Source organism: Grus americana, chromosome 10 (genome assembly GCF_028858705.1).
Source record: "Grus americana isolate bGruAme1 chromosome 10, bGruAme1.mat, whole genome shotgun sequence".
Lineage (NCBI taxonomy): Eukaryota > Metazoa > Chordata > Aves > Gruiformes > Gruidae > Grus > Grus americana.
Window position 1 is genome coordinate 9624666 of NC_072861.1, and position 124473 is coordinate 9749138.

The 124473-nt window shown below is 39.4% G+C and overlaps 2 protein-coding genes across 2 annotated transcripts; both read left to right on the forward strand.

The window, feature by feature from the left end:
- The first annotated feature begins 3210 nt into the window (after window positions 1-3210).
- On the forward strand, window positions 3211-92087 carry PRTG (protogenin). Its single transcript, XM_054836501.1, is given in 20 exon segments — window positions 3211-3298; window positions 4259-4561; window positions 42816-42960; window positions 43967-44100; window positions 44423-44560; window positions 45728-45886; window positions 46492-46651; window positions 47304-47551; window positions 51345-51509; window positions 52554-52859; window positions 54049-54237; window positions 79303-79398; window positions 79935-80121; window positions 81849-81976; window positions 82737-82907; window positions 86498-86680; window positions 87864-87984; window positions 88899-89064; window positions 90040-90144; window positions 91254-92087. Coding segments are annotated over 20 exon segments (3582 nt in total). The 3' UTR covers window positions 91644-92087.
- Window positions 92088-110311: 18224 nt separating this feature from the next.
- Window positions 110312-120612, forward strand: PYGO1 (pygopus family PHD finger 1). The gene is made up of 3 exons (XM_054836520.1): window positions 110312-110442; window positions 114913-114998; window positions 116742-120612. Exons 1-3 carry the CDS (start codon window positions 110394-110396, stop codon window positions 117861-117863), a joined length of 1257 nt encoding a protein of 418 aa, XP_054692495.1. The 5' UTR covers window positions 110312-110393; the 3' UTR covers window positions 117864-120612.
- The last annotated feature ends 3861 nt before the right edge of the window (window positions 120613-124473 follow it).

A 124473-nucleotide genomic window follows, 5' to 3' on the forward strand; every position in this document is an offset into this window, starting at 1 on the left:
ATAAGGTAAATCAGGTTATTTACTTACAGCAACCTGGACAGCATGCTGCTATTCCAGCTATTGGTAGCACTTCAAAGAGAGCTCTTACTACTGACTTGAGTTTTAAGGCATTGAGGAACTGACTGCTGAAGTATTACAAGTTATTATTTCTTTGAAAGATGTGTGCAGCTTGTTTGCAGACCCCAAAATCTAATAGGAAGCATAGAAGGGTTTATATGGGTCTGAAAAGAACCACAAAAACTGAGGAAGTTTGCATAGTTTCCCACATATGCCAAAAATACAGATTGAGTCAAGCAAAAAAGTCTGTGTTGGTGGCAGAAGAAAAATTGCTGCCCTGCAGTAAAGTAGGCATAGCTTTGTTTCTGTTGGCTGGCAATGTCTTGTACTCATCCTGGACTGCCATTCTGGCTTTCTCAAGATAATGCTTCTGTGAGATGGTTAGCCAAATAGATAATTGTGTTTATTGGCTCCGTATTTACTAACATGGTGTATTTGACAAAGTTATGGCTGGCAGTGCCTTTAAGCTGTGGTTCAGTGGGTTTATCAGCTTGCAGTGAAGTATGAATTTAGATATGTTATCGCAAGTCTGCACTATCTCTAATCCGATTAATTACTGGGAAATGTGTTAAAATAATGATTTCTGACAAATTAAGGAGGGAGAGTTTATGCTTATCTAGTTATAGGACTGCTTAATTTTAGTAAGGAATTTATTTGTTTTGCTCAACAGAAATGTGAAAATGGAAATATTGGTGTTTGCAGCTGCCCAGACCCAGGCACAAGGAGCACTCCAGCAGGAAGCACTTTGCTTTGTTAAGCCATTTAAGACAAATATTGCATTTGATCTCACAAGTCAAAACCTCCTGCGGGCACAGCGTAGTCCAGGGAGACGGTAAAGTGATTTCCCTGCCACAGCAGAATACGGCAGTCAGCACAGAAGACACAGCTAATGGAAACCAGCCCACAAGTAGGACTACAACTTGTTCTCTCTGTCATTGCTGGTTTTTTTTTTTTTTTTTTTTTTTCCCCCTGGTCCACTAGGACCAACTCCTGCTTCAAAAAGGGCTGATGAATTGGGCAAGGAGGCGTCCCTCTTGGGGTGGGTGGGATAGTGTCCAGTGCTGGGCAGTACAGCCAGCACAGCTACCCGCTCGTGCCTGTGGGAAGCAGCGTCCTCCTGCACAGAGCAAAGGGCTGCAGGGAAATAACATTATGTCTAACCAGGGACAGTTTCAGCCTCTCCACCAATTGACCAAGGCACATGGCATAGAAATGTTCCTGGGTAATGCGTTCCCTGTTGGTGTGTTTGACTTCTGGATGTGCTAGGAAATCTCAAATTCAGGTCACTCTGATTAACTAGAGTTTAGCAGGAGAGAATACAGTACCAGCATGAGTTGCAGATGGAAGTCGTGAATTTGCCACAAGAAAAAATGAATGTTTAATCATTAATACTAAAAACTAATATTAAAAAATTGCTTGCAAGTTACACTTTTTTTCATAGTTCACGCTTTTATGACTGGGTAAAGTAAAACACTGCAGAAAATTTAAAAATACTGGATCAAGTGGATCCTGTTGTTGTATTTACTCCTATTTGGACACCAAAGAGTGCACGTGCAGTTCTGTTCCGCAAAGTGACTGTGAAGCTGCCTGGATGCCTTTTGGTAACAGATTTGCATGTAAAGCAAATCTTTCCTAATTATCTTTCCTGAAAACTTGTGCTAAGATCAGAGCAAGCCGAATTCTTCTGCTTGTGTATTTTTGACAAGTAAGGAAGATGATATAGGTCAAACTATGGCTTACATCATGTTTAGATAGCTCTGATTTTCTCCTGAAGGCTTTCAGTGGAGTCACTGACGGAAGCTGTAGCCATTCCTAGTGATGATGCAGCAGAAGGGAACAAGTTGCGCTGCCAGCTCCCAGCTCTGTGAGCTTTGCAGTGCTGGCAGAACAAAAAGCAGTAAAAACTTGCCTGTCACTGAAGTCAGCAGCTCTCACAATGAATGCAAACAGGGGGCAAATCTGCTGAGCAAGAAGATGCCTTCCTACACGGTAACTTTAGAAACTAGAAGTCTGAACAGACAAAAAAGAGCTTAGACATCACTGACTGCAAGCATGGAGTAAAATTACAGGTGAAGCTGAAGGCTTAAATGGTAGTGGCAAGATTTGATTTCATGCTATATCTCCCATATAAATTGTCCGTAGGGTGGTGATAGTGTGATTCTCAAGCCCCACCTTTGCAGCTTAGGTTGGCTTTGTGGCCGATGTAAATTTATGGTTGCTTTCCAGTGGAAACAAGTAAAGGGTGGATCATCTTTGGCAGCACAGCGCTGCCCTGAATGGCTGTTGGGAAGCGGTTTTAGTGGTGCTGCATGAAGGGGTTAGTGACAACCATTGACAAAATGGCACTCCCTTTCTGATCAGTTCCCATTCTTACATTCAAAAATTAGTCTGCATGTGTGGGAGAGGCAGTTTCACCTGGGTGTGGGGATGCTTGGCCAAACGTGGACATCACCGCACCTGCACGGGGCACTGCAGAGCTCACTGCATGGGGCTCGGGCTGACCACCTCCACCGGCTGGATGCCCTGTGTGGGCATCTCTAGTTGTGGCACAGTCCTTTGGGAAAGCCGGGTCCGGGTAAGTGCACGTTTTGCAGATGCTCGCCATGCCGGTGAGGAGAGCGCTGCCGCTTGTGCTGTCCGGAGGCTTCCTGCGCCCTGGGGGAAGGCACGGCCGGCAGTTCCTGCCCCGGCCGGACGCGCTCAGCCCCTGCTCGCGAAACACCGGACCCGGCGGAGTCGGGCCGGCTCGGGGCTGTCCTGGTGGGGAGCTGCCGTCTGGGGGAGGCCGCGACTCCGGGCAGCGCCGGCGCTCACCCGGGCGGAGGTCGGGCGGGGCCCCCCCCCCCCGGCCGTGGCCGGCCCAGTTGGGGCGGGACTCGGTCGCCCTTCGTACGCGGGGCCATTGGGTCCTGCCGCGCCCCCCCCCCCCCGCCCCGGGTATTGTCCGCCGCGGCCCCCCGCCCCGCCCCGTCCAGCGGCGTCCCTCCCTCCGCCCCCCGCCCGGCCCTGCCCCTCGCCCCTCTCCTCCCCAAAGGCCAATGGAGACGAGATGCGGAGAGTAGGGCCGGGACGGGCGCGCCGGGGCCGCTCCGTCCGTCCCCTGTCTCCTCCCCTTGCCCGCTGACCGGTCTCTCTCGCAGCGGCCGGCGGGGCATGCCAGCCGCCTCCCGCTAAATGGCGCCGCTCCGCCGCCGGGCGCTGCTGCGGGCGCTACTGCGGGCGCTGCTGCTCCCGCTGCCAGGTAAGTCTGCCCGCCCCGCGCCCCAAAGGCCCATTGTCCATCCGCGTCCCGGTCCCGTTCCGCCGCACGTGGTTTTATTTATCCGGCAGCGGCAGGACCGGCTGGAGCGGGAACCGGCCCCGGCCCCGCGCTTTGTTCGCGCCGCGACGGGGCGGGCGGCGCGGAGGGGGCTCCCGGGCGCCCCGCCGGCAGGGGGCGCGAGCGGGCCGCGGGGCCTCGCTCCTGGGCGCGCGCGGCAAGTACCTCCGCACCGCCACGTTAGGCGATGAGCGACCGTTAATTAGCCACGCGCTCGCGCCCTCGCGAGCCGAGGAGGGGGGGCTCTGAGGGCCGGGTGGTGAGGGCAGGCGGGTCCCCGGGCGGTTCGCGGCCCCTCCGCTCGCCTGCGAGGGGATTTCGCTAACGATTTCTTGTAAAATTAGCCTTTTACGACTTGCCCCGCTCCGGCTCCTTTGGCAGGCTTGTAAAATTAGCGAGCGGGTCGGGCGCCCCGGCTCCCTGGGCGGCGCTGCCCCGGCAGCAGTAACGGTCGCACCTGTGTGGCAGCCTCCGCGGGGTTGGCGGCGGCACCGGGGCGGCTCCCCTTGCCCGCCCGTCCCCGCGGGGTCACCGATGCTCAACTCAAGTCACCTCGGCACCCAGCGCCTCCCGTGCTGAGCCGCGGTTATGGCTGCGCGGGTGTTTAAGGCTCTGGTTCTCTAGCTTCTTGACACAATGCGTTTAAAAACCAGGAGGCAAACGCCTGGGATTTTTACAGCTTTATGGCTTTACTCCACTTGAAGTCAGTACCGCAGTTTTCCCAGAGTTTTCTGAGTTTGGAGGACTGGGAGACTTTGAGCCTGTAGTAATGATAGTTTCACCTCGTGCTGTGGGTTTAGCATGATTAATCACCGCTTGTAAGTGCGCTTGGTAACTTGTCTGTCTATACTTACAGGCAACATCTTTTTTTCTCTCTCTTAGGAGTGTGGTGCTTTAGTGAACTGTTTTTTGTGAAAGAGCCTCAGGACGTTACTGTCTCAAGGAAGGATCCAGTGGTTTTAGACTGCCAGGCCCGTGGTGAAGCTCCCATAAGTATTACGTGGCTGAAAAATGGAGGCAAAGTATCTGAAAATGAACGGATCTATACTTTATCCAATGGCTCATTATATATCAGTGAGGTGGAAGGAAAGAAAGGAGAGCTGTCTGATGAAGGATTTTACCAGTGCTTAGCTCTGAACAAATATGGGGCCATTCTCAGTCAAAAAAGCCACCTCACACTAGCAAGTAAGTTTCAGCTCTTGTTTATTAACCTGCTCCTGAGTTTGTGACAGCAGTTCCCTGAACAGTGCACAACAACCTTTTTGATTGCATACCTGAAAAGACAAATTACAAAAGCAAAGAGGCAGTTGATTCTGCAGAACCTTTGTTTCTTTTTAAATGTGTAAAGACTATGAACAAAACTTGTGGTGGCCCCTTTTCGAGTCCCTGATGTGGCAGGAGTGGCACAGCCACCCGTGAGATCTCTTGGGCAGTGGTGCCTTGTGCGAGTGGCTCATGTGGGTCACTGGTCTCCAGAGCAGGTGGTGATGCACAGCCGTGCTGGCAACCTGCTACAAAAGTCCTGCGTCTTGTTTCTCAAGTGCTGTTCAGGCAGCCTTACAAGGGTTGTCTACGAATCTGATAAATTATTATTCCTTGTTCAATAGCTTGAGGTTGTGTTGTGCTGTCTTGCGGCAGGGCAGAACGATAATAGAGATGGCTGTCTTTGGGAGGGGAAAGGTTTTCTGGGCAACCATGAGGATTAAATTACCAAGCTCTTGCTTTTTTGACGTGTATGTTCAGCCAAACAGATGTGGGTGCTGTCCCTTTTGGAACTGCTTCAGGGTCCTCTGGATCCAACTGTAAGGGCCTGTTAAGTGGTTCCACTAGGAAGCGGGAGACACCTTTCTAGGGTGACTCCCTACCACTGGATGAATGGTGAAGGAAACAGTTGTGTGTAAGTGCCTTTAGGGGTTTAACAGTCTGACCCTGAGTGCGTGTTGCCCTCTGTTTTCCTGGCATCTTTAAACGTATTGAGCAAGAGATGTGTGTGAGGAACTGAATGCCATGCCTTCTTCCATGCCAGTGCAGAGCTTTGCCAGTAGGCTGCTTCTACAACACTATCTCTTTTGCTTTCCAGAAGTACATGGAGTCATTTCAAAGAAAGTATAACACAGAGAGTATACAGTTTATGTAGTCTTCTCATGTTCCCTCTATAATAGGACTTAACTGATGAACTTAATCTAATAGGAAAAGGCTTCCTTTGACCTCTTCAACCCTATTTTTAGTAGTAGCAAGTTGCACAAAACCGTGTGGTGCTGATACCTGTACGGAAACTTGATATTAGTTGTAAATTGCAAGTTTTACCAAATTCAGTCTGAAATTAGTTAATTGGTACATTAGCTTACATTAAAAAATGTCTGGATGTTAACATTTGTTAGGTTTTTTTTTTTCTGTGTGCTTCTGAACTGATTATAAAAACTGTCTGTAAGATAGCCCAGGAAGGTGTGAAATACCTTGTTCAGTGAGCTAGAGCATCGGGCAGTTGAAAACCAGCCTGGAAGCAGGTAGCTCCAATTGAGCGATGAGTTTTTCATGTGCTGTAAGATGCTGATCTGTGAACTCTCAATTTAAAAAACCTGGCTACTTATTTGTATCATGGCATCTTACGCGATTAATAGACCAGCATTTCTTCATACTTTTGTATGAAGTATTTAATTGAATTTAATTTAAATGAAGTATTAATATTGTTGACATTTAAATTCACATCATTAGATTTCAGAGTGTCAGCACCATTAATAAACTGACTGAAGAAAACCTTTCTTAAGAGGATAGGAATTTTGCTGTTAATAAATATAAAGCAAAGCAGTGGCTGATTGATTCTGTGTGTAGGACTGTGGAAAATTCAGGGCCATTTTAAATCTGAGACATTGCAGGATAAGCTCTGTCCTCAGTATTTGAGAACTAGAATAGTACAGACCACTATAGTAGTACAGCATGGTAATACACTTGTAGTATCTGGTTTTATTCAGACAGTACTGAACTTATTTATAAATGTTTGTTTCTTGCATGCAGGTTATTTCACCAGAAAGATGGTATAATTTTGTTTTGTTTCTTTTGATAATGAAAGATCTTCACCAAGAAAGAGTTGTGAACCAATAGATTGCTGTGGAGTGAGACTCTTGTTTTGCACCTCTTTTTTTTTTTCCCCTTTGTTTTTTCTTTCTCCCATCCCCTGCAAGAGTGTGACAAAAGGTTTCTTTCTCTTCTTTGAATACTTGAAAGGTTTCCTATGGTTGTTGGAGAAAACTGGAAGAGATAGTGGATCCATAATGATCACAGTAGGTGTTGTTGACTTAGCGATTAAGTGTTTAACTAGTGGCCAAACATGAAGTTATCCTATGTAGCAGTCTCTTCTTTTTAGTTGTATTCCGATCTGACCAGTTTCAGAATGTCATCTTTACTATAAAGCTGTGAAATAAGGCAGTAATTTGTATTGTTATGTTTTCAAGCCCCTAAAACATGTGCAAAATTAATTTTATGTCTCCTTTTTACAGTGTTTCTGTCTGCTATCATGAGTTGATTGAACTTTTGAGATGTTTTAAGTGAAATAAATTAAAGTCCTGTGGGGGATTTTGTAGGCTTATAATTTTGTTTAGAAGCAGTTGTCGGTTGCTGCTAAGGCGAATTACCTTGTGGTCAGGGTACAGAAGGAACTATACATATTAAACAGGTGGAGAATAGGCATTAAATGGGCATTCTTTCTTTGGAGGAAAAAAGCAAATGCTCTCTTCAGTCTCTGGTAGCAGCAGGGTGCGAGGATGTTCTTTTACTTTGCCTGGTCAGAGCTTTTGCCAGTAAGCTTATCTTTTGCTTCAGAATTGTAATGTTTGGTGTTGCATTTGGAAATCAAAAACTTTAATCTGTCCAAGAGTTTAAGATTTGAACACACAAGGAGATCAGGTCTTGGTTTCTAAAGTTAGGAACTGGAAGCTGAAGGTTGCACTCTTGGCAAAAATTCCATTATTCATGTGCAAATTAAGAATTCACAGGGTTAAAAGGTTAGAAACTGGCCAGGATGAGGTTTACCCTTGTGATAAAGAGCAGATGACCCTCATTCATTGGCCAAAGCTTTCATGTAGCTCCTCTGCAAAGTTAGTGATTGCCATGAATTGTTCTTGAGGAATGCAGAAATTCAAATGTGAGCAGGCCTTTCCTTAAGTGTCACTATGGAGCCTTATCTCCTGAGCACATCAGAGTAGGTCTGCAGGGACAGGGTTCCTCCCCAGAGGCCCCAAGGCTTTGCTTTCCTGTTGTTCATCCATGCACAAAAGAATTTGACTAATTTAGGGCTTTTTTTCAGTGAGATCCCCCTACTTTTTTAAAGGAAGCTGTGGGGCTGAGGTATTGCTTAGGTAAAAATAACTATTAGTTTCAGTATGTGCTTGTAGTTGCTTCCAAAGCAGGGTAATTGACATGGCAGGGAGAGGAGTATGTTCCTGTGTGGTTCTTTGTGAGGCAACATGTGGGGTTAAAATTAAAATAACGAAGAGTATGACTTACTCAAAATTCAACTTGCTGCTACCAGTGCTACTGAGAGAAATCTCTTTTAATGAAATATAGAAGGAATTAGACTGCGGAGAAAGTCTAAGCACTTTTGGTACAACTTTGAATCAGCCAAAAATAAACAAGCTGAGATTTTTTTATTCCTGCACTTTTAAATTACAACTATTTAACCACAGTTAACTAAGATTTTGTCTAAAAATAAAGCTAGGCTTCCAATAAGATAGTATTAAGAAAAAATGGAGAAGGTGGATCACGTTCTGAAGCTAGTAACATGGGCTTTGGGGAGTGATTGGACAGGATGCTCATTGTTTATTTCCTTTTCACAAAAAGTGGAGATTGAAGTTTTAAGATGATTGGATGGGGTATCTACAGCTGGGTAGGAGCATTCCTAGATAACCCTTTCTCCTCTTGTAACTTGGCTGAATTGATTTTAATGTTTGTGAATTACAGGAAATGTAAGCCCAATTCTTCGTGTGCAGGTTTCTACATTTCACAAGAGTGAAAGGTTATGCAAGCAGAAGGTTTCTGGGAACATGCTCCTGGAGGGAAAGAAACTGTGTGCACACGCTACACTGCAGTTTGCGAAACGCTGGGTCTTTTACGCTAGCAGGCTATACTTTGTGGAGACTTTGTGATTTTTGCTTACCTGCTGTGGCAGCAATGTGACTTCTGGTCCCACTGTCGTGCCAATAATTGGCAATATTTATGTTTTGATATCCTAATAACATCTTTTGCTCTGCTTTTAAATATTTGCACTTAAGAGTGCATCCAGCTGAGCCTTATTCTGTACTGTGACAATCATGTTTTCTTAGCAGTTCCAGCTGTTTGTTCCCACTTTTGCATTGTGCCCCTTCCTTGTGTGGGCACAGCTGCATGTGTGGCTAACTGAACAGGGAACTGATCTGGGTTAAAATAATAGAATTAAAACAAAAGATGGTGTTTAACACAAATGAGTTCCCTGATGTGGTTTGTCACAGAGCCACTCACGGTGATTGCACGGGCGTAACTGCGAGGAATGATGTGGAGGTGGGAGGGCTTAGTGGGGACAGAGGAAGGCTACTGAAACTTAGACTGTTGCAAAAATAAGTGTTCATCAAAATACAGCCTCTATGGAACATGTGCGTAGGCAAAAAAAATTCCCTTCTGCTACTGATTTGTTTTAATTAATTGTAGTATCTTGCCTTAAATGAAGGGATTAATAGCTGTGGTCTAACAATATAGTTTTTGTTCTGTGTGGCATCTGTCAGTTCAGGTATTTTCCAAATGCATTTAGAGCTCAAAGGTATGTTTAGTTATTTTAAATAGTAATAGAGAGGAACAAATTCTGAGATGGAAGGATGGGGTTGGGGGGCAGAAGTGTTTTTATGACTGAGGTGGAAGTGAAATGGCAAATGGCTGTTGTAGACAATGGTCTTGTATTAAAAGAGATAGGAAAGTCTTGATGCTGTAGAAGTGGTGTGGTTATAGACAGTTTGAGGAGGCTCTTGTTTTAGGTTTTTACAAGTGCTGCCTTATTGCTATTGCTTTGATTAGTTGATTTGAATGTCCTGAGAGGAGAATCTCTTTCTAAGCTGACAGTGCACATGGCTGATCCCTGGTGCATTTAAATTCCAGTATTAAGGCAGGAGGAGGAGGTTTAATGTCTCAGTTGGCAATGTCTGTTGATAACGGTTAAGAAGAGCAGTAAGATTTTTTTGTTCTTTAACTGAGATACACTGAAGAAATAAGAAAACTGGAAAATATTTTCCTTCTTAACTCTCTTTCTTGTAGGATTTTCCTCTAGAACTCTACCAGACATCTTTTGACCTGAACTCCTACAACACCTTTACAGAAGAAATTGTCAATATCCTTTTAACACATAACCACTAGTTACTTTTTTTTTTTTTTTTGGCACTAGGGCATTCCCTATTCTTTCAGCAGTGACTGGTCTGCACTTGTAAGAGCTCTTCCACAGACTAAGGGATGGGCTTTTATATTGTTGCCAGGACAAAAAATGTACGAAACTTTACTAAGTGCACATGAACAGTGTTTGTTTCCACTACCATGATATGAGAGAAGTGAGCTTTTTATGGGTTTTCTCAACACCTCAGTTTAAAATTTGTGTCAAGCATAATGCCAAATGGAGGCATTTCATGCCCTCGCTTTTCTTCCTAGCTAGTAAGGTGAAAGCTGTTACGGTTTTTCCTAGTTTTTATCACCGTAACTTTATAATGTATAAAGTTTTTACCAGCTTCTTTTTTAATGGCATGCTCAGTCTTATTGGCAGTGTACTCTGTAGCTAATAAAACCTTCACCTAGGTGAGAAATGTTGAAGGAAAACATGGTACCACGCTAAAAGCTGTTCAGAGCTGTGACTAGAGGCACTCAGTTCTTACCTGGTGCAAGTTCTGTGTGTGGTATGTGTACTAAACTATTGAGATTTCTTTTCTACTTGCAAAGCAAGGTATGGCAGCAAAGGCTGCTGTTCTGTTCTTGCACTGTGGTGCTCCCCCCCACTGCTCCTTTTCTTCCCCCTCCTTCTCTCTCTGCATTTCTTGGTGTAGAAATTGTTGAAAGGGCATTCAGTAAGGCCCCCTTTTGTCAGCCAGCTCTGATTATCCTAAAGAAAAGGATCTCACTCTGAGCAGTTGTTTGCCTAGAGACTTGTCACGTCTTCACAATTTAACAGCTGTGGCTATTGATGGTGTGCAGAACAATTTAAGACAATGACAAAAGAGAATCTTGGAGGAAGAATTTAAAAATTACTAAGCATTTTCCTACAGAAAAATGGTTGTTTCCATTGTTGGAGAAATTTGTGCTTAGTTTTTGTGTGTTTTCCTCGGGATTTCATATTTTCCCACATCTTATCTCCAAAATTGTGGACATAATCTTTTGTTTAGTTTTGCATTGTTTTTTTTTTGTTTGTTTCATCAATAGGCCCAGCTGTTAAATTGGGATTGATTACTTCCAGTCTTTATAACTGGTAATCACCACCTAAGTGAAAAAGTAATCAACAATGTCAAGTCTCCACATTTTGTTGAGTAAGTGTAGGTTGTATAGTCAATATTAGTTACTAGGGTCAACCTCTATGTAGCTTTTTAGCAGCAGTATTTTAAGCAGTGTCTACATTTTAAAGTTGATTGTCTCAGCAATTGAGTTAGACGAGGAAGAAAACCCCTCACACTACACTATCTGTATTGGGAGTTAGAAATCCATCTGGCAGCCTTCCAAAACCTACATCTATAGTGGAAACATTTTTTTGTTTGTATGGATGAAATTGTTGCTTTTTAATAGATGGAGATAAACAGCAGATATCCAAAGGAGATGGTTGTGAAACCACTGGAGTGTGGAGGTTTTGTCTGTGACTTACTTTGTGAAATTATTGTAACCTCCTTTTTTGTGTTACTTTTTCTATATGTAAAAGTTTTGGAGGGAGATGGCCTTCCTAATGTATTAGAGGGAAATGTAAATAAGTAGTACTAGCTAGATTTTTCTTTACTGCTTTTACTTTGTTTTGTAACTTCTAACAGTAATTCTGGTTATTATTTTTTTAATTGAATTTGATCTCCTTAGGTGAGTGGAAGTTTTTTTGTTTTTAACAGCATGAACATTCATGAAGACAAAATAAACTATGTGGCATCTGGATAATGCAGTTATCATCTTGAGGCCTTGTTCCAAAGTGCTTGTTTCTCAATTGCCCATCTCTGTTGGGCTTCTGGTAGGAGGTTTCTGACACATCAGTGTTATCTGTAGTTTAGGGGAATAGGATTTAGGTATCATTCCCCTCAGATGCACATAGGTCTGCTGTGTGCTCATGAAGTTCACTTAGATTCTTATTATCATAACCCAAAAATGACAGAATATGCAATCTTTGTATTTTATGGGGTAAAGATTTCAGGATGACCAAGTATTTCTGTGTCACTGTTACACTAAACAGCTTTTGCCTGAGTTTGGCTAATGGGAAAACTGTAATTTTTTTCAATAGTTAAGCTTGAGGAAGTTACATTTGCTTCTAGCCTGAACACTTCATTGTAGCAATTGTGATAGTATTCAGTGAATACCTTCTCATTTACTGGATGTTGGAGCAGTAGAATGCAATGTGAGAAATGAAATACTGAAAACAAACATGTTATAAAAGACATAGGAATACTGACAACAAGCTTTTTATCCAAAGCTGTTATCAGAATTTAATCATTAATTTGAGGCAAAAGTTGCAATGTATAGAGATACTACTTCACTGTCTCTGGAAGGGTTGCTGGGGACTTGAACTACTGGGTAGGGGTAAAGTCAGCAAGGAGTACAGTTATTTAATCTTCTGAAATTGTGGTTCTTATGTTTATACCTGTATCAATTGATTTCCTCTTCTGACGAAGTAGTAAGAATACACACTTATTTCCATAAATTATTGGAAAATGGTCTTATGAAGTTGTTTTTGTACATAGGCAAAATTTTAAGGAAAGGAGTCACTTTTGGAACATGAAATAAATGGATTGCAAAGTTCTAGCAAAATTGAGAACAGACAAGAACTTTTGTTGTAAAACTAGAACACAGGTAGAAACCTCATTAAGTAGAGTTTCTTGCAGTCATGGGCATAGAGGCTTGCGAGGATCACAGAACATGTGATGTGTTCTGTCCCAGCTCTTTCTGGAAACCTTTCCTTACTGTCTAGGTTTGTTAATATAGGAAAAGAGCATGAGGGCACAAGGGTGCCACCCATATCTTACATCTCTGTGGCTGTAGGGGGTTTGTTGGATGAAAATATCACAGGTGATCTTGAGAAATGAAAGGAAGGTAGAAAAGAAATGCACCTTTAATGTTTTCACCTGGGATATTTCTTCCTGTCACTAAATCTGGGCATTGGTTTAAAATAGTCAATGTACAAGAAATAGCCAGGTCATGTAATTTTACCTTGTGTAACATAAACCAAGGAATTATTTTTCTAAAAAATAAAAGAAAAAAAGCAAAGCCAAAAAAACCCTTGAAAACTGAAAATCCAAAATGCAGGGACTCTTTTCCACAAAAATACGCAACAATGTTTAATAATCTGCAAGTGTGGAAGCCCTGCCTTTGGATACCTCAGTAGACACTAAACTATTCTCTCAATGGCCATTTTTAAGGGACATTGCTATATGAGAAAACACGGCTGAGCTATCTGCTCAGTTAAGTCAGTATTTAAAAAAAAAAAAAAAAATCAAAATCTCAGCATTCCCTTCCATGGCCAAGAACAATCAATACTTTTCTTCTCAAGACCTTACACTTTGACTTCTATTTTACCAATTTTTTCAATGGTAGAATACTACTGAGCAAATTACATCTTCAGCCTTTGACAAGAACTGTGTTTGAAAGTGGCACCTGCCATAATAGCCCTGGTAAAATTCTCGTGGACAGCAAGGAGTAAGATTGTTGATGCTTCTGAGTTATGACAGAAATCTGTTGTGAAAAGCACGAATTTAACTGCAGAGAGGGTCTTTGATATCCTTTCCCATCTATAGAATCTTAGGAAGGAAACTTTCTACGTTCTGGCTGATATAAAGGGAGTGGTGGTAGGATGGGGTTTGTCTCAAAACATTGCAGTTCACTAAATCTGTATTCACATGCCAAGCCCTTGTTTAAGTAAATGTTGGAATGGGCAACAGATTCCATTCTGTGCAAGTTTACAGTTCTGTCCAAAATTGGCAGGCTTTTCTGAATCACAGCTTTAGGTGGGACGAATACAGTATTTTAGAAAGGAGAAAAGAGTTTGTCTCTAGCTACAGGCTGCACTGAGTGGTATATTGATGGCAAAACAGCAAAATTTACCTCGTCCTAATCCTCTAGCCTCACAACATGCTAAAACTATGATTTTGAATGTCATAATAGGAACGATTTGCCTTGTCTTAGGAGCATGTGTATTGGAAGTTTGCTCGTTAGCTCTGAAGTGCAGTAGTTCCATTTTGAAATGATTTGCGTATGAGAGACAATTTTGAAAGAAGTAATTGACTGACTGACCAGAGGTAAGGAGTACGTAAAAGTTATTACAAGCATTAAACATGTTACCTGATGTTCTTTTAATACATAGCTGGGGGGCAGTTAAACTAAGTCTTTACAGCTTGTGATGTATGTTATGTGTATAGCTATGCATGAATGTTTGAAACTGGAGGGGATTCTGTGAACAGAAGCAACTTTGCATCTACATATTTGATTATTAGTGTCTTCAGATAATAATCTTGTTCACACTGATTACATTTCAGTAGATCAGAATTTCTTGTGCAAAATCTTCATATCTTAATGGTATCACTGGCAAATTGATAAAATTATAACAGCATAAAAATGTTGTATTTTTAATTGATTAGTGTAATTTTACCACATGTGTACTAGCTTATCTTTGGACACGCTGATAGATACACATAACTCACTTTTAAAATCTTAATTACACCAAAGATATTTCTGAATCTTCCAGTCAGGGGGGTTTTGAGATTTGATTTTTTTTCTTTCCTTTGAGCTATTTCAGATTAAAGACAAAACAAGATAAAACAGGATTAGAAAAATAACTTACTCTTCTATATCTCCTCAACCTTTGCAGCATGAGTTTCTCATGTGAAGTAGCAATGGTCAGCCTTCTGTTCTCCTACTAGAATTGTAAAGTGGGATTGTCAGTTCTTTTAGGCTTTGAGAGACACTTCCTGTATACCTTAAAACAGAGAAGAAAAAACATCAAATGGAAAAGCTTTTGATTTCTTTGATCTGTTCTACTATTCAAAATTCACATCATTTGTGTCCTCTCCTATGGTCCCACTCTTTTCTCTTTCTCATGTCAGGTGCAGGCTGGTTTTGCTGCATGGTGTTTCTTGTTGTGGTGGTTTTTTTTTTTTTTTTTCCCTTTTTCTCTTTATAAATTGTCACATATATGGTATATCATTGCTTTGGATTTGCAAAACTGCTTCTTGTGACCCCCTGTTTCTTAGTGCTGTCTGATGACTGGAAGGAGGTACTGTTTTCCAATGGAGCTTATTTTCACAGCTGTGGCAGAGGAGGGAAGTGTCATAAGATACTTTGAGGTCAGTTTTGACCCCAAATTTAGATGAGGTAAAAATGATTCGACAGAAGTGTAATATCTTGTCTCAAGTGGTGTGGCTGTCACTTCAAAATCATATAATAATTATGATTAAGAAAAAGCTGTTTTGATAGCCATTACAATGTACAATAAAAACAGCTCAGTGTTACACTGTATTGTTTTTTGTTTTACAACTTGTTCCAACTGGAAGTTATCAAATTAGCCATTATCTTTTCAAAGAAACTTTAAAATTAATCTTAAGGTCTTTGAACATGCAGAATAGTTTTAAATTTTTTTTTTACTTGTACAATCTTCAACATATTAATAATTGTTTAGGTAACTTACCAGCAAATTAACTAGTGTAAATTGTTAAATTACCATTTCACTGTCCACATCAAGATCTCTAGTAAACCTCTAATAACTGTAACATGTGCCTGAGGCAGAGCTGTTCATTATGTATGTTCTTTGTAACGAGAATTCATTGACTTTATGAAGCCATTGACAGACATTTATCATTTCGTTCATTAAACTTGTCTGTGACATCCGGCAAATTGATGTTAACTGGAAATATTCTCTGGGAGTTCTGGCATGACTCTCTCATTTTGCCTGAGGAGATAGAAACTTTCTATGTAGTGTGTCCCAAATTACAAGGGTGAAACTTCCTTCCCCCAACCCCTCCCCAAAAGCATAAGTGAGCATATGACCAGCTCTTTTTTCATCTTTCTTTTAATGCTTATTTATGCAAACAACCCTGTGGCCCACAGTTTGCAAGCAGATTTATCATTGATCTTCAATAGAGGTTGAAAGTGGATACCGCTTTTATTTGTTCAGCCAGTCTGTGCAGCTGAAGGCAGCTCAGTTTTATCACACGACCAAACTATTGTCAAAATGATGATAATACAAATCCTGTGCTTTGTGCACAGGGGCTCAAGGAACCGGTACATGTGAGTTCATATTCAGATGCATTAGCCTATGCTCTCAAAATTAGTATTTCATTTATTTAAGAATTGGAGACATGATTGGTTTGGTTTGGTTTGGTTTCTCATTAGTAGAATTTTTTTGTTTTTTCCAGTTAGTAAATTTTCTTTTTTTTCCTTTTAAGGGTATAAACTTTTTTTCTAGCAATAATTATGTTTTCTAGTGTTTGGAATTCTTGGATATGCTAAACATTAGAGGAGGTAAGCATTGATACAGTATACAAGAAATTAACTATGGAATTCTTGGTAGCATTGGTGGGAGTTTTGTGATATTCTCAGCACATGGCATTTAATACTTGTTTTTAATGGTCATCATCTTTACCTGATGTTACTGATTGCTGATTCATATAAAATATATGGTAGGTGACCAAATGCTTTGTTGAAAGCCTTTATAATATATGTTGTAGAACAGTGCTTCATTTGGTCTTTTAAAATTACTATGTTTAGAATGATGAGCAATATCTCATTCGTTCTGCTCTTGAGCACTCAGTGTGGAAAAAAATATGCACTTTGTTTGATTCCTGGGGATAGCTATCTCTAATAATGGTAGAGGTTGTTAATAGGTTATCTGCCCACCTGCTAGTGTTCCTGTTGTGCTACCTGAATCCAACTGTATCAGGGATCTTTCAAACAGGAATTACTGTACTAACAAATTGTGGCATAACTGACTAAAATATTTATTTAAGAGGTCAAAGATAATGTTCAGATTGTAAAACCTTCAAAAAATTGAATATAAAAAAATCCATTACATAAAATTTTTGTCTTTTGAGAGAAAGAGTAGAGCAGTTGGCTCTTTAAAATATATTGTGTCTCACTAGATAATAGTTCACTGGATTAAATGAATTTATTGATTTTTGCTTCTTTACTGACACACATTTATGAGTGGTTTCTTTGGCACCACGGCCACATGTCAAAGGTCATAACTTTCCTTCACTGTGGAAGAATAAAAGCTTTCAGATGGTGAATCCCTGAAATCCACACAGTGCTTTATTCCCCCTCCCCCAATATAATTACTGTTTTTGCATGACTTTATGTAAGATAAACAATAATAATAAAAAAATATGTACACTAGAAAAAAAATCCCCTATACTTATCTATAATAAAATAACTGCAGGAAATTATTTCTCTGCATAAGGGTGACATATCTAATCTGCTAACAGGTATCATTATGAGACGTGTAGTATATTAGGCTCTTTTATGGTCAGAGATCTTACTGAAAATGGTCATTTTAAGAATATCATAAACATGTCTCATGAAGAATTTTATTACACTTCAGTTTGGAAACTATTTCTTTCTTTTTAGAGCTGCATCAAAGGCATATTACACTTTGTGCACCAGAGGTGATACTGGAAGTAGATCCTACTGAGAGAATGAAGCACATTCAAAACCTGTGCTTTGTGTTTAGATGAATAATGTTTATAATGTTGATATTTTCTTTAATGCCTTTCATTAGTAGTAGCCTGTGGGATTTTTTGTGTGTAGTAGATATGAAAGTCCACTGATGACATCAACACGAAGCTATTAAAAAAAAACCAAACACCTGCAGTGGAGTATAAAGAAGCTGAATCAGTCCACTAGTTTGCAGAAAAAGAACAATAAATCATGCTTTAAACATACAGTGGCTGACATTAGTTCTGAAATTTTGGAAATGTACAATAGGATGCAGTTAATGCCATATCCCTTGTGCAGTCTGTGCTGCTCATCTGATTGATAACCTGGCAGAATTTTTTTTTTCCTACATAGTTCTCTTAACTCATGTGGTTAGCTGTGATGATTTGAACTGACTTTTTCTGTAATCTGACAACTGCTGGAGCTGCCTAGAGGTGAGTAGGCAAGAGTAGTGGGGATTTGGGACTATCTGGGAAGAGTTCATCTTCATTTTTTAGCAGCTACTAACTGGTAGATTAGCTCTGACCATCTCAGGAAACAGCAGTGTGAAGGTAATGTCACTCAGGTGTTATTGTGATTTAAAATCATCAAAGTGTTTGGGCTAGGTAAGGTGAAATAGGTTTGAATTGCTAGTGGGACCTGGCTATAGTCTTCCTAGCAGAACTGTTTCTGAAGGAATAGCAGAGCCTAGAGTTGTATCAATGGGAAAAAACACCCCTGATTTTCTGAGGAGACATAATAAATCTTCCCATCACCCACCCCAAGAAAGAGAATTGGCTGCCAAACTTTATTTTTACATAATAGGGATGAAGCCTGTTGATGCTTTTAATCATGACTCTTGAAAAAATATCAGTCGTAGACTTTTTTCTGCTCTGTTGTTTTGTGCAAATGATGATCTTATTCTAAAGGGGCTGGTGGCACTCTGTTGTTACATTTACCAACTATTTATATTGCAGGACTGTAGTTGCTAAGTTTCTGACATGTTGACCTTTCGGATAGAAATTTGTCATGTCAGTATCCTATCTTTTGTTGTTGGGTTTTTTTTTGTTTTTATACAGTATACATCTGCAGGACTGTTTATCCTGTTCCCTAGAACAAATCTAAGATGAAACTGCTTTTTCTGTATTTTTGTTTTTCACTAGGATAGCATGGGAATCTCTACTGAGGGAACAGACACATGGGATTTGTTGGGGAAGCAGCTTCTTTGTGTCTGGAAGTAGCTTTTGCTGTTGCTATGAATATATTTGCAAATTTGGTTGTCCTGTAAGTTTTGAGGGAAAAATCTCAAGCTTTTTTTTTTTTTTTTTTGCACATGTTCAGCACAGAATTACTTAGATTGACTCTAGAGAGACAGAAGATGCTGTTTGTGCTGAGCATGTTGCTTATAAACGCTGAGCTGGGCTTTCCCTCTAAGCAGTCTTAGGCAGCTGTGGACTTGCCTTTTTTTTTCCTGCTCTGAATTAATGAGGAGCTGAAGTGTGATCTAACACTGCTTGGAGAAACCAGCTGGCATGGAAAGTTGAAGTAAGTGAAAACAATGGTCTAATTACCTGTAGAGGAAGTTTGGGAGGGGAAGTGGGTGAAGTGGAGGTGTGAGTGGTCTCATGTGTCTAGAGGTCAGGAAGGGGAAAAAGAAACGCATTGGTGGCAGCTAGTACTAAGGAAAAGCTTGTGGAGTGAGGCCTGGGGTTGGCTCGGTTTGGAGAATGCCATGGGTACAAGTTGGGAGTGGGAGAGGACTGAGGGGCTGGCAAAGACTAACTCAAGAGAGTGTGCCCATCAGAGCAGCTGATCTTTCAGGACATGGAACGTGGACCTAGGAGTCCTGGACTTCTCTTGGGAACTTCAGCAAGTCAAAGAATAACCTCCCAGTCAGGGGAGCTTTGAAGGATTTAAACTGCACCACTGCTTCAGCCAGAAGCTTCTACAATATGTAACACAAGTCAGCTTGTCCCTACTTTTCATGAGAAGTCTGCGATTATGTGTTTCTTATGGTCTCGGTGTTTGATACGAGGTTCTGAGGTTTGATCAATTGGAGCTGCAACAAGTTAGGGGAGCTGTGGTGGCAACACATGGAATGCTGTGAAGGATCTTGGACACCTAAATTTAGTGAATATTTTGGACCACCATCCAACTGTTTGTCCATACCCAACAGTAAAATTAAAATAATAATAGAACATCATCTTGAGATGTTGTGAGGGTAGATGCATTAACATTTGTGAAGAACAGTAGTGCAGAGCCCTGCAGAAAAGGCCATAGGGAAGTTAATAACTCTGTCTACAGGGCAGTGCTTAATAGAGTGTAATAAATAAGGAATGAGGCCACACACTGAACAGAGAAGAGAAAACAAAATATTGAATAGATGCTCATTATGTGAGCACCATTCATTTGGTGCTGTGAATAGTGGGGGAAGTGTGATTGTGCAGTTGGATTGTTTCCTAAAACATGTATATAAGCAGAGCAAATCACTTACATCAGCAGCTTCGTTTCTTCAGTTTTCTAACTTCTGAGCATTTGGGTTTGGAAATTTTCATCTTGTGTGTGTATACACACTATAAGAGGCAGATATACTGAATGCTATGTTAGTGAGAATGTTTAGGGGTTGGCTTCATTTATCTAATGATGTATGTAATGCAGCAAAAAATGAAATAAATATACTTGAAAGTATTAGAGTTTTATATAGGCAGAGTGTCAGGGAAAAAAGACTCGTAACAGGGGGCACTGTGACAACTTCTGAGACAAGTTTATCAGAACTTTTTGATTCAACCAAAACATGGGCTGGTGTCTAAGCATGTATTTAGCGATAGCTTTAACTTGGTAATAATAATCCTCAGATAATTTTATATATATATCTCTGTGTGTGTGTATATATATATATATAAAGGTTTACTGACAAGTAAAGATACTGTAGAGGTCTGCAGCAACATTTATAAACCTTTTGGTAGTATTGTTTATCAGAGCATAATCTGAGTTAGGGAACCATTTTAGCACAGTACTAACAAAGCCCACTTTAAATTTATACTTTTGATTAAGTTTAAACTGGTGTGTGGACAGGGCTTAGGTGAGTGCCCACCTGTACACTCTCTGGTGTTTGTCAGTGCAACATTTACTTTCTCTGTGACCTGGCTGAGAGGAAATTGAGATAATTGCTCGTGTACAGGAGAAGAGCTTTTTTCCGGTGCATGGTATTAGGTAGGTGCTAGGGAGGACTGTGGGCTCCAGTGCTGCAGAGGAGTTAGCACCTGTGGCTTTCAGCTCTTCCTTTATCTGATCTGTCTCTTTCCTCAGGTATTTACTCCAGCACATAGCCTAGAGTACCACCTACTTGTTAGACTACAGGTCTTACCTTGAGCCATAGAGCAGCTTTCTAGAAATACAGCCCAGCAGTCATGACTAGAGAAAAGCCCTGATGCTCTTTTGTTCTGTTCTTTTTCTCGACCCATTTATGTAAAGGATCTCAAAGGCAGTGAAGTATTTATTTAACACCTTGTGCCTTCAGTGCAAAGTGTGCACCTGGATCCTGTCAAGGATCTGACCCTTTATATGCCAGGACCTTCTTTCTCTGAGGATTTTTTTCACAGGCATGTTCAGAAGCTGGAATGATGAGGAAACGTAAAGCATTATTTGTACTTATTTTAATTGTTCCTTTTCTCGCTATTTAGTTGCTGCTGTGTTTGCCATTGTCTTGCATTTACCTAAATAATGGTTGCCTGGCCTTTCACAAACTTGTGAAGAGGAAAGATGGTGACCACCTGAAACAATAATATCTGCGGCAGAATAGCCTGAGAACTTTAAATAACCAAAGGGGACCGTTTCCAAGGCAGCTAAGTGACCTTTGGATCCCAGAAGCAGGCTATTCATAGAGGCGAAGCCTTTGTCCTGCTTTGACCAGTGGTCAGTGAACTCTGGCAGGCCCCTCGGCTCACCATCTTGGCCCTAGACTAGCAGCTGGTGATTGATTCATTTAACTGTCCAGATTCACATTCTTCTGTCAAGGACTTGTCAAGGAAGAAAAAGGTTCTATGGAGGGCTATTCATTTTACTAAAAGGAAAGGGATGCATTATATGATTGAGTGGATTACTTTTGGGTCAGAAGAGTTCCTGCATTGCTCCATTTTAATTCGGCCTTCAATCAAAGAGTGATTTAGTTTATCAGCACAGTGTGGTGCTCATGAAGAGGGGACAGATCGTTTCAATTCCATCAGTGCAATAGGGCTGTTTTGTTTTGTGGGTTTTTTTGTTGTTCCTCCCCCCTCCTTTCTATGATTCATCCCCCCCCATATTTTTCCCAACAAATCTATAGATTTTTGTGATTAGTTGATATGACAGAGGGTTAATAGTATTTATTTCTACTAATCTCACTCTTAGTTTTAATGTGTATGATATATGAATATTAATACTCCTGCTACCTCTCATGTATGGTGTTAAGCAATCCAGAAAAGCCTAGACTAAGTAAAAGATTAATGTATTATCTCTGGTTCAGATGTGGAGAAAACTGAGAAGAGAATAAATTCTACAAGATCAAACTCATAAATTAGTATCCAACAGAAAACACAGGCAGCTGTAAAGCTGAGGGTGGAACCTGGTATTTTCTATTCGGTCCCCGTTTTCACCTGAGGAACGAACATTTGTTGTACAAATCCAGCATTTTCCAAATGCGCAAGAGTGCTATCTGTCCATTTGTCTGCTGGTTTAGAATCCCTTTTTGTTTTTTAAAACAAGGGGAAGGTGTTTCCATGCTTTATGAAACTTGAACCATATTTTCAATTTTATAAATAATGCGTCCAAAAATCAACTTTGAGTTGCTCTAGGGAGATGTGTTTCCTCTTCATCGTGTTGCCAGGCTCTTCTGTCCATCTTCCCCTCAGCTGGGCTGTGTTCTCTTAGCATTAGGATTTTTTTGCTGATCCTCTTCATGAAGTTCTGAAAGTTTTTGCTTAGCTCCTTCCACTGGAAATAACAGGCATTAAAGAGCGGATCCCGCCAGTTAACCTTCTGCCTCCGTTTGAATGAACACGATGAGCTGCAGCATATGAAATATGACCTTCAAGTTTCTTTACCCCACTCTCATAAGCTACGTATTGTTTTGATTTGGCTTATTGAACGCATTACGAGGGATTTCTGATTGGCTTCAGGCCAAGATGTTGCACTTCTGCTGATGGAAGTACAAGTGTATAATTTAGAAGAAAATACAGTGAAGCTTGGTCTCTTGTATTGTTTTCTCTCCCTCTTTTTGAGGGAAAAGGGAAAATTTTGTATTTGTTGAGGTAAATGAGTGGCTTAACTATCTTAAGAGCCTAAGAGAGGAAGGAAGTCTGAGATAATCTAACCTTGCTTAACTCTTCTCTGTTATACACCTCTACGTGTGTGTCAGAAATCTGGGATAAATAGAACACCTGTTGAATAAGTCTTCTTTCGCGGAGGCCTGGTGGTATTCTTTTCATGTGTGCAGTTGTGTTTCATGGTGATCAGTCCCCTTTCTCAGAGCTTGCTTGTTTCAGGCTGGAGCATGATGTCTGATATGAGGATACTGGCTTCTCTGTGCTCCAGATAAGACTTCCCTCGGCACCTTCCTGATGGCTTTGATTCATGGCCTTGAGTTGGAGATAAATAATGAGCTTTTGAAAATCACGGAAAAGGAGAATGGGTTGTCATTGTGTATTAGAGAATATAAGTAATCTAATAACCAGAGGTATTACATACTTAGAACATGGTCATTTGCTTGCACTATGACTGGGCAAACTGGAAATCCAATTACCTCCCACCCAAGCAATCAACAGCCATGGCAAGGTGACTTCCTCTCAAGACAAATTTTTTTTGTTTCTTCTGTTTGCCTTTGATATGAGGGCTTTTTGGTGCATTCAGAATAAATTTGAAGGATATTTTCCAGATGCATAAGGGAGTGAGAGAAATATAGTTGGGAAAAAATATAGGGATTTCTATGACATTGAAGGCAGTATGATTTTTATCTGGAAGCCACACTTCTGATTTGTTTTATGTGAAAATGCAAGAGTTGTAAACTCTTCCCCTTCCCCTACCTCCAGAAATTTTCAGATAAACATCTTATTAGAGGATTTAACTTCACTAAATAAGCAATACTGACAATGCCTTTTGTTACTTTTTTTTTTCTGTGAAGTTTGTTTCTGTTTTTCACTCTGCTGCTCTCGAACTTTAAGACATTCAGAATTTTGCTGTTAGTTACTGCACTGTGTAGAAAGACTGTTATTGGGGAGAGATCTCTGTGCTGTGTAAAGCAGTAGGGGGGCATTTGGTGACAGGGAAATGAGCTGCAGACGTATGTCTCTTGAGGCATCTCTTCTCTCCTTTCCCCATGGGAACACTGCAATGTTGACATTTGGAGAGGGAGCTGAAGGGCTTGAATTCTCAGTGCCTTTCCTCAGTGTTTTGCAGTGAAATTGTGTCTTTCATCCTAGGATGCTGATTCTGAAACACTGTAAACAAAAAATGGAGAGTTCTCATATCTCTTGAGGATAGTGTTTCTGACAGTCTGAAGACTTACTGCACCACCATATCAGCTTACGCTCATTCATATGTCAATGGTGTCAGTTTGCCACTGTATGAAATGAAACCTCTTCCTCTGCCTCCCCCCAGATGTGAGGGAAGGCGCAGTGGTGGGCGGTGCGGCAGAGGAATGTGTGGGGCCCTGCTCCTGTCCTGGGATGTGCTCTGCAGTGCTTCCTCTGATTGATGAGCTGGGCAGGGTGAGGTGAAGAGCGAGTATTGCATTCTACTTAGGGTCTTTTTTTATTTTAGCCAGGAATAGCATTTATTTATTTTTAAAGGTACATGACTGATAAATAGAGGTCTTACCCTTCAGCTGGCATCTGCACTGAAATTCATTGATCAGAATGGGGCAGCTTTAGCGTGTTTCGGTGTTGCACTGAGTGATTATTAATTTTGTTATTCTTTTTGGGGTTGTTATTTGAGGAACCTTAGAATCATAGCAGTCAATCTTTAATTTTCTATTTTTCTTTGGGGTTGTGGGTTGTTTGGGGTTTTTTGGGGTTTTTGTTTTGTTTTTTGGATGCCAAATTAGGATAGTTGTGAAGGAATAAGTCTTTTGTTGCACAATCCTGCTTGTGTTCTGATCCTTCTCTTCATGTTGTAAAGTGCAAAACTGCGCTGGATGTTCCCCGTGCAACAGTTGGGCTGTTAAGCAGAACTAATTTTTCACAGAATGGCAACAACTCCAAAGAAAGGCATCTGTAAGATTGAGCATTGATACTAGAAGGCAATCACTTGGCAAACTGCTGAAGGAAAGCAGCCCTTGCAAGGGAGAAAGTGGTGTGTTCTTTCTCCTGAATGCATGCAGCCACACAAGTAGAACAGCTTTGAAGCTGGTTAATGTGGCTTACTGTGTGCTTTTTCTGTACTATTTCCTACATTTCTTGTCTGCAAAAGAGCAGAGGGGAATTTCTTGATAAGAGCATTAGCATTTATTGTGCACTTCTGTGGCCACACACTGTTGCCTGGATGATAGATAGACTGAGAAGGGAAAACCCCAGCTGGGATGCCTTCAAAAGTGAAAAGATCAAATCTCTCGTGCTCGTTTACATGATTCAGTAGGTTATGTCACTTACACCATCAAAAAACTGTTGAATATCTAGAACCACATATTTCTAAGCCTCAATCTTTTATTTCCTTTAAAACAGTGCTAGTGATAACTCCTGAGGTGATATGTGTGCCTGGTTTCATTGGGAAGGGTGGTAATGGTGTATTTTTTTGCCATTTATTAAATGATTGGGATGTAGTAAGGCAATATGTGTGGTTATGTGAATAGCTTACATATGGCTGCAACAGATGGAAAGTGCTGCTGTTGTATTATCATTAGCTGCTTTGACCAAGGTAAAATAGAAAAACTGGGGTGTATTATCCCGTACTCTCTTCCTTCACAGACTGGGAATTTTGGTGCATGCCCCTGCATGGCAATTCTCCTGGATTGTCATCTTGATGTGGCGCTAAGAGCACCTGATTGGCTGGAGAACCAACAGTAAAATAAGGTGCTCATGAGTTGGTAGTACATCAGTTAAGATCCTCCTGTTATTTTTCTCTAGCACATTGGTGCTGCCTACAATCCCATTTATTGTCACAGTTATCTTAGTATGTCATGAATAACAAGCTGTGTGTCTGTTCCAGTGGTCTGAAGAAGTGAGGAGGAAACAGTACAGTCTGATAGTCACCCTGTCAAATTGTACTTTTCTGTGCCTGCATGCATGTTTTCTGCATTTAATAGAACTTTTTGGAGGGTGATTATCCACTTCTGGGGAGCCAATTTTCTTTAACTGTTTTGATGCTTTCTCTTAACATCCAGCAGACATGCTAATTATGAACTCTTTCTGTTGCTAAGGTTAACGCTTTCCAAAATTTACAGTTAACATACACTGCCTATTTAAAGAGCATCTTTCATAAAGTACAGTATATCCTGAGATGAAATGATTGCTTTTATCCTTGGGTTATAGAGACTCCTGGTGTATTGTGACACTTATTATAATAATTCTGAATTCATAGTTTTACCCAAGAAGGAAAGCTTAGACAGCCAGCCACATGTTTAAATGTTGAGTTTGATGTGCCACGTGATGTGTCCTGTGCCCAGAAAGCAAACATTTACAGGGCTGCAAGCTTTTGAGACAATAGTTAAATGACAGTGGTAGGGCTTGCTTCTGCCTTCGGTGATGTCCATGTGTGTAGGAAGGGGTTGCATTTCCAAAACTGCCTCACCAAAGGGAGGCTGTTCTGGAACCACATGCCTCATTTGTTCTTTTTTTTCTGCTGTTTTTTCTCTGGAGCAGCCAGAGATGATAGTGAGTCTTTGAGACTCTGTCTCCAGACCATGCACTTCTAAAGAGCTCTTGCAAGAGGGGAAGAAAGTTTTGTTTTATTTTGAGGAAAACAAAAATAAACTTGGGAAATTCATGGTGTACAAGGAGGCAGCTATTCTCAGTTCTTCCAGGTGGTGGGTGGAGGTGGAATTTTTTCTTATCTTGTTAAGTTACTTCTCCTTTCCTGTCAACTGTCTTCAACATGCATTCATGTGAGTCTTCTTCTCTTGACTTTCTGTACTGATACATCATAAACTTGCTCATGATAGTTTCCATTTTGTATGTGGAGAAGACAATCTACTTTCCTACTTTCTCTAAGAAAGAAGGAATAAGAGGATACTGTAGGAAGGAAAGAATAAATCAGTACATTTCCCTAAAACCCAGAATAGTCTACTTCACTTCCAAGTTTTCAGAAAGACAAAATACTGCATATGAAACTTAGACTGTTCTTAACTTTGAGAAGCTGGTGATGAAAACTGCGTCTGTGTGTGGCCAGAAACACTTTTACAGAATCTAGTCCCAACCCAAACGGTAGAGAGCTTAGTGATCTTCAGTGAATGTATTCAGACTTGGTTATTCCTGTACAGAGATTTTTAAAGTGATCATTTGTCAGCCACTGAATTAGGAGCTTTAAAGAAAGGAATAGAGGGACCTGAAAGTGTTAGAGGAAACAAATGAGATTGCAGCTGACATCTCCAAGGGAACTTTTGTTCAAGGGTGCTCAGGCAGTTGACCTCTTTGCTTCTCCATTTCATTGCCTTTAGATTATAGCATTCTTCAGTATCAGAAAAGTAGTGGCTAGTTTGTGACTGGGCAAATGCTACTTTTTTTTTTTTTTTCGTTGGGAGAAGCAATTCTGGGCATAGCTGTTCAAAGATTTTAATGCACAAAGAAACAGTTTTGCATTGTATTTTAAAAGGGTGGGTTTTTTATATATGAAGCTAATGCTATTTCCTTTTCTCCCTTCTTATCAGAGATTGGAGAGTAATTCCTAGTGATCTGCATCTTAGTTTGGAAATCATTGTCTAAAAATGCCACTTCTTAGATATCTGTCAGCAGGTTGGCAAGAATACGAGAAAGGAGAGGAAAAATTAAATCATACTGTTGTATCTTCTTTTTTCCATTCCTTTCTCTATTGCACCTCCCTCTGTCTGTTTAGTTTTAGTGGCAGATCTAAGTATGTGGTAGGCTAGAAGTAAATGTTTTTGGAATAAGGTGACCATAATTTTTAGCAGAGCAGACTGTTTCCCAGATGTAATTGACTGGCAGTTTGTTGGAGGCGAAACTGCAGTAAGCTCTGCAAAGGAGCTCACCCTTTAGCTTAGCAGTCAGGGCCTAGGAGAAGATTTGTCCAGAGCAGAGGTAACGAATTGAGAATAGCGGAAAGGGCAGATGGTCCAAATCCTCACTCATTACCTCATCTGGGGTCTCCTCGGTATTTATCAGTGGAAGCTTTCTGTAATTACCCCTACGTGCAGAGCAGTTTCTAAGTCCCTCCAAAAGTCAAAATGTGATTTTTGAGAGGGTCTTGCAGACTAATGCCTCAGGAGGATTTGATCCTCACCTACAACCTGCCGATACTATTCTGTGAACTGAAACGTGAGGAGCACGTGGTGTGAAGGATCAGTTTTGTCTATGGGAATGTCAAATTTCATGGCCAGACCTGGCTCATTCTGTGTGCTTACGTGTCTTTCACACTGTAGAAATGTGGTTTCTAATCTTGTTAGTTTTTTGTAATATTTGAACATTTAAATTTTTTTTAAATTGTTTAGGCTTTTGTTTTCAGTTGAAGTATTAGCATATTTCACACTCATTCAAAAAAAAAAAAAGTAAAGATTAGTAAAACACACCAGAACAATTCTCTTCCCTTCCAGTCTTCCTTCTTCCTTCCTTCTGTTCCCAACAAAGCCATATATGCCAGAGTTCTGCAGTAATACACATATCATCTAGAGAATTGAGGTGGCACAGTATTTTCTCAATAAAGGGTCTCTTATCTCTCAAAGATAGACTCAAAGCCTATTGAAAACAAGTATAAGACTCATACTGGTCAACAGGTGTCACCAGTTGGAAAAAATGAAGAAATATGTGCCAGCAGTCTTGAACATGTGGCGCTCAAACTCTTCGGATTTGGAAACATAAAGTGCATGGATGCCAATAAGCTATACCAGTAGCTCCCAAAATGCCATAAAAATCTGTCCTTTGACTTAGGGGGAAAAAATGGTAGGAAGGGAAGAGGAACCCAAGTTGTAGTGCTAAGCTAGAGGCTCCTAAAAATCCAGCTCTGTAATTTCCTACTCTACAGGGTTTTCCAAAGCATCAGAATAGCAATGATCACTGTAGAATATGATTGTATTCTGTAGAAGCTGTAATTCCAATCCACTTTCTTTAAAATGTTAAAATGTCTGCTAGGAGATTCTAAATGGCAAATGGTTAAGAAAAATCTCTGGGATAGACAAATGAGTAAGTGTCCCATATCAATTATTGGTAGTATCAAATCAGTGCAGCAGTTTAAGTCTCATTTAACCTCCCTATTATTTAATTGTAATGCTCTAATGTAATTGCCTGAGACTGGACTCCTTTTTCAATACAATTCTGAACTATCATCTTCAAAACTGCTGCTATGGTGTTCATACTATCACAATCTAGGAATTTCTTAATATTGGTAAAGTCCTAGAGGAGCATTTATTTATCTTTTTGCTTTCATTTTAGGATGAGAAAATTGGCGTGTTGTGTTTATCCTGGAAATATGTTTAACTCAAGAAATATCTGTGAAAATATACAGTGTTATCTGTTTCAGAAATAGCATGGTGATAGGCTAAATGTTACTCTGCTTGCTGATATTTCCAGTATGCACAGCAGGCTGTGGGGTTTTTCTTCTGTATGTTCTTGAACAGTGTAGAGAGAATTTATTAGTAAAAGGAGTATTATTTGCACTTCTGTGACTACTTTTCATTTCAGTGCGGACTAAAGGAAACATTACTCGTTACCATACCCAGAATTACATTTTTGTCTCGAAGCATTTTTTTTAGAGAAAATGTTTTGATTAATTTAGACCTTTTCTCAGTGACTAAAGGGAAGGTTTTTCTTCCTCAGATTTAATTTCAGTAAGCCAAGGTATAAACATGGCTTTTAAGGAAGTTTTCCCTCCCACTTGGAGCGATTGTAGAGGTATTTTTCAAAACTATTCTTGAGGACAAACTCCTGATTTTTTTCTGAGGTATTGGCAGTATAGATTTCAGGCTAAATGCAGAGTTATATTTTTCTGTAGAATTTTCATCCTGCCAGCACAGTAGTTCTTCTGTAGATACATGGGCTTTTTGTCTTGTGAAAAGACACTCTGCTAGCATGTTCAGATGTTTCTGGAGAAAGGTATTAAGAAAGAATCTGGAAAGTACTGAAATATTTCTTTATGGAGAAACAATAACTTAGGTGCTAATCAAGCTTTGCTTTGTAGCAGTGTTAGTAGTAACAACTGTACATCTGGCTATAAGGGCTTTTAAACTGACAGGATACTGTGGTTTGAGGAGTCCTTTTATTTATGTAACACTACTGTTTGCTCAATTCTCTCTCTCTCTCATTTTTTTTTTTCTTCCTTAAAATCCTTATTTTCTGTTATGCCATATCTGAATTAGGTCCTTTTTTTGGGGGGGGGGGGTGTGTGTAATTTTTTATATTCAACCTCTAGGTTTTCCAGGAAAATGATTTTATTTTTCCTTTTGGGAAGCTAAATGTCATACTAATGGCAAGTGAGCATGTTTCTGCCATGTAATCTTAGGTCTGTATCCTGTCGTCTTTCTAAGAGCAAGTTCTTAGTAACCAGCTTGATAGAACAAAGGAAAGGCAGAAATTAAAGCTAAAATATGAAGCTGGAAAACAAAACAGAAAAGTAAAATGAATGCTCTTTAACAGGGATGACCACGTTTCCAGACAATTGAGGCAAATACTTATTTTAAAGTCATGTCTAACAGTTTAGTGTTAGTACCTCATTAAAATCCAGGGATTAATAGCAGCAATCTCCTTGTTGCACATTAAAAGAATTTAGTTTAATTTGGGATTAGAAGGGTACAAGGTGACATTCTAGCAAAGCTGTTCCCAAGGTATCAGCGAGGTGAAGTGGGATTGGCTTAAAGACTATGGTTTCTTAACTGTCCCAGCTGTACTATATATTTTTATATATATGCTTGTATGGATTTTAAAATTGTGATGAACTGGTTCAATAATCCTTTATAATATATGTTATCTTCGGAAGTGAAACTGTCAGGAAAAGCTTGTTTGAAGTGTTAAGAAAGGCAGTTGGAGTTATAGGTCCATACTGCCTTTCTGGGACTGAAAGTGTGGTTGGGCTTAGGTTAGTTCAAGGATATTAAAATCTGTGGATACCGGTGTTAGAGGTTCAACCTCTAATCAAGACTTCCTTGTGTATTAGGTAACGTGCAATATTCCACTCTTCTGCTCTGCAAGTATGCAGGGGTATGCAGCATGTGCAGTGCGTGTGAGTAGTTGGAACAGGATTGGTTGTTATTCTCCTCCCTTTTGTACTACAGGTATTTCTAACCGTGCAAGTGAGAAGAACCATCTTGTGAGCCCTAATCTATGAATTAAAGAATTTGAGGAGAGGCATAGGATGAGCTTATGGACACTATACTCTCCTCCCTGGGTTTAGATTTTGGGGAGAAGGAGAGGATGGTTGGTTGGTTTATTGCTATCAGTTGCTTTTTGTTAGTCTGTCTCAGCTCATTAATATGTCAATGTGTGATAGCATTTACTGCCAGGGATTAATACACAGAAAAAAAAAAAATTTAAAAATTCTAGTATAAAAAGTTAAGCACCTGATAGAGTGTTATCCAGAATTTTCATGATGAGTTCTTAATATCTTTGCAGTGATGTCAGCAGCCTGTGTGATTTGATAATTTTATTTATTTATTTATTGATGCTTCTGATTTTTTTTTCTGAGGGGAAAAAAAAGACTCGTTTTGTTCTAACTGAGTTTAAGTATCATGCTTTTGGCATTGTATATGTCTTTGGTTATTAATTAAGAATAAGTATATTAAACTAATGTTTTAAGCAATAACAGTACAAAACTATGCAATTTCAGAATATTTCTTTAAAATGCAAGGATATAGAAAAAGTGTATTTTAGTTAAGCTTATTTTTCCAACCACTCTGGCAGAAATTAAAAATAACAGCTGGCTTTACAGGGAAATCCACACTTCCAATTTATCAGAAGAGTTAAATCTCTAGTAATTTACAAGAATGCCATTACCAGTATGTTGTTTGAATTACAATCTTTTCCTCTTTACTTTTTTGTAAGTCAGAATGAACTGACACTTTTCCTTTGTGTCTGAAAGGGCCAAATGTGTTCTGGATGATATCACTTCCTCTAACAGAAGGAACTCAGTTCTGTCTCAAGCTCAGTTGTTTGCCTTAAATAATAGCCATTAAGAGGAGGAAAATATCTGTGCAGACAATGAGTGAGACTGAAGGAAGAGAAAGTCTTTGCAGATGCTTACATTTATGAGCTAAACTACCGGAGGTCCATAGTTCAGAAGCAAATCTTTCTGATGCCTGGAGTGGTCAAGAAGACTGGAGGACTAATGTTTTGGTCCGAAATTAACATATACTGTTGCATTTCAAAGAGAAGCAAGATAAGATAAAATCAAGTCTGATTCTTAGCTATCTAATTCTAACTAATCGAGTTAGAGAAGGACCAATTAAAGGACAATACTTTTCAAGAAGGAAAATCTAAGAAGTAGTCTCCTCTTCCATTGTGTGTATGTGTGTTTGCTTTTTTTAATACTTTGTCTTTGATTTTCTTCCAATTATGTTGGATTTATCCAGCTCAATGAAGATGATGTCACATGGTGTGTTCCTCAAATGTTTAGCTCATAATTATATGAAGACATGTTTTTTAGTATGGTGCTGCTGTCTTCATGTGATCACAGAATATCAGTAAAATTCAATTTCCTCTTGATCTTGTCTCCTGCAGCTGTAGCAATGCCTCCACTGTGAAAACAGTAGATTGTTGTCCACTTGCCTTCCAGAATGACTTACAATTTTGGATCTACTTGTACTTACTTGCAGAGTAAGTACTTTTTCTGTGTAAGTGGTCCAATTGACTACAGTAATCCAAACAGGGACTTCAACATAATTATAATACTTCTTTCAATTTATTATCCTCTTTCTCATTTTCTATGTTCTATAATTTTGTTTTCTTTCAACAGAGGAAACTTATTCACAGGGTGAAGTCAGGCTGACACTTTGGAAATTTTCTCTTACAATCTTGGTCCTACTCACGTCCACGCTGACCCACAACACTGCAGTTTCTGAATTTTTGCAGAGCAGACAGTGCCAGTGATGTGGTCTTACCTGAATTGTCCATGGTGTTTTGCTGAAAACAGATGTAATTTGGACCAAAAAAAAGTCAACAGGAATCTATGAGGAAAAGCTGAGCATCATAATCCCTCTCATCAACTGTAGCATCTATGTTCAGTATGGTAGTCCTGCTGAGTAATACATGTGTTAATGAAGAGAAACTTGAAAAGGATATTTTTCAAAAAAAAAAAAAGAGGAAGAGAACCTGAGGGAAGGAAAAATCCAGCTTCCTTGTTAATCGATTTAAGATTGTTGTAAACTGAGATATGGCTTCATACATGCAGAAGAGAGCATTTGCTTGTAAGTGAGCAAATGGAGAAAAAATCTCTTGTCCATGTGCCAAGAAATTCACAATTTAAGTAGGAAAAAAGAGACAATAAATAGATTCAGACAGGAGATTACAAGGAAATTATACTGGTCCATGTGTTTGGTCTTGGTCTAGCAGCCTAACAGTTACTGAAATTTTTCTGAGTGCATCATGACACAGTGAACTGTAAGGAAGCTTAGTTCAAGATCCTTAAAGCAGTTCCTGCTAGAATTTAGAGTTCTCTGGTGCTCATACTTTATATGAGCAGATCTACTATTTTATATCATATTTAGTAGTAACTGAAGATGTTCAGAAGCAGTTAGGAGATTCTTAGTACTTTGGTGACTTCATTGGGAGGATACCATATTGCCTTTAAATAATAATGCAACAGAGATGTTTGTCTCATATCTAGAATGTAAGTTACAATATTTAAATCAGACCTGTAGCCACATTTCTTAGTGAACTAGGAGCAGCGTGTTTCCAACTCCTTGAGGAAAATACACATCCTCTTAGATGACATTTACAGCCTATGTGCTTCTGCATGAATTGATGTATGAGCTGCTTCCTTAGCATCTTACTAAAAACATGGCATTTTGAATGCCTCAAGAGCTGTCATCTTCCTGCATCCTAGAAATCCTATGTTATGAGACTCTACAGTTACCTGGACAGATTTTTCCTTGCGTGTTTAGGGTTCCATACTTTAGTATGGAACTATGATCATTGTATGCCAAAGCTGGCTTTAGGATCTTTTTTTAATTTAAACTAATAATTTTAAATTGAAACACAACAGGTTATAACCTGCTTCATAATTTTTTTTTTTAAAAAAAGCCAGTAATGGTTTACTTTGAAAGATTTGGATTTCCCCATGCACTTTGTATTTGTTCTCTTTTCATTGATGTCTTACTAAAAAAAGCAGCTCTCATTTGTAGACTGCAGCCTATACTGATTAAAAATAGTAATTTTTTTTTATTTTGGACTGAACAGTTTAGGTTTGTGTTGTTGTAAAACTTATCTCCAATTGAACTTGTTTTCAAATCCTGAATGGATAATTTTAAATAAGTAGGTTGATGATTTGTTTTTAAAGATCAGTAGGGCTATCTATCCTCCTCTTTCCAATGTAGCTGAACAGCTGATGAAGCATCAGAGGCTACCTTTTGTATCTGTTGATCATCTTGTCACTTTTTTCTCTGAAATAAGTTTATTGACTCACTTGGCTTGAAAAGAATGGAGACGTGTAAGGATATTGATAAAGTTATTCAAATGCATCAGCTGTTGAACAGCAAGTGTACAAACCGTTGTCGAGCAATAGTGGCTCCAGGTGAGATGAGCCATGACACACCTCAGCTGTCTATTATGCCTTAGGGGATCATTTCCTGACCTAGGCTGCTGTTCTACCGAGGGGTGCTTCTGGCACTGACTCTTTCTCAGATATCCTTTTATTTATATCATAGAATCATAGAATATCCTGAGTTGGAAGGGACCCATAAGGATCATTGAGTCCAACTCCTGGTTCCACACAGGACCAGCCGAATCAGCGCATATGACTGAGAGTGTTATCCAGATGCTTCTTGAACTCAGTCAAGCTCGGTGCTGTGACCACTTCCCTGGGGAGCCTGTTCCAGTGCCCGACCACCCTCTCGGTGAAGAACCTTTTCCTGATATCCAACCTAAACCTCCGCTGTCGCAGCTTCATGCCATTCCCTTGGGTTCTATCGCTGGTCACCAGAGGGAGGAGATCAGCACCTGCCCCTTCGCTCCCCCTCGTGAGGAAGCTGTAGGCCGCGATGAGGTCTCCCCTCAGTCTCCTCTTCTCTAGGCTGAACAAACCAAGGGACTTCAGCCTCTCCTCATACGTCTTCCCCTCTAGACCCTTTGCCATCTTTGTTGCCCTCCTTTGGACACTCTCTAATAGTTTTATGCCCTTCTTGTACTGTGGCACCCAAAACTGCACGTGGTACTCGAGGCGAGGCCGCACCAACGTGGTGTAGAGTGGGACAATCCCTTCCCTAGACCGGCTAGCGATGCCATGCTTGATGCACCCCAGGATACGGTTGGCCTTCCTGGTAGCCTGGGCACACTGGTGACTCACGTTCAACCTTCTGTCAACCAAGACCCCCAGGTCCCTTTCAGCATGGCTGGTCTCCAGCGTCTCATCGCCCAGTCTGTATGTATAGCCAGGGCTGCCCCTTCCCAGGTGCAGAATCCGGCACTTGCCCTTGTTAAACCTCACGCGGTTGGTGATTGCCCAGTTCTCCAATCTGTCCAGATCTCTCTGCAAAGCCTCTCCACCCTCGATGGAATCAACAGCTCCTCCCAATTTGGTGTCATCCGCAAACTTGCTCACAACACCTTCTAGTCATACATCCAAGTCATTTATGAAAATATTAAAAAGAACTGGCCCTAAAATGGAGCCCTGGGGAACCCCCACTAGTGACTGGCCGCCAGCCTGATGTGATCCCGTTTACCATAACTCTTTGGGCCCGACCAGTCAGCCAGTTGCTCACCCATCGCACTATGTTTTTGTCAAGCTGTATGCTGGACCTTTTGTCCAGAAGGATACTGTGAGAGACAGTATCAAAAACTTTACTGAAATCTTAAAAAATGACATCAGCTGGCTTGCCTTGGTCAACTAGATGGGTGACCTTGTTGTAAAAAGAAACTAAGTTTGTTAAACAGGCCCTTCCTCTCACAAACCCGTGTTGGCTGTGACCAGTGACCGCGTTGTCCTTCAGGTGTTTTTTGATAACTCCCAGCATAATCTTCTCCATAATTTTACCAGGCACTGAAGTGAGACTGACAGGCCTGTAATTACCAGTGTCTTCTTTCTTGCCCTTCTTGAAGATTGGAACAATGTTTGCCAGCTTCCAGTCAACTGGGACCTCTCCCAGATTCCCAAGACTATTGAAAATAATTGAGAGAGGTCTCGCAATGACATCACCCAGCTCTCTGAGCACCCTGGGATGAATCCCATCGGGCCCCATGGACTTGTATGCATCCAGGTGGAGCAGCAAGTCCTGCTCAAGTTAGGGGTCAGCTGGGAGTTTATCATTACCGCAGTCACGGTCCTCCAACTTGAGGCATCTGGGGTCCCAGAGCCCATCATCAGTGTTGAAGACAGAGGCGAAGAAGGCATTAAACGTCTCTGCTTTGTCTGTGTCCCTGTTTGTAAGGTGACCATTCTCATCGAGTAATGAGCCAATATTTTCTCTGGTCCTCCTTTTGTTATTAACATATTTAAAAAAGCCCTTTTTATTGTCCCCCACAGTACTGGCCAGCTTCAACCCTTAACTGAGCTTTGGCCGCACGAATTTTCTCCCTACAAAGGCGAGCAGCATCCCTGCAGTGCTTCCACATTGCCTGACCCTGCTTCCAGCTGCCATACACTTTCTTTTTCCGCCTAAGCTCTAGAAGAAGATCCCTGTTCAGCCAAGCCGGCCTTCTGCCCCGCCTGCTTGACTTATGGCATTTTGGAATCGCCTATTCTTGAGCTCTTAGGAGGTGGCCCTTAAAAAGTGACCAGCACTGACGGATCCCGATGCCTTCAAGAGCAGTTTCCCAGGGGACTTGACTGACTACTTCCCTGAGCAGCCTGAAGTCTACTCCCCATATCCAGGGTTGAAGTTTTGGTGGCAGTTTTCCTTCTATCGCCAAAGATTTTAAATTCTACCACTTCATGGTCGCTGTGGCCAAGACAGCCACCAGTCGCCACTTCCCACACGAGACCTTCTCTGTTCACGAGTAACAGATCTAGGAAGGGCACCTTTCCTCGTTGACTCCTTTAATACCTGTACCAGGAAGTTGTCATTGAGGTGTTTCAGGAAACTCCTGGACCTGCTGGTATCAGCTGTGTGGTGTGTTCCCAGTTGACATCTGGCAAGTTGAAGTCCCCCATAAGGACAAGGGCAGTTGATCTAGAGGCCTCTCTTAGTTCCTTAAAGAATAATTCATTGGTGGCATTGTCCTGGCTGGGTGGTCTATAGTAGACTCCCACAACGACATCCCCTGTATTTGCTTGTCCCTTAATCCTTACCCAGAGGCTCTCAACCGTGTCATCGCCGACTGACAGCTCCGTACAGTCCAGCCCCTCTCTTACATAGAGCGCCACCCCCCCACCTCTCCTGCATTGCTTGTCTCTTCTGAAGAGCCTGTAACCATCCATCACAGCACACCAGTCACAGGACTCTTCCCACCAGGTTTCACTTATGCCAATGATGTCATAACACTGGGATGCATACATTTATATACTAGGTTCGTTATCTTATCTCCACAGATTTTAGGGCCTATTGATATAAAATGTAGTACACTGATAAAGCTCTGAAGAGCAAAGAAGAATGAAAGAGAAGTCAGTGGGGAGGCAGAGGGCTGGAAAACTGAAGAGCCTCTTCATGCAAATCTACTCTGAATTGCCTTTTTGCCTGGGAAAAAAAAAAAAACCAAACCACTAATAGATCCTGAATGTTTCAGAAAGACAAAATTATTTTCTTTGTGAAAGGATCTTTACTGTGGCAGTTGGCGTGAGGAAAGCAGCAGGAGCAGTGTCGCTGCCCTCCAGTGGGTAGGTAACAGCCCAGGCATCCCTTTTGCCAGCAGTTGTATCACCTCCCTTACTTGCCTGCTCCTTGCTAATACATTTCCCTTTAACAACCTCACCTGAAGTTCCCCTGCTACAGCTAAAGCCCCTTTCTGCTTTTTCTGTTCTTACTGATTAATGAGGGTCACTGCTTCCTCTCTAATATCTTTTTTGTATATTTGTAAGACTAATTTCTCTCTTCAGTTTCCTTTCCCAGGGCTAATCAGGTTTCAGCTCTTGCAGTCTTTCCTTACAGGTCAGGTTCTGTTTTCTCCTGAAATCTCTCATTTTTATGCATCATGTTTTAAAAATAATAATTGTAGATCAAACAAAACTTGATTAAAATTTGAAGGATGAATGTAAGAAATCACTGTGCTTGTTTGTGGTAGCAGTCCTTTCACAGTAATCCCTTTTGACTTACAGTTATGAAAATCTTTACCTGTATTGCTCCATTTGTGTGACGTTCACCTCTGAACTGTATGTACGAAGCAGAACTTGAGCTCCAAAATACTTTATTTAATTTTTACTAGCATCTCCTGGGAAACTCAGCAAAGATCCACCCATTAGATCACTTGATGACAGCTGTGTACTCCAACTGCTTCATCAGAAATGGGTAGAACGGCTATGTGTCTGTAGTCTTGCCATGTGTCTGGATCTGGCAATACTCATGTAAAGGTTATTCCCAATACAGATCCAGACCAGAGTGTGCCATTTGAGTAGCAAATCATTTGGACATATATGTCCATATAGCCAAAAGGCATGGCAGAACTCCTTTCATAATCTGTTTTAAGCCTTGCTCCTGCAAGGACTGAGAAATTGCACTAAACTCAAGGAAAATATGTGCAAGTTGGCTTCAGTACTAACATCTAATACACATGAGGATTTGTTGCCTTTTTAGACTCTGTTTCAGAGAGAGAGAGCGAGCATCATGAAAAGTAGATCAAGAAGAGAAAATTCAGTATTAAATTTATCATGTGCTGTCCTGAAATCCCTTTCTCTGGAAAAAGCCATAGCTTTTCTTTAACATACAAGTTTATTTTTCTCAAGTGAAATCTCTTCACCTGAGAATTAAAAAAAGGGAAAAGATTCTTGGTTTCATTTGAAGGGTTAGGGCTATTGCGTAATTCTCAATAGCATTAACACGTAAGTTTTACAAATGACATTATGCACTTTTGTTCTTTCCACCTGAGCAGTTCATCTGTCTGAGTGGCCATTATCTCTTGAGAAACACTTAAGTGGTTGGTATCATGTGCTGGAGAGTTTCTCAGTATTTGCTGTGTTCTGGTTAGATGAAACCCAGTTCTGTGCTACTGTTTCAGTTCAGGGAGTAATTTCAGTTCAGGGGTTTTATCTTCCATTCTTTCAGTTTCTTTATTATACAATTGCAGTCTAGTCTTAGTGTCAGCTGTGATGAAACCAGCAAGCTTTAACAATAATAAACGTGTAGGTTATTGGAATTTCTTTTGCCTCTTAAGCAATCTCATTCAGAAAATCACTTAATGACACAAAGTGTCTGAGTAGAACGTGCAGCATGTAATGGAACAAGTCACCTGGACTTGTGTTCGAATGAGCTTCAGGAGTGAATGAAGTAGGGGTGTGTGATGGTGTGGTTTTTTTGTTTGTTTCTTTTTTTTTTAATTAAAGTGAGTGAAGGACTGCTGTATTTAAACAAACAAACAAACAAGAAATGGTGTGAGGGATGAGCTGCTTAAGTTTTACTTTTTCATACCTTAATAGTTAAACCTATGTAAGCCTGTTTAGGTACACAAAATTTTTTTGCATGCATGCAGGGTAGTATTCAATCCGTGTACGAGGCAGGAGACACCAGGAGCATTTCTCTGATATTTATGCAGCTTGTGACAGCAAGTAATGATTTAGTTTTTGAGCCTGCGGATATTTGCCTCAACAGTAAATGAGGGAACTCATACCAGAACTGAACTCTGATTTCTCTCTGCATAGATCACTTTATTGGATAGAACTATGTGTTTTATGCCATCAAAGATATTCATACTCAAAAGTAACTGTACAAACACATGTTCCCATCACATAAATTGTAGGAATTTATAAAAGTAAATACAGTTTCTAGCTATTGTTTTCTTCTGTAAGCAGTGTTTGGTATCTTGCAAGTTTAAAAGGGTGGGAGCATCATCTCAGAGTAACATTAATTATTTTCTTTTGGCTATAAATCTGGGAACAAAATGATTAAAAGAATGGAGAAGAGAGGAGGGAAACTCAAATAAAAAGGTACTTACATTTATTGCATTTTGCAGGGTTGTTTTCAGGAACAACGTATGTCTCTTGAGACTTTGTTTCTTATCCATTTTATAGAGCTCTGGCCTCTTAACAGCACTGCTTTAATGACTTGTTCTTGGGGTTCTGAGTTGGTATCAGCGCTTGCCATGAAAACAAGCCTGTTACAAAGAGGTCAGGTTTCACGAGACAGCAATAGACTTGTGAAAACAGATTTTACTGGAACAAATAAAGTCAGAATTAAGAAGAAAGCAGAGATTTGCATAAAGAAACGATACAGAAGGAGCAAGTATTGGGCTAAACTGATAAACAAGTTTAAATTTAGATGAGAGATAAGTGGGGATTTTTTTGTTTCTAAAACCATATTTAGTGACTAATGAGTTTTTCTGAAGATTCTGTGCAGTTCTCCGTAGTTCTGACTTCTGCTATCTTTAAAGATTAATTTTTGGAGGAAATATATTATTTCTGCTCAGGTAGAAAAATGTTCTTTAAATATCAGCTTCAATTAACAACTTGTATTGGATTTTCTAAATAGTATAGCTGAATCTGTTCTTGCTTGCTATCATCATGACATTTTGTGTTCTGTGAAATAATAATTTTCCTCAGTTTCTTTTGTAGTTCCTGAGAGTCCACTTCGGTCTTTATTCTTCAGCTGTAAAGTACCGGATGCATTGAAATAAATCATTCTCTTTATATGCATAAATGAAAACCAAATACTGTGTTTCTGTTGTCTCTATCTGTCCCTTTAAATAATTGTACTGAGATAAGAAAATTCTGGGTGTGATTTTTATAGGTCCTATGGAGATTAAACTTTTAAAGGTGTGTAAGAGCTTTGCTTCGATAAGACTGTATAATTACCTTTCTGCCTTGTTAAAACGATCCTTTCTTATACCACTGGCTGTCGTGCAGCTGTGCTACATGATGGCTCTGAAATTCATGTTACGTTGATTTGTGTTGTTCTTACTATCTATGCCTTTATCACATTCCTAGATATTTTATTTTGAAAGCTAAGCAAACTTGCCTAGTTTGCTACATCATACTTTCAGTAAATAAATGAAGAATGCAAAGCACTACATTTTCTGTTAAAAATCTGTTAAGAACAGCACTAGGGAAATGTTATTCTGACTCCAGGTGAACGCAGGTTGTCCTGTGAATGGAGGAGGAGGGAAGGGAGGAAGTAAGACAAGCCAGGATGTGTATTTTTTCCTTCCTTCCACCTGCCTCCCCCGGATGGAACACTACAGGAGATTTGGACTGCATCAAATTCAGCAGAAAGCAAATACAGAAAGTTTAGAGTTAGGGAACGACCTGGTGTACATGCAGGTTATTTGTCTTGCACTGAGTCTTTCTGGTCTGTGAAGTGGAACTACTGTGGGTAGGCAAAGAACTATTAAATCTCTCTCTCTTTTTTTTTTTTTTCCTTCCTTTTGATGATTCATTAGCAATAAAGAGAAAATCTGTTTAAGGAAAGAACTGCTTTCGTGTCTCCCCCTAACAGGCTTTAAATGTGAGACTTCTGTTGTAACATCTTTATGCAAGTTGTGGGATTTTTTGTTTGTTCTTGAACCTGGTACTACTCCAAAGTACTACCTTCACTGCAGACAGAACTGGCCTCTCTCACCAGCAGAATTGAACCCAGTTCCCTATGGTCGGTAGGGGACATACTGCAGAGTGTGCTGGGGCTGCAGGGACCCACTGCCGAAAGCACGGGACTGGTGGTAAAAACGGATACCAGGAGCATCTCTGCTTGCATCCTAGGATTTTGAATCACAATTGAGGTGCCAGATGTAGTTTCCAATGGCCACAGCGTTTGTATCTTGTGGCCGCAACTGCTTTCAGGTGATTTTGCTGTGCAAGACAGTTTGGTTGTCTTGTTAATCACAATCTGGGACCTCTGGGAGGTCTGTTCACAAAGCTGCAACACTTTAACTCTGCTGGTATGATTAGGAACACTCATTCCTGCACTGCTGATGCAACTACAGGAATGCAGTGCAAAAAAGGCTTTATTCTGACCAGGGAAATGAAATAGGAATACTAGTAATAGGAAACTTTAAGTTATGTAGTTACTGAGAACATGTTAGAATAAATAGGATAAAACCCCCTCACATTCCAATTAATAAACAAGTAAAATGGAGGAATTGTTTCAACACAAACCTTGAATGTTAGAAGGTGGGTAACTTACTAATATTGTTTTATCTATTGAAATAATGTTTCTCTATAATTTATACAAGAGTAGAAATGTATTTGAAATATGATTATTATTTTTTTTAAATTAGTACCATTGCGTTTATGCAGAGATTGTTCCCTCTGCAGTTACAGGGGGTAGAAATGTGTGTGGAATTATTTGTGTTGTGAGTCATCCAAAATGAGTTGCCTCTTCAGAGTTGTTCTTTCTGTTAATTATGCTGTAAGTAGCAGTAAATAAGCAATTAATTAGAGGGTTTTGTACTCCTTTCCCTTTGGCTTTTATTTTCTGAGTGAAGAAATCCAACTACTGATCAATTTCTTAGGTGTCTGTTAGCTGGAAGGTATCTATTGAGCTGCTACTTCTATTGGCTCAATTTTGTGAACTTAAGTTGTAAATGCTCAAAATTACATTGATGCTCTGTGCATCAGGCATCTGCTTGGTGACCACTCAGACTGTTAGGATGAAAGTGGGTTTACGTGATTAAATGTTTTTGAGTTCTTATTTGATTTTGATTTATTTTTCTTATCAAACATGAACTTGTACAACACTGCAAATGCTTTTACTAAACCGAATATTATTAAAGTACTAAAATATGACTGTCAGGAATGAAGTGTTGTTTTGGAAATTTTCTAGTGCAGTCACTTTTTTTTTAAGTATAGTGGGGCCAGTCCCAAACTAGTTGAATTGACCTGAGCTTCATTAGTTTAATAATTGATATGCTTTCCATCTGCATGCCAGTCAATTTGTATGCTTAAATCTGTTTGAGAGTGTCATTTTCATTTTCATTGAAACATTGTTTTACTGAATTGGGTTAAAGCAAAGTTTTATTTTAAGTAAATGTTCAACCAGTGAAACCATGCTATCAAACAAAGTTGACAAGGTAATTAGATCTGTCTTTGCATGGAGAAAAGAGGACTATTTGAGGAATTTCTGTGTGTTTTTGCAAGTTGATCTATGATCTGGAGTTTGGTTTAGCCAGGAATTTTTCCTTGCTTCAGTCCTTTAAATTCTGTGTTCTCCTATTTTTAGCCATTTCTGCATTTGAAGTCCAGCCGCTTTCAACTGAGGTCCAAGAAGGTGGAGTAGCTCGATTTGCCTGTAAAATAACAGCAAACCCTCCTGCCACTGTGACGTGGGAAGTGAATCGAACAACTTTACCTTTAGTCATGGACAGGTATGTAGAGTTACACATCTTAGAATGTCGTTTATTTTCTGTGATAATTTTGAGCACGCTACAAGAAGAAAATCTGAATACTTGCAATGCCATAACATAAAAAAGGTTTCATGTGTATAGTATGTCAACTGTTAAAATAGCTAGTAATGGTTATGTTGTTAATGAATTCTAAATAGGTGTTATGAGTCCAGACCAGAATCACCCACTATTGTCTACACAGTAATCGTTGACCTATGAATTGTTAGTGGTGAATTTTGTATGCAAGTCATCCTCAGGAATGGGAATTGCTGTGGGATACAGAACAGGTGGACTTTGGCTGGGAGTGATTTGAACCAGCAGGATTGCTTTCACAGAAGAATTGATGCTGAACCTGTTTTTTCTTGAGAGGGCCAATAAAGAATTACATGTACAGAAAACTGAGTTAAAATACTTCATGCCAGGTAAATTCTGCGCAGGGGACTTCTCTTGAATTGATTAACTTAAAGCATACAGCCTGCTCCCTGCTAGAATCTTTCCGTGTCCGGATTGTATTCATTGAACCTGCTCCCATCCTTCTTGACACATAACTTTTGTTGAACATGTCTAAGATGCCTAGCATGCAAAGGAAGGTAAAAAGAGAAACATAAAAATTGAAAGCATAGATGGTTTTCTGGGAACCATATACCGGTTATGACATTATATCAGAAATTGCTGCCAAAAATCAGCCAACCTGAATAGTATGGATGTAGTAGCTGGCTCAAGAAGGTTGGGATGGTTGCTTCTGATGGTGAGAAAGATCTGCTTGTTGAAAGTAAATTCCTCTGCTCTCATCGTGGTGCTGGGGGAATCTCTCCTGTAGTTCAGAAATGCGGGAGGTGAGTCATGTATACAGAATGTTTTTGAGTCTCCAGCCTGCTCTTCCCAGGTCACTGTAGCAATGGCTGTTTGTGAATCAAGTAGTTAATTCCATCATGGTGTTCACTGGCTGAACGTTTATCTACATATCTTTTTTTTGTTTCTGTGACAGGATAACTGCTCTACCTACAGGAGTTCTTCAGATCTATGGTGTTGAACAGAAGGATGCTGGGAATTATCGATGTGTTGCCACAACAATAGCCAATAGACGTAAAAGCACTGAGGCAGTGCTGAGTGTTATTCCAGGTACTAGCATGTGAGATTTTTTTCAATGGCATTATTTTCTTTTTTTTTATATTATAGCAAAAGCACTTACATGTGTTGAAGAGCTATAACTGTCCTCTGAACCACTCACCCAAATAATATTTTGCTTGCTTGTATCTTGTGGCTAAAATATTGTTCAGTGTAAGTTTCCACAATTACCGAAATAAGACTAAGGTGTAAATTTAATTTTAAGCATCCTTAAAAAAAAAAAGCCATGTTTTATTTCATATTTAATTGAACTTTTGTTTAATTGTTCTCACTTTCTTTGATATTTTTTTATTATTATTTTTTCCCCTGTCCAAAGCCTCAGACTTGAAGCCTTTTCACAAGCCATCTATAATAGCTGGTCCTCAAAACATTACGGCATCTCTTCATCAAACTGTCATACTGGAGTGTGTAGCCACAGGGAATCCAAAGCCAATCATCTCATGGAGCCGGTTAGGTAGGTCTTAAAATTACAGCATACAACCTTCAGCCTGTGGAGAGGAAGTGAAACTGGAAGGAAAGGATTTAAGCAATTAGGTTACTGTTCTGAGGCTTCATGTAGTAGGTAACGATTAGTAGGTTAGGGTAGAATAAGTGAAACATTTTTAGTTGCATACTTCTGTACTGCTGTTAGGAAGCCCTGAGTTTTTCTGAGGCTTTGGATTCACCAATTCTGCTGTCAGTCCCACGCTGCCCCCAGCCCAGGTGGGCAAAGTGCCATATAGGGTGGTGAACTCCAGTGATCTGTGACTTGCAGTAGAATCAGTGGTGAGTTAGGGCAGGTTGGAGTGGTTGCATCCTATGAAACAAACCTGTAAATGTTTTTCCCTTTCTTTTTAGAAGCAGTATGTGAATGTGATTTGGACCTTGTGTTAATAGGCCGTTTGGACTATGGATAGGCATAGTCAAACCCCGAGTAGTCTGCTTGGAAGGGGAGAAGAGAGGGAATGCAATAAGAATAACAACATTAGCGCATCACATTTTTCCATGAAAACTACTTCCGTTTTTATTCTGACATGTACCTAAATGTGAAAGTCAGGACTGTACCTGTAGAAGCAAATAATTAAAAGTTTTCCTACATTTTTATTTCTAAAAGTAGGAAAAATAAACATATATTTCCTGGTTGATTCAGTGGCTCTCATAGACAAACAAGTAAGAAAAAAGGAACCTAACAGTCATAGGGCATTTGCTGTGAAAATAGAAGAAAATATATGGTAATCAAATATTCTCATTTTATCCCCAGCATTATTCAAAAGGAGATGGATGATCCCTGTTTGTAAAGATGATGTGGATGTTGGTAGTGATGAACTGAATCATAGTGCAAGGCAACTGGGGAGACTAACTGGGAAAACGGCATTGTTTTTTTAGCTGTGATGACGAATTTCAGATATAAATCACTTACTAAGTGATGAGACTCAACCATCTGTATGGTCAGATCACTAGAGTGAAGAGCAAAGCAAATGCAAAATGGAAACCTCTGAAAGCTCATCTGTGATTTCCCTTTGCATCTTTTGACTTTTAAACTCTAATCTGTGCTATTACTGCCTAAGCAACCCTATTTAAATAAATTATTTGACTACATTGAGCAGCCTTGTAACCACACTTCTCCCACTCTCTCGAATAGACCATAAATCCATTGATGTCTTCAATACCCGTGTCCTTGGAAATGGGAACCTCATGATCTCTGATGTAAAGGTGCAGCATGCGGGCGTGTATGTCTGTCGAGCCACTATTCCAGGCACACGAAACTTCACAGTAGCGATGGCAACTGTCACTGTGCTGGGTGAGCACGCTTTGACTTCCACAGTGTGTTTTAACATCTTATGTCTGTCTTGAGCTGTGCTATGTACTGGGCTGAATTTTTATCTCAAACATAGTGCACCAAGGGCTGTAGGGAGACTGCAGAGATGAAACAGATCACAGAACTGTGGCTGCTTTCTTCTGTCTGTTGACTTAGATGAGAAGTGTCAGATACTCAACGTTTAAGGTTATAAACAAGCAGTTCATTTGCACTTGGAGATACCCAGATGCAATGTTTGCTCTGGCAAGATAGGCTTTCAACATAGACAAAAATGCTGTAACAAAGTAGAAATATGTATACTTTGTGAGCAGTATGTCATAGGCTGGAGTTTATGATTTGTTTGTATTCATAAATGCATGAACACAAATGTGTAGAAATATTGCTATCTGTGCAGATAGTATGTATCTTCAAACAAATGTGTTTTGTTTACCTGGAGCGTGCTTTCTGCATGGATGTATGTGTATTTGAGTGGCCTGAGGAGAGAGGTTTGTGCGTGGAAAATTCCTTTTTATTCTGGCTGTTCTTGCATTTGTGGTGGCTTGATTTTTATTTTTTTTTTTCTTTTTCCCCTTGTTACTTATCTGTAGCTCCACCTTCATTTGTGGAATGGCCAGAAAGTTTAACAAGGCCTAGAGCTGGTACTGCTCGTTTTGCCTGTCAGGCAGAAGGAAATCCTGCCCCCAAAATTTCATGGTTAAAAAATGGAAGGAGAATACACTCCAATGGTAGAATAAAAATGTACAACAGGTAAGATTGCAATTGCTGTATGAGAGCTGTGCTAGTGATGTGCTACCAAAGGATGAAATTCCAGTAGCTAAATAGTGCCAAGGTACTATTGAGTTATAACTCAAGTAAACATGAAATTGGACATTAAATGTAGTTATGGACATTTCCTTGGCAGAAGAAATTGCAGATTAGCGAACCTCTAAAATCCTCAGCAAAGCTTTTGTGATTTTTGTGATTAGCTGGGGGGGAACTGAAGAGTTTCACCACAGAGTTGTTCTAGATTTACAGTAGTGTAGCAGAGACCAGAATCTTGCTAGTTGTTTGAGGCTGAATTTCACTACTTCTGTAGAGTGAGCAGCTCATATTAAACAGTTGGTTAAGAAATGACAGCCCTAAGGTTCTGCTTTTTGCAGGCGAGGAATAGATTTACAGGTTTGTTTTCACCGTGCCCGGCTTTGCAGGCATAAACATAAACATGGAAGGTTTTGAGGATCACTTCAAGTTGCTAAATTTCACAGCTGCACATCCATTTCTAATAGAAATGTTTGTGGTGCTAAGTCAATTATACTAAACTCACGAAGCAGAGGCAAACATAACTGTTGTCGCGTTATGTAGGCTAAGTTTATCCAAGATGTGAGCTTTTTTCTCCCTTTTTCTTCCTTTTTGAATTCAGTAAATTGGTGATTAACCAGATCATTCCCGAAGATGATGCCATTTATCAGTGCATGGCTGAGAATAGCCAGGGATCTATTCTCTCCAGGGCCAGGCTTACTGTAGTTATGTCAGAGGACAGACCCAGTGCACCTTACAATGTCCATGCTGAAACGATGTCAAGCTCAGCGATACTGCTAGCATGGGAGAGGCCACTGTATAATTCAGACAAAGTGATTGCATACTCTGTGCATTACATGAAAGCAGAAGGTAAGAAGTTTGATTTAAATCCTATTTAACTACTTGTATGTGGTAAGAACTTGAATGTCCTTGCAAAGACTGTCAAATTCGAATGTTTGATAACCAGGGCTGCATCAGAGCATACCAGCATATAAATGCATATTGTAATCAACAGGCATGCTTGGGGAAAAATGCTTTTGCTACATCATCTCATTTGTGGGCCTGAGTGTTCTTCCAACTCACCCTTGTCTGATCGCTCCAGGGAGCAGATTTGGAAGTTATGAATGGACTTTGAAACCTGGGGCCTTCATACTACTATCTGGGTTTCCCTCTTTCCTCAGCAGGAACTTCTGCCTGCTCTTCCACGTTTTCCTATATTTTTGAGTATACTAATTGATAATTTATTGGCTTAACTATCTTCTCTTACAACCAATATTGCCTGAATGGTAAAATCTGCTCTCCTTTCACCCCTTGGTCTCATATAATGGGAAAAGTATACTCAAACTCTAAAATATGCTGAAACAGCCATGAACGGTTTATCCTAGTCTCTGAAATCATATATGAATTCCTCTATAAAAGGGAATGGATAGTTAAGAATAAAAATGAGTAGCTAGACATTTTAAAATCCCTTAGTGTTATGTAATTGCTTTAAGTTAAGATAATCTTTAAGGTGATAGAAAACAGGCATTTTTCATAAGCAGGAAAAATGATTGCCAAATGACTTGAAAATTTGTTAGGTGCGTGGCTTAAACTAAGCTCCAATGCAGCTCTGTTTTCTAGGAGTGATTTCTTTTTCCGTTTCTATTCAGTAAGAGGTTTATTCAAGGACAGCACTGCAGATGCTTGTGTGGAATACCAGTCTGCCATCTGCTAAGCAGAGGACAGGAAGGACAGCTTAATTACTCTAATACTGATACAGGGATAGCTGCCTTTGCTTTTGCAAGTGGGATATTTTGGGACACAAGAGAATTTTGTCTGAAGGAAGGAAGGAAAGAGTTTTAAAAGATAATGAGGACAAGAGGTGCGGGAAATTACCCCCTACACTTTCAGTCACTGAGATATTGTGCTCACAACCCCCTCTTAAAGCTAATATGAATAAAGTCACACTAGCTGAGTTATCTGGGTAATTGTATGTCCGCTGCCAGTGTAGAGCAGAGACAGGGTAACTTCAAAGACGACTGGAAAACTGTCCTTAGGGAAGTGTGTATTTGTGCAGGAAATACTCTTGCACAGTAATGAAAGGAGGTATCTTCTGAGATGTGTTTTCTGCAAAATCATTTTGCAATCCCTGCTTCATTTGCTTGCTTATCCAAAGGTTATATCTTGTGAAATGAGATTGTTTTTTAAACCAAGACAAGCTACAAGCTCCAAACAAAAGCAACCAAAAAAACAAACAAAAAATTCTGATTTATTTGAACTTGCTTTCTCAAGACGTTTTCATCTTTCCAGACTCTCTTGTGATATTTACTTTATTTAATATAGTGCTGTTGTGCATCCTTTCACATTAGTAAAGAAATTTACATAGGGAGAGTGGGGAGGGCTTTAAGAGGAGTAATCACACTAGTGGGAATCAAAATGCAGGTGATCTGCATGGATTTTTTCTTTGGTAACATGAATGGGTAATACCAGAAGATTTGCATCAGGACATAAACCCACTTTTGTCTAGTTTCATAGGAAAAAATGTTGAGCTTCAAAGGGTAGGGGACCGTACTTCTGTAAAAATAATTGCTTTCTAACTGATAGTCTGTAAACCTTTCTGAGGATGTTGCCCACATATCAGAGGCATTATTAAAAACCTAGAAAATGCCTTTGTGAGAAAGTATCACATCAGCCATCTCTCTAATGTAAATTTAGAAGCAACTATATCTAAAGAAATGCAAATTAGATATTAAGGAAAATCTTTTGATGACATTCACACCATACCAGGCCATAGAGGTGCTAACATAGACTGTTGATATTGTCAACACCTTATTTACTCTGTAAGAATTCTGGATAATTATGTATTAATGTAAATTGTTTGTATGAATGTATTGCTTTCATTATTCCTTTCAGCCTGTCTTTCCTCAGTCCCCAGTTTCAGACCCTAATGAAGATTAAAAATTCTCAGATGTGTCTGACTTAACTAGAGTATGTCTTACTTAAAGCTTCTCATGTTTTTTACTTTATACATTTATGTTCATATATTGCTCTCTTGTTTTAGTTAGGAACCACATTTGTCAGCGTGAGTAAAGAACATTTTATTGCAAAAGAGAAACAGTGCTTGCTAAGTCTCCTAAGTTGTGCTCGTGCTTAGATTCCATAAACTTTAAACAGAAAGGAAAATTGAATAATATGTTAATCATATGCAGTTTCGTAGAGTTTTTTCTGTAGACTTCACAATGTGGTAGGTACTTTGAATACAAAAGATTCCATCACTCCTCGTTTAATTTCACAACTCAAGTATTCTGATGTTTCATTGTAAAAACAGGTTCAGGTCCTTCCTCTTCCCTATTAAAAAAAAGAAAAAGTTAGTGTTTTAATCAAGTTAGTTGAAGAAACTAACAGGTGGTTTTTTGTGGTTTTGGTTTTTGTTTCTTTAAGCAGAATATTTTACATTCAAATCAGGGTCATAGTAGCAAGAATAATAAGGGTCTGATGAGCATGCATGTTGGAGTGTGTTAATTCCTTGTTAGTGATTTAGAAAAGGCACAAAGGGAACACTGATTGTGGTGGAAGGCAAGCCTTGTTCTCTATTATGGCTGTTTCATTAGGACCTCTGCATGAGGCCTAGCAATCCATTCAATGAGAGAACAAGTCCTTTTAATTTGAGCTCAAGGATCTTGTTTAGCAGGTCAGAAATCGTGCCTTGCAATTCCTAATTAACAAGCCATTAACTAGTCTGTTGTGAGATGCTCGTAATCTTGTCTAATTAAAATGCTATCAAGTTAATTCATAAATGTGGGAAAACTTAATGGTGGAATTTGCCTTTCGTTTTGTTTATAAATTCAGTTGTGAAGAGGAGGAGCTGGCTCTTACAGAGTTTTGATTAAGTTGACATGCACTTGGTGCGAATTGTTCGTTAACACAGCAGCTTTCACCGTGCTTATTCCACTTTATAGCCTTCCTCTATAGGAATAAAGCCCAACAAAGACAAGGACTGCTACATGCATTGCTATGCATATTTTAATGTGAATTGCTGAGAACTTTTTTCTTTCTCTCTCTTTTTTTTTTAACAACTCACTAAGGAGCCAAACATTTTTGAAGCTCATTCTGGTCTGTTCTTATTGGCCTTTTTCCAAATTAAAGAAAAAAACGTGCCAATCAAATGTAATAGAATTTGCAGGGCTAAAATGAGATCCTTTTGCAAATAAATTCTTTCTGTTTGTTTCTCTTTTTTGGGGGGTGGTGGTGTTTGTTTTGTTTTTGATGGAGTGGAGCCCTCGCATTCCTCCCAGTCTGCTGTAGAAAGGCTCTGTAAATAGGTTTTGAAAAAAACCTCCCTCACTCTAAACAAATAGATTTAGAAGCTCAGTATGAATGATAAGGCTATTAGAGCTTGTCTGTTGTGTTACTGTACATTGGGCACGGTTTGTTGTGACTAATTCTAAATAGGGTTTAGAATTGCATTCAGCATCCCTCATTCAGGAAAATCCTGAAACACCATTATCTACACCACAGCAAGACACAGTTACTTCTGTGCATAAAAGACCTTTTACTTACTAAAAAAAATAGAGGTAGGCTGGAGAAGAGCATGAAATAACTTTGTAAGATCTTAAAGCCAAGACACTGTGATGTTTAGGGATTGTCAGGAATTTTTGTTTGTCTAACCCTTGTTTTATGCCAGGTTTAAATAATGAAGAGTACCAAGTGGTCATTGGAAATGATACAACCCATTACATTATTGATGACTTGGAACCAGCCAGCAACTACACCTTCTATATTGTAGCTTATATGCCTCTGGGAGCCAGTCAGATGTCAGATCATGTGACTCAGCACACACTTGAAGATGGTAAGGCAAATACCACTGACTTAGGTGAATGTTTTTATTTGCACTGAATAGAAATTTGTGATCCAGTGCAAACAGCTCTTGAGGATCCCAAATTTCCATTGACATCAGTGAGACTTCAGGATATGCGCCACGTAAGACTGAGCCAGCTAATGGAAGGAATGAGAGTAAAATAACATTCTGACTGGACAACATTGTATATTACACGATGTCTTTTTCTACATTGAAAGACATTTCAATGTAATCATTGTAAATCATGTAAATAATAATTCTAGATCTTTAAGAACTCCCTCAGTGTTGAGAATTTGATGATAGCCTAGGATTTAGTCTCTATGACTGTCTCTTGGGCATCTGAAAGGTCAATCAAACTGCACACCCACTGCATCTTTTGCAAATTTTGGAGGAAAATTTGGAATGAAAATTTGCCAAATTAAAAAGAAAAAACCTTATTTTTGTTTGGCTTTTTTTTGGGTCTATGTGCTTGTTTTAGTAGATTCAGAATTTCATAAAGGACCCCACTGACTTATTTCTGTGCAGTGATTTAACTAATCTGAATATCATGGCAACAACAAACTCTTTCATATAGTTCATTGGGACAGATTAATAAATTCTGACAGGGTTAAGCTTTGGCAGTGTGGAACATTGCTGGTTCCAGTTGTCTGCCTATTTGCCAGGAGTTACTACCCTCATTACATGGTTGGTGGAAGAAAACATGCACTGAGTCTTCAACAGTACAGGTTGTTGTCTAGACTCTAGTTTAAGCTGCTGCATCAAACCTTGATGGTCACTTTGTCAGAACAGTAAGATGCTGATGGCCTTTGATTACTGCTGGGCCTTAAAGAAAGGAGCTTGCCAAGGCTTTACTGTGTGCAGAAGGCAAGAAATACGAGCAGTGTAAAGTTATCCTTAAAATAAACAAGAATTTACAAAGCTTCTTGGATTATTTACTCTTACATTACTGGCACCTCGTCATAGGCTAAGGTGTCAGACAAGAATTTTCCATCTCTCTTTTCCCTGAGCTCAAAAGCTTTGTCTTTTCCTTTTTAGTTCCCTTGAGAGCTCCTGAAATTAGTTTGACAAGCAGGAGTCCTACAGATATTCTCATCTCTTGGCTGCCAATTCCCACAAAATACAGGAGAGGTCAGGTGGTCCTGTACCGTCTGTCTTTCCGCCTCAGCACGGAGACCAAAATCCAAGTCTTGGAGCTTCCAGGGACTTCAGATGAGTATCTCCTCGAAGGCCTGAGACCTGACAGTGTGTACTTGGTTCGTATTACTGCTGCAACAAGGATTGGCTGGGGAGAGGCATCTTTGTGGACTTCCCACCGGACTCCCAAAGCTACAAGTGTGAAAGGTAATTCTTAACATTACCAGCAGCCTAGAGATGGGGCCAATTGCAGGCTTCATCTGAAGGCTACCATTTTTTTCTGGCAGGTAGTGCAAGGATGTGAAATAGGTTTTCCCATTACGTGTTCTTGTTCTGGTGATTTAGAAAATAGTGTTCTAAGCATGATTCTGTGCATAATCTGCAAAACCTTCTGATTCCTTAAATTAAATGCAGTTAATACATAGCTTCAGGATCAAAAGTTGAAGAGGAAATAATCTGTCTTATGAAAGGCCTTATATGTGAAAGCAGAAGGAAAAGCTGATATGTTATTTTGGTGCCAATCTTTGATTGCTTCCACATGTTGATGTTCACATATTTGACATGGTGGCAGGAAACTTTAATTCATGTCTGTGAGCTGCTCAAATGTTTTAGCTTGTAGACTCGTTTTCAGTGATAACACAGTTTTCTTCTATGTAATTTAATAAAAAAATCCAACAACCACAGACCTTATTGTTGTTCAGTGTAAAACACCTTTCTGCAAATTAGGACGTTACACATTAGCAGTGTGTACAGGTACTTAAAGGATCTGAGTTGATGAATATATGTCTGTATTACAAACAAAATGCACCTATGTTTTCAGTATGCAAATTAACTTGATATTTAAAGTCCAAGTTGTTATAGTTGAGCTTTGGATTACGTTATTATTTAGTAGTGTCATGTAAAAGAGCATTCAACTTTGAATTAACAGCTTGAAAAAAGATGTAGATTTGAATTTGTAACTTTATTTCTTAGCTGTAGTCCACATCCATCCACTTTAGATTTCGTTGAGTTTTGACTACTATAACGAATTATTAGGACTTCATGAAGTGTGATGTTATTGTTAATCACATTTGTTCCGGCTCACTTTAAAACAGGAGGTGATTTTATGACCATGTTTGGAGTGTTTTTATTTTTCTTTGAAAATAACTACCTTATAAATTTAATTTATTAAGGTGCAGAATTAAAACATGTTTCTGTTCTGATTTATCCTAAATTAAGTTGTTAGCTTAGCTTACAGGGAGTCAGACATCGTAATAAAGAAATAATTATGTGAGTACATAGATGAGCTAGAATCAAAGTCTTGAGTGAACTTTGGACTGATGGGCACCCAGATTTTTGTGTAAAAAGTTGTTGTTTCTAGAATATAAGAATATTATATATATTTTTCTAAACCCAGCACCAAAGTCTCCTGAGCTGCGTTTGGAGCCGATGAATTGTACAACCATTACGGTACAGTGGCAGCAGGACTCCGAGGACACTGCAACTATTCAAGGTTACAAGCTGTATTACAAGGAAGAAGGGCAACAGGAGAATGGACCAATTCTGTTGGATGCCAGCGATCTTGAGTATACTGTCAGTGGTTTAGGTGAGTATATAAAATATTTCTTAACTGTTCTGGAAGACAGTGAAGTGAAAGGACATGGTAGAGAGCTTAAATCATTAGACCTGTAAGGCAACACCATTAGGTTTGGCCATCTATTTTCCCAGCAATAAGCTTTGCAAGATTGAGTTATGCTGCTGATGGAATAATCCTCTCCCAAAATATGTGTTGCACAACACTTAGATAACCAGACCTTGTAAATCTTGTGTGCAAGTTTGAAGAGGAATACCCAACTACATATCACAAGATACAGAACTTACGGTTAGTATATACTGCTAGTATATGACATATCTTTTAAATATCTGGTTTAATACATGTTTTTTTCAACTTTTGTGTATTTATGTCTGATCTAGTAACAGCAAAAGATTAATAGAAAATACTAAAGAGTATTTCTAGCCATTTCTGTTACTTGTAGCCTTTGGCACAGCTATGCTGCACAACAAGCAGTGCTTGCTGACCATAGTAGCAAGCAGCCCTTGTGCATGGTGTTATCCTGTTCATATTTTTAAGGACTACATGTAAATATTTGTAGAACTGAGGCACAGAGCTTGCTGAGTCCCATTGGGGTCTTCCTATTGATCACCTGGCTCTGTTTACTCCTGTAGCTCTTGTGATGTGTGTTAGTACAGATGTGTTAGTTATCATCCCTAGGTAGAAGGTGCTTCTGCTTACATACATAACTGAGAATTTCTTTCATAAAAAGATGTGATCTATAATGTAATCAGCAAAAGTAATATAGGACTTGACACTTAGTGTTTGAAGTGTGTTGAGATAGTTGACGTAGGGGTAGTGTGGAGAATTAATTTGACTAAATTATCAAAATTGACCTGCAGCGTTAACTAGGTCAAATGGCCTCTTGACCATGCTTGGATGTTCTCATCTGCTGCATACAGTTGAGATGATATTTTAGGGGAGATTTGAGGAAAGCATTCTGGTCTGTTAACTGGACAACTGACCATCTGGGACCATTTCTAGCCAGAGCATCTGGCAGCAGCTGCCTGTTTAACAGAGCTGTGAGACAAAAGAGCAGTGGGTTGAAAGGATGCGGTGTCTGTGTGTCCTAGGCCATACATGCTTTTTTTTTTTTGTCTTCTCATTATGCAGTTACAAAGCAGTAATTTCAGACACATGCAGGCTTATTAACTGTGTGATCCGCATCATATGGATTTTCTCAGTATGCTAATCCTCCTCAGATTAAAATATTATTTTACAGATTTATGTTAAAATGTGTATTATCTGTGTGGTTTTATCAGTTTTTCTTTCCAGTAAGCATGTAGACAGAGGAGAAAAGAAAAGGAAAGTGACTTTGGGAAATGACAACTTTCACATGGTTACATTGTTAACTGAATTACAAGAAGTGTGGGCATGGAAGAATTCACATGCTTGAGTTAACCATTCTGTCATGGTGCACGTGATGTGTAGAGTGTTTATTACTCATCATAATTCTAAGTATCTAAATACAGTAACCAAAACATGATACATTCCATATAATCTGATTGCCATCATTTGTATTTTTCACATATGCGTAATTTATGCTGCCATAGGTTATATCTACTGAAGAATTTTTTTTAAATATTTTTATTTTTAATGGGATGTATTAAGTTATTTGAAGTGTATATCAAATATGGGAAGTTTCCCTGTGTAAGTTTCTTTGCTAGTTTCTTATTCTTGTTTGCTTTGTAGCATTTACAGAAAAAGGCATTCATTGCCTCAGCTATAAAAGACCCCCTTGACACAGGAAATTTGATTAGGTCATGGTTTTCCACTGCTGAGATGATTATATAACTTGAAGCCTGGATAGTTGACATAGACGACTTCTCATAGTGACAGTGCCTTGTCTGACTACTGTATTTGCCCATTGAAGGGCTGCCTCTTTGAAATACTTGTGCATGCTAAATTACTTCTTAGAAAACAGTACTCAACCAACCTTTTTCTGCCTGTGCCGGCTGCACGTGGAGAAAATAGCAGGTAAAATTATATGCAACATATGAACCCACAAAGACTGTAGCAAGATCCACACGTTAAAAAGGGACTGATATGCTTTTGTTTTTATTTCTTGTGAATAACTTCAATCATTTGGACCAGGTTATTTTATTTATGCATTTCAAATTTAAAATATTACTTATTAGGAAATGGTCCTACCTCGTAGAATTTGAGATAAAATAAAGCAAGCCACTGCCCTAGGCTTTGTGACTATGGTAAACTGAATCTTCACGAACTGGACAGAGGCTCTGAGGACTAATGTTCTGTCATCCATTTGCCTCTCCTGAGGACACTAAACTACTGATTTATTGACAACCTCTTTAAAATAAATGTCTTCGTTATTAGCTACTGGAATTGGCAGAATACTGCAGATGTGAAACCTGAAGGGGAAAGGTGTGTTTTCAGATTTTTGGTTTCAGATATGTTGGATAACATGGTCAAAAGAAAAGGTTATTCCTAATTTGGAAGTATACGCTAATAGTATTACGTGCTTCCCGGTGGCAAAGATGGTGTAGTTTCTCATGCATTATGTGTGGCCACCAAAGTTATATGGCTTCCAAACATTCCCTCTTCATGTCTTAGTTTGTTATGACCTAAGACTCTTCTACCATTCCCTGTTCTTTTGCATAGTTAATAAACTGCAGATAGACTTCTAGTGACACTGGGAGCATGTCAATACATCTCTCTGTGGAACTTTCTACAGATGCTACAACTGCCAATTGCGCAGAATCTGTGTGTTTAAAGATGCCGGTTCACTTACTCTGTGGCAATGAAATGCATCACAAAATCAGAATTCATAATATTCTCTAATCAAAGAGAGCATTAGCATTGATATTATAAGCACTGTTGATTGCATCTATTGTTGATACCATTGATATAACTACTGTAAATGATTTGCATATGTCTACAGGACTCTTGATGGAGGGACAAGTGCAAAGGCTAATGCAGAATCAGCAATGCTAGTGTAAAATAGGTTACAATAATTGAACATGAAATATAGCAATACAAATATTATGCTGTATGTTTTAATCTCTTGTTGATTCCTATCTTGTTTTGTGAGAACTGGCCTCTCTTACTCTAGTGTAGGTCTACCCAGTTACTTCTGTGTATTTTTAAACTGGATTATTTAGCATGATAGTCACCATGTAAATAGAATTAAATTATCTGATCAGAGTCAGGGCTGCTGTTCTCAAAATAAATATCCACAGTTTCACATAGACATTTGTTTGTGTTAAAGGTCTTGGCATTTATTTTTCAATAGCAGGCTGTTTCCTAGTCCAGTGTAAAATTCCATTATCACTTGAATTTGCCACAGGAGCAGACCCTTGGGTGCATACCATGCATTTTTGCCTCTATTTTTAATTCCTCCTTTGCTTCCTCCTACTCTAGAAATTTTTCCCTAACAGAAAGTCTTTCATTGTGAGACTTGATGAGTCTGCTGGTACAGGTTCTGTTTCTGTAATGTTTCAGAATACACGTGTTCAGAAGTTGAAGTGAGTTTTGTTGATGGAAGAGTTTTTGGGAACCTTTTTGCTGTGCAACAGGAGAGGGATTGGCAAAGCTTGAAGGTGAAAACAAAGGGAGTGTCCAGAGAAGCTCATGTCCCCCTTTAAATGCCTTCAAATTACCTTTTTCAAAGAGTATTTTAAGCACGTGCATACGCATCTCTGCCTCAATGTTGTTGGTACTGACTACTATGCTAGCTGGACTGTTTGCCTGGCACAGCTAACTACGTTTGCAGCTGTATGACTGGTAGGAAGGCAGAACCTATACAAGAAGGGCTGTGACTCAGAAGAACCCATTTTAAGCTTTCCTTTAAGCCAGGAACTCTTCATAACTAGGTTGTAATGCTGATAGGAATTTCATCCTTCACCTAGGGAGAATAAAATAAAATTCGTCTTCTTGGTTAACAAACTCAAGAAAGGATGATCAATTCTGATGCTGTAATACAACGCTGTTCTGGAAGTCTCCCTCTCTGAACAGTTTTTTATTTTTCAGTTCTTATACTAGTAATTAAACGAACGTCACTGGTGATGGGGGAATGCAGTATGTCCTTGCACCATGAATGCCTTCTATGCTTGGAGGTAGGGAGGAAAGCAAGAATTCAATCTGCTAATTCATCCTTCTGTAGTTGCTGTCTGGGAGCTGCACCACCTTGAGAGATGGTAGTTACAGTGAGGATTTCAGAAAGTTGCACTTGGGTGACAAGGCTAAGGTAGGGTCTCACTAAATGCACACGAAACCCTGAGGCAAGCAGGCTGTGGCAGAGATGTGCACACCTTAGGTGCGCTTTTGTTTCTGTTGCATACAAGATGATATCGCAGTAAAGTTTTCAGGCAGACACCTTAGGGGATGGAAAAACTGGTCTGTTAGCTTTGGTGAAAACGCCTTCAGCATGGGAGCCCACATACCTTGGCCTTTCCCTGGTGAAGGCCCCTCCCCAGGAGAGCCTGCAGAGTGGAGCTGCAGCCCCAGGAGCACTGCTGGCTCCCCAGCGCTTGGGGCACTTGCAGGCTGCAGGGCCCTGGGCAGAAACTGCCATGTGACTTGATGGCCATGAAATGGAGTGTATCTGCTTTAAAAAAAAAAAAAAAAAATTGGTTGGTGATTCCTCTGAGGCTTGGAGAGACTGCAGGCTCGCTCTCTGGGAAAGCTTCTTCTGTGCTGACTTGGGTTCATCTAAGCTGTTTAACATGAGGGGCCTCACAACCCCTTGCTGCCTCTCCTGCTACTCCAGTTGTACATTACCCGGTTGCATTTTCCCCTGCCCCAATCTAGTTCTTTTGGAAAAATAATTAGATTCTGTCAGACTCATTTGTGCGTATCACTCCAAGAAGTTTGGTCTTAATCAGAAAAACTTCCCAGCCTGAAAGCTCTGTGTCCTACCTCTTTCCAGTTGCAGAGAGGAGAAATAAGGGAAAGTGCATTTCCCTGCCCTCCTCAACTTGGACTGTTTTCCAAGTGAAGAATTTGTCAAAGTCTAAATGACACAAAGACACATTTTGTGACCCTGCGTGGCACTTTCCTCTGAAAAGGGGGCTTGTGCTGAAGAATTAGCCAACCACCTACTACACTTAGCATTCCCCCAGAGACTTGGCCTTCAGTTCTTTAATTTCCCCTGGATCTATTTATATCACTTTACAACCATGATTAGAGCTAAGCTGTAGTCCAGGGTAGCAAAGATGACAAGGTGATTCTACAGTCTCCAGAAACTGAATAAAGTTTGTAAGAAAAGTCAATACAGAGAATTTCTCCAATTAAACTGCCTGATGCACGTCACACAAGTGTCTCCTGTAATAATTCTGTAAAAGTGCTTATGAAGTTTTGTAAAACAGTTGATATGATGGTCAGATATGACAGTGGTTTTGTTTGCACCATATTGCAAGTGAATGTGCTAGAAAAATGCACATTTTAAAAACTTAATGACATCTTTGACAGCTTTGATGACATCTTTCTCATTAAGAACTGCAAATGCTGTTATATTGAGAAGGAATACTGTAAGAGCATTACATGTGTTAATGAAGTTATTTCTGATAGCTAGGGCTATGATTTCACTTTTACCCCAGGTTTTGTTGGTGTCAAAATGTAGTTTCACGTACTTGTATCTGAAAATTCTGGCATATCCAAAATTGTGTATGTAGGAGTTGATACTGCTTTTTGGTTCTAAGTTACTTACAGAAATTTAGCTTGGGATTCCCATACAAATTCAAGGAGCCAGGCATTCCTACAATTTTATGAAATGATGTAAGAGAAATACAGGTCTTCTTCCTCAACAATGAATTTTCATTTTTTTTTAATTTCATAGTTGTCTGTTATCAAATGCCATTCAATAAAATATAACCTAGTATTACAGATATACTTTATTTCTGCTTGGGGTATTTTGTATCATATCAGACATTTGTAGTTAATAAAATGTTGATTTGAACAACCTGCAGCTCTAAAAAAAAAAAGATCAGAAATTAGTTCTTAATAAAGATCAACTAAAAGCTTGGTTTTCTTGCTTGGAAAACCAGGTGATAGCACTGTATGCTTTATATACTGTAGCTATTATATTTACATTGCTACATAGTGAAAAGTGTCTAATAGCTCAGTAGGTGACCAGGACAAATATTATCATTTATTTCCACTGTTTGCAGCTGGGTCAGTCTAGTGTTTACTCACACTGATTACATCCTTAAACTAAACCTCTTATCTGTCAATTCTCCTGATTGTGTGTAACAGGCTTGCTACTACTACTTACCAGCTAAAACACAAGGGATTTGCTGAGAGAAGGGAGGAGGAATTGGTCATATTGCACAGTAATAAAACGAAAAGCCCTAGAAGTAGACTGTGCATGTTTAAAAGCAACCTCTTCCTCAGCTAACTGTGACCTCTTTCTCTTTCACAGACATGACAGTTTATGTATATTTGTACTTAACAGACCTGAGCTCTTGCCTAGTCCTGGTATGATAGTGCGCTTCTACTGCACATCAATAAACAAGAGACACGCATTCCTTACTTCATAATCATGAAAGGCAGACCTGTCACCACTCTAAATGAGCCTGTCTTCCAAATGCAGACATGGCATATCTGCATATCATTTTTTTTCCTTGTTTTTTTCTTTCAGAGTTTAAAAGGGGAAGGCAAGAAACCCTTATAGATTAAAAGAGAGGAGGGAGGGGCTTTATTACCCTATAATGTTTTTTTACCTGCAAAATATAAAAGCAAATGCTGCTTTGATGAGCTGTTACCCTTCTATATAAGGAACCATATTGCATTTTACAGGCTGCAAGTGTAAATAGAGATTAAACTTTTTTGTTCTGTTTAGTTGTTGGAATTTACAAACTTTCGCATCCTGTTTTGTTTCAAATGTATGTCAGTGCTAGTTATTTCTCTAGATATGTTTGTAGCAGAGAGGTCCTTTTAGGTTCAGATTTACTGTTCTTGCTAGTGCAAGAAGTAGGTTGGGTGGCAGAGGCAGGGAAGGAATCAAACCTCTATTTTGCTGGTCCATGTGCAGCTTGATGTGTACCAGGACAAGTGAACAGGGAGTATCAGGAGGTTGCACAGTGCAAATGTACTGAAATGAGGTGACCAGACAAACTCATTTGCAGACTCACCCACGTAGTTTGTGCCTCCCTTATGGAAGAAAAATATTAAACTGTTCTGTTCAGATGAAAAGTTGATTCACTCAGGTCGTAAATTGAATTCTTGCTGAGCAAAACTGAAGCTCGTGTTTAACTATGTGGCCCTTTGTTGGAGCTTATTGGCATGGCATCCATTACAACAACTGTGTCTTTGGCTCAGCTTTATTTAAGCACTCTTACACAGACTGAGTGGGAATCCTAGATAAATATCAGCTTGTTCTGAGCAGATTTACTGAGGAGAGGCCAGTTAACTATCAGCTGCTAATACTGTGTCCTTATTATGCAGTTCAAGTGCCACATCTGTAAAAATGTAGTGCCTTCCTTCCTGTGTAGTTCTCCAGTTATTTCTCTTGCACTGCGCGCTAATGCAGAGTTGTATCATAATTACATATTTTCACTTAATTTTTGTTCTTTAAAAAAAAAGGATTACTTTGTCATGTATTCTTTCTGACAGCATTTAATTTTGCCTCTGTTAAAGAAATTTATCAATTCTTTTTTTTAAAATCACATCACAGTTACTTCTGCCCGTGTTTTGGCGTTTTTTTTGAAAGTAAATGTTATTTTCATACAGTTCATTTGTAATGGAAAGTTTAATATTTAATGTATTTGTCAATTTTAAATTACACCATCAAGCCTCTCAGTAGGTTACTGATTCAGCCAGTAATCAACCTCAGTCAGCGCTGGAATACTGAAATCTGTAACATCCACATTAGCAGCATAACTGGTTTTGGTGTTGATTAAAATGTTACATATGACAGACACTTAGTAAGAGGAATCTTTAGGCTTTCTGTGAACTAACTGCAGAGTCATGAAATAGCTCTCAATCTCATGGAAAATTATTAATTTGTCTACATGCTAAGCACTTAATCTTGGGTCAGAAAGATGTATTCTTGCTCTCCTAGCCAGTTAAGATCTTTCAGAAACAGGTAGATTGCGTGTTGGAAGGATTGCCTAATACATTTTTATGTAACCTTCTTGAACATGCTCTCTGAACTGTTCTGGTTTGAATCCATTTATCTGGAAAAATAGTCCTGACATCCTCATTTAAACATGCCTTGACTTCTGCAGTAATTCATTTTAACTTTCCAGCCTAGTGGCTCTTTAAAGAGGAAGGACATGGTGAGGGAGGAGATACCCAAGTGCAGAATAAAGATTGCATGTACTGTACTTCAAAAAACAAAACAGAGTGCTAAGACCAGTTAAGCCTGGCTCTCTAAAGAGGTAGTGGGAGCTGTCAGGATGAGGGAAGTTTCATTATTTCACAGGACAATGCCTTGTAGCAATTTTAAAGGTAAAAATGTAAAGATACAGGCTTTACTAAGGTAACAGGCAAGATTACGTTCCATGGGCCCACTCCAGTAGGGAGGGAAGGTTGTTGCCTGTTTTTGAGAGACTTTCTGTCTCTCTATCAACTGTCCCTATAAATGAGTCAGATGTAGTTGTTTCAGGACATCAGACTAATTGTGTCACAACTCGAAGAACTGGAATCAAGGGTGCTGCAAAGCCTTGGAAATAGGAGGGGGAGATTTTTTGCACTCTGGCAAGATAACTTGCCAGCCTATAGTAAAGCGAAATGTGTCGTCTTCAAAGTATTTAAAGGTAAAATTTTCAGTGGTGGGAAAGTGATTAGAATCTTGCAGGAAATGCTTTCTGCTGCTCTGTGTTCTCAGAGTAGAAATGCCACCATTTAAAGCTAAACCTGTGTGGGAATTCAGTTGGGAAATTGTGTCATGTTGATTGAGTAACAGTTAGGATGTATGCAAATAGTGTTTCATTGTTCGTTTGCTGGAGCTGAAGGTTAAAATTTGCTTCATGAAAAAGACACATTGATCACTCTTTACATCAAGAAAGTTGCAAATTATTTTAAATAAAAATTTCAAAAGTTGCTTTTGAAATGTTTCTAAGTATTACAATGAATATGTAATAGTACACATTTTAATAGCTATAATGTAAAAGTGACCAATAAATAAAGGCAAACTTCTTCGCACTGGAAATTAAGTTAAATGTGTACCCCTGTTTAAAGAGAAAAAAGACCAAGCAGGTAACAATGGCAGGAATGACCAGATAATTGCTCAAGTTTCTTAAACAAAACAACAAAATAAACCAAACAAAAAAACCCCCAACAACTATGTACATTCCTGCTATACAACCTTTTTAAAATTTAAATAGAACTTTAAATACGGTGGTTGATTGGTTGGGGTTTGGTTTTCCCCTTTTTTCCTGAAACCAGAGGATTTGTCTCTGGGAGACAGCATTATTTAATTTGCTATTTATTGGGCTTCATTAGTAAAATACTTAAGTCCTGGATTGCAAAGAAACTGCTCCTTGGAGAAAGCTTAGAGAAAACTCCTGTTATAGGAAATTAAATCAACATTGTCCATTAATCATACTGCATGTCAACCCCCAGACCTCTCTTGATTGTTCTTGGTGAATGTGAGGAACCATTAGATGTGTGAGGTCCTTAAAGGTCTGAGTAAGTCAAAGGGGAAGAGTTTAAAAAAATGCCACCATTAGCACATGAAAGAGACTTCAGAGTGGACAGAAGAAAACATTTGCTGTACAGGGCTAGTTACATTTCTTAATTCCCCCTCCCTCCCCTTTTTTAAAAAATTATTTTCTTCCTTTGTTAAACAACACTCCAGATGTTGTGATCAAAATGTTAACTTAATTTCTCCTGAGGTTTTTTTCATTAACTTTTTTTGGGTCGTGTTACCTCTTGTGATAGTTGTATGGGAAAGGTAATAGTAGGGGCTCTTGGCAAATTCTGTGTTAGCGATAAGTAAATGCATTTCTAAGCTATTATGTTTTCTGGTAGCTTTCCTGCCTTGAGTAACACCTTGGTTATGTATTTGCCATGAAGGCATTATTGCTAACAGAAGCGTTTTTCTATTTTGGGAAAAGATGCAATTGTGGAAAAGCCTATGTTGGTTTTTTTCAGGCTGCCTGGAGTCACACTTTTGTGGCAAATGAAGGGATGGTATGTGGGAAATGGGGAAGAAAACAATCTTGTCTTGGAAGAAGCAGCTCTTGCTGTGAGACTTCTCTTCTAAACTTGTGATTTTCTGCATCTGGTAAAAAAGTTTAGTAGAAATAAGTTTTGCATAAAAAGACTATTTTGACATTTACACTCACTTTCACAGTGTTTTTACCATTATCACAGATGAATATTGTGCCCTGACTCAAGCTGGTTATTGTTAGAAAAAAATCCCTGTTTCTGCACGTGTTTGTAGAAGCTGGGACAGGGAAATACATTCTTGATCCCGTTTGGTACATCAGTTAAAGACATGAGATTTCTGCCTCTTGTGTGCATCCAGTTGTGCATGCTGTGGCTCATTGTACAACTGACACATTTGTATATTCAGACGAAGGTGGAGACATAAAATATTGTATGCAAATACATCTTGAAAGTGTGGTCTGTTTATCAGATCCCAGGGCTTTTAAAAAGACAGTTGAACCAGAGATGTTTAGAAGCAGTAGGGTAGGACGGTGTATATGGGGGAAGAGGCAGATGGGTAGATGTTGCACTACTGTGCCTTGTCTCCATTTACCCATGAGTTCCCCACTTCCTCCTTTGTATATTTAAGATGCAGGGAGGGATGTGCTCGCAGCCTGTTGCCTAGCTTTGTTGTGTCTGTATTTGCATGTGTATATAGAAACTGTTGGGAGAAGAATAGGGTATCTTCTGGCTTCTTGATCCTCTCTGTCTTAGTCTAGTCCACTACTTCTCCATCAGAAGCATGCCTCTTAGTATGTTAGTCCTTTGTATTAATTTTTATTTTCATGGTAATTGTTAACGTCAGCCTAACCTAGCCTTTTTTCTCTATTCATGTATTTTGGTCGCCTTCTTACTGCTTCTCACCTGCCTTTATCAAATTTCTCTTAGTTTCCCATCAGTCCTTGTTGCCTCAGTGACAACTACTTGCCGTGGAAAACCCATAGCTCCCTAACAGTTATTTGTGCTGGAAAACTTTGCTCAGGGGTGGCTAGGATGTATTAAGTCTTTGTATGTTATCCAAGCAGAGTAGAGGTATGCATGGACTGTGATTGGAAGAGCCCTGTCACATATGCAGTGATATCATCCCTCCCCTTCAGAAATGACAGCCAGATTATGCTTCCAGTCAACCCAATAAAACACCTGAAGAAAAGCACCAAAGCACAGTCAGGTTGTAGGACAGAAAAGCGAATTGCTTAGCGTGATTCAGAGTGCAGGCACGAGTCCGTGGTACTCTGGCTGGCCCAGCAGTGCCTACGCTTCCCTCTTTGCTCGAGCCTCCCTGTTGGAAGATCTGCCTCCGAAGGTTCATCTTCCCCCTTGTTGAAGCCAGGAGTCATCTCCCCTGGTGGACCCCAGAGCCTGTGTTGTCCCTTGTGCCCCCGTGCAAGGCTGCTGAAGCGCGCTACCTGGAGCGGTGTGACAAAAATCCACTTTAGGCAGTTATTCAAATTTCCACTTTTATTTGTTATTTCTGCTAATAACACATGCTGCATTCTTTCAGCACTTTATAATCATTCCAACGAGTTTCACAGGTGGATGAGTGTTCACTGCCCTATCTTACAAACTGGGTACCTGAAACATAAGGAAGAGAAAGGCCATTTTCATGGAGCTGCTCGAGTACTGATGGTTTAAACTGAGTGTGATGTGATATCCCTGAAATCAGTGATACAACTGAGCTGTAAATTTCCAGATTTCCAGCTTTGCATTCAGTCTATTAGATAACAGCTCCCCCTTGAGGGAAACTTCTTTTATTAATAAATTCATAACACGGCTATTCTGTCATCGCAGTTTTTGTGTGGATAGATTTGAGGTTCACAATTTCACCAGGCTGCATAAGGTGAAACAGACTCGTGGTGGCTGTGTTGTGTCCTAACCAGCTGGCCACAGCTGGGAACAGTGAGGTGGTTCTGCCAGTGGCTTGCTCCATCACCCTGGGATGTCACTTAGTTCTCAGTTCATCAAAGTGGAACTCTGAGCACAATAAAGTAGCAAAAGCTGGCACTTTTGGAAGAAAACACCTCACATTCCTTGTGTACCTGTCTGTGCTAATTTGTGCTGCTCCTCTCTGTGCTTGCGTTAACACTTGAGTGGTTGCACAGCCCTGAATGAAAAAGAACTTGGCAAATGAAGGCAGTGGCAGGAGTGAGTGGCTGAAGGGTGAGGGGAGGCAGGCTGGCTTCTTTCAGTAGCAGTGTTGGCTAATGCTGGTTTAAAATGCTCATCAAACTGCAGGCTCAACTTAGCATTTGTAAAACTGAATTAATGATGGGAAACCCTTTTAATTGTGCAAAGGAAGATATCTAGCTAAGAGTTAAGTAGCCGTGTGTTTATTTTACTTAAGTAATCAGTCAGTCAGACTGCTTTCCATTTTCTAAGTGTTGTATAAACTTCATATGCAGAGGAATTACATCAAGATAATTTTGTTCTCCCTTTTTCAATCAAGATAGTAATATACCTTGGATTTAAATCTTGAATGCATTAGGAAGGATAACAAAAATAACCTTGATTATGAGTAGTGTCCTAGTCTTTTACTATGTACCTTTCAGTTTGCTAATACAATGTTTGACATGTATTCAATGCTTGTTCTTCACAAAACTAAATAAAAAATACAGCAGGTATGGCAAAAGATTTAAATTACAACTGTTAACTGTGGTCAAACATATTGATGACAATAGCATTGCTTCCCATGAGAAGTTATTTTGTTTATAAAAAAAAGTTAAAAAAAATTTGAAGGAAAAGTTTAAGCCAGACCAAATTCCCATCTATATAATTATGAAAATACTTTACACGCATAAAAAGTATTCTTGGAAAAAGGGACACAATCTGTGAAATTCTATTCCAGATTCTGCAAAGTTGTAATTTACTTTTCCATGTTGTTATTGCTGTTCTGTGCTATTCTGAACATCCTTTAAAGTACAGTACTATTTACCTGGAGTAAGTAGGATTTACATTAAAAATGTGTTGTAATCCATTTCCAAGTGGGGGGGAAAATACTCTTTTGTCTTTACAAAACACCACAAAGTATAAAAGAAACAGTAGGTGCTGTGTTGTCAGCCAGAAGAGCAAAAGATTTTCTTTCAGGCTACCCTTCTTGTTTAGATGCTTCTTTGTATGACTGCGAAACAACATTTTTTTAGAAGGGTATTAATGTGCAGAACACAGTTCAGAGAATTACTCTGAGTAAAGGATTTAAGCTCCTGAGAATATTAGGTCCAAATTCAGATTGCACATGTTGACCCCTTTTACACTCACCTACAAGGTCTGTCTATGGTGCTTTCAAGAGTACTCTTCCAGAAATTTGCTCTTAATTAAATAGTCTTCAAATAAACCATTAACATCTATTTAACTAAAAGCAACAACAACATTAATTTGCACAGCTGCTGCCACTAATATAGACTGAGTAATCCTTCTGGTGAATTATCTTAGAAGAATAGAGTCCTGGCCTGGAAAGAGATGAACACAAGATGCCATTGAAATGTGGTTTTAAGTGGAATCAGTGTGGAGATGAAAAGTTAGTATAATTTTTACAGAGAAGCAAGTTCTCCTGGCCTCCTAGATGGGTATTTGTACCAAAGCTCACTGAAAGCATTCAGCAAGGAATATAAGCATGTAGTATATCAGGTGTCATCGCCTGGTGACAAGCTCTCACTTACTGTGTTCTTTTAATAAACTTTCCTGTGCAAATTCCTACCACAAAACTTATTATGAATAGCTCATGCTAGTGTGCCATTGACTATAACAGCGGTGCACATTAGAGCCAAGGACGTTGTAGGGTCCTGGATACTTTTATTATCATTACAAATGGAAATTTTCTTCAGGGCATGTTTTAGAAGTCCGGGATGTGCTGCATGAAAATGTAAAGACTAAAAATAACACCGCTGTGCCAAACCACTAGGGAGGTTGTTCAGCATAATCTAAATGTAATTAAAATGAATACCCTTGCTAAATGTCAAAGATATGCAACCAGTCAGGCTGTAGAGAATGAGGCACCTAAGATAGTGAGGGAAAAGTAACAGACATGTTGATGTATGGAAGGAGATACTGCAATGCATTTCATGGCTGAGGAAACAGAGACCTCATGCCACCACATGTCAGGTGAGATTACCTGCTAAGCTAAGGCATTTGAGTTGAAGTCTTTACAAGTGCTGTTAGCTGTCTTCCCCGCTTCCTGGTTTATTAGCCTTTGTAACTGGAAAATGTTTAGCATTATATGCTGAGTTTTCAATGAATACTTTGCATTAAAAGTAGTGTGCAAAGAGAGCTTGATGCCAGCCTTTTATTTTAAGCTTTTTTTAATGCATCCGGATTTAACTTCAGCAAATGAAGTTTGAGAGTTGTCATATTAGAAGCAGTAAATGTATATCAGACTAACTGGCAGTCTGACAAATGTCAGCTTAGCAAATTCACTATAAAACTTGTCAGCCTTCTAGGTTAACTTGCCCCTCCACCCTCTATTCAACAAATGAGCGCCAAATTTTGAGCTTCATTAAGCAGTTGCTTTATTTATGTTTGCCAAGTGTCTGTATAGTAATACTCCAGTGCTCACACAACTGTGTGTGCTGGCCAGACCATGGACACAGAGCGTAGATTAGGTGTCTGGCTGTCTAGTAGGTGCACCACCACAACCTGGTGTCTGACAAATCAAAGAGAGTGCTGTGTGAGCAGGAGCACACATGGCCCTTGACACCTGCAATAACAGAATGTCCCACTGAAGTTTGGGCCCTAATTACAGATGCAGCTGCATATAAGCTATGTAGTCAGTATTTGCCTTAAGAAAAATACAGTGGTGGTTTCTGCTTGCATATATTTTTGCTTGTTTTCCTGTCATGACTGACTTGTTTTCCATTTAGCAATGTGAATGTGTTTTAGTGCAATTCCTTGTTGCCCTCTGGAGGGGGAGAGCACTAGACTGATAGTTAACTGCCCTACCTGAAACATTGGTATGTTGCAGTCATGCTTGTGACAGCACAATTCCTAAAGCTTGAGATCTAAGAAGAGTCACCAGACCACAGACGGTTTTTGCAATGAAACTGCGCACCTCCTAGAAAGTCACTGTGGTGCAAGTGATGATAGATAGTGTTTTCATTTTGCTGCACAAAAGGGTCAAAATGGCATGGGGAGTCCATGACAGACCAGCAGAAAATGTTGGTTCTGAAAGAAAATTTATTTCATAGCTTCAGGGGAAAGTTTGGGTGCTGTGAACAGATTGCCTTTGTCATTGTGTAAAAATGTGTTGTTTGTAAGGTGATGCTGGATGTCAGGCAGTCAGCGCGTGTGTATGCCAGAGCTTGGTACCTAAACAGATGTTAAACTAAACTTGGTAGAGTGCTTATTGCATTGTGTTTAGACACATTTTCTGGAAAAGTTCCGCATAGCCTGAAGGTCAGGAAATTGTCCGAACTTCCTTCCTCTCTGCAACCCAGAAATGTTGGTCTTCACTGGGGCGATCATCTTTTCAGTCTCTTCTATCTTATGGAAAAGAACCTTTTATAGTACACTACTGTTTTGAGGCGTGGTTGTAGCAGCATTTGTGTGTGTGTGGGGGGCTGCTTTTTTTTTTTTCCTGACCCTCTACTGTAATGTTTGATTCACTGTTTTCTGTCACTCGTGCATGGGTCAGTTGCTGTATGTAAGGGAACCTGTTGTACAGAGTGGCACATCCGATATGGACCACTGCGTGAATTCTCAGCAGACATATCTGTGTTAGTAACTGGGGTAATTAAGGCTCTGCCGGCTCCTTCGGACACTCTTTCCCTCCCCCCTCGCCCTCCCTTTCTTCTTCCAGAGATGGCCTCTCTACATAATTCCATTAAAGTGATTGTGCTCTGAGGGGTGGACTGAGGGGCAGTGCTCTCATCTTTCAAAGCAGGACCAATGAGCTATGTGCTTTCCACTGGGCAGCAACAAAAGAAAAGGTCTCTCAGAAGAAAAGACGAGCACAAAAGATCAAAATTAGGTGTTTGTCCAGGCCTCTGGTATTGCTTTCAAGTTAGCTTTTGAGGGCTCACTTTGAAAACGGTGAGCCAGGCTAGTTAATGTAAGGGTGTCTGCTAGTTTGAGAGTGTGTTGTTAGAATAATATTGGAAGAGAGCTTTTTGCTTCTGCAATTTAACAGTTCTCTAAAGTACAAGAGAAACATAGGGACTGACTGAAAACGTTGCAGGCATAGTAGTAATGTTCTACGCCCGTAAGGAAATTGAGCAAACTTAAAATTCTTGAGATTTGCTTCACTTCTTGTAAAAAGATTAGAGACATTCAGATAGTTCTCCTGTTTCCATCAGGCTAAAGTGCTGTATGCTGGGAATTTAGCCTGCCTCGCTAGACCTCCCCCCCTTTTTTTGTATAAAGCTGCTATTGCTGATGGTGGGCAGTAGGAGAGGTGATGTTTTTACTGCAAGGGGGTGTGAGGTGTTGTTTGTTCTGGGGCCCTCTAAGGGGATAGCACAAAGCTACAAAAGGGATACAGACCCTTTTCAGATTTAGACAAATAAGCGAGAGCCATCCAAAGCCGTGGAAAGCCAGCCGTTTAGCTGGATCAATTCACATATGTCATATGTTCTAGTTTCTACCAAAATAAACTTTTACAATGTTGTACAAAGAACAAATTGCTTAGTTTCTACTTCAGTTATTTGGTTTGCAAAGGAAAACATGGTTACCACAGACAGTCTTTGTTCTATTTAACTCTTTAAAGTTACCTTTAAATTGAAAAAGAACCCATGAGATGTAAAACGTTGGCCATTTGTAACCTCTCAAACTATTTTAATCTGATATTAAAAAGTTGGCATTTAAACTGTGTGATCAATTGAAATTCCAACTCCTTTAAAAATATAAGTAATTAAATATTATCTGAAGCTAGTAATAACACTTAGAAATTACATATCCAGAGCCTCAACAAGATTTTAAAAAACGTAATAGAACAGGATTGCTAAACTGTGTTTATTTGCTTAATCATATGTACTCCAGCAAGGTAAAAGGGCATTTTTTAGAAAAGAGAAATAAAATCCATTACTGAAAATCTGTGAGGGAATACCTATTTTTGAGAGGAACAGTCTTGAATCCCTGTCATCCTCCTACTTTCCAACTTTACGTTACTGTTTGGCTTGATGTGCTTCTCTCTGTCCTTTTTGTCTAGTATATTCGAAATGTATTTGCTTATTTTCCTAATAAGTTTCTGCTGTATTTACATTACTTTGCTTCAAAAGTACATTTTTAAGGATAGTATTTCTTAGGGTCCTTCCTTTCCCACCCTTCCCCCTTAATAATTCCCCTGGACCTCTGTTGCTTGGAGCAGACTTTGGCTAGCCCCAGATTCGATGTCAAAGGCCATGACCTGATGTCAGAGCAGCCCATGCTGCTGGCCTCTTCTTTGAATAATTATCTGGAGTGTATTGTGTTGAAGGGACGGGCTTGGGGGCAGCGCAGTCACCCTGGCAAACCAGACCAATGAGCTATCCAGCCGGACCACTACCCAACAATGGACCTGTAGGTTACACAAAAAATCCAGCAGCACAAAAGATTAAATTAAAAATGGACATTTGGCCACAGAAGTTTTGTTCTTAAAACAACTATTTTTTCAGCCCTCTGAGTGTGGCGTGGTTTTACTACCTTTAATTGAAAGAAATAAAGTATTATTTAAAATTTCGTATGTAAGCTAGAATAAAACTGAAATACTTTTCTTATCCCCTTCCCCAACTGTTAGAATTGCCATATTGGATGTAGCTTAAGAAGGTGTTTCTAGGTTTCTAGTTGCTGAACTCGACTCAGAACATCAAGCCACTGAACTTTTTTGTTTTTTTTTTTTTCTCTAGAAATTCTGTACAATCCTAATTCTTTTAGAAACAAGAACAAAGCCCTCAATACTTTTATTTCTATCAATGTTTTCCTTTTAAAGTGCTGAGAATGGAGATGTTCAAAACAGGTATGAAAGTATGTTCAGTATCCAGACTTAATGAGTCAACAGTAAATGACAGTAAAATGTCCATTTTCTCTGGGCTTCCTTATCTTTTCCTCTCCCCAAAGAGGACTTAAAAAGTCTGAAATCCAGATTGTGGAGTGCTGTCTCTTCTTATCAGGACTGAATGAAAGGCTGCTGGATGCAGGCTTACTGTTCTGGAGGAGTGGAGGGAAAAAAAAAAAGTTCTTTCATGGTCTGACCTTGGATTCTTTCTTAATTTTATCTAGCCCTGACCTGTTGGCTCGGCTCTGGCTCCTTTCAAGGCCTTCAGAGCTTCACAAACATGCAGCAGCTGAAGGAAACAATGACAGGGCTTTTAGGGGTTGCAATATTACACTCTCCTGTAACCTTGGCTAAGTAGCCTGTAAACAGATGCTTTCTATGAAGCATTTGCCAGAAAGCCAAAATTTTGGCTGTGTTGATATCAGCAAACACAGCTCTGTAACACTCCTGATTTAGGACTCTTCATTTTGTATTCCGTATAAGCTTCAGCTGAATGAACGGTTACCCAGAGTGTCTCGTGTGTACGATGTGGTTGTTGAACCTGCTACAGGTTTTATACTTATCTTTAATGATATAAATTTACCTGGAATAGAAGAATTGTATGAAGAAAAATTATCAAAATTGGAATGGGATAAACACAGTTTGGTCTTTTGCAGAAAACTGATTAGAAGATAGTGTTAGAATGTAATCAGGACATAGGCACTTCTGTGTATTCTTTTGAGAAGGCCGGATGGAATTATATCTGGATTAGGATTTCTCATCGGCTATGGTGTTAGTGTTGTGCTGCTTTAAGCTGAGAGGCTTTTAATTATGTAATAGAATGCATTGAGAATGGATTTTTTGTTGCATTGTGAATATGGAAGTGACTTTATTGTTCTTAGTAACTTTTCCTAAAAGTTCAGTCTGTGAAATCTTGGTCATTTAAGAATGAGGTAGTTGCATTAAAAACTACTTCACCAGCTGCAAAATTATTAGAAGCGTATTTTTGTTTTTAGTTGTTTAACTGCTAATACAGGCATTTAATCTTTGATGCCTCTAGTTTTTCCAGCTATGTTCATTGGAAGTGCATGAGGACACCATCTGGCAGTAATGAGGTATAACTCTACCAGATGGAACTAACCCACGGTGGTTGGAGAGGTCTTCCTCTTCCTATGTCACCTTTATCACTAGGAAAATGTCTTCAAAACAGAGGAACTCTTTCTGAGATTTCCCCCCCTCCCTTCCAAACACTGGTAGCTGTTGCAGCAGTCGTGGTAGCAAAACCTAGCTTTTCAGTGGATATATTTCAGACGCCAGTAAGGGTCAACAGAAGCACCATTTATTCTATTGCGGGACACTGCCAGATTGTTTTATATGGTTTTTTGTGTGTTTGTCTCAATGTTTTAGAAGAACTAAGTTTGAGACAGTAGGTCAATGGAATTCTGTGGAATACACCAACATATACTAAAACTATTTCTGGCATGAGAAGGTATCCGCTCTCTAGTTGCTTTTGCCTAACATTGTGTATGTATTTACTAGACCATTTATATTTTCCTAAGCTTTGAAAACTGGGTTCTGTATGTTTAATAAATATATATAATTTGAACATGTTCAAATCTTAAGTTTTGGAAAAGAAAATGGGAAAATCTGAATGACTATTTCTGACCGACAGCTGCTTTGTAGTAGCAACTTCTCCCCTTACTGAAAGAGAAATGGAAGATTTACATAGAAGCAAGGCTGATGGCAGTAGTAAAGAATACTGAATAACTTGGAGCTGGTGCAATAAAATGTGAATGTTCCAATGAACTGTAGAGCAAGAGAACTGCTAATAAAGTCTCAATTTTTGCAGTTTCTCTCGGTTTCTTGTGTCCAGACAGATAAGCAGCGTGGTTCTCCCTCCATGCTGGGAAATGAAATGACTTGTCACAAAACCAGGGTTGGAACATCTGAGTGCCCTGTAGTATTTTTCTTGAAGAATTGTTTTTTACAGCATTAACACTAGTAACTGCTATGAGCTTCCTATTTGCTTTCTGAGAAGCTGAACATAATCTCTAAGATTATATCTCAAGGATGTAGTAAAACAGTAAAATACACAAGTAAATCGTTGTCATCCAAACTCTTACCAGGCTTCAGCTACTGTAATGTTTACTGGTTTTTCCAAGTTACAATCCATGTTTTAAACAATAGTTCTACTTAATTTTTTTGCTCATACTTGCAGTATTTAGCTTTGCCGTAGTTTTACTATAGGGTGTAGAACCTATTCATAGACTCAGAAAACAGAGAAGGCTCTCCCATGTGTCTTGCTGCTGAAAGCCCTATCAGGGTTGAATCTGCAGGGCTCACTGCTGATTTTTATGGGAGAGTGAATGACAGGATATGGGATTCCAGAGGAGTATCACCAGGGAGCAATGACATACCTACAAAAAGCGCCACAGGAAAATGATGCTGATCGTACATAAATTGTAAACCAGTGATTTTTGCGAGAGTATCTGTTTTGATAATTTGAAATCAATATTAGGGATATTTAGCTTTTTCCTACTCTTACTTTATAGAAGTATTATTACTAGAGGTGAAATTTGTGCGTGTGGTTGAACTAGTATTCACATGCTTTTAATACTGACAGGGTTTGGTGATATAAAAAGGGTGTGTGAGGCAGATCCTTTGTACTGTGTGAAGCTTTGCCAGCTTATCACATCCAGCCTATAATGTCTTTTAAAAGACAGTCTCTGTGTACTCCAGAGGCACTCTTGTAATAAAATTTATTAACTAGTTCTAGCACATTTATATCAACATCAGTGCCAGCCTCTTGATTTGTACAGTGTAGTTTTTGTGTCCTTTCCACCAGCTGATTTAAGTAATAACAATAAAAATGCCTATTAAAAAGCTGTAGGCTTTAGTGCAGCAGCACTAAAAAAACTAAACGAAAACAAACCACATTCAACAGAAACTAACATTAAAGAATTCAGCCAGTTGCTCAATAGGCTACAGAATTGTTCCTCTTCACCTTACGGCTGGGAGCAAGCCTTCAACCACTACACAAATGCTGGCAATTGCAAGAGGATTAATTGAAATGACTCAGTGTTACCAGGCTGTTCAGAGAAATTTTGAAAATGCAGAGTTGAAATCTTGATGGGAGGTTTTTTTACTTAAACTGAATTTATGTGTTGAATGGGCTGAGTAAATCACTGCACCTAATTTGCTTCTGAATAGCAGTGATCTGTGGAAAGATGCGTTGCTCTTGGGTCTGTTATGAGCATGACTGATGGCCTCAATACTCACTTCCCTGATTTCTGAGCCTCTTGAGCCTCCTGTTGCTGTATAATGTGCATGCATGGCATACACTAAATTTGAGACTGTCAGCCCCCCAGGTGGCCATGCTATCCCCAATCTTTTATCAATGATTTATGGGTAAACTGTTCAGGGTACCTATGCTGGTTAAAGATAAGAAAGCTCCTGCAGTCTGTTTTCTCTCTAAGGATATGTCTGGCTTTCAATGTTTGATCCAGCTGATGAACAGATGAAAGTGTTTATGCCAAGTTTGTACTGGGATTGCCATTGAGGAGTAAATCACATCATAAACCCGCAAACGAAACTAACAATTGTTAAAAATATTCTAAACAGAGGCTACTTCAGACAAAATAATATTTCCCACCACTTCCTAAAACAAATAGTGTGCAAGTGTCTGTTGGAACTGGAGGCAGATCTTTGGCTATTGGTTATCTTGTTTTGCATATGGTGACGCTATGATCAACACGGAACAGCATCTCAGCAAGTACTTTGCATTGGTCTTTGCTAATGGTATACATGTAATCTGTGAAGCAAGTTTCACATCAATTTCTTTCGTTGCTCAGTACGCTGTCTTTTAAATTCTTTTATATTCTCCTTTTTAGATTACTATAACATTTAGGCTTTTCTAGGCCACTACATAATGCAGCCTTTATCAGTTGCTGTTTCAATTACAGACAGCAGATGGTTTTTCAACCATAGAAGCAGTAATGTGTGAGTGCTTAAAAATTCTGACATCGCTTTGGGGTTGAACTAGTTTTGCTACCAGTCAAACCATGATGTCCTGAAGTGGGAATAACCTGGGTTTTTAGATGGCAGAGACTAGTTAAGAGACTTTATTTTTAAACAGGTTCTTCTATAGAAAAACAGTTCTTTTTGAAACTTCCTGCATTACACAAGAGTAAGATGAATGGTGTTCAACATTGTGCTTTTTCTAAATGTAGAGCGTTAAAGAAACTTTAAAAAAAAAAATCTGGTTTTCTCAGATATTTGAATTTTTTTTTGGTGGGAGTTAGTTTTTTTGCCTTTCTTCCACATTCCATTATTCTTCTTCTCCTCCCCAATCGAGTGTTAATGAGGAATTCAGGGTGGGTTTTTTTTTTTTTTGAAAACTTTTTAAAAAAAAAAAAAAGGCAATGAGGATAAACAGACCTCACAGGCTCTTCATTCAGCTCAGCAGGGCACTAGACCTTAGCTATTCTTCATTTCACAGTGAAGATGATCAGTTCTGGGTGACCACTTTCAAAGGGCACAGAGTTTTTGAAGGTGCTTGGCAGGATGATAAATTGTGGTGTCTGTCATCCCGTGTCTTGCGGAAATGCAGCAGGGGTCTCTTCTGCAGCAACTTGTAAAGAAAAAGATAGACTGTGACACTTGGCCGGCTGGATGCCGCCTGTTTACGTGGAATCTGTTCAAGGGTCTGCTAAATAGTACCTGAATTCAAGTTTTGTCTAAGAATGGATGGGAGAATTGATTATTAGAACAAAGCACAATCCCAATGAGATCTTAAAGATGTCTCGATGGCCCCTCTTTTGAATTTTGACTTTATTTTTGAATATTTCATTTATGTGCTAAATATATGTATTCCTACCAGAAGTTAAGAAGCCTGGGAAGGTACATATTTCTGCTTTTCTGAGATACATGCTGTAATTCACTCAATAAGTTGCTATAACTTGATTTTGGTGTATTCAAATCACTTGGTATTTTTAAAGTGCAGTTACCCTTTTAGTTGGACTCACTGTTTTTAAATGCACCTTTCCTTCACATGTCTTTCGGTTTTTTTACAAATTTTTAAGAGAATGCAATGATCTGTATATAATATCTTACTATCTTTCTGAATTTTCAATATTAAAATTCCATATTTTCTTTTTATCACATACTTAAGGTTATTCTTTGTGTTTGTGTCCATCTCCTTTTCTCTGATTAATGTGTTGGCTAGAACAACTGACGTCCTCTGTTGTTAAAGTGATATCGTAAACTTTAAAAAAACCCCCAAACTTCAAATGAGAATTTTACTGTAGTTTAAAAAACAAAACCTCATTTTTTACTTTTTTTTAATTTATATTGTTTACTCATTATGTGAAAGTCTTATTTGAAAAATAGGAATGGGCTCCTCTTGCCAATTCTACCATTAGTGTTAAACACATCAAAGAAATACTTTAATCCACATTTAAGAGCCCCTTTTTCTTTATACCTATATTTAGTTTTTGGTAAAATAGTCTTTGAAAAATAAAAATATATAGAGATGTAAACTCTACCTAGCGATATCTCATTTAAAGCACAAAAAGATTGTCTATTTCAAAATAAATATGAAAAGATTTTACAAAATGCATTATGGTGAATTACTACGCCATCTTTGTGGAACCACCAAGTCAAGTTGTTAAGATTGTATTGCTGGTGCAGAGACTGCAGAGGGAGCTAACGATCTGATGTAAACAAAAGTCCTATTTGTGGTGAAGAAATGTCAGGGATTTCTGTTCCTGTTTATTTCCTGAGAGAGGCCATGTCAAATCTCAGCTAAAATGAGAAAGAGGAGAGCTTATTTTGAGAAGGGATAATATTATGGTATTTTAGGGCAAGGAAAAAAGAAATAAACAAGATCAGTACAGTTGCATAACATCTGTCTAGACCTTCTGAAAAATCTTAATAGAAAGAAATAGGTTCATGACAAGAGAAGAGAAACATGTCCTAATATCTACATCAGTACTGCGCTGAAGTGTAGCTGAACCCAGAAGAGCTCGTATGTGCTAGTAGCAAGCGCTGCCACCTTGCAAATCATCATCGCACGGAAGGGATTTGTTGCAAATGCCATCGCAAGGCAGTACGCTGCAGAGCAGCAGTGCAGCCATCCTGGTGGTTTGCACTCCTAACCACCTGTGGGTACCCCACGCCATCTCCACTTACAGAAGGCTCAAGGCCCCTTCCTAATTCATTTCTCTGTAGTAATTTTTCACTTGGATCAAGGCCAGCGTATCACTAACAGAGAAGCAGCAAACTGCAATATGCAGTATGGGTACCCAAAGACGTTGCCAGAAGAAAGGGAAATAGGGGAACCCTTCAGGCTAGAAACAGTGACCCTCTAAGAACACCAGAACCAGCTTTTGAGAAAACACATGGAAGTGAAAGTTGTGAGTCAAAGGCATTATTAACAATCGCTGCTGTTTCACAGCGTATCTACCTCCTCTAGGAACCTAGAACCAACACATCTCCCATTTCTTTGCTGGGTCCTGTCTTCCTGCCTTTGCTTTGATTACTCTGCTACGTTACAGCCTGCTTATCCAGAAATAAATGTTGGTTTCTGTGGTTCTCATGCTATTTGTTTTAACGAATCTTTATTATAGACTGAAAGCACTTTCAATATGCTGAATAATACTATGAAATTTAGCTCTGTAGCTGTGAAGGTGTGATTTTGTTACAGATAGAAATGTGATATTTATCCTACTCCTGCTGATTTCTGTTACAAACTTCTGTTTCAGGCTATTGGAAACAAGACTGGGAGATATGTGACTCATTCTAGTGCAATGTGGGCAACAATTCAGGGAAATTTGCAGGGCTGGAGAAAAATCAGGCTTCCAGGCATCCAGCCCGTTCATCAGTCTGCTGATTGCAGCAGACAAGTTTTGAACCAAACTTGCAGGAGAATCAAGTTATCTCACTATCTGTAGAAGTCTGAAAATCCTTATTTTTTTTGCTTGAGTCTAACAGTTCCTTTTCTCTTCATGCAGATCCTAGAAGAAAGTATCATGTAAGGCTGCTGGCATATAACAGTATGGAAGAAGGTTACCAGGCAGACCAAACAGTCAGCACTCCAGGATGTGTCTGTAAGTGAAGAATTTATTAAGAGCTGAGCTGTTTCAAGGTCCCACCAGCTCTGTGGTTTTAACCTATAAATAATCACTTAATTTTGTGTAAAACAGAGAACCAGAAAGATCATATCTGTGACAAATACTATCCTAGTCATCCTGCAACTGAGACAGTCTCCTGTGTTCATGTACTGCAGCTGAGGAAACAAGATAGCTACCAAGCACATTTTGTTTCCCTCTTGGATTGTCTGCATCATCTAACCAGTGACGTATCATGTATCTTATGAGAGATTTATTTCTCTCCCTTGTCCCTGTTTGTAGTTTTTATTTTGTTTTTGACTAAACAAGTGGGACTACAGAAGTAATATGTGACATGTATTGGGCTAGGAGAGATCCTTAATAGCTTGAACCAGATTCTTGGGTCTGAATACCAGGTAGTGCTGAGTAGGGACAGATTTGAATCTAAACCTGTGGGTTCAGACCTGTCTCTTAATCTTACCAGTATCTGTATACAGCTCATTAAATAGTTCTTGCTCCTTTTTTGTTTTAAACAGCTGTCCGTGATCGCATGGTGCCGCCACCACCACCCCCTCACCACCTCTATGCCAAAGCTAACACTTCATCTTCTATCTACCTTCACTGGGGAAAGCCTGCCTTTACATCTGCGCAAGTCATTAACTACACAATCCGCTGCAACCCAGTGGGGCTGCAGAATGCTTCTCTGGTTCTATACCTTCAAACGTAAGTGCAGCGCTACTAATGAGTCTTGGTTTCCCATTTCCAGATCCTTCCCACTCAGTGTCTACCCTTCCTGCCCTCTCTTAATTGCCTCTTTACTGTAACAACTTTTATTTCCCTCAGAGGACTGTGTGTTTTGCTCAGTGGCTGCTAGTTCTGTTTCTTAGGTTATTTAAGATGTGTTTGTAGAACAGCTTCTCTACCTGTCATCCTTGTGATAGATCCCTGGACGAGCTCTTGAATTTTTAATGGCTTTTTAGCTAAGTTCAATTTAATTTTAAGCTCTTCTTCAATCAAACAAAAAAGATTACCTATTTTATAGGTAGCTTGTCTGGGCAAAGATGGGACTTAGCCCAGTGTCTGATTTTAAAACTGGAAACAAGAATTTCTGAGTTTTGAAGGGCTGAGCATATTATTGTGGGAAAGTCACGTTCCTGAGTGTGTGGCACCCTGCCAGGAGAAAGCTGAGCAGGAACTACAGCTTACTTTTCAAAGAAGCAATGCATGAGCCACAGAATGGCAGAACAGGGAAGAAATTCTGCCTGGGCTTGGTGTTCAACTCTCTGCCCAGGTGGTATGGGAGCAGAAGACTTAGCTCCATTGTGACTGCATATGCTGGGGGCCTTGGTGCTGTTGAGGGAATCCAAATGTGTGTAGCTCCCTCAATACTTAGGTTTACTCAAGCATTCTAAATAAGAAAAATGCTGTCTTAAAAGATAGTTTCCATCCTAATATTGATGGTTTTCTCTTCAAAGAACACATCCCCTGCTGTATAACTCCTGACTTAACGATTAGACACATTATAATCACCGTGTAAAATTCTTAGTGTGCAATATGGAGCATAGCAGTGAATGCTACTTTTTGTATAGGATGAAATTATTGCAAATATTGGTGGCTGCCTTTGCAGTATGGAAGATGAAAATACTAAATGAGATTTAATAAAGCAATATCTGTAGAGTAACACCATTTTAAATTGAGATTTAATCTTGACTTAGGTATTACCACCCAAAATTAACCCTGGTGTATATGAAAGATTTTCCTCTGCCTCCCCCCAACCCCCGAATCAAAATAAAGCAGAATGTCTACAACTGACTTTGTGATCAAACAGTAAATTGCCATATTACAATAAATAGAATCGATTTTACAATTAATAAATTACCAAGTATGACTACAAGATAAGTAGGGAACATGCATATTCTACAGAGATCCCCTAAACAGGAGGTGATAGAGGTCATAAGTGGGAGGGGAAGCTGCACATATAGCCTATGTCTATTCTGTGAACTGAGAAGCAGATCCAGGAACAGCTGATGGAGCCAAGAGCACATGCCTTTTCAGCAGTGGTGCTGGTTGTAGTTTAAGTGTTACTCCAGCTTGAAGCATAGTGTCCTGTGGACGAATGGGGAAAGAGCTGAGGTTGGGATACCTACTGGAGATCTGGTATAATATTCTTGGACCTGCTTGTGCATCACATGTCCAAACAACCTTTATAAAAACTTGAGCTCAAGTCAACTGGCAACAGACATAAGATCCTCCAGGGAGCTCCAGGGTTAGTACAATTACATTTTCAGAAAGACAGCGCAGATGGACCATGTGTCTGGACTTGAACTGGTTTGTCTTGTGTTGAACCGACAGTGAGAATCTACTTACAGTGACTAAGAGATATCATCTGAGTTTGGGATCTTCAAGCCAACTGCTGCTGTTAAATTTATTTTATTCCTTCATCTGTACAGGTCAGAGACTCACATGTTAGTTCAAGGTCTTGAGCCAAAAACCATGTATGAATTTGCAGTGCGGCTGCATGTGGACCAGCTCTCCAGTCCCTGGAGTCCAGTAGTCTACCATACTACCCTTCCAGAAGGTAAGGCACTGGGAGAGGACCACGTGGTTCTAAAAAGAAAGCTCTGTAAACCAAATGGCCTGAAAAATTGCTTACTAATTTTAAGCTGTCTGTAGGAGAGAGAGAAATACTTTCCCCTGAGATACAGATACTGATCTTCCTGCTGAGAGAAAAATGCTGTCAGGAAAATCTGTGTTTTGGAACTGTGAAATTCTTTCTCAAAATCTACCTAAAATCAGCAATGATTTGTATATCAAATGTGATATACTTACACCATTAGCAACCACTGAATGGAAATAGCTTGAATAAAAAAAAAAAAAGATATGTATTGAAGAGGCATGGTTGATTCATAGGCATTATGAGAATATATTTTAAAACCTGGAAGTTTTAGAAACTAAGAATATTACCCATCTACTGCCCTAGCTGCTGGTTTGCTTTTCTGTCAGCTTGGTCAGTGAAAATCAAGAACTTCAGTTTCATGTTCTCAGCATTGCAATGCTTGGGATGTACCTGTTCACAGGGTAATGATGTAGGGTTTTGTCATTAACTGTTTTCTTCTAGAGTTGAAGGAAAAATATGAAATTTTCTTTTACAAAATCTAAGCTGTTGACCAGATCAGAGTTAACAGGAGAGTTTCTCTTGAGGAGCAGTGAGTATGTTTGTTTATATGTTGTTTATCCGGGATGTAGCAGTAGCCATTAGGTCTGCACATCAGTTTCTGAGCAATTTAATTGCATGTAAATTAGGTTAGCCTAATAGCATTGTGTTACTGTTCTCACAGCACCATCTGGCCCTCCAGTAGGAGTGAAGGTGACTTTGATAGAGGATGATACTGCTTTGGTTTCCTGGAAGCCACCTGATGGTCCTGAAACAGTTGTTACAAGATACACTATCCTCTATGCATCCAGGAAGTCTTGGATTGCTGGGGAATGGCAAGTGTTGCACAGAGAAGGTAAATGAAAATCATAAACCAGTGCACTGGACAAACAATGATACTACTTATATGATGCTTTGTTACTTTCAGCTCCCTTGGACTACAATAAGAAAGAAATTCATATAAATGTTCTCATGGAAGTTGTAATTAGTTTAGAATTATTCGCATGGTTGTGATGAAAATGTATGAAAAGCCAATTAACACTCAGAAGGTGAGGGGGGAGGGCATGTGAACCAAAATGTCTCATAAGTCCAGTTACGTCCATCTTAGTTCTGTTATAACCACGATTGTGATGGTTTCATTTTGTAAATGCACTCTTTCAAATCTGAAGTCTCAGAGATGCCTTGCTCTCCAGAAACAAATTTATAAATGTGGCTGTGTGGTTTATATGTTTCTTTCAATCACTGCCAATCCAGTTAGCTCACTTTGCTTAATGAACTTTCCCCTGCTCCCAGTAAATTGCTCTGCAAGTTCATTTTAACTCTCTGGCTGAATTGTACTGCTGAGCCCCACCTAGCTAATCTAATACTAATTCACGTATGGTGATATGAACTGTAGTCACACCTTTGTGATTAGATGTAGATACAGTCTAAATTTTTATAGGCACTTTCCAGAATACTACTACGATTTGAAGAGCTGCATCAAGAACAGATTTCTACTACAGCCAGAAAAAAAGAAAAAGGCGTTTACTGTTCAGTTGGTATTTAAAATAGGCAGAGGCAGTTCTGAATAGATAATGTTCTAATAATATATTAAACCAGAGAGGGAAGCTCAGTGTTACAAAGTCAAGTCATGTGCTCCAGTAGCTTATTTAAGAGGATTGCCTGGGAAGAGTTACTATTTTGTTGTTCTGTCTTGTTTCATGGCTGAAAGCTTAGTTGTCAGCAGAGAGTGAGGCTTTAAATTTTCTGTGGAGAAAATTCATAAAACTTAGTGAGTGAAACAATTTGTTTCGCCATCAGAGTGAGCGAGCTGCTTTAGTTCAAAGATGATGCTTTTCCTTTGTGCTGCTTCTGAAGAGAGGACGAAGGACCAACAGCCATTTTGAAAGGTAGCAGTGCAGCTTTGTCTTTGCTGGAGCAGAAAGGCATTTGTCAGGCTGGCCTCAAATAGAATGGTCAGCTCTGAAGAGTAATGGTGAAATTACTATTAATCTTAAGCAAAATTTTTTAAAAATAACTAGTCTCAGAAATATCAACGAGGTCTAACTACAGGGGGAAGATTGACCCCATGTTTTTTTGCTATTGAAATTGTTCAAAGAAACAGTGATATAAAGTTGTCCCATTAAATTGTTGAAAGAAACAGTGATGTAAAGTTGTAATATTAAAGGACCAATTTACTATTAATTTTTTCTTACTAAAAACCCCAGTGGATTTAAATTCACCGAGCGCTTATATTGGAAGAATAAATCTTGTCATTCTGGTGACGATATGCTGTATTTGTTGTACGCAGCAAAGTGGCTGAATTGCATTCAAGTATATACTTCAGCTCAGTCATGACTGTGAAACTGAACAGCATCCCAAATAGTATTTTACGATAGATATTTTGGATGAGGGTATGGCAATAACTAAACATTTTCATGTGTTCCCATAGTGAAAGTGTTGGAGGGAATGAGCAAATGGATAGCTATAAATCTCAGCGTATTACTATGTCCATCAATGTTAGAGTCACTAATTTTGTATTTTGACAGATGTATTAGGGTTTGAGGCATGGCATGGAACTCTGGCATCTTGACATGTTAGGACAATCTGTAAAGCTCTTAGTTAAAGTACAGATGAAAAGGCCTGTGAAAGAAAATGTGTATGTAGAGGTAAAATTGGGCAAATACTGTGATAGTCCTGTGACAGTCCTTTCATAGGTGATTTGAGGTAGAAGCAGGGTTTGGGGGTTTTAATGCATTTATTCTGATAAGATCAGCTAACACTATGCAATAAATAGCATTGTTTTGTCTTGATACTAACCTTGTTCTGCAGAAGATTTCTGAAATCTTAACCCCATTCCTTTCCCATACCTTGAAAGACATGGCCCCAAATAAAAAGAGTTAAAAAAACCCCACCAAACCAAAACAAAAAACCACAAACCAACCCTACCACCTATAAAAGTTCTGTCATGGGCTTTAGGTTATGCATGAAAATGTCTAACAATCCACCAACTTAAAAAACAAAACCCTCTAATTTGACTGAGCTTGTGTTAGCCATGGCAGAATTAGAAAATATAGCTGTAGTTTGTTGCTGATTCGTGATGTGAGTTATCTTCCAGCCACCTCCCCCCTCTTCCTAGTTCTCTTCAAGTGGATCAGAAGTTACAGCCTTTACACACTTGGCATGCAGTAAATCAGTACAAAGCGCTTACTTGCTTTGGCAATGCAGCAGATTTGAAAGGAGCTGGTGGGAAAGAGCCTGTAATATTGAAACGTGACCTTTCGCCCTTGCTGGTGCTAAATATTACAGCTCCTTTGGTTACAGATACCTCACATTTTACTTCAAATGCTTTCAGCTAATGGGTGTTTTTTATGGAAGAGCTGAAATAGCTTTTGAAGTAGCTTCCCTTTTGCCAAACGTATAATCTTTTCTGTCAACAAAATAACCTTACATTTTATATGCTCCCATGATACTATAAATTCTGACTTCTGAAACTGATTTGAAAGGTTGAAATTTAGACTTAAGTCTGAGAAAGTGAATGGAATATGTGAAAGAGAACAAGGGATAGATTTGGTTCTGTAACTGCCACTATTTAGGGAAAGAAAAGCTATATATTTCTATGGTAGGAAGAAACATGGGCATTTGAGAAAGGAATTGGAATTTTAAGCAGCAGTCTGCAGTCCCTGGACAGGCAAAGCTCTCATTGACTTTGATAGGAGTTTTGCCATCTGAGGACGATGCAAGTGAATCCTATTTATGTTCTTAATCTGTTTTTCCTGCCTTCAGGGACTTTAGGAAATGAATCCTTAGCATGTAAGAGAGACATTTTCTGTAATATTTTTAGCAGCACAGCTTAGATGCACAGTAATCAAGGAAGCCTACACAGGTCTAAATAGGGTTTAATTTTATTTTAAAAGTGTGGTGTGGTGTAACATACTTTTCCAAATCTGTCCTGTTCATTTTACCAACTAGACTGAAATTTGATAAACTGAACCTGAATTATTTTGTTATGACAATTTTCTTTCACATTCATGGTACAGTGGATCTAGGAGAAGCACACAGGTTAGTATATGAGAGAGGTCTATCATTCTGCTTTCTGTGCCTGAAAGTCCAGTTAATGCTTGGAGTGTCACAACATAAACACTATCACACTAAAATGCAGCTAGCACTAGGTTTAGGATTGGTATGCTGTGTATTGTAGCCTATACTTGGTTTTGAACTATACTGGCACTTTACAGGGTGCTGTGTTCAAGCAGTATGGAGAAAAAGGACAGAAGGGATGAGCGGGCACCCCCGCTGTTCATTCTGTACCCTGTATATGCGGGTTAGAACATATGAAAGTGATCACAGTCCTCAGACAAAATGTGGAGGTGGTATTGGAAAGAAAGCGCGGGTCCCAATGTCTAAATCTCGGTCTGTTCCCACAGATGTTGTCTAACTGGAACTGTTTATCAAATCTTTTCATAGGAGCAATGACCATGGCTTTGCTGGAAAACCTTGTAGCAGGAAATGTCTACTTGGTCAAAATAGCAGCCTCCAATGAAGTGGGAGAAGGACCCTTCTCAAATGCAGTAGAACTTGCTGTCTTGCCGAAGGAGACATCAGAGTCTAATCAGAGACCTAAACGCTTGGATTCAGGAGATTCCACAAGTCAGTAGCAATGTTTTGATTACCACTGTCACAAGTACTGGGAAAAAAGATCCCTATTTGTTTTAGCTTGTAACTGCTTTCTGGGTAAACTATTCTGTTTTACGTGAGGCAGTCCCAACAGTGTAGTGTTTCCTTCTATATAAAACCATTTTGGAATTTTTATCTCAGTTCAACTCAGAACTGGTTTACTCTGTTGCTTAGAAGTTGGAACTTTGCCTTTCAAATGAGAATACATAACTGTTTGGAATTTTACATCAATATCAACTTTGCAGTCACTCTTCTAAGGCACTTCGTTTAAGTCCTTTGTTTGGCCTGAGACACCAGTAGCCCTGAGTCAGTCAGAACCAGCAGAGATGAGATGGCATCTCAAATAAATCTCTTGGAATTCACTGGCTCCCGGTATTCCAGCAACCCAAATCAACCTGTCAGTCAGTGATACACCAGCATATGTTTTCACCAAAGAAGTCAGCCCCACCTGCAGCTCTTTGTGGAAAACTATGTGTTACCTTGCAGAAACTAAGGTAACATCAATGGTTTCTCCATATAAGAATGGAAGAATACATTGTCTGACATAGAAGAGGATTTATCTTGGTGACTTGTTACAGATTTTTAAAGCTATTTGGGCGGACAAGAGCTAGTAATTATTCAGGTACACGGATCTTTTAGCCTTTTCTTGTTGCTACACATTGAATTGTGATTAAAACACAGGGATTTTTCTTGCTCAGGTTTTCTCCCTTCCTGGAAATCAGTTCCATTTTAGGCCTAAATAAGCAAAAAGTCATGCCCTCAGGATTAAGTTAACATACATATGATGTCAAAGCAAAAACCAAAGTGAACCCTCCTAGGTGACAGTGCTGGAATTCTCCAAGCCTTTTCCCTTTGTCATCTAGTAGCACCCTGTAAGGAAGGGGTTGGAGAGAGCTCCTCTGCCCCATGTTGTAGGTCACCACAGAGGCTGTGGTGTGGGGCAGTCCCTTCTTCCCCTCCCACACCAGGACTGTATACACTCCTCTGGTCTACAAGTTTTGTTTTTCAAAAGTGTCAAAATGTATGACAGAGAAGGTCTGGAAATCTTATTAAAAGGAAGCATTTGTCTCTGTGGTTGTTAACTGGAACCCTATTAATTTCCTGACAGGGAGCAGGGCATAACTCTTATTTACTAAGCCTTTCTATTTTGCTATAGCTTATTCTGACTATTATCATCTGGACCAGAAATCGATGACTGGCATTGTTGTCGGGGTTTGCATAGCCTTGATCTGCATCCTCATCTGCATCCTGATCTTAATTTATCGCAGTAAAGCCAGGTATGTTTTTGTTCTTGAGGACTGAGCTCTTTCTCAATGCAACGTTTCTTGGGGCATGCCTTTTTCTCCACAAGTGCAAAGTTCGCTGTAGTACTCTGTTCACCTATTCCTACCAGCAGTGGAAACAAAGCACTTTGTTGGCTCTTCCTACTGTACCTGAGCCCCTTTTCCAATGAACAGGAAGAACCCACAGAGTGAGTCAGTGGTGCTTTGATGACTAAAGATGAAGCATGTTTCCAAATTAAAAACCCCTTTTGAGTCAGATAAGCATGCTGCTTTACATCATCTGCTCCTCCTGCTTAACCCTCCATCCTGCCCAGACCTGGTTTGCAAGGCTTTAACCATCTGGTGTTGCTGGACAAGAGGAACTCTGAAAGCTGTTCCATGATGTCATTTCTTTGCAGTTGTGCAAGCCACCGTCTGTTTGTCTTGTCATCAGCTGCTATGGGGTGTAAACTGGCCCAGTGACTCTGCCCATAACTTTGGGATCAGAACAAATATAAGTTACTTGAAATAATAAATTTAAAAACTGTCTGAAAGTATATTTTAGTAACCAGGGCTTTTTAGCATACGTGCAGGAAAAAGTACAGATTAGCAGGCAGTCTCTGTGTAGCATAGTAGAAAGGTCTTAATATCATTAGTGGTTACTTCCTCCAAGTAATATTACTAATCATGACAATTCCTGTCTGCCCATAAGCTTGTAGCCTGCTGTGTACGATTAACTGGAAGCAGATGTTATTTTCATCACAAGCAATAACATTAAAATTCCATGAGAGTTAAGAGTATCATATAACAAAATGTAAATGCCAAGAATATACCAATATTACTTGATTAATAATAGCTTTGAAGTTTATCCTTGATTTTTTGTATTTTCTTCCTGTGGGTCAATTTTATTCCTGTTTAACATTGTGTAGGAAAACATCTGCTCCTAAACCTGTGCAGCAAAGCACTGACCAGCTGTCACATACCAGCATCTCATTAGCCAGTGCTAATGAGGTGGAGAAGAGTATTGAAGGAATTGCAGAGAATGAAGAATCGTTATTGCCAATGTTAGTGGGAAACAGTTTCATCGATGCTAAGGTACTGTGAGTTTTACTCGCTCCCAAACCAGAAATCTTTCTTTAGAATTCATTGCTATAACATCTGAGTCCTTATCAAAAGTAAAATATGTACACTACAAATCTACAGCAGTTTTTTTTTTAATGGGACAAGCACAAGTCAAATTTTCAAGACTTATCTTAAAGTTCAGCTAGAGATCTGATTCAATACACTCGTCTTACACCGTACTCTGCAGATTGCAGAGGCTGGCTCTGGCACAGCATCAAGGGATAAAAGTTATCTCTGTAGACTTCGGGCTGCTAGGTGGCCTCTGCTAGTCTAAGGAGAGAGATAGGTGAGAGAGTCCTTGTCAGCACCTAGTTCAGTAAGTGCTGATCTAGTCAAGTATGGCACTAAGCAGATATTAAGGAAAATATTTTTATGTACATTTACTGGTAAGACAATGTTACATTTTATAAACTCGTATTTGGTCACGTTATAAACTAATCTAGATGGCAGGGTGTAGCAGTGGATGTGTAGAATCTTACAGTCCAAGAGTCTAGTGTGACAAAACCACGTTGGCTTTACTTTCACATGCAGACATACTGATTTACGGCTTGTTCTGTACACACTGCAAACTTGAATGAAGCTGCTCCCTGAGGATACACGTAAGAGCTGGGGAATGGAAATGGACCCCAGTACAGGCACAGATGCTCTGTCTATGAATGGTCACATTCAAAGTAGGAGAGCAAGAGCAGTGGCTGGAATATTTTGCCATGTGTTTGCCGTATTACAGCTGTTGGGTCTGGCCTGTGGGCTTGCCAGATTTAGTGGATCTGGTCTTAACTTGTCTCAAGCAGTAGATGAAGACCAGACCACAAAAACATGACTGAGCACTAAGACTTCATTTGTCTTCCTTTTCAGTATGGAGCCAATAGGCAGGAATAGAAAAACATTTTCAAATACCTTAGAAATTTAGTTTGTTAAAATTAATGTCTGTCTCTCCCTCTATTTTAGGGGGGATCTGACCTGATTATTAACAGCTATGGGCCTGTCACAAAGGCTAACTGCAAGAAAAGGTGGCTGTTCTTCCAAGATACTAAGAAGGTGAAGACCGAGGAGGTAATTGGTCTAATGGGCAGAGATGCGCAATCTTTACTGTAATACCCTGTGTGTGCAAAGGAAGATAGGTAGCTCTCTATTTATGGAAAAGCATAATTACTGGTCGAAGTGTTAACTGGATAGTTTCAGTTGTGTTAAGGTTGATGGTGCTCTATCTTGGACTAAAGTCTTATGGAAGTTTAATTTTCTGTCCTAAGTTGTCAGATATTGTCACTCTTTACAGTTAACTGATTGCTTTCTTGCCTGTGCCTTTTTTTCTGTGAGCAAAATGATTTCTGTGTACTGGGTCTATGCATAGCATCTACAGTACTACATCTGCAGAGACTTTGTATGAATATAAATACAAATTAAATATGTACTTATAAATAAAAATAATATTAAAATATAAATAATCCCCTCCTACCCTGACAGCTAAAGCTTTGTTTGCTGAAGAGAAACCAAAAGAGGGAAATTAAATTATTTACCCAAAGAACTAAAGAAATTGAGAATCTGAGCTACAACTGTTTGGCTTCTTAAATTGTTGCTCTCGACACATTTGCTATTTGAATGAGAAAAATAAGTTTAAAACTGAAGTGTTAAACCGAATCCTGAACATTATCATGCAAATTCACACCTACAGGGCATCTAACCAATGTTTACTGAATTGTAACTTGTATTGTGCTCTTCAGTGTTTAAGGAATAGGAAGTCATAATATCCATGTTGTAAATTTATATTCCAAAATATTTCCAGAAGCAGCTGCTTATTTCTGATGCCTCTATAAGCAAAATATTTGCTACCACCCAAGGAGTAATGCTTAAAGAATACATGAAGGGATGGGAGAGAGCTCTACCAAGTATATTTTTAAAATACCATTCAGGTCTGTCCAGTGAAATCATTCTTGATTAGCCATGCTTAGCTAGAGGGATTATTTCATTTATTATGGCGGAGAAAAGCATGAGCAAGACTTGAGATGGATTCTGTTTAACCTGTAGGAACACCCAGATTTTTCCAAGCCAATGCTGTTAGAGGCACTCTGGTGGAGTAGGAGATAGGAAATGCAGTAAAAATTCAAATTATGGCTCAGCTTTTCAGAGGCTGAACAACCTTTTTCTCTCTGCTTTTTATGTAGCCTCAGAGAAGATTTGTCCAGGCGGTGTGTCTGTATCAGCCAGGCACCACTGTGCTGATCAGTGAGGATGACTCCCCCAGCTCTCCTAGCCAGCGGTCTAACTTCCAGGTGCCATTCAGTATTGTTGCCGATACGGAGCATTCGGCCAACAGTGAAGGAAGCCACGAGACTGGTGACTCCGGAAGATTTTCTCACGAGTCCAATGATGAGATACACCTCTCCTCTGTGACAAGTGCTACCCCTCCCACTACCAGTCCTTTTGTTAGCAGTGACTTGGGTACGAACACGATGAGCCCTGCCATAAGTAACTGCACAGAGTCTCCTCTGTTGTTCGCTACTGACCAGACTCCTACCTCACCTCTTCAGATACACTCCGCGGTGCAAAACTGACATCCTTAGGGCCATGCCAGACATTCTTGCAGTGTATGTCTGTTCGAAGGACAATGAACAGGGAGCCAAAGTTTTATTGTGGAAAGCCTGACTAACCTAGCAGGTGATCCCACATTTCTGTTGAATGTTTTTTTTCTTTTTTTGTTGTTTGTTGGTTTTGTTAGTTTTGTTTGTTTTTTAAAACTCACTCATTTTGAATGTTCAGTGGTCAACAAATGTGAAAGGACAGTGAAGATTTCTGACTAAAGTTAAAAATATGTCACTGGAGCAAAGGGAAAGCTGTTGGCCCTTTTGCTGACTATCTACCTCAGTTTGCCAAGAGGTGAACTCTGAATGACGACTGCTTTACCTCATTTGTGTTCTAGTTGGTCTCAGCTATGGAACTGATGATACTTCCTAGTAGTGTTGTTTTATTTTGGGTTTCTTTTTGTTTGTTTGTTTTCAGTTGTGTGTAGAATGTGTGTGTGCACCTGTGTGTGCTCAGTGATCAGGGAGTTGTGTAGGTAGGTGAACAAGATTGTTTAGCTGAAGCTCTGTCTTTAAAAAGAAGGAAACCTCAGAGTATAAAACGTAAGGATTTAATGTGGTTGAAATAGAGGATGTTAAAAACTGGGAAAACTGGAGTTGGTGCTTCCATGTATACAGCCACATGAAATCTTTTGTACCTCTTGATTTCTCATGACCCCAGTAAGTCTAGGACAGTGCCTTTCCCCCAGAAACTCGTGCCAGCAACTGCTGACAGAATGTATACTGTATCCTTAGGGCTCTCGGACATGTTGGATTCCCCCCAGTGACAAATGTTGCCCCTTTATTGACAGTTAATGCTAAAAAGCATGGCAAAATGAAGAAGTATTCAGCATTTCCAAACAGTTTGGCTTTGTCTGAGAGTTATGGAATAGATAACAATGCTGAGTATTCCAGTATCACAGTACTTCTTAGCAATGGTGCCTTGCATTATATATTATGAAATTACTGATTTGCCTTATGCCTTTTTAGTAGTCATAAAGTTGCTTTGAGTACATAAAGATGCCTTAAATGCTTCTTAGGTGTTGTAAGTAAACTGTGTCATGAGTTTATAGTTCATTTTTACCCAGCTTTGAGTGCTGATAAGCACTGCTAGCATCGTAGTATGTCTCAAGAGCTGTTGCTAGGATGCAACCCTGCTCCTTGCCTTCGCCTAGTGTGCTGTTAGCCAGGAATTTTAGCTCAGGGAGTGACTTTACCCACATGCCAGTCTAAAACTTGGATTAGGCTACCATGAGAAATAAAAAAGCCAGAGCTTTAGTTGAAGAGTCTGTTGAAAGAGGTGAGTACTGCTACTGCCTCGAACCCATGCAATTCCTGTTTTATACTACCTCCTTTAAAAGTTATTCTAGTGTTTTTTTGGGGTTTGTTGTTGTTGTTGTTGTTTTTTCCTGTACTCAGGGAACAGTTTGTTACTTTTGAGCTGCCTCACAGAAATGTGGAGCAAACTGACAGGGTATCATGTGGTTTTTTTTTTTTTTTAATAGGAAAGAGGGGGAGAGGGAGGAGGTTGGAATCATCTGATATTATAAACTTGCCTGTATCTATATCTAGTCCTCTACCCCACTCCTCCTCTTTCCCTGTTTTACTTTAAAAAAAAAAAAAGTAAGAAAGAAAAGAAAAAAAAATTAGGCATATGTTTTTACTTTTTAAAAAAATGTTTAAAATATAATGTTGTGAGAAAGCAACTGTAGGAACTCCTGGCTCTATTTAAGTCTGTCAGAACTCCCATTGACTTTACTGGAGCCAAGATGTCACCCTTAAGGTAGGCCAGACTGACTTTTGCATTGTTCCTCACGTATCAAGAGGTGGTCAGAAGTCATCAATAAGCCCTACTGTTCTGTCTGTTTTGTGTGGATGAATTGGCCTTTAGTTACTGTAGTTCCTTACCTTGTAACTGTTTGCTAGTTCTGAACCAGACAGTACACTTTCACCTTTTCATAACAGTGTTGATTCAAACGCTTTAAATATAATCTTGTACCAAAGACTTTTCTGTAGAAGAGAAGGAAGCCGCATATTGTCCAAAAATAATTGAACTAGTTAAAAGCTATAGGTTTGAAGAGCTGAATACATTTTATTGTATAAGTAGTTACTAACAAAAAACAATAGGGCTTCTTGATTGTAGTAGTTGATTGCATAGATGAGTTGTATGCTTCTACAATTTTAACTACCTTGTTGTTACAAGAGCCTTTAAAGAAAGTTATAATAATACCAGCAGATATCTCCAAAGACTTTCAAGTGTAATTTTTTTTTTCTCCAGCATGTAGTTGATCAACAATACAGTATTAAAAAAATATTTTTGAACAGGTTTTTATCTACTTGCTGAAGAAAACCTTTTCACCAAAGATTTATTTTTGGTCTTGTCAGGCAGAATGTTTAGTGTACAGCAAAGTACCATTTCTAGTTAGGTAAAGTGAATTAATTGAAACTAGATTAAGAATGTGTAACTGTAGCATGAAGTTTCACACTTCATCTTTCAGAGTAGCCTTTTTTGTTAGTTTCCTTCAGAAAGAGCAGATATGCAGATGGTAACTGTTTGCTTCTCCAAAGACTTGTTTGCTGTAAGTACTGATAATCGGATGTAATTTTATGACCTTCATTACTTTAAATCCTAAACTTTTTCTTCCAGAGACCCACTCTGTAGTTTAACCCATGGATAATTTGAGAGAAACAGACTTCATATAAAATTTGTCAGTCTAATATAGATGCTCTAACTTCAATAGCCAAAGAGATGAAAATATTCAGTGTATTAGAGAGCAGTGCATCCAGAAGTCTATTCATCAGTTAATGTTTTATTAAGGTACTTTTTATCAGCAAATAAAGAAAACCAAAGATTTTTAAGGTTACCTCAGCATATAGGCAAGCTTAGTTAGATATTAATTATTCTTTCTCTTTATTTTTATGTTAACCAAATATAATACGTTTCTCCAGAACCCAGTCTACATTCATGTGCTTCCCTTCACTTTGTCACATAGTCATGATTGCTACGGAACAACAAATATGTTCTCCTTAACATTAATGACCTATATTACTAATATATCACAAGATTTTGTAAGAGGAAATTTGTCTTATGATTGAAAACTTCACCAATGTAAGCAAAGGAATCTCCAGAAAAATTGTGTAGAAATTGACACTTTCTCTATTGAACTCAATCCTTCATGATTGTAACAGTGCAAAATTGGGCTCAAAGTTTAAGTGCTTCATACCCTGGAAGCCAATGCATGTAATTATAGATGTGATATTACAGATACTAATTTTCTTAAAAGTTTATACCTCTGACTGTCTAAGGAAATCAGTTTTTCATACGTAAACTTTGTTCATTCCATTTGCCTAGAAAGAGCTGGCAGAACACAGCAGGCAGAATGGTTTCAGGTTTTCCAGTGGTTTTTTTTTTTTTGATCATGTCTGTAGAAACTGGGTCCTAGAGAAAAAAAATCATTTTTTAATTATGAATTTTACTAAATATGTTCTGGAAGATGAACATAAATGTGGAATTTAGTGTTACACTATGTGAATTGATTTTGTTTAAGTGTATTAAAATCTAAGGAGCCATGGCTGGTGTAATGAGTGTATATGCAACCCTTGTACTTTAAAAAGAAAGCAAAAATGTTGCAGTTGGTGTGACTTGAAAAACATCAAAACTTAGAGGAAACCTTGAAACTGACTTACAATGCTAATTGTGTTTCTAAGTGAGGACTCTGCCCTTCAGTTGCAACAGCAATGCCTGTTCTGCAGGACCTGGATCCAAAACCAAATGCTCAATCTGTCCACAGTTACACTTGTGTACTTTCTTCATATTTAATATATAAAAGGCATTCTCATCTTTCAGGAGTTATCTAGGAGATACAGGAATGTGTATGCTATGTAGAACAGGGCCTAGCAGCTGATTTATGTTTTGGTGGTTTTTTTTAATAGTTCTGCTTTTGTTAAGAGAAGCTTGAAAAATCTACATATCACTTTTAATAATTTCCTATATTAGCTGTGCATTTTCAGTATAACTTATGAGATTTTAACAGAAAAGAGTATCGAGAGATTTCTTAACCTGTTTTTAATTATTCTTCATAGTTCATTCCCTGTTTGGTTTTATTCCCTTGCTTTAGACTATGAGCTAAATCTTGTTTGCCTTTTTCAAATCAGAGTCCTCATCCTGTTTCTTTTTAAATCTATGGGAGTATTAATTTTTATTTCAGTTTGCATGGTCTGGACAGATAAAATCAGCTTTAGGTACTGGAAGGCTGCAGTAAGGTCTCCCTGAAGCCTTCTCTTCTCCAGGCTGAACAACCCCAACTCTCTCAGCCTGTCTTCATAGGAGAGGTGCTCCAGCCCTCTGATCATCTTCATCACCTCTTCTGGACTCGCTCCAACAGCTCCATGTCTGTCTTGTACTGGGGACCTGAGAGCTGGATGCAGTACTCCAAGTGGGGTCTTATGAGAGCAGAATAGAGGAGCAGAATCACCTGCCTTGACCTGCTGGTCACACACTTCTTTTGATGCAGCCCAGGATACGGTTGGCTTTGTGGTCTGCAACCACAGCCATTGCTGGCTTATGTTGAGCTTCTCATCAATCAGTACCCCCAAGTCCTTCTCCTCAGGGCTGCTCTCAATCCATTCTCCACCCAGCCTTAGTTGGGCTTGGGATTGCCCCGACCCATGTGCAGGACCTTGCACTTGGGCTTCAAATCAATTTACCTCTTCTCCTTTGCAAACCGAAGTCAACTTGAATGACTTACCATTTACTGCAACCTGAGAATAGTTACCATGGACTGCTGGGTCTCAGTAACATGTTACTCTGAGCAAACTTGTAAGCCCTAAGACCAGCAGCTCTTGCTCATTTTGTTCGTTACAGAATGAGGTTCATGCAGGGGAAAGTCCCTCTCCTAACATGGGGAATGTTGGCAGGTTTTGTAGGGCACCTCATGTTTAACCAAAAATCTCATTCACACCAACTGCTAAGAGAGCTGCACAAGTGTAACTGGTATTATTTCACAGAAATCAATTCACTGAAGTTATTCTGGTAAAATTGAAAGCAGAATTACACCTAGTAATTGCTAAAGAGGTAGTTCTTAGCTTGAGCAATTGTTACACACTTACTAGTTGCTGCAACTGCAGCTCTGCAAGGGCAGAATAGCAAGCTATTTCTAAAGCAGAGGAATTTGACTGCAGGAAATACGGAGCGCCTTTCTATAATAACATAAGTTAAAAATGTATTTTTTTTATGTGACTGTATATTTTGGAACATGTTTCAAAAAATACTATTCTTCAATACAAGTCCAAAACCAAATCGCTGTTAATAGAAGCCCATATGAAAAGAACACAAATTCAGTTTGGCTCAAATGTGAGTAAGTTTATTCCTTTGGAATTCCTCTAGCTTTACACTGAGACTGGTCCTAATTGACTCAAAAGGGATGTAAACACATAGCTAAGGTTTTGCTGTGTTGGGCCCTCTGGTTCCATTGTGAGCTGTGCTCCTGGAAGTTTTCAGCTTTTCGTGGTTGCATATACCCACATTGCATCTGCCTGGTGTGTTTTCAGTAAAGACTGACTGTATATGAAAAACTGACTTATACAAATGTTGCTTTTGATTGTTTGGCTTTTGGGTTTTTTTTAAAGTTGTGAATGAATTGCCAGTGTAGGAGCCAGGTATGTATCTCATATTGTGGTGTTCTGGATCCTTTCACTCTGTGTGCCATTTTCTTCTAAGGGCAGCAATGGCTGACTGGCTAATGGAGGATGGAGCTGAATTGTATTAGTTTTATATTTGTCTCAGGGGATCAGCTCTGTGAATTCCATTGCATGAGGGAAGCTAATGTTTGCCCTGATTTGAATGTAACTTTTTAATGTCTTTTAAAAACTATTTTGTTTAATAATGTGGATTTGTTTTTCTAGCGTTCTAGTAAATGTTACCTAGTGTGTTGGTTCATTTTTCCCCTCCAGGGTTGTTTATATACTACCCCAAGGTCATGCCAAAAAGTAATAGAAGTTTAAATGCCAAATGTTTATGAAACTGCTGTCTAAATACTGATTGATTGCACAGTTGAAATAAAAGTTTTCCTTAGTAAAAGTGCTACTTGATAAATATTATATTTTCAGTGTCTCTGACAAATGGCTCAAAACAAGGAAGATATAAATACAGTGTCTCATTTTAGGCTGAGCAGCTAGGGAGATGTTGGTAGTTAAAGTCATAGAAAGAGGTAGAGAATAAACTGCACATGCCTTATCATTGCAATTCATAGAACTTTCCCAAACATGTATTCATGTATCATTTATGTACCTGGAATTGTTTCCTACCTAAAAACTCCATCTGTGTCCCACTACTGTCAAACTCCCATGCAAGATTTCTGTTTCGGTTTATTTTCACTGGGTGTGGAAGATGTGGTGCTCGGCACAGTTGTTCTCAAAAGTCTGGGAAGCTGCTGACAAAGCTGCACTAAGTTTTTCCCAGCATTTTTACACCTGCTAACTGTTGAACCTGGTATTTCAACATATGACAAGACTACGAAAATGCAGTTGCTGTTGGTCAAAAGGCAAATTGCTATTTTTACAAAGGACTATATTCTGGACGAAAGTCAGGTTAAATTGGTGAGGAAACTGTCTTCTATAGGGATTAAAAGGTTTCTACTGCTAGCAGGTTGATTACTGATTGCCACTTGAAAGCACCTGAAATTGGCCAGGCAGTTTAGAAAGTTAAGTACAGAGTTGGATTGAGAGTAGTGGTACCCATGCAAATCTTGCGCTACTGGAAACGAAACCACAGTAATTACTGCTGTTATTTACAGGGTCTCTAGGGAGAACAGAACCAAAACAGCAATGGAATTTGAACTCTTGCAATACTTAGGTACGCTTGACTTTGGTTTTTCATCTATATTTTTCCCTAAAAGACTGGAACACTTCACTGGCACTGAATATACTTAATGGCACAGAAAAGATATTTCACAGGTATTTCAAAGCTTTGAAATCCCAGTATTGGGAATTGAAGATTTGAAATAAATGTTCACTAACTTTCTTCTATGTCCAGGAAATTACCACTTCTGAATCCATTTATTTTTACTTCTTATTTTGACTCTCTCTAAGAGGCATGTGCCCTGTCACAGGTACCCCTAAGAGAGAGGATGTGCTGTGTGTGCCCCTAGGAGACAGAGCCTTTCTGCTCTGGCAGCAGCTTGTGCTGATGAGTCAGGCTGCCTGGATTCTACAGTAGAACCAAGATGTCTGTCTGTCTTTCAGAATTTTCAGAAGACAAAGGAAATCTGAAAAGCCTCATCATGCTTCTTTATGAATCACAGCTGTTCTTACCTGCAGAGTCTGCTGATAGAACAGTTCTGCCTAGTTGGATAGCTTATATGACATTTATCCCTGGGAGTATTAGAGCACCAGCTGTGGTGACTATTTAGAAAACAAACTCTAATCCAAAGTTCTTTATTCCTTGTGTTCAAATATAGGAATGCTGAAATATTGTTATTCAGAGGTAATTGAGAAAATTATACCAATACTGAAAAAATAAAGTATTTTAACAGAGTATTTGTAAAAAATGAATAGATCTTAAATATAGTCAATAAATATAAAAAAGATAACAAAGAATTTTGAATAGCTAGGGAACAGTCAGTCTGGGACTGTCCAGTGATATGGAGTGGATATACAGTGATATATATATATATATATATATAGGGATATAGCTCTACCAGTATAGTCCACCAGAGATGCTATTCTTTCTTAAGGTGAGAATAGGAACCAACTGCAGTTCCTCATTATGTTACTGCTGGTACAGGTATGTTTTGCTGTCCAGAATCCTCATTCGCAATAGCAATAAATAAATAGTAAAGCCCCATCTTTCCAAGGAGTTGTTATTGCAAATGAAAGCTTTAAAACAGCCCTGGTTTGTGACCTGATGCTGTGCCACCTGCCTGCAGTCTGCCACCAACCTGAATGTCTGAGCTTCAGAGAGGTGAGCTCTGTGGGCCACTTACATTGAATGGCCACATTAATTGAAATGACAGCATTGCTATTTTTTTGTTTAATTTATCAGTGACATCAGTCTAGTCTTTGCTTATCTGTTTTTTTGGATAAAAGGACCAATACCTTGGAATACAAAGGCCAGCTTTCCGCCATGCTTTGCAGGTTGCTCGGCCCCCAGCAAGCAGGAAAACAGGGAGGGAAAGGACTCTACCTGCAGTTGTGGCAACACAGCAGGATTGTGATATGTGAAATATCCCTTGCACTAAAACAGGTGAGCAGTAGTTCTTTATGGGTTAATTTCTCTCCCTGTCCTCATCCTTTCACTCAGCAGGTAAAATTGGCATCTCTGTTAAGCAGCACAGTCTTTGCTTTTATGTGGCTGCTAATACTGTGCAGAACACTATGCATTAATGGAACTGGCAGCCCCAAGGTCTACACTGGATATGTATATCTCAAAACACAGCCTAGTTCTCCTAATCTGGAGCCCTGGTGACTGCAGATTTGGAATCTCCTTTGCACCTGAAATCAGACTTTGCATTTTGTTATATATGAAAAAAAGACATCTGCTTTCCTTTCATTTATTCCTTAAGTTATTTCTCTGAATATTTACGAGTAAGTCCAGTTGGGTTTTCTGTTTGGGGATGCATAAGCATTTGTTATCAGTAGGATTAACCTATGCCACATCTTATTTCTAATACATGTTGGCACTGTGCAGCCCAGTCTGTCTCCCCTTTTTCCTTCATCTGCAATCACTGTCTCAGGATTGGTGCTGGACAGTAGAGCGTATCCTCTGTCAGTAAGAGAGAAGCTGTAGATGCTAAGGCTGTTGCTGTCAGTGTTGCAATATCCTACTCTTTCTATAATTAATGTATTAAGACTTGACTTCACCACCTCCTTCCCACACAGTGAAAAGAATGGGATTTGAACCGTCCTCTCTGCACATACATGTGTGCTAGAGCCCCAGGTAAACAAGTTCAGGTTTGACAGAGATACCATATTGTTTCTGCTTGAAAGTGGAGTATAAGCTTTATTTAAAACCCATAATTTAAATCCTATTTACACAGGAATGCACCACTAAGACATATAGAAAATGCAAATAATTCAGAATCTAGCTGTGCCTCAGTGAAAGATACACCATGCACAGATATCCCTACTCCATAAGACCTCCCTTGGCGGGCAGTACAGGTCTGGGGGCTGGCAAACATTTGAGTGCCAGATGCTCACTGAGAGACTTCTGCCCTTACTGTCAGGTGCAAATCACCCTTTGGCCTGCAAGAACCAGCTGAGATAGTTTTCCAGCAGTCCTGCAAAGTGGTCTAAGTTCCTCAGGGTTTCTCTGGAGAAATGGCTTGAGCATCACTGGAAGTTGACCAAAATTCCAGGTGGATCGAGGGGATGCTAGATACTGTAATCATCCACAGTTTTGAAGGATGAAAGTGAATTTCTGTGGATGACTGAAGATATGTTTCCTATTATACTGCTCCATGAGAAGTTTTAAATCAGTGCCTAAAACTCTGGATTCTGCTTTAGCTGGAAATAGACTGGGGACTCCCCAGAGGTCATGTTTCTAGAATGGTTTTGAAATTCCTTTTATCTGCATGGCAGTACACTGAGGAAAAAGATTTTCATGAGTAAAGCAGCAGATTTCTGGCTAAGCTGCCAGGCAGTTGCACCACATGAAAGCAGGAAAAGTGTTGCTCACACTACAGCTCACTACAACCTTCAACAAATTGCATTTTGGTCTGCTGGTCTAGGAAATTATCTATTAGCTATCACCAGGGGATGTGACAGAGCATAATATATGCTGCCTCCTCCCTTTTTGCAGTTTACAGTCACATTAGTTTAAAACAATCCCACTAAACTAATTGCTCATAGCCTTCCCTATATTAGGTCGTGCAATCAAAGTTGGAAGTAAGATAGTTTACAGCACAGACTGCAAAATTAAAAAAAAAAAATTAATTTCCATTAAAATTATATCATTCACATTAGCAACCATCATGCTTTGGAATAGGTCCTGAATATTTAAAAGTCAAGAACAGCTTGCCCAGTCTCTACCAAATAAAACAATCTGGCTTTGCTTTACACAAAACCCATAGTCAAGGCAGAATGAATCCCTTGAGATCAAGATTTCCAACTTCAAAGGATAAGTTAACTCCAAGCTTGAGTTCTAAGTGTTTAAATTAAAATTCTTCTGCAAAATCAAAAGCAAGACAACCTCTAGTTTATAATAGGAAAGAATTGTGATACTGGCTTTTGCAATACTTTACAGACAAAATGAGTGTATTAGAGAGGAAAGCACCCTCTTTATTTTTTATATACTGCATCTCTAGCTTTGTGATCTACATATGGCAAGATAAAATCAGTGAAGAAGGTCTGTATATTAGAAGCCATTGTAGCACAGCCTAGAATCACAGTCAATACCCAAGAGTCCACCTCTGCCATTGTAAAAGCTCAGAGGTTTACGTGAGCCTGGACTACTTCTGTGATTAGTTTTTGAGCACTGGCTAGGGATGGGATAAGCACCCTGGCACCCAGCAGTGTGCTGGCTTGCATCATACCCTGTGATTTAGAAGTCTCAGCCCGAGTGATGAGGTTGCCATTTGTAGTTGGGTTGACTGGAAACAGCCTTTTAATAGCACTCCACAACTTGGTTTAGCATTCAACAGGGTTTTAAGAGTTTGTGATGATGTTTCTCTTCTGTAGCTCAGCTAAGCCAAAACTTATAGCCCAGCCCTGCAGTTGCAGATAACTAAATGACAGGATTCCAGTAGGAACAGATGTATAGCACCCTAAAACGTCTGTCTGTAAATTTCAGATTTTGAATCATACCCACTAGGCATAATACATGTCAAGCACTTTAATCCCATTTGGTGTTGGCGGACAGATAGTGCATATATTTTAAATAATTAGTTCCACATTCTTTTCTTGAAATCCTGGATTTCATGTGAATTTTAGCCTGGGGATTAGGGAAGCTGCTCTCAGATGTAATGGGTGAGTGCAGCATCTATGTAACTAGGTCACAGTGTACTTAGGCATATTTTGCTATCTGTTCTTGTGTTCTTCCCTACTTTTGTTGCACAGTAAACACGAGGTAACTAAGTTTGATTCGTTATCTCCTCTTAAAGGATGGAAGAATTCTGAGATTTCATAGTGTTTGGGGTTTTTTTTACTGCATTTTCTAACAATGGTATGTTTGTTATACCTTTTCTTTCATTTGGATTTTTTTTTTTCTGCTTTAGCTGCATTTTCCTTTCATAGTCTACAAACCCCCAAATTCAGACACTAGTTGGTTTCTGCTTCCCAGCAGATCTCCTGTTACTCAGACATAGTTACTTGTTCAAAATAGAGGATTTATTACTGCATTCCAGTAAATATTTTCCTGGATTAAATTAAGACTAAACTATAGTTGCCAAAAAAACCCAACAAACCAGACATAGCACATACTGTCCTGTAGCAGTCCACTCGATTGTCTACTAACTACATTTCCTTGTTACTTGTTAATTGTGGAAATGTTTGGTAATTACTGTAAATACATAAGGTCTTACAGTAAGAAAGTCTGTAACATTATGGTGTGTTAACCTTGGCTGGCTGCCAGATGCCCACGAAGCTGCTCTCTCACTCCCCTTCCTCAACAGAATGGGGAGAAAATAAAATGAAAAAACTCATGGGTCAGGATAAAGACAGGGAGATCACTTCCCAATTACCATGACAGGCAAAACAGACTTGACTTGTGGAAAATTAATTTATTGCTCCTGGTCTGTACTTACAGAGGCCACCCCTGCAGCCCCCTTGTAACCAAAACCATGCCATCTACACCCAATACAAACATTAATGATATTTTTGTACTAAGATTTTGATCCCGTTTACTGTTTAATATAGGGCGGGCTTCTGAGCACCCTGCTCTTAATTTTAAACATAATTATAGTTGAAAAACTCAACTACTGATCTGGATGGAGGGAAGGGCAAGTGATGTAGTTTGACTGAGGTGGCTGTAAAATTAATTGTTCCTCTTGACAGACCTCTCCTTCCTAGAGAGATCACATGTACCCCATAAGCCCCAATAGAGTCCTCCAAAGATAAACTAGTACAGTAACATCAAAACCAGCTAAATCTGACTTGGAGTTTTGTAACTGTGAGCTGAGCATCAGTACTTTGTCTTGCTACTTATACATATTGGTTTTAATTGAAGACAGTGTATCTCAAATGCATGGACTAAATCTATTCCTTCATGTGCTCTTTGACTATAGCAATGAGGTACTGATTCTCTTCCTTAGTGCAGAAAGCTGTTATTTACCCATCAGTAACTAGGGTTAGAGCAACTGTGGTCTGGCTAGAAGTTGCATATAGTGGTATCACATAATCCAGAAGTCTACAGAGGTACTGAGGGAGGCTCTGCTATTCTCTCAGTGACTGTGCCTGATTCTCTGAGCTGCAGTTTCCATATGTACCTAACTCTGACTGGACAAGCAGTCCTAGTGTTTGAAATTCAAGGACTTCAGCCAGCAATGTTCAATGGGTCTGATTCATCCCAGAGGCAGCGCCCTGTGAACTGCACTCTCCAAAACCATAAAAAGCAGACCATAAACCAGAACAAATCCAGTTTTGTGTGTGGATGTTTCTATAATATAGATCTTGTCAAATGAATATGACTTGCAAAACTTTGTAAAGAAGTTGTTGTTGTATAAGAGAAAAGAGGCAGCATATCCAGGAAGATTCCCTCTAGTGCAGATAGACAGATAACGCATGGGTCAGGCAGCTCTGTGCCTGTCCAAGGCTCTTACTGAGGCGCAGGGCTGAGATGAGAGAATACCCACACAACTCTGCTAAGTGTGGAGAGCTTTTTCTGCAAGAGGCTCTGCTACCTCTGGAGTTAGCATTACCACTCCGTTAGTTTTATGGCAAAAATTTCACTTGGACAATTCTGCAGTGCAAATCCCAGAAGATTCTTTGCCTAAATTTAATTACTTACAAATGCACTGATGCATAGGACAACCTGGGACAAGGCTTCCTCGGGTTTTTACAGCACACAAACTTTATAACTTTGACTCCCAGCAAAGTCATTGACAGAGTCTGGATCCAAGAGCAGATTCATAACCAATTATTGCAAAGATCAGTGTGGCCTTTGCAGTAAAATAGAAAGGGCTCTTGAGAGAACTGAGTAAGTGCAGGAATTAAATGCTTGCCTCTCTTTTCATCAAATCATGATAAACAGGAAAATGCAAAGAATTAAAAATTATAATCCAGAAAGTGCAAGAAATTGCATTTCTGTCATTTCCCCACAGAGTGTCCCCATTTCACTATTCATTGCTCAACAGCAGACCACTTCTTTGGGTAGGTAGAAGTCCATTTTGCAGAGGAACCCACAAAGGTTTGTTAAACGTGTATTTGTCCCTTTTTAAAATTTATTATATTGATAATGTTAACATGGCAAACTGAAAGTTCTCTTTTACTTATCCTAGAGGTAAATCTTACGTTCCTTGGTGACTTGAAGATCAAATGAGGGGTTTTTAATGCATACACACACACACACACAATGGATTTCTTGTCAAAACTTCTGTACTTTGGTACATAAATAAATACAAATAATGAAACTTAAGTTCCTAGATAATCAATGTCTTCATGTTTTAAATGTTTAGGTACTATACATATTAATTTTTACTTATTGGCTATAAAATTTTGTAGTTTAAAACTGTTGGTAAATTATAGGTTTTAACTTTATAAGTTATATGTGTTGTTAGCAAGAGTATCTGAGTGCATCAAAGGTTTTTTTTTTCCTGAAATACTTGAACATGGCTATATTTCAACCGTAAATTGAAAAGGTAAGTGTGCACTCAAAAAAAAAAATAAATCAATTAGCCTCGCTAAGTTTCAGAACTGTCTGAGAGCTTGCTTTGAACTTTAAAAATTTTGTTCCAGTATAGATATGACACTAGAGTGCCCTTTGCACACATTTCAGAGACATTTTTTGATCAATCCACTAATAACTTGTCTTGCAAAGCTTAGAAAAATATGTTTCTTCAGCCAATGATTTGTTATGTGATTAGACAAAGGCATGATCATTCTTAGGTTTTCTACTTGATTTCAAGATGTATCATGCATTATATAAAGGAAAACTAACACAGTGGACTACAGAAAAATCTTATATTCTTTCATGGACTGACTCATAAAGCAATCTGTTCTGCACTTTTTCCCCTACAAAGTTTTGTATTCATTTCAGATAAAAGTTGAAACATGAGCAGACAATCAATTAGATTTTGTTTTGTACTTTATATTATGTGGATGAATGGTTAATGCAGAAGTTTAGACAATCTTAATTTTTGTTGATTAAAAGCAGAAATGAAACAGACATGGGCTCACAGAGACCTGGTTTACATCACCATAACAGACACAGCATTTACCAGTAGGTGAGCAATTTGCACTAAAATAGCTTCCATGACTTATGCTCAAACTGTTTCAGTTACAGTTATGATCTCTGAGATTGGCAGAGAGATGCTCTACAGCTGATAGACCAGAAGGGACCTGGTCAACACGTTTTTCCAGAGCAATACCAGCTGCATAACCAGCTAGACTAAAAAGGCATTAAAAGCATATCCCTGTGTACCTTATGCACATGTTTAGTTTTACTACCCTGAAAAAGGGAGATAGGGAGGAGCAGAACAAATGAGTCTGGAGGAAGAGGAGTAACTTTAGCAAAACCAGATTTTTAGAGTTGTCTCAGGCCTGACAAAACCTCCCTCCAGCCTTGATAAATAGTCCTATTTATCACAGTAGTATTGTGAAACTTGTACAAGTTTGTAGAACTAGCACTTTAATTTGTATAACATGAAAAAGGGCCTTTTAGAAAAATAAATTATTGATTTTATTTTTTTCCGTCATAGCAGGTGGGGAAATTGAATCTACTGATGCTAGGAGACTTAAAATCTAAGGCTATCACAATCCAAATTTCCTTAGACATGTTCCGTTTCTCCAGCTTGACACTTTCTGTCCAGGTGGGAGAGAGACTACTGGCTGCTTGGTGTCTGTGTCCACATGCCAGAAAACCTGCACAGGCACTGCCAGATCTTGCCATGCATGTGCTGTACCTTGACACTGCCCACGCAGGCTGGACATATTACCCTTCTGCATGAGCCTGCTGGAGTCCCAAGTCCATGTCCATTGCACAGGGGTCCATTTCTGTCTCACTGTGTAGGAAATCTTCTGTGACAAGTTGATAAATCCCAGTAACTTGACAGGTTAAAGCTGTATGTGCTTTATTTTAGAACATATATGGCTTACATGAGAGGAAAACTTTTGTATTTTCCCCTGGTACTGGAAGTGGCAGAGTTACACAGTTCAGCCAGCTACCAGCTTTTTTCCTTCTGATGTCACGCTTTATTTTTTCTTTCCTAATTTTAATCCTCTGGGATGAAATCTTGCCCGTCATAAAATCAAACAGAAAAAATCTTTCACTTTTTCCCTTTCTGAATCCTTTAAATGTCAGTAAATTTCTCTGAGGTGTTTATATTTTTTTCTATTAGCACATTTGCATATGTTCATGTTGTCAGAATGGGCTTCTAGGCTACTCTCTGCTCCCAAGATATGCAGTAGATACATGTGAAAAGATGCAATAAAAATTCTTTAAATGTTACTTCTGTATTGTGGATCCATGTCTCATTGCTATTTCTCTCATGATAATGTAATGCAGTGCTGATAATGGTTAGTGAAAGAACTTCCTTTACCTACTGGTAGTTTGTACAGAAAGGCTCTCAATATCTGCCTTTCTAACCTGGATTCAGAAGGAAAGGAACCTAGAAATTACCAAACCCAATGCTTTTATACTTAATAACACTTTTAGGCCTGATGTGTCACATGTGATTGAAGTTAGTTATTTCACCAAAGTCATGCTTTTCAACAGTCAGCATGAGTTATAAAGTATTAAATAGTATTTGTTCACAACTGAGTACTCTGGCAGGGAGCAAGAGCTTCCTGTGTGATTGGTTATTGTTAAAAAGAAAATTACTTCAGAATCATTACAGTTCGAAGGGAGCTTGGGAGGTCTTGACTTTTGAGTCCAACCTCCTGCACAAAGCAAGGTTAAATGCTGGACTTGGGCCAGGCTATTTGAGACTTGAAAACCTCCCAAGATGGAGATTCTACAATTTCTTTAGTTTTTTGTCCTAATGCTTGCTTAGCCTCAAACCAATTTTTTTCTCCCTCCTTATAGCCAGTTGGAACCTTGTTTCAAATTATGGCCACTAGGTATCATTTTCCTGTTATGGGCTTCAGTAAAAAGCCTGTCTTCTTGTTCTTGGTAACCTCCACTAGGTGTTGGAAGGTTATTACTAAGTACCCCTAAGCTTTCTTAGTTAATGCTCTTTTGAGAGGAATAAATGTTGGAGTAATTTTAAGGACAACCAACAAGGCTATGAGGTGGTGGTGTGTGATAATGAGAACTTTCATAGACTTTTGGGGAATAGTTGCGATGCAAGTGAATTAATTCCCTTCAGACACCGCGTCAGCCATTTCCAGTGTAGGTTTAGAAGCGTAAAGTTGGTCCAACAGGATTCTTACAGACTGCTCACTAAAGACCTGAGTACAAGTTAAAGCTGAATTTGGATGAACAGCAAAACAGACATAATTTTTTGCAACTAGAGCACTGGGTTAAATCTGAATTCCCTGCTCGCATTTCTGATGCAGACAATCTCCCCCTAGGAACCTTTATATACTCAGTGACATCAATCTGTGCATCCATAATTACAGTCTACATGCTATTACAAGGCAGCCTTGCACAAAAGCTCATGCAGCCCTGGGAGAATCATCCAGGCCTACAGCGAGCTCCATCACAGAAAATGCAAATCTCTTCACAGATAAGACACATCTTCCTCCAAATATAGACTAGCTCACACCCACCTTGCTAATAACAGGCTACACTTCTCTTCAGCAAGATACACAAAATTAACCAGCAGATCCCACAAGAATATTGGCAATATACTATACTGGGAGGTACGTGCATTCCAGGATTGCTACAAAGTAAAAGACTGCGGACAAATAAAAACACTGTCTAGGGAAGGACAGAAATCAACATAAAAACCTGAATTACTTTCTCCATTTTATTTAGAGATGGAAAATGTAAAAGCAAAAACATACTAATACCAATACCTTAACCTTTACACAAACATCACTTTTTTTCCCCTCAGAAAAGTACCAACATCTAACAAGAAGGTATGTAAAGAAATAGCACTGCTAGATACTGTGAAATAAGGCATACTTTACAGCTGGACATCTTTATCCCAGTTAAAGGAGAATAAATCCTGATTCAAAAGATAATTGTTTTTAATACAGTTGATTAACTGTTTTGATCAAGGATGAGGACTCCATATGTAACACCTCTGAAATGCAGCCATTTCAGAAGACAGGACGCTATGGCAGAACGTACATTTCCACAAAATTACAGTGACGCTGGCAGTGATTTATGTATCATCTCGTGTTTTTCAAAGCTTCAGAGGGTTTACTGACACTGTGGGGGCCACCAGTGGGCCGGTGGGTTGTGTCCTCTCTGTACTACCCTGAGGCCGGAGACCAGACTGCAGAGTGATACCTGTATGGAGGGATCCCTCTCCTCGAAGAGGATCCTCCAGCCGGCGCGGACCTACCTGCCAGCGAGCCGCCGGAGCACGGTGTTTCAGCGCTTCAGGTAACTGCCCGCGAGGACTGGGAGGCGGAACTAGAGCTGCAGCCTGGAGGCGAGAAGAACGCGTTAAGCACGTGTCGCATGAGAGGTAAGCGATGAAGCCATTAAACGCCCGGGGAGCGCAGCCCAGACCGAGATCTGAGCAGCAGTTACCCGTGCGGCGCTCGTCGCGGGTGACCGGGGCCAGGAGATGCCCCGAAGCAGCTGCGGGCGTTGTGCCAGCCCTCGCTCCCGCCCGTCCCTGTCGCTTCCAGTCAGGGCAGAGACGGCTCGTGCCGCGGCTCCCGCCCTCACGCGCACTAACGGTCCTAACGGCCGCGCGCTGGGCGCCGGCCTCGCCGCCCCTCAGCCTCCGCGCGCGGCCGGCCCGAGCCCGCCCCGGGGCTGCCCCGCGGCTGGCGCCTTGCGCACCGCGTCCCGGCGGCCGCAGGCCCGCGACGGCCGAGGGGACGGTGGCGGTGCTAAGCGGAGCCCGCCCCAGCGCGGCGCCTTTGTTCCGAGCGGCAGCCCGCGAGCGGCGGTGCGGGCCGGGGGCGCGGCCGGGGCTGGCAGCTTCGCGGGAAGGGCCGCGCCCCACCGTGCTCATGGCTGGAGCGCGGGGAGCCCCAGGGAGCGCCCCGCCGCCGCGGGAGCTGCCGCCGCTGCCCCTAGGTGCGCGGGAGCCGGCTGGGAACGGCGGCCCGGACAGGGCGCGGTGAGCGGCGCTGGTGGCCGGGGGGGGCGCTGTGCGGGGCCGCGGGGCCTGGCAGCCCCGGCGGCGGGCGCCGAGTGAGAAGGGCGCCCGCAGCCCGCGGGGGCCCTGCCCGGTTCGGCTCGGCGCTCCGCGGACCTCCGCGCAGCTCCCGGGCGGCGGCCCTCCGCTCGCTGGGGCCCGCCTCGCCCGGGCCCTGCCGCGGGCCGTTGTAGAGCCCTCCCGCTCCCAAACTTTGCAAAGTCTGGCAGCTCCGCTGCTGGGGCGGCGGCGGCGGCTACGGCAGCAGCGGGCGGGGGCGGAGGAGGCGGGGGCGGAGGGGGCGGGGTGCGGGCCGGCGGCGGCGGCAGCAGCAGCATCATCAAAGAGCCCCGATTCCTGCTGCCCTGGGAGCCATGCGCTGCTGTCTGTAATGTCAGCGGAACAGGAGAAGGACCCCATCGCGCTGAAGAGATCCCGAGGTACGGGGAGGGCTGGGCCGGACCAGGGGGTGGCCGCTGCTGGGGCCTAACTCCCGTGAGGAGAGCTGGCGGTGCCGCGGGATGCGCGTACCGGCCGGACCCGACAGCCGCCGCCCGCCGGGCTCCCAGCCGGCCGCCGCGCAGCCCGTGCCGGGCCGCCCGTGCTCCCCCCCCGCCCCCCGCCGCGGTCCCTCCCTGCGGCTGGCGGCGGGGCCGGGCGGCGCGGGAGCCGCGCTAAGTTTGCACGGTGGGGCCCGGCCGGGCCCCGCGGGCTCCCACAGCCTCCGGGCCTTGAAATGCAGAACTCGGGGCGCGCTCTGCGCGCAGCTGTGACCCGCGAGCGGAGGCGTGCGGGTGCGCGGTTATGCCTGTTGTGTTTTTCTGGATGTGCTGCCCATTAGTATGCAGCGTGCATACTGTTGGTGCAAGGGAATACGTCGGCAGTGCCACATGTCCGAGTTAGTGTTGATGCAGAGTCCATAAATTACACTTGAGTGCTTGCTCTTCTACCCCTGGTCTTGCTCTTGTGCTTGATTCTAGTTGGGGTTTTATTTTTCTGTTTTGGGAAAATGAAAAATTTATTGAAATATTATTCTTTATGAATAGCACTGTTGTATGGCTGTAGTGAGGTTTGAAGTATGCTTTTCTTTGAAACGTGTAAGTAGAAGGGTAGAAATATGGTATCTCTTCCGACTTCGGCTGTGCAACTGACTTTAATGGCAGTAGCACATCAGTCTGTGTAGCGGTACTTGTGTTCTTACAGTCCTTAAAATCAGAAATGCATTTCTGAATGAAATAATGAAAGACAGTAGGGTCACTGACTTGAGTGAAAATCATGGCAAAATGATAAGGTATGCAATTTATTGCTTCTCTTTTCCTCGCCTCCTGTTTCACTCCTGGAATTCTATTGTTCTTGATGTTTTAAGCTTTTTTATGATTGGGTAAGTAGGGAAAGGTGTGGATTCTGCTATGCATATTGTCGTTGATTTACAGTTTGCTTTTGTAAACTGTTCTAGTAACAGCTGGATTGCAACCTTGAGAATAAAAGAATGAAAATACGCAGCAGTGTTACAAAGGAGACTGGGATTCATTAGACTCCTTCACTCTCAAGCCCTGATTCTGCAGATATTTGAGCACATACAGTTTCACATGCCTGAGTTACCCACCGAGTTCCATGCAATTACCACTTAATATCAAAAGAGTTTACAGTATCAGGGCCACGGAATAGATTCACCAAATCTGGTTGATATTAGATTCTTTTTAGTTTTCTTTCTATAATGAAAAGTTTATTCAGCCATTTATGTTTCTTGGTAAAACGTTCTTACTGAGATAAAGCACTGTTTAAAGAGACTCTAGCATCCATCCTGTAAAAACCTAGACAGGGATTTCTCAGTGAGTATGAAAATACCCCATAGTGTATTCAGAGTATGCTAAGTATGGCATAAATGATACGCAAAATCATAATCTCTTTATGTGTAAACAAAACTACAAGTTGCGGTTCTCCTGACTAACACGGAAAATGCCTATCTTGTGTTTGTATGAAGTAAAAGAGAATACAGGGTTTACATCTTTTCCTTTTCCCAAAAGTCAATGGCTGAAATAACTATTGCCTTATTAAATAATGGATAATGTATCATATATGTATTTATATCTCTAAATCCATTACATATGTGATGTCCCAGTCAAAAGGATTGTATTTTGTTCTTGAAAATTAGTCTCAGACGATGACATAATTTTTTTCACCCTTAGTGCAGTGTTCCAAAATGCTTGGTACACCTTTTAATGAAAGTCTGTGTGGTAAGTACCAAAAGTGACTTTCTGGAAAGTTTATTTTGGCTACATGAAAATGACCCTCATTCACTCTTTTTTGGAGGTATGCTAGGACTAACATTCTGTTTCCTTTCATGTATAAATTAAATCATTATAAAATCCACAGGGAAAATATAAATTCGTAGCGCTAAATTAAATCATTGGCCTCACACAGTGAGAACTGAAAATACAAAAGCTTTGTACCTTTCCAGACCTAGGACTCAGTCCTGCAAACGTGGGCATGTGAATGGCTTCTCCCATGTAAGTAATTAATGTAGAATTCAGTGGAACTTGTTACTGGAATTCTAATATTCATATGCTTATGTTTCTGAAGAATGAGATCCCAGAGAGGGAATCTATACATAATTTCATAAAATTTTAACTTAGGCTACTGTAAAACAGCACTTGCATATGATCCTCAGTATTCTTCTCGATCATAGATTTACCAATATCTATGCTGCTAGCTGTTGAATTTATTAAAAGAAATCTGGATATTTGTAATATTTGGCTATCAGTCGTTAATGCCATTTATGTACTAGGAGTGCAGGACCATGAACAGGAGCATGTTTTATGCAGTTGTGAGGAATGGTGTTCACAGTACAATCTTCCACTGAATTTATGCTAAATATATAGGAATGCTGGAGAAGAAGCTAACGGGAAGTGCAGGGACAGTTTTGAGCAAATAGTTTATGAAGATGATGATTTATGGAGTTGGAATTTAAGGGAGATTTGTCATCATTCTTTATGTAAAACTTTATGCTGTGATTAGTATCTATAGTTAATGCAGTGGCAGTGCTTCATAGCACACTAATTATATGCAGGATTTTTGTATTCTAAATCAAATCAAAAAGGGTTTTTTTTTTTTAAGAGTAATGCCTAGTTATTCTGATGGTAGGTTATACTGTGATATGCTATGCTCAAGCATGAGTTTATTTTGAGAACATGATCATGGCTTCATGCCCTAGTCTTTGAAATTCAGACTTAAAATTTGATAGGTGTTGATTTGGGATGTCCATGTATCTTCCTTATGTATAATGAAAAATGAAATTAAATTTCAACAGTGACAGCCAAAGCCAAAAGGAACTTATTAAAGCAGAGGCAGAACTGGATTCTTACTTGAGGTAGGACTGGTAAATTCCCTGAAACCTCAAAAAAGGAGAGGGGGAGGAAGGAAGTTCTAGAAGTGAAAACTTGCCAGGCCTCCTTTGATCAGGAGTATTTGAAATTACTGTTGGATATTTCAGTCTGTATACAGTAGGACTACTTCTTCCCTGTGAGAAGAGATTTTGTGTTACTTTACTGAATACCCCTAAAGCTGGTTTAGCTGTCTGCTGGGAATACTCGTCTAATGTAGAGCAGTGTAATGTCATACATTATGCTTCTTTGCATGATACTATTGATAATTCACAGTTACATTATGCTTCTTTGCATGATACTATTGATAATTCACAGTTATCTTCAAGTGGCCTTTGGTAATAAAGACAAACCTGTGTGTTCAGCTGTATGCTTGCATCTTGATAAAGTTTGACTTGTGTTCTGAATATGAGTTTTAAACAAATAACAGTAAGAAGTGGGCAATCCAACCTAAAAATTTTACTGGTACTATATATATATATATTTAAGAGTAAATAAGCTATTATCTTAATGGGCCTGGGGAAAAATGAATTAACATACATTTTCTTAATGTGATGAAGTTAGTATCTTAACGTGTTGCTTTCATATCACCCAAAAGTGATTTTCATACTTCAGCTCAGGGTTTTTTTTGCATTCCCATATGATGGCAAATCCACTTGAGCCCCATGAAGGCAGACCAACTGGAATAATAAGGAATGTACTAGAATTTATTTTTTTTTAATAGTATAACTAGAGTTTTAGAAAAACCCAAACCCACTATTTATACAACTTTGAGAGCCTGTCCCACAGTATGAAAGGTGAAGTACAGATATATCTTTGTATTGCTTCAGAGTCAAGTCTGATTGAGTGATCAATAACATGAACATTCTTTACTTCTTTTTGTATCAGAGCAGCTGTGCACAATTATTCTATGAGGTTTCTGCAGAGTAGTGCAGGTTCACTTAGAGCCCCTCTCATTTTTGGCAGGTGTCTTTTTGTTTGATCAAATCTTGCATTGAAATTTAGATCTGATAAACTGGAGATCTGTCTAAACAACATGGCAGGTTCTCAGTGGTTTTCATTCATGGATCTACTACGGTTTGCTTTTTCCTTCATGGCATACTGTAACGTACTGTTGTACATTGGTACAGTGAGTTTGATAAATGCTATGTGTGTGTAAGTTAGTAGGAGATGAATCGTAGACATGGTTTTAAGCAGTTCTTTTGAAAGTTTTATGCGTTATGTAAACAAGAAGTACTTCTAACTGGTGGAGATGTATGTATGAACATAAAATAAATGGAAATGTTTATTCCAACTGTAACAAGCATGAATTAGACATTAAAGTGGTAACAGAGTAAGATAGCTGTATATGAGGTATGCTAACTTTTACCTCCACATGTTTGCTCCTTAAAGGACTTGCAACGCAAGGCACCAGAATTAATGCAAGTTCAGTATTTGTAACAGGTATCTGTTGCTATGACAGAGGCAAACTTAAAATACAGTCTGTAAGAAAACTAATGAGGTATTGTACTGATTGAAATTTTGTAGGTGGTGACAGTGGATTGGATGGGTTAGGAGGACCAGGAGTACAACTTGGAAGCCCTGATAAGAAAAAGCGCAAAGCAAATGCACAGGTAAATTCCCTTTGGTTCTTTTGATTTCTTAATAAATAGTGCACTCAGATGTTGTTTGCTGGTATGACTGTCTTGCATTGTTCAGAATATCAATCTATTCTCACAGCTAGCACTTACAGTACAACTGAAATATTTTGAATGTGAAGTTGAAATCTTCACAATACTAGCTATTCTCACTGAAGTTATTTTAATCTCTGTAGGTTGCCAAAGACCTATAAAATGAGGAGCACAGTGAGACTGTGACAACTTGTATTTTACCATATGGATTCGATTTGGAGACAGACTTTCTTTTAATGACTTTGTAGCCATTGGTAGAAATCTGTACAGCATGAATAGCTGCCATGAGATTACTTTTCTTCTTACTTTTATTCCTGTATGTGTAGGTTTGTGGGCTAACGGATCAGTACAGTTTGTTAATGCTTTGACCAAACTCTTGGCATATTCCCCAAGTGATTATCAAGCAAAAGCTGTGAGGCAGGTTAGGCTCCTTTCCAGTGAATCCCTGCAATTCGGCGTTTCTGTTTCCAGAAAAGGAAGCCAGAATACAAAACATCTAAAGCAATTAGATATTTGTAGTGCAGAATTTTCCTTTGTGTGTTCCTTTTTCATTCAACTTTGAATGAGAGTATCTGTTAATTTGGTACTGCCCAGTGAGAGTAATTTTATTTATGTAGGTCAAACAATCACCTTCTGTTAGGCCTATCCAGATTCCATTGGGATGTGGATCTGTTCTCTTAATTTTTGCTTTGTTTTAAAGTAGTAATGGTGAAACCTGCTCTGAGAAATATTCAATTAATTTGAGGGTTTCAGACCTCTTTCTTAGTGGAGCTTTCCTTGTGTTCTGGAATGGTGATAACTGTAGAGGGCATGCAGATTAGTTTCCTCTCTTCTCTTATCGGGTTCAAAATTTGCAGCACAGCAGAATTTTTTGGGGGAGAAAAGAAAAAAAGTTCAGTCTTATTTTATTAGTATTTAGGAGGAAATGCTTTCTGTGAGCACACTGAGCGTGAGGGCCAACCAGCTAGATGTTCCCCACAGGCTAGTCTAGAATGAAATTCAATTGTATAGCCACTCTGGTGACATTTAAACAGCCTCTGGGCTCCATTAAACACTTGATTATGCTCTGTAACCAGAAATCCTTGTGTTCTATACCTGCATTTGACTGTCCACAATCACTGAATGCTTGTAAGGGACGCCTCTGTTTGGTACACAGAATATAGAAAATTCCTATATGCAGACTCCTATAGCTTATATACCTTTCTTAGGGTTATAGTAACATTAGGTTTGTATATACTTATAGAAGTGAGGTGTCTTAAGAGGTGTATATTCAGTAAAATGAACCCAAAATGAAACTAAGGAAATGCTTCATATCTGCTCTTCATCATTTGGAAATAATTTGTGCATGTGTTTGACACATGGCTTTCTGTATTGTTGCTTTTCTTATGTAAAAGATTAAGAAATAGAAGTCACGTATCAAGTATTTTCAGAAGCGTGGTTGTGCAACTGCACAATTTTTAAAACACTGAGATTACTATAAATCACCATGTTATTTGGAGCCCAAACTCCTCTCTCACCTCTGTACTGAAATTTCAGACAGCCTGGCAGGGTACAGTGGGTGAGCTTTACGCAACAGCTGAACAGTTCTTTTAGCAGTAGTGCTGCTAATCCAGGACCTTTGTGGTTGGTCTGTCTTGCAGGGAAATACTAAAACTAATGTAAATGTTGTATTTAAAATATTTTTAGGGATCATCATTTCCTCCTCCATCTGAATATGCTCCACCGCCGAATCCAAGCTCTGACCACCTTGTAGCTGCAAATCCATTTGATGACAACTATAATACTGTGTCTTATAAACAACTTCCTTCAGGAAATCCGTATTTTAGTAACCCTGGTTATCCTGGCTTTGGAGGCTATAACACTTTCAGAATGCCACCTCATATGCTGCCCAGAGTGTCCTCGCCATATGGTGGTTCTTACTCCCTCAGAAACCAACCACATCCCCTTCCTCAAAACCCCGTGGGAATGGGTTTTAGTCGACCCCACTCTTTCAGCTTCGGTCCACATGATAACCCAGGTTTTGGGAATCAACCACCTTATAGTAGTGGTCAGATAAATCAAAATGTCAATATGCCTGGTCAGCATTTCAGACCAAATACTGGTGAGAACTTTGGCCATTCTGGTCAGATACCTCACCCTGACATGCCATCTAACTTTGGTCCTGGAAACAATCCAAATTTCCCAAATTCTCAGCTAGAGTCAAACCATTCTTTTGTTCCTCCACCAAACACGTACAACCAGACAAAATCATCAGCACAAAAGCAAGACTTTAGTCAAAGTGCAAGCAAAGCATCCAGCCAGAACACTGCTGCTCATCAGCATCATCACAGGACAGAGGACATTGTGAGTCAAGGTAACAGTGACCTAAAAAACGTCACTCGAAACAATGTGGTAAATCAGGATAATAGCCATTCTAATAGTGCTGATAACACTAATGCTGGCCATTCAAATGGGACTCAGAGCAAGTCCCGCCAGCCTCGAGGTACTGCTGAAGGATGCAACTCTGAAAAGAGCAGCAAAACACCCCTTCATCCGAGTCGTCATGGTCACTCGTCCTCTGAACCCGTCTATCCATGTGGGATTTGTACACATGAAGTTAATGATGACCAGGATGCCATTCTGTGTGAAGCCTCTTGTCAAAAATGGTTTCATCGGATCTGTACAGGCATGACTGAGTCAGCTTATGGCCTTCTTACAGCAGAAGCATCGGCAGTATGGGGTTGTGATACTTGCATGGCTGACAAAGATGTCCAGTTAATGCGTACAAGAGAGACTGCAGGACCACCTGCATTGAATACGGATGGCTAACAACGCAAATTGGTGGTAGTGGTTGAAATACTTGCTATGAAGATTTGGGTACAAATTGGGTACTTCACTTTCTGCAGACAATCAGTTGTGTTTGATTGCTGTCATCTTTTTTCCCTAATCTGTTTTCATTCATGAACTTCCATCTCAGCTTTTGTACTCTTAGTTTTATGTGTGCAAATGTTTTACAGGATGAATATTTTTCGTTTCTGATTAAACTGTAAAACATAACTGACAACTTATCAGAAGTAGGATGTGCATTGACAATTTTATTGAAGGCAAAAATGTGCCTGTATGAACAGCCCCTAATTTGCTAGTATTAATGTATTAACTAACACTAGCATTTAGTGCTCGGTTTTAACAGTACTATATTTGCAAGTACTCATTAGATTTTTATTTTTTGGGAGTGAATGTCCATTACTGATATTCCTGCTATCCTTTCTTTGAATATAGTGGAGGTGACATGGAGGAATGTGCAGTACTAATAGGTTTTATTTTAGGGTAAATACAGAGAATTTCATATGTGCATTTTCCTAGTTGAAGTAAAGCATTAACACACTAGTCAAAAATCGATGACTTCATGCTTAGTAACACAGTGAAACCTGCCAACTCTTACACATTTATATTTCCTTGAAAAGTCAATGATCTCTTTTGACTTCTCAGCAAATAATTACTTACTGAAGACTCTTGCTAGGTGTTGTAGTATTTGGAAATCGTTACAAAATATGATTACACTGGAAAAAGAACACATCAAGGTTTATGAAGTCCAGTGTTTTAAATCTAGAGAATACCAAGCCTAGGGTTGCATATGCAACCTTAATTCATTTACCTTAAGCACATACATTAGGCTACAGTCTCTGCATCTGTCACCTCTTTCTCATCGATGGTTCTAGTCTCCTGTCTCAGTGCTGCCAGAGAGTTGTGAATGAACTAATGCAGGGAAAGTCCTGTCCATCTCCTAGGGCTTTGAACTAGAGCCTGCTCGGTCATCCTGAGCTTACACAGTCCACTTGGCTTGAAGGAGGGGGCAAGGCAATGGAGTGTGCTCAGCACAGGCTCTGAATTGCAAGACAGTTTGGCCAGCAAAGTCTTAAAACTGAATTCCCACCACTGCCTCAGCCAGTCCTCCAGTGAGGGGGTGGGAAATCTCGGGTGAAGAAAAATACAGCTTTCACATTAGGTGAGTTTATCTCACATCAAGAGCAAGCAATCTGAAGTTTCGGTTCTTTGCTAAACTTGATATCCTACTGACCAATATGAATCGCACTAGAGCTTCATGTGTGATGCTAAGAATTCTATTTTAATATGGGTAATTTGATCTTGTTCTTGATCTCAGAAATAACCCCCCCCCTTTTTTTTTTAATGTGGGGAAACATCCAGCCTTGAAGACTTCAGCCTTAGCTGTGTGATAAAGTTGCATATGCAACTGAAAATGAACGTTTCTGTAGAGAGGAGTGTTGTTTTAACTTAATAAAAGGTGGCACTGTAACCACAGACTCTGCTTGTAATACCACTCTACTGGAAACTTTTAAATAATCAGCAATTAAATCATATATCAAATGTTACAGGTACTAGTCATGTTCCTTAATGTGATAAATTGTTCAGATCTGTGGTGATAAGTGATGTAGGAACACAGTCATCTATATACAGAGGTCATTTTTATCGCAAGCTGTGCTAATGAGTGAAAAGTAAGGCCTGTTTGCTAGTTCATCATTGTGTTTGATTTTAAATAGGCTTTACTGTCATACTTTCCTGGAAGATACTGTGCAAATCTACATAACTGTCCTTGTTTTATTTTAGAAGTGAAAAAATTTATATACTCTTTTACTGGAGAAGTGCAGTATAACCCTCCTTTTTTGTCTTGCCTCTCATCAGGAAAAAGGAAATAATGTCTACAGTGTAAATGACACAATTCATATCTTGAGGATTTCCTGTATGGAGATGTAAAGAAAGTGTAAGGCAGATCCAGGGCTTCTGTTTTCATCACTATTTGCTTTCTTTCTTTAGTACAGAGAGTAAACTTAATCTTGCTTTGTTAGAGGTGTGATACTTAAAAACAAACCACAAAATAACAACCAAGCAACAACCTCTGTTAGATTTATTCTCTAGTTTTCCTAATGACTGACTGACTGTTAGAACTTGCTTTTGGTAGCTAAAGTAGAAATAAACCAAACCTTGTTTAGATAGATTTGTTCCTCTGGGAATCAATTTAATCTCTGCAACAGTTTGCACTGTGAAGGTAGTGGAGCTGGTTCAGACTCACAGCAATGTTGATGAAATAAAAAATTTTGCTCAGTGAAAATTCAGCAAGAGCTCTAATGACGCTATTGTTACTCAAGTGTGCTGTCCAAAATACCTTTCCCACACCCCATTCCTGCTGTGAGATGCTGTTTGGGGCATTTGTTCTCAAAAGTCCAATTGATGTTTTAACATTTTGGAGCAGACATTGTATTTAAAATAGCCATGTATTTCTTAATCTCTTCGTCAACCTTACATGAAGTTAGCCAAGTGTTTTCTATATTAGCTAGCAAGATATTAGAATTTAAATAGAGTGTTCTTACAAACTTAAAATCAACCAGAGTATCATATTATAAAGCCTTAAATTGTGTGTTTGTGAAACTTACTCTAACAATTTATTTCAGTTTTTCTAAACTGGTACTATGTTGGGTTTGTAACCCAGTAAATTTTCTGCGTTTATTAACCTACAAATCCAAGGCATTAGCAAATGCCAATTATATCAAATAAAAACAAATGAACAACAAACCCAAACTTGTTATCACACTGATCATAGAGATATGAGTGATTAGGATCTCCAAAAGCGATCCAGCCAATATGCTTGCCCTATTGATAATGCTCTTGGCATACCTGGACTCTTTATCTAGGGAGAGTGAGTTATACTTTGTTTTTCTCTGCATGTATTGACTTGTAGTAGTTCAAGTATGCACAGAAAAAACAACAATCATGTTTTGTTAGTAAGGTACTAGGAAAATGTCAGCTGGTTAGAATTAGAAATTAGTTATAGAAGGGTGGGAGGGAGGGTTGATTAGAATAGGTGAGTTTTTTTGTAATACTCTACATGAAACAATTTGTATTGAACTATCATGTGCTTCTTTCATTACTAGTGATTTAGACGGTACTGGTGCTGCACACCAAAAATATTGCAAAGATTTTGTAAATCTTACAAACCTTAACATTTTTGTGGGAAATGCCTGTGTCCTTTTTAAATAACTCCTTGTCATGGTCAGAAATGCAGCCTATGTTGCCCAAAATGTTGTAGTTTTGGCTTTTGGGGGTTTTTGGCTTTTTTTTTCCCTTAGGCTGGAATAAATAGGTATAAACTGGATTGAACTGTCCTTAATACTTAGGGTTCTTTGCCAGAGACCAGTTTTAAATGAGAAAATATGTATCTTGCTCTTTAAAATACTTGTTTTATTGGTGTCAGGCTAAGTGACAGTGCTGCGTATAGGCTAGAGGGTAGGTATCAAAAATCCTGTTTCTGACTGTTTCACTCATCCCTTCTACAACTTGAGACAAGCGGGTTAACTGTTTGTGCCTCAATCTCTTCTTTCAGAAGATCAGACTAATGCTTATTTTGCGAGGGTGTTTAGAGGCCTAGTCATTATTTGAGATCTTCAGATGGAAGAGACTAGAGAAAAGTAATAAAGTTTGCTCTATTTAAAGCAAAAATATAATTTTGAGGCCTGCTCAGAGAAGAATATACTCTGTGACCTCTGAAGTTTTTCATCTAAGAACCAGTTTTGTGATCACATTTTTCAGGCTTAACTTCAAGTATGTAAGAACTAATAAGGTCAGTGGAACTGCATGCACAGAGTCAAGAATGTTTCAAAGTGTTTGCGGTTTGGGGCCTATGATATTTGCAAGTGAAATGCTTTTTGTGGTTTGAGATTTTTACAAAATCAATGGTGTTCAAATGTAGCACCTTTTTAACATTTGTCTTTATTCCAACTTAATGATACATACATCGGCATTAAATCTGTCCCTTTCATTTTATAAATAAACATTGCCTGGCAGTAACAGTATTGGTGTAACATTTTTAAAAAAGGAAGTCATGCTTCTTCTCATGTTGTATGTGACTTAAATGACTGTTTCATATTAAAACTAATCTTTCCTTATGTACTGCTTAAATATACCTGTTTTGGGATATCAGTTCAGTACTTTTTATACAATCTTGAATGTGTTCCACATTGGTGACATGTATTTTTGCAACAACTTTTTTGTTTCAATTTTAAATTAGAGCATGTCTGAAGTAATACATGCATTAGTGCTGTGGTGTGTGGCAAAGTTAATGTATGTAATTCAAATTGGAAAAAAGTTTCCAGACTTTGTCCAACGTTAACCCTGTGGCCAGGGATTAAATTACTATGTAATACAAATTATTTCATATCATGATGTGTTTTAAGCTACTCTATGAAGTATGTGAAACATTATTGTTTATGGATTGGTAGCTGGCATGGTATCTTGCATAGAATGAGGTATGATAGATGGTAGCAATTCATGGTAATTAAAACTGACTACCTTTCAGAACACGCAGCACTTAGGTGCATTGTCATCTTGTTGCCATAACTGTTAGTATCAATTTCTTAATATTATCCACTGACAAATGGGTGAACATTTGGTAATAAGCTCATGGGTGTGAAAATTCTATTCTAACACTCTTTACTTGGTTTACAAAACATGTAACTTTTTTTAATCTGTTGGATGTGATTAGATATATGCAGGAGGATATAGAACTGGATGCATTTTAAAGTTATTCTGCAATTACTAAGTCTTGTCTGAAGCTTTCTATATTAGAATAGACTCTTCCTTAAAAATTGAAAAAATTAAGTGTACTTAGCAGAACTCTTAAGGCAATATAACTATCCTACACTACATCCTGAGTTATGCACATTCACTTCTTTCCATTGAACTTCTCTGATTTCTTGTTGTCTCATGCTTTATACGTAAATAAAGGGTCCCTTTAGTGCCCAGTGTTGTGTGTCATCAGTTCTGAGGTAATTAATTCTGAATGGTGTTCAGCCCTTTAGAGGTGCTGCCTATAGCTTAAAGTATTCAACGTTGCCCTTAGTTTCCTGGTTCAGAAATGGCTTATCCCAACATTGTAGGGAATACCTATTTTTGTATTATTTGCCATACATGATTAATTTTCCTTTTCATTTCAAACAAACTGTCTCAAAATAATTTTTGTTCCAACCCCATCTTTTTACTCTGAGGCTCGTGCACTGTAATTCAGGAATTGCTGTATTGGAGACAGTTTGGGACTGGAGCGATGAGAGATGTTGTGTCTATTCCTAGACACTCATCTTCTAAAGGATGGTCTAAATCTGAACTTCCATGTAACTTAAGGAGGGTAAGCTTTTTATATATTTCTTCTTTTTTCTTTGTTTTTTTCTTTTTTTGCCTTTCTTGATAGTTTTTTCCTGAAATGTGAAATAATATGGAGTCATTGAGGGATTTTTACTTACGAGACAGTCTTTCCTCCAAGCTTTTGTATATGGCCTTTACAGCAGACACTGTGTTCTTTAGGGCCTTCTGACTTGTAAATTTTTTGTCCGCATTCTCCTTTCTGTGTTAAAGATGAGTTGAAAAAGGCAAGTTACCAATCTACTGCCATCCAAACAATGCAAAATATAAGCTGATTAAGATTGTTGACATTTAACTTTTTTTGTTAACAATGATGTGATATTTTACCTTTTAGAAGAACATATATCAGAATCTGATTCAAGCGTTCTTGGAAAATGTATATGGTAGATTTTGTCCAGCACTGTATGTAACTTTGTTGCTTTTTGTCGTCTGGTTTCAATTTCTTTTAAAATAAAGATAATTTTTGCGGGGAAGTTGCCTGTTGATTTTATAAAGATGATGTAATGCCTAGATTAACTCTTCTAAAGTTTTGCCTGCAAGAATAAATTTGGATTAGGCATAATCCTGCAAGAAACAGTATGAGGTCGTATTGATCAGAAAAGACAGCTCCTGCCTCTCGGAAAGGCCCACCACTCTGTCAAGGCATTAATCTGAAGTAACTTTAAAGCAGATTAGAAGAGGTTTTGCACCATAAGCCCCACTTCTTTCTTACAGGATGGAAGGAAAGGCTCAGGCACCATTTGGCTGAATAGATTTTTTTTTTTTTTAAATTTTATTTTTAGAGCTTTCTGCACTTGGGAAGAGATTATGCAAAGAATTATTTATTCTAATTTATAAAATTATTACTGAGCTATTCCTGTTTGTTGAAATGCCAGAACTAACACATAGTAAATAGTACATTACCAATAATTTTTAAAGGAAACTGATATGGGTGGTCCCAAGCCACACATGCAAAATTGTTTGTTGGAATAAATAGCATCTCATAAAATGTTCCTGCTCTTAAAAAATATGGAGGGATGAGATAAATGAGAGAGAATTTAGAAAAGATGGGAGGAAAAAAAGGTTACTTATTAAATTAAAGATAAGAAAATGTAAACTAGTAAGCTAGCAATGTGGAATGTGTATGACATAGGTGGTGTTTCTGCAGATACACATCAATACGAGACTTTTAAGGTTGATCCAAGACCTTGCTCAGTTCCTTTTGTGTCTGTTAGCAGCTAAATGTGCTACT

Coding starts and splice junctions, on each gene's coding strand:
- PYGO1 (XM_054836520.1), top strand. CDS start 110,394: ATGTCAGCGGAACAGGAGAAGGACCCCATCGCGCTGAAGAGATCCCGA. Junction 110,443..114,912: donor CGCGCTGAAGAGATCCCGAG/GTACGGGGAGGG, acceptor GAAATTTTGTAG/GTGGTGACAGTGGATTGGAT. Junction 114,999..116,741: donor AGCGCAAAGCAAATGCACAG/GTAAATTCCCTT, acceptor AAATATTTTTAG/GGATCATCATTTCCTCCTCC.